The sequence below is a fragment of the Homarus americanus genome, unplaced genomic scaffold (genome assembly GCF_018991925.1).
Source record: "Homarus americanus isolate GMGI-L3 unplaced genomic scaffold, GMGI_Hamer_2.0 scaffold40565, whole genome shotgun sequence".
NCBI classification, from domain to species: Eukaryota; Metazoa; Arthropoda; class Malacostraca; order Decapoda; family Nephropidae; genus Homarus; species Homarus americanus.
This window is the reverse complement of record NW_024735503.1, coordinates 1760582-1904760: the sequence shown is the minus strand read 5'-3', so window position 1 is coordinate 1904760 and position 144179 is coordinate 1760582. Positions and strand designations below refer to the sequence as shown.

At 39.3% G+C, this 144179-nt stretch overlaps 7 protein-coding genes and 1 long non-coding RNA gene across 12 annotated transcripts in view; 4 read left to right on the top strand and 4 right to left on the bottom strand.

The window, feature by feature from the left end:
• The first annotated feature begins 25080 nt into the window (after nt 1–25080).
• LOC121871141 (relaxin receptor 2-like) lies at nt 25081–42596 on the top strand. The gene is made up of 20 exons (XM_042373284.1): nt 25081–25234; nt 26434–26514; nt 31263–31374; nt 31522–31590; nt 31983–32054; nt 32356–32505; nt 32662–32733; nt 33085–33156; nt 34239–34310; nt 35537–35608; nt 36264–36335; nt 37598–37690; nt 38218–38285; nt 39096–39257; nt 39466–39611; nt 40085–40232; nt 40509–40638; nt 40864–41054; nt 41662–41817; nt 42362–42596. The coding sequence occupies exons 1-20, from the start codon at nt 25081–25083 to the stop codon at nt 42535–42537; spliced, it is 2268 nt and encodes a 755-aa protein (XP_042229218.1). The 3' UTR covers nt 42538–42596.
• An 8344-nt stretch (nt 42597–50940) lies between these two features.
• LOC121871205 (methylenetetrahydrofolate reductase-like) lies at nt 50941–78146 on the bottom strand. Of its 2 annotated transcripts, none has more exons than XM_042373397.1 (14): nt 78044–78146; nt 69597–69735; nt 67557–67725; nt 65477–65580; nt 64210–64344; nt 62703–62884; nt 61178–61500; nt 60632–60787; nt 60084–60180; nt 59595–59723; nt 57944–58042; nt 56664–56837; nt 53960–54082; nt 50941–51716 (listed from the first exon to the last, which is right to left on the bottom strand). In XM_042373397.1, the coding sequence occupies exons 2-14, from the start codon at nt 69700–69702 to the stop codon at nt 51474–51476; spliced, it is 2040 nt and encodes a 679-aa protein (XP_042229331.1). In that variant the 5' UTR covers nt 69703–69735; nt 78044–78146; the 3' UTR covers nt 50941–51473. The 2 variants fall into 2 exon arrangements, with proteins under 2 accessions (XP_042229331.1, XP_042229332.1); XM_042373398.1 differs by lacking the exon at nt 78044–78146 and adding an exon at nt 71125–71233.
• LOC121871208 lies at nt 75885–86280 on the top strand. Of its 2 annotated transcripts, none has more exons than XR_006089843.1 (3): nt 75885–76051; nt 84177–84422; nt 86108–86280. It is a non-coding gene; the product is annotated as an uncharacterized LOC121871208 (long non-coding RNA). The 2 variants fall into 2 exon arrangements; XR_006089844.1 differs by lacking the exon at nt 75885–76051 and adding an exon at nt 76266–76308.
• On the bottom strand, nt 81307–92000 carry LOC121871206 (nucleoporin SEH1-like). The gene is made up of 7 exons (XM_042373399.1): nt 91804–92000; nt 91096–91252; nt 89354–89493; nt 88425–88537; nt 85689–85922; nt 84169–84329; nt 81307–82209 (listed from the first exon to the last, which is right to left on the bottom strand). The coding sequence occupies exons 1-7, from the start codon at nt 91912–91914 to the stop codon at nt 82025–82027; spliced, it is 1101 nt and encodes a 366-aa protein (XP_042229333.1). The 5' UTR covers nt 91915–92000; the 3' UTR covers nt 81307–82024.
• Nucleotides 92001–92594: 594 nt separating this feature from the next.
• On the top strand, nt 92595–107105 carry LOC121871204 (ragulator complex protein LAMTOR1-like). The gene is made up of 7 exons (XM_042373396.1): nt 92595–92730; nt 95655–95725; nt 96138–96230; nt 96982–97090; nt 98902–99003; nt 100107–105178; nt 105397–107105. The coding sequence occupies exons 1-6, from the start codon at nt 92689–92691 to the stop codon at nt 100197–100199; spliced, it is 510 nt and encodes a 169-aa protein (XP_042229330.1). The 5' UTR covers nt 92595–92688; the 3' UTR covers nt 100200–105178; nt 105397–107105.
• A 6327-nt stretch (nt 107106–113432) lies between these two features.
• LOC121871203 (CDC42 small effector protein 2-A-like) lies at nt 113433–124085 on the top strand. Its single transcript, XM_042373395.1, has 4 exons — nt 113433–113667; nt 116127–116313; nt 119612–119812; nt 120410–124085. Exons 2-3 carry the CDS (start codon nt 116233–116235, stop codon nt 119810–119812), a joined length of 282 nt encoding a protein of 93 aa, XP_042229329.1. The 5' UTR covers nt 113433–113667; nt 116127–116232; the 3' UTR covers nt 120410–124085.
• Nucleotides 124086–126040: 1955 nt separating this feature from the next.
• On the bottom strand, nt 126041–138351 carry LOC121871202 (location of vulva defective 1-like). 3 transcript variants are annotated; one of them, XM_042373393.1, is made up of 7 exons: nt 138108–138351; nt 136676–137348; nt 135051–135286; nt 133960–134067; nt 133269–133416; nt 130823–131002; nt 126041–129222 (listed from the first exon to the last, which is right to left on the bottom strand). In XM_042373393.1, the coding sequence occupies exons 2-7, from the start codon at nt 136806–136808 to the stop codon at nt 128816–128818; spliced, it is 1212 nt and encodes a 403-aa protein (XP_042229327.1). In that variant the 5' UTR covers nt 136809–137348; nt 138108–138351; the 3' UTR covers nt 126041–128815. The 3 variants fall into 3 exon arrangements, with proteins under 3 accessions (XP_042229327.1, XP_042229326.1, XP_042229328.1); XM_042373392.1 differs by having other exon boundaries at nt 126041–129339; nt 138108–138348; XM_042373394.1 differs by lacking the exon at nt 130823–131002 and having other exon boundaries at nt 126041–129339; nt 138108–138350.
• Nucleotides 138352–143259: 4908 nt separating this feature from the next.
• Nucleotides 143260–144179, bottom strand: part of LOC121871140 — a 9918-nt gene continuing 8998 nt past the window's right edge. Inside the window, exon 6 of the mRNA XM_042373283.1 lies at nt 143260–143720. Within this exon, the coding sequence (XP_042229217.1) occupies nt 143260–143720 (461 nt within the window). The remainder of the gene's footprint in view (nt 143721–144179) is intronic.

The window sequence follows — 144179 nt, the reverse complement described above, 5'->3', positions numbered from 1 at the left end:
AGAGAGAGAGAAAGAGAGAGAGAGAGAGAGTGTGCTAGGTGTAAGAAATAGGCAGAAACATGACATCATTATCATCATCATCATCATCATCACCATCATCATCATCATCATCATCATCATCATCACCATCATCATCATCACCATCATCATCATCATCATCATCATCATCATCATCATCATCACCATCATCATCATCATCATCATCATCCCCTCGCTAAGATTCAAGACAATAGTGGCAATAAAAAGTGAGGCAGGTGAGATATAACACACCTCTCCTCCCTCTCCTTCCTTCCACCCATCCTGTCCCCTCCTCCCTCTCTTCATCCATCTCATCTTTACTCCTTCTATTCATCCTCCCTCCCTACCTCCATCTTACCCCTCCTTCCCTTCCTCTCTATCCTGCCCCTCCTCCTCCTCTGACCCTCCTCCCATCAAGGTGAGTCCATCTATGTCACGTGAGGAAGAGAGGGGGATATTCACGGATGCTTCAAAACACCTTCTTATCACACCTGTAGATGAGTGGAGCCTACCTGAAGTCACTATGAAGGTTAGGTTAGGTTTGGTGCCAGCCACTGTACCAGGTATAAGTGTAAGCGACTGTACATTCAGATACGTTTATGTTAATTATGTGGTTTATCCTCACTCGTCGGGGCTGTAAGGTGAAGATGACGTGAGTTATATTGAGGTGTGAGGATGTTAATTATATTCATTCTAGCCTCACGTGTCATCTTCCCAAGTGGATGCTATTGTCATCACTCTATCCTCATGTGTCGTCTACCCAAGTGGATGTTATTGTCAGCACTCTATCCTCATGTATCGTCTATCCACCTGAAGTCATCTGTCTAGTGACCTTGGCCGCTGATGTCTTCTGGAAGATGTGAATCAAATTTCTCAACAACAAACAACAGATGAACCACAACAAAAAAATCCCCGTAACCAGAATAAACCAATCAGATACACCTCAAGTGCACTGATCAACAACACAGTGCACGAACTTCAGCAGAGAGAGGACAAAAAACCCCCACATCTGTACCTTTTTGCTCACATAAGCACTTAGAAACGAACGTGTGTCCTTGGATCGTCTTCAACTCGGCCCTGACCCTTCACCCAAGCCTCCATGATAATTTTTTTTCTCGTGTATTTACTCAATGTACCACGACCTACAGTACTTAATTTACTCAATGTACCACGACCTACAGTACTTAATATACTCAATGTACCACGACCTACAGTACTTAATTTACTCATTGTACCACGACCTGCAGTACTTAATTTACTCAATGTACCACGACCTACAGTACTTAATATACTCAATGTACCACGACCTACAGTACTTAATTTTACCCACTTTATTCACGAACGGGAGATCAAAATACCTTACATAATGTGTGTGTTCTTTCCATAGCATTCTGTCCCACCACTACACAACACAAACACATAAACAGACATGTACACACAGGCACTAGCACACACACACATTGACACACACATTGGTTGATTGAGCCGACACACACACACACACACACACACACACACACACACACACACACACACACACACGAAGATAAAGAGTGAAGGGAGAACCATTCTTAGCCAAACGAAGAGAGAGAGGGAAAGATAGGTAAATTTATGTCAATTATTTAGCCCAAAGGAAACTGCTGCTCCAGATGCGAGGTAATAATTTCCTTTTACAGCGGGGTGGAAACAGTGTGTGCTTGTGTCAGGTATTGCATTACGAATGCTTGAATGTTTGTTTTCCTGGTGTAGACTGGGTGTAGAGTGTAAACAATGCTAGATTCACTACACGGTGTTGACCTCAGCTGCAGGGTGGGTGTAGACTGAGTGTAGAGTGTAAACAATGCTAGATTCACTACACGGTGTTGACCTCAGCTGCAGGGTGGGTGTAGACTGAGTGTAGAGTGTAAACAATGCTAGATTCACTGCAGGAAACCAACGCTAGAATGACTATCACCTCTTCGCGCTGTCTCCCAAGGAAAACGTAATTATCAGTAAAACCTCTATATAACGAACTTATATCTCCATACAAGGGAGGTTCACATCTAACGGACCCTCGATATAATAGATTTTCTTCCCCCATATAGTCCGTTAAATAAAGGTTTTATTGTATGTAAACATGAGAAGAAAAAATGTTTAGAACGTCATTGGTATTATATGACACGAGTACAAAAAAAAATACTCTCGGTGGGAGAAGAATTACCACAGCTAAGTCAAAGATCAACGGTGTGGTAGGGGGAAGGCTCGGAGCGGCTTCCCATACGCAGTTAACATGGACAATAGAGAAGACTTCCGTAAGACTCACCACCACTAAAAACACCATAATGATTCATGACCAAAACTCACAATTAAGTGGGCACATTCTCACGACCTGTTGTAACGGATTCCCCCTTGTACAGTCCCTGGCCTACAGTACTTCACCCTCTCCCTCCTTTCACCTTCCCTTCCTCTTATCCCCTTCTTATCTCCTCCCCTCCTATCACCTTCTTTCTTCTCATTCTCCCTTCCCCCTCTTACCTTCCCTTCCTCTCATCTCACCTTCTTCTCCTCACATTCCTTCTCCCACCTTGCCCATTCCCATCCTCTCTCCTCTTACCCTCCTTCCTCTCTCCCCCCCCCCTCGCCTCTTCCTCCCTCCTCTCTCCTCCCTCCTACCCTCCCCCTCTCACCGTCCCCCCTTCCCTCCACCACCACACACCCTTCAACCACACAATCACTATACAGGAAGTAACACACTGCAATACCTCTTTTTTAACTAATTCCTTTTTTTTTCTTAATACAAAGTTCAAGCACAGAGACAGAAGCGTAGTTGTGAGTCAGGGGAACACACAAGTACCTGGATAAACGTACTCGACTGTGTAAATATTGTCAGTGGTTCCTTTATACTGTTAGCCTGAGTATTTTACCTAACATAATATAAATGGTTAAAACAAAGCCTTCACCACCGCCTATAATGTCTCTTAATAGCCATATACAATCTTTAACAATACTAAATAATTAAACAGACTCTGGGATTGTTAACACGAGTGGAAAATTTATACAGAATATATTAATTAGTTGACAATTTCCACTAATCTCTTCACTACGGGGACAGAGACAAACAGAGAGACAGACACGGCGAGACAGGGGGACGGGCAGACAGACAGACAGATATTGATATTTTGATATTGAAACAGAAAAACAGAGTGAAAGAGTGGTGACAGTTTCATACAAGAATACACTTATACAGTTAAAATACAGTACCAGTCATACAACACTATATACAGGGATGCTCATGTAGAACTACCCATTAAACAGTGCCAGCCAGTTAGTCTTCCCTGGCATAATACAGTTCAACAGTCAGCTAACAGTCATCTACACCCGTTTAATCCAGTCACTGTGAATATATATATCGCATAATTCCATCCATACGGTTATTCTCTCACTACCAGTCATACAGTCACTCACTATTAATCATGCAAAGTCAGTGTGAAGCTCCAATTCACGTATTGTCAGTCATAATATGGTGTTAGCTATAATACAGTGTCAGCTATATTACAGTGTCAGAGGTATACAGCGTCAGCCATATTACAGTGTCAGAGGTATGCACTGTCAGCCATAATACGGTGTCAGATGCATTCAGTGTCAGCCATATTACAGTGTCAGATGTATGCACTGTCAGGCATATTACAGTGTCAGAGGTACACACAGTTGTAAATATTTGGGTAAACTCATAACTATTTCACCAAAGTTCCTTCCTGAGAGACAAAAGGCTTCACTGTTACCTCTAAAGTTACCTAAGAGCACCTGAAGAATCTCCAGTCAAGATCCTTCAAGTGATTCGCTTCTTGAATTTATTAGTAACTAAATCCCTCCGATGTTCTCCTCAATAGATACGACAAAGTTTCCCTCGAAGAAGAGCTTAAGACGACGATGAAGAGGCAGGAACTTATCACATCACCTCCAGGTGTGGGAAAATGATGCCACGATTTCACACAACAGAAAGATGGACGCCCGGGGCAATAAGTCAACACCACACGGGAAATACTTCAAGTCATTTATTAACACTATGTATACACACTCCATCAACGACGAGGTGTATGAGTGTATTCTGGCAAAAACTAAACAAAAATATAAATCTCCTACGAACTGAAATTTCTCGTGTTTATAGCCAATGTTGACGACAGACAATTTTATAGTAACCAATATTAAAACGTCACAATATATGAACTCGGTGATATAATTAACTCTAAGATCTGAACAAAACACAAATACATTTTTATTCTTAATTTCGGCATAAAAATAATAGAAATATAATAATAAAAACTGTTCTTCTGATCACTTTAACATTTTTAATTTATTACTTCACCGATGCATTAAGTGTTGAACGAGCTGATGTAAGACTGGTGAAATAGAGCATGTTTTACAGTTCTTTATGGTAAGTGTATAGCTGTAGTCATGGTGTCAGATATATATTAGGAGTGACAGTCAGGTTTGTGGGAGTGAGTGAGTAAGGTGGGGAGGGAGGGGGTGTTCCGCTGTCATCTAGGTGGGTGTTACTGATGTGTATCGTTCCTGCTCCTGGGTGTTACTGATGTGTATCGTTCCTGCTCCTGGGTGTTACTGATGTGTATCGTTCCTGCTCCTGGGTGTCACGTACCTACACTTCCTTATATCCGGATGCTGCAGGATATATCTCACCTCCCGGACACGTGAGGAAGGATGCTCTCAGCTTGGTGTTTGTTCGTTTTATTTTCCTTGTAACATATCCTTTTTAGTGGTCACTGAATATCGTGTTACGTAGATTTAGTGTGTGTGTGTGTGTGTGTGTGTGTGTGTGTGTGTGTGTGTGTGTGTGTGTGTGTGTGTGTGTGTGTGTGTGTGTGTGTGTGTGTGTGTGTGTGTGTGTGTGTGCTTCAGTATAATTCTCGTGTGGTCGATTTTTCACAAATATTTCACAACTACATGTACACACACTATCAGAACCTTACACAATACACCAAATGTACTTATACAACACTACACATCATATATTCATTGTATCTATATAACACGTTACACTATATACCACTAAGGGCTCACAATCGGGGTGTGTGTGTGTATGTTGGGTCACAGAGGAGCGGGGAGGGTTAGAGCGACACAACCTCCCTCCTTCACAGCACCAGACGCACTGAGGCCTCGTCTTTCGCCCAACCACTATCACAATACCTCACACACCATTCATAATATACGCATCTTGTATCATAATATTGTAAAGGTATTATTTTAACGTCATACTTTAAGAGGTATAAATAATCTAATTTATATATAATTTACATATCAAACTCACTGATTTCAATCGTGGTCATAATCGATCTGTTATCGTATGTCTGTTTACCTGTTTGGTTGATTTATATATGCAAATGAGAAGCTTGTTCTTGTCTTAGCACTATTTAGCTGTAAAGTTTAGGAAGGACTCGTGATGTTTATAAATATTCTCAGGGAGGGTTTGAGAGTGACGCCTTACAACTGCTTCTAAGCTACATCAATGGAAGCTTAAAACACTAAACTTTGTGTGTTGATGATATGTATTCCCCACGATAAAGTTCACGCATCAATCTGTATTACGGAGTGTTGACCTTCGTGACCTCTGACGTGAGACTTTGATAATAGTTATAGAACAGAGAAAAAGTTTGAAATTTGGGTGAGGATTAAAAAATAAAATACTGACACTAATATTTTCTATAACTATAATATAAGGAAAAATATATACACACAGACTATAAGACACAAAGTATATCTATATTCGTTACACTATGTCCACGGGAGTAACATTAAATGACAACTGATGTATTTAAATGCGTTCATCTTTACCTTCAGTTTACCTGGACACGACGCTGAGTCCTTTACCTAGACACGGGGTTTTGTCTTATATTTTGTGTTAGTTGATGGACTTGTCGATGGATGAGGGTAGGTGGTGTGGTGGGTGAGGGTGGGTGGGTGGTGTGGTGGGTGAGGGTGGGTGGTGTGGTGGGTGAGGGTGGGTGGTGTGGTGGGTGAGGGTGGGTGGTGTGGTGGGTGGTGGTGGTGGGGTGAGGTGGGTGGTGGTGGGTGGGAGGTGGGTGTGGGTGGGTGAGGGGGTGGGTGGGGTGGGTGAGGGTGGGTGGTGTGGTGGTGTGGTGGGTGAGGGTGGTGGTGTGGTGGGTGAGGGTGTGGTGGTGGTGGGTGAGGGTGGGTGGTGTGGGTGGGTGGTGGGTGGGTGAGGGTGGGTGGTGGTGGTGAGGGTGGGTGGTGTGTGAGGGTGGGTGGTGGGGTGAGGGGTGGTGGTGGTGGGTGGTGTGGTGGGTGAGGGTGGGTGGTGTGGTAAATGAGGGTTGGGTAGATTTTCCTCTCTCTCTCTCTCTCTCTCTTCTTCACATACTTTCCATAATATTTTCCCCGTGAGGGTTACAAGACCCGGAATTAACGGTGACCGACCGCTCTGTAAACTGACGTATCAAGTGTTGACTGTACAACTGGCATGGTTAAGTGTGAATCTTCTTCTTCTTCTTCATCATCTTCGTCTTCTTCTTCTTCTTCTTCTTCTTCTTCTTCTTCTCCTTCTTCTTCTTCTTCTTCTTCTGATAGGTTTGTTTAATTAAGTCAGGTTAGTTACGTTATAAAGGCTTTGGTTAGGTAAGGATAATAAGTTAGCTAAAGGTAGCCTGAGCTAGGTTATGCTGTCAGGATATTTATGTTGGTTGGGTTAGGTTACGTTACGTTACGTTAGGCTACGTTACGTTACGTTACGTTACGCCTATTGAGCGATTATCTCTATTTAACGTGACAAATATATGAGACACTGCAGGGTGAAGGCGGTCTATCATTAGCCTCAGTATTAGTGCTGTGTTGGGCAGCTCCTGGTCACTGACGCCTCCATTGTTGACAAATGTGTTGTCACGGGGGAGCAGAGCATTATGGTGCACCCCGTCATTATGTTCTCTGTTACTTGTCACGCAGCACCATTGTTTGTGTTACTTGCCACGCAGCACCATGACCTATGTTACTTGTTTCAGAGCATCACGGCTTGTGTCACCTGCCACGGGACATCTCCATCTCGGCTACAGAAGCAATATCAGTCATTCTCACCATAAAATCGTAATGATATCAACATCACTTGCAACCATTCTCCCAAACTGGGGTGAGTCATAATCTATTGCCCTGAGTCACGCTACTGAGTCACAAGAGTCATTGATCTCTCAACAGGTGAAGTATTAAGTCATCAACACAGGTGAGTCCAGTGATGGATTTTGGGAAACGGGTTAATTGGTTATGGTGTACCTGAGAGCCCAGAACCCCGACCACTGAAGGTCGATGGTTGAATGTTAAGGTAAGGAATAAGGTACTGTCTTGTATCTCAAGTAGGCTATACAAGACATGTACATAGACATTTAGACGTGCGTGCGTGCGTGCGTGCGTGCGTGCTGAGTGAAAAAGTGGGAGACTAAAAATCACTGAGCGGAGGTTAGGTCACCCCCAGCGGCGGATGTGGATGGGTGGGTTGGTTGGGTTGGTATAGGGCAGGGTGGGTGGGTGGGTGTAAGCAGGACGGAGCCTTACAACACCTACATCTTACTAAACACAGTTACGTTTCCGCCAAGGTGTGAGACGAGGTCACGGTCACACACCTGCTCATGTTTGTACCTGAGTGTTTATTAAGGATCGCCACCCGCCTGTTTACCTATCTACTCGTACTAAGATTAATAAATGATATAATGGAATTTTCTTATTAGGTGATGTTAAATAAGTAAACTATAAATACGTGGTATACTTTGTCTTATTACTGTCTATAACAATAATAGTTCAGGTACAGTCGCCTGCACTAACACCTGGTACAGTGGCTGGCACGTTTTGTGAGATGTGGCAGCTCTGTTTTTGTTAACATCGTATTAAAACTCTCGGAATGGCTCTAAGGAGCCTCGCAATAGTAGCCAGACTAAGGATGCGAGATAAAAATTCCACAGAGTTGCCACATCACACAAAACGCGCCAGCCACTGTACCAGGTGTAAGTGCAGGCGACTGTACGGGATGAGGATGAAACAGTGGGATAGTTAGTCATCATAACAGTACAAAGAGGGAAGGAAGGCAGACGTTCCCTCCGTTACACTTGTTGAAGGCTGCTTGGGTGAATAATGCTGGTCAGTGTTAAATAAACCTAACTTTACCTTCCTGTTGCTGCTGAACAGTTATATGTATGATGGTTAATACTACAGTTGTTGAAATATACAGTATATACCTAACAGGGAACACTTACGAGGAACACAATTTATTTTACGGAGAGCACTATATATTTTACGGGAAATATTACTTTATCTACGTCGAACACCCCTCCCCTCATTCCACCTCATTTTCTCCTCATTTACCTCTCCCCCCACGTCCCCCTCCTATCACCTCACCCCCCCCCCTCCCTACTTCCTGGCTACAAGTGGACCCCAGGGTAGTAGTTCACGCCCTCTCAGCCTCTGAGAAAATCACCTCAAAAATTACTTAACTCCGACTTGTTCTCATAAATCTGTGTAATTTTCGGCGAATTCAGGAAATGAAAAAAAAATTCAGACGATCACTTCGATATTGTGTGTGTGTGTGTGTGTGTGTGTGTGTGTGTGTGTGTGTGTGTGTGTGTGTGTGCTATATAATATACTACATCTTATTCACTCCCCCAACTGTTCTTAGTAAGTTTGTCCTTCATCGTCCAGTGTTCGTACAAGAGGACACCAGAGAACCCACAAGTGTGTCGAGGTTCACACTAGATAACACACTCCTCACATCTACCCCGGGTCACTAACTCTCATCTATCTCTCGCTATAGTCATTAAATATCTCTATATCTCCACAACTATTGTCTTTTATCTATATCTTTATTCACATCTGTCTCAATATCAATATCCGTCTGTATTTCTACTTATGAATCTTTCTCTATGTCACTTAATTGCGATATGCTTCTCATCATTTTATATCTGTACAATCGTCTCTATAAACACAAATATATCTTCAAAGCATCTCTATATACATTACTCTATCTCCAACCACATATAAAAACACACATTAATCTTACCTATCACATATAATCACACATAGTTACCTGCCCATGGAAAGTGTAGGAATGATACTGTGAACTGTAGTGGAAAGTAACGTTGGTCTCGGTACTGTTGAGTCGTGAATTTATTGCGAGTGAGTGAGGAAGTGAAGTGGCGTGGGGTGGTGAGAGGCAGGTGTGGAGGTTCAGGTGTGGCGAGCTAGACAGGTGTTGGGTGATGAGGTGATAGAGATGAAAGGGCAAGGGGTGTGTGTGTTGAGGTGAGAGGGCAGGTGTGTGTGTGTTGAGGTGAGAGGGCAGGTGTGTGAGATCAGATTTAGATAAACAGGTGTGATGATAAGGTGAGAAGGATGAGAAGACAGGTGTGGGGATTCAGATATAGCTAGACAGGTGTGGTGGTGAGGTGACAGAGGTTAGAGGGCAGGTATGAGAGGTCGGGTTTGGTGAGTTAGTAGGTGAGGGAGGGAAAGGTGAGGGGGTAGAGGTGAGGGAGGGAAAGGTGGCAGAAGGAAAGTATTTCAAGAGTTATGAGATCGAAGGTGTGATTGGACAGTTGTGGGTAGTTAAGGCGGTAGTTAGTGATACATGTGGAAAGTGTGAGAGAGTTGTGGAGATCACGTGAAGATTAGGCACCTAGCTTATTTCACCTGATGACGAAACACCTGACGTAGCTTGGAATAGGTTGGGTTAGGTTAGGTTAAGTTAGGTTAGGTTAGGTTAGGTTAGGTTAGGTTAGGTTAGTCTCAAAGTTACATAAACTTGGGGTCCTATTATTCATGTGATCCTTAATTATAGATTGGGACATGTGGCGGGTCAGGTGTGACGGGACATGCGGGTGGCGGGTCAGGTGTGACGGGACATGTGGCGGGTCAGGTGTGACGGGACATGTGGCGGGTCAGGTGTGACGGGATAGGTAAGGTTGAGAGACAAGAGAAGATTTCGGGGTTGACACTAGAGGCGGACCATGAGTACCTCACACCTCATGTAGTAACCTGACAACATCACTCAAAGGTCAGTGATAATGAGAAGGTAAACAAAAAGGATTAAATTATTCCTTTGTATTTATTCAGTAAAAAAAAATGCTGGTGGTCGTGATTTAACCATTTAATTCCTTTATCTTATGTGTACGTGTGTTGTTCCCGGGTACAAGTGTGTGGGCGGGGAAGTCCTGGTGTTGTGATGGGACGCGGGGAGGGTGACCTTGTTCCTACGCCCACCCTCTGACCAGCCACCTTCACTCAACCGCCCGCAACAGATGGTCTAGTAAGTTAACCCTTGTGCTGACGTGTTTCTCCCAGTGACCAGCCTCCGCGGTACCATAAGCGCTCTTCGTGCTGGGGGTCATCCTATAGTTCTCCCACACATTCATTCAGACACTCGACACAGGCCCTCACGTTGTTATGTCCATTACTCCACAAGATTTACCCACAGTGAATGTAAGTGTATCAGCAGCAACACGACAGCACATCAATACAAACTCCAAATCTTCAACTGTGATACCTTCAAGATATGGCATGCAAGACCTGACGAAATCAATGTTATTAACAAAAGAAGCCTTGCCACACTATCCGGTCACCAGCATAAAAACACTTGACGGCTCTATCAACCTCTTGAGGGAGATGATATACAGTTGGTGTGGGATAACTCATGTTCCTCTATCATCTGTGTCTCCCGGAACACAGTGGGAGAAGGTGATGCACTTATTGTTCCTGGGTGGTTATATAAACTTGGGTGTAACTTCCCTGGAGTCAACACAAACATCACAACATCCACTTCCTTACTCCACTAACTCTACAGAACAGTTCAGATAGAAAAGACTTGTTGTATACTACAGAACGAAGATGGTGTTGCTGATGTGTAGAGGAGCTAGTGAACGGCGAGGTACACCACAGGTTACGCTCGTTCTCTTAGATATCGGCAACTGTGGGAGTCAGTCATGTGTTTGTTCAATTAATAAGACAAATTACTACCTCCTCGTATGGGAGTAACGACAGAGTAGAATAAAGATAACAATGATCTTATTCCCCCCATGTCCAGTATTTAAAAACAAGAAAAAACTCATTTAGTTCAGACGATATAAATCCAATATTGTTATCATGTTGACCACCATACCGGGAGAGGATTTTGACAGTAACGAGAAGAATAATACACGATAAAAAGATGAACAATTATTTAGTCAAGACGAACGAGTATATTCAAAACGACACCTCATCATTTCCTAACTGATATGGAGTGTAAACCAACATTTCCTGTCTAAATATGCATTACCACGAGAACCACAGCTTTATGAATGCACTGAGTTACTGTATACCTGAACTATTGTCTTACCCTCCGGAGTACTAGTGTGTGTATTGTTCAGCTACCCGCGGAGGCCAGCAGGTGTGTGCCGGGCGCTGCCAACCATAACCAAAGTACCACCATTGTTCTCCCGGCTGACCAAATAGTAAAGCTTAAACATACTGTATATGACGGCGAGTATGTCCTCTTACTACCGGGAGATAACCACTACACACCTTCCCTCACACACACGGTAGATTCATTCACTGAGGTATAATTAAACCTAATTTAAAATAGATAAATACATTAAGAAGCAGAATATTTTACATCACACAGGTAAACCAGACTGTGTGACTCATACCTGTGAACGGATGAACACCTCACACGACACTCTGGACACACCTCGTTGGCTCGTCATCTCTGCCACTACTTTACCTTCACTTCTCTGTATTCATGAGTCACTTTCCAAGTTATTCACCATCACGGATTCACTTTCTCTGGACTATGATACATCGCTGTAGTATAACAAGAGTCTGGTGTAGTGGAGAGAACCTATTTGTGTATGTTGCTGAGGGCGAGTGTAGGGAGAACAACAACACACTTGTTAAATTAGGAGCAAATTGACACCAAAGATTTCATTACGTTAAGGGGGTCCAGGTCAACTTAACCTAACCTAACCAATCTAACCTAATCTAACCTAATCTAACCTTATCTAACCTATACAGAATATCTAAGACACTTGGCTTCGTCTCCCCCTGTTTAATAATTACATCTTTATGTCTTCTCCGAGTCACCAAATTGTAAAACGCGTTAATATTTTATCACAGAGTTAACGAAAACTTGAGTGCAATTGTTCAGTCTCAGGCTAAATTACCTACATCACTTTTACCATCATGTTTCTTTCATTAGTTCTCACACTCGTCCGCCAGGTATCATCCTCGTGTCGTGTCTCTACAGCTTACAGGCGACACTTTCTTCTCCTCTCTCTTGATCATCAGAATATTTCCCTCCGTGATTTTATTTCTATTTTAAACTCTTGCTTATTGATGTACACACCCACAACAAAGTATCTTCACGGAGGGAGTCGATAAATTTCAAAATGAACACTGCGATTCCTGTTGTCTCGGTAAGCTTCTCAAAATCCTTCGTTCGTTGTGTCATATTGTTTAACATAAAAATCGTAAAGATACTTATTGGAGCCTTTCTCTCAGTCAGGCTTTACGTCAGTGAGTGTTTCTGTTTATTTTATTAGAATTATTATGTCTTATATATGACTAAACATATGAACCGGATCACCTTCAACCTCGGTCTAGTTATCATCAAACACGTGACCTGCTGTTCACAGTAATATGTTCTCATATAACAGCAGCTTGATTCAGGGGTTGTCTCGCCTCTCAAACACAACCCGGTCATAGTGCTCAGCCATGTAAGCTTAATTCACTCGCTTTAATGAGACAGTCTATATCTGACTCATATCCTTACTTAATGACTATCACACATTATTGTTATAGTAATTATATGTTTAGTTAATTGTTGTTGTGTTTGTTATCAGTGTGACTGTCAAATACATAAGAGTTATTGTACATGAAATATATAAGTTAAATGGAGTGGGTAATACGGCGGTCTCTTGTCAAAAATTAATTAAATAACAGCTATTGATATTTTTCCCACGAGAAAATATTGAGACGTGATGAAATTTTATCAAAGTTTAAGAAATTATGAAATTACGCATTTAATAGAGACAGAATAGTACAGGTCACGCGATACACCCCGGGCGGCCTCACACCCCCAGTAAAAATATTTGGATGGTGACTATTAGCCCCGCTCACCCCAACACTTAAGGAAGCGATGTTCTCTGTAACTTTCAAGAAAATTCTCCCATTTTTTCAAGACTTATCGTGTTCACAAGAGGGAAACGGCGGACGGTACAGATGCAACTAAAACTGCCGACTCATATTTAATTTTATCCTCTTCGCCACTGATCGGTCTGTAAGCTGCTTGGGCGGTCGGTCACGTCTCTGTTACACACTGTTGGCAAGTACTAGGCATGTACTGGCTCTGTTACACACTGATGGCAAGTACTAGGCATGTACTGGCTCTGTTACACACTGATGGCAAGTACTAGGCATGTACTGGCTCTGTAACACACTGATGGCAAGTACTAGGCATGTACTGGCTCTGTTACACACTGATGGCAAGTACTAGGCATGTACTGGCTCTGTAACACACTGATGGCAAGTACTAGGCATGTACTGGCTCTGTTACACACTGATGGCAAGTACTGGCTCCAGAATATACCTGTACATACACTAACCTAACCTAACTTTGTAATTAGAAGTTAAGATATCAAAAGGTCGTGTGGAGTTTGTGGTGGTTAGGAGAAGTGGTAGTGGTGAGGGAAAGTAGGGGGAATGTTGGGAAGTAGGGGAGATGAGAGGAAGTAGGGGTTTGTGAGGGGAAGTAGGGGAAGATAAAGGGAAGTAGGGGGAGATAAGAGGAAGTAGTGGTGCTGAGGGGAAGTAGGAGGAGATGAGGGGAAGTCGTGAGGGGCGGAGGAGATGCCAAGTACCACCAGCCAGCATCAGGTGACCAGGGTTTAGTCAGTCGGGCGGTGGAACAGAGTGTGGTAAGACGTGGCTGTGGGTCGGCGTTACTACACACACACCCCCACGACACCTTCATCCTCTCTCTCTCTCGTACAGAGTAAAGAACTACCCAGCTGACGCCTCTGTGATGCTGAGAGCGCTGACGTACAGTGTGTGGTGTAGTTGACGTTGTTCTAGTGTAACAGCTGATGAACGTGATTAAAGAACATCTTCCATCAACTGAAGTTTGAGAGACGAGACATTAATTCAGGCTCATTGGTAACGTGAATTTATTTTATATATATATGACTCTAGGACACATGTGACTGTCTAGTACACCTGTGACTGTCTTACACCTGTGACTCTTACACCTGTGGCTGTCTTACACCTGTGACTGTCTTACACCTGTGACTGTCTTACACCTGTGGCTGTCTAGTACACCTGTGACTGTCTAGTACACCTGTGACTGTCTAGTACACCTGTGACTGTCTAGTACACCTGTGACCGTCTAGTACACCTGTGACTGTCTAGTACACCTGTGACTGTCTAGTACACCTGTGACTGTCTAGTGCACCTGTGACTGTCTAGTACTGTGACTGTCTAGTACACCTGTGACTGTCCCTAGTGCACCTGTGACTGTCTAAGGTACACCTGTGAGCCGTCTAGTACACCTGTGAGCTGTCTTTGCACCTGTGACTCTTTCCACCTGTGACTCTTACACCTGTGACTGTCTTACACCTGTGACTGTCTAGTACACCTGTGACTGTCTAGTACACCTGTGACTGTCTAGTACACCTGTGACTGTCTAGTACACCTGTGACTGTCTAGTACACCTGTGACTGTCTAGTACACCTGTGACTGTCTAGTACACCTGTGACTGTCTAGTACACCTGTGACTGTCTAGTACACCTGTGACTGTCTAGTACACCTGTGACTGTCTAGTACCTGTGACTGTCTGGAAGTACACCTGTGACTGTCTAGTACACCTGTGACCGTCTAGTACACCTGTGACTGTCCTAGTACACCTGTGACTGTCCTAGTATGCACCTGTGACCGTCCCTGGTACACCTGTGACCGTCCTAGTACCTGTGACCGTCTAGTACACCTGTGACTATCTAGTACACCTGTGAGCTGTCTGAAGTACCTGTGACCGTCTAGTACCTGTGACCGTCTAGTACCTGTGACCAAATCCATTTTCCTTGACTGTCTAGTACCTGTGACTGTCTAGTACATGTGACTGTCTAGTACACCTGTGACTGTCTAGTACACATGTGACCGTCTAGTACACCTGTGACTGTCTAGTACACCTGTGACTGTCTAGTACACATGTGACCGTCTAGTACACCTGTGACTGTCTAGTACACCTGTGACTGTCTAGTACACCTGTGACTGTCTTACACCTGTAATTTTGTGTACTTTCATTGCTCCAGTTGATGTCATAAATGAAGTTACACATAAACACACACACTCACTAACACACCTTAACACACTCTCTACACATCATCATTTTCTCCCCATTACTCACCCTCCCCTTCCCCTATTACCCTATTTCTCCCCATTACTCACACTACACCCTTCCAGTCCCCCTATTTCTCCCCATTACTCACACTACACCCTTCCAGTCCCCCATTTTCTCCCCATTACTCACCCCTTCCTTCCTCTTACCCCATTACAACAATGTTTCCCTCTTAAATATAAACTCGATGTGTTCAGCCTTAAAACATTTTCCTTCTTAGAGGTAATTAGTAAGAACTATCATTGGCACGTGTTTACCTGCTAATTGGGCTGTTAATTGGGCCTCATTTCACAGGTGTACACTAAGGTTCAAACTAACGTGAAGTAAATAAGAGTTTTTTGTTATGACGGCTGGGATATTATTATTATTATTATTGTTGTTGTTGTTGTTGCATTAGTTTATCTTAGGTATAAAAGAGACCAGAATATTCGACGAACAATAATCAAAGGAAATCAAATGTTAATCAAATAGAGATGCATAAAATGAATGAGGTTTGTGACTCACCAATTAGTTTGTTTACGCTCGGATGGTCTAATTATATTGCTCAGATGGGTAATTTATCTTGCTCACTTGTCAAGAGGAGGAGAAGAGGAAGAAGAAGAAGAAGAAGAAGAAGAAGAAGAAGAAGAAGAAGAAGAAGAAGAAGAAGAAGAAGAAGAAGAAGAAGAAGAAGAAGAAGAAGAAGAAGAAGAAGAAGAAGAAGCTTATGTACCGATTATATTTTAGTAGATAAATTAATAATTACTTTCATCAATGTCTAAGTCTTAGGATGGGCAAGATCAAGTTGGAGGAGTAACTCGAGTCATAAGGCTTCAGTAATTAGTAAAGACAGGAGGAGGAGGTTCATCGAGTGGGAGTGTCAAGAGGGAAGCCTTACAAGACAATCATGAGATGTGATTAATCCCCACACGAGAGACAGGGGGAGAGGGAGGAGGAGGGAGCAGAAGGGGGAAGAGGAGAGTGAGGAGGAGGTGATGGGAAAGGGGAGAGAAATGAAAAGAAATAAGATCGGGTAGGAGAAGGATGTGGAAGAGGTGTGTGTGTGTGTGTGTGTGTGTGTGTGTGTGTGTGTGTGTGTGTGTGTGAAATAATTAATTAAGTTTGTTAATACTCCAGGAGCCTTCATAACACACCTGTAATTTAACTTTACCTTCAGGACTTAACAACGGATTTAATGTATTCAAGAAAGTTCATCGTCCACAAACAACAATTACCTGTAACACGACTGAGTACTACAGGTGGACAGTTACTCTTAGACAACACCTGTAACTGTTCTGTTCATCTCCCTGTCCGCTGTGGGCGTGATTATCTTCCCCGGTACAGTGAAGCTTTTATATATAACGGATATTGGAGGGGCGTGGGAGGGGGAGGAAGGAACGTGGGTTAAAGCTTAAAGGGGGAGGAAGGAATTGGTTAAAGCTTAGAGGGGAGGAAAGAGCGTGGGTTAAAGCTTAAAGGAGGAGGAAGGAACGTGGTTTAAAGCTTAGAGGGGGAGGAAGGAACGTGGATTAAAGCTTAGAGGGGGAGGAAGGAACGTGGATTAAAGCTTAGAGGGGGAGGAAGGAACGAGGGTTAAAGCTTAGAAGGGGGAAGAGGGCCGTGGATTAGAGGTTAATGCCGTAAGGAAGAAAACATGAATAATTACACCTCCAACCTCTTCCCTCAAAAAAAAAACCCAGCTAAAAGAAGAATGAAAACAATAAAAGGAAATTTGAATTTGTTAATTAATTTTCTCCTCAAAACACTTTTTTCTGACGGGTTGTTATGGCTCCCCAAATTAACTAGAACTGTACTCTCCCCTTCACCTGTGTGTGTGTCTCGGATATTGGCAGTTACCGCATAAGATCAACTTCTCTTGAAAACACCTTGTTGACGACGTCCCCTCCCCGCCTTTTGTCTCTCAAGAGTTATCACCGTCCACCCCCTGTGATCCCCTTGCTCAGGAATGATTAAATCGTGTATAAGTTATCTTGCACACTAGAGAGAGGAGCCTTGATGTGTACACAATATCTTCTAAGCTTCTTCGAGGCTAAATCAAACAATGGAAGAGAGAATAAAAAGTTGTATACATTTAAAACATCAGCGGGAGTCATGTAGGTCTCTTGTGCAGGATAAACTCTTCTGTCTTTATGGGTTTAACTGATGAAGAGTAAAGTTGATCTTTTTGGGAGAAGAAAAAGGCCAAAGTTGATGTTTGTTACCCAAGAATCCGAGATGATCTTGAAGCAGCTCTCCTGGGGTATAGTGTCAACACGGATCCAACTCCCTGCATCCACTGTATCCCAAAACACATTCCATAATTCAGTATTTTCTTTCCCCCTCTGAGTAAAAGACAAGTTACCAGCTGTGTGTAAGTTATGAGAGACGAGGCTACCTTCAGGGAGATATACTGAAGTAAAGGATGCCGGCGTGAGAAACACTACTGCCGTTGATGCCTTCCCTGTCTGTTGTGTCGATCACTCCATGCTGACAATATACACAGCAGAGAGAAGGGGAATAAAACACAGGGGAAATATACTGCCACGCCTAACGCAGCTCGTCGGCAACAGGTGATGGAGGAACGACTCACAGGTAATGTTATGATGAGGGAGCGGATAGAAGGGCAGCCTAATGCATCAGTAAATGTCTGCAAATTTGTCCTGGAAAATGTGTGACGGCGCGCCTCACCCTCTGTGTTGTAGCAAAAACTGGCACACCGCAAAGCTAAGAGAATACTAAGCTGATACACCCCAAAGCTATCATCATCATCATCATCATCATTATTATTATTATTATTATTATTATTATTATTATTATTATTATTATTATTATTGCTGTTGTTGTCATTAATTATTACTCTCCTCCACAACAGGAAGCGGTTACTATGACCACGAGGGCTGGGTGGCGGTGGCAGGGGTCGTTGGTGACCACTGTTCTAATCCTCACAGCATCATCACTCAGGTACTGCTTCACCGCTGCTGCCATCCTTCGAGAAGTGTCACGTGAAGGTAAATACCCCTCTCTGTTACTGTCTCTTGATCAGGGTTAGTTACTGTTGATCAGGGTGAGTTACTGTTGATCAGGTGCTAGTTACTGTTGATGAGGGCTAGTTACTGTTGATGAGGGCTAGTTACTGTTGATCAGGGCTAGATACTGTTGATCAGGGCTAGATACTGTTGATCAGGTCTAGTTAACCTAAGAAACTGAGTCGGACACTGCGTATGAACCCATTTCTCCCCACCCCTATCTCTCTCACCCTTACCTCTCTCTCTCATTCACTCACACCTTCCTCCCTCTCCCTTACCTCCCTTCCTCACCCTCACCTTCCTCTCTCTCCCTTACCTCCGTCCCTCCCTCTCCCTCACTTCAAGTATCATACCAAACTCTCGACTAAGAAAAACCAACACAGGGTACAGAGATAAGAAGCTTTAAATACAGCACTGGCACACATATCCCCACAGCATCAAACATGACCCAAATCTCACGAGTTGGGTAAAGTTTGAGAAGTTATATAGCCGTTGATGGCTTCCAGTGCTGCGCCATGCCAGAGGCTACGGTTGGTATGTGGGGCGAGGAGGGAGTTCTCACTTATCCAGACGAGGAGTAAAAATAAAATCGGAATTTATTACAAGATTAAAAAAAAAATCGTGTTACTGTTGGATTGGGTTGGGTTGGGTTGGGTTGGGTTGGGTTGGGTTGGGTTGGGTTGGGTTGGGTTGGGTTAGGTTGGATTGGGTTGGGTTGGGTAGGTTGGGTTGGGTTGGGTTGGGTTGGGTTGGTTGGGTTGGGTTGGGTTGGGTTGGGTAGGGTTGGGTTGGGTTGGGTTGGGTTGGGTTAGGTTGGGTTGGGTAGGGTTGGGTTGGGATAGGGTTGGGTTTGGGTTGGGTTGGGTTAGGTTGGGTTGGGTTGGGTTGGGTGAGGTTGGGTTGGGTTGGGTTGGGTTGGGTTGGGTTGGGTTGGAGTAGGGGTTGGGTTGGGTTGGGTTGGGTTGGGTTGGGTTGGGTTGGGTTGGGTTGGGTTGGGTGGGGTTGGGTTGGTGGGGTTAGGTTGGGTTGGGTTGGGTTGGGTTGGGTTGGGTTGGGTTAGGTAGGGTTGGGTTGGTTGGGTTGGGTTGGGTTGGGTTGGGTTGGGTTGGGTAGGGTTGGGTTGGGTAGGGTTGGGTTGGGTTGGGTTGGGTTGGGTTGGGTTGGGTTGGGTTGGGTTGGGTTGGGTTGGGTTGGGTTGGGTGAGGGTTGGGTTGGGTTGGGTAGGGTTGGGTTGGGTTGGGTTGGGTTGGTTGGGTTGGGTTGGGTTGGGTTGGGTTGGGTGGTGGGGTTGGGTTGGGTTGGGTTGGGTTGGGACAGGTTGGGTTGGGTTGGGTTGGGTTGGGTTGGGTTGGTTTGGGTTGGGTTGGGTTGGGTTGGGTTGGGTTGGGTTGGGTAGGGTTGGGTTGGGTTAGGTAGGGTTGGGTTGGGTTGGGTTGGGTAGGGTTAGGTTGGTTGGGTTGGGTTAGGTTGGGTTGGGTTGGGTTGGGTTGGGTTGGGTTGGGTTGGAGTTGGGTTGGAGTTGGGTAGGGTTGGGTTGGGTTGGAGTTGGGTAGGGTTGGGTTGGAGTTGGGTTGGGTTGGGTTGGGTTGGGTTTGGTTGGGTTTGGTTTGGTTGGGTTGGGTTGGGTTGGGTTTCTGTCTATCAAATAGTTAAGAGGGCGTCTCCTCCACCACCATCACCTTGGTCTCTCGTGATCAACTCTCCCTCCATTACTCTACCACTTAGCGCAGTACCTGAGACCATTCCTCCCTGATCCTATTCTCTACCCTCTTCAGATCTAATAGAACGAGTTTGTTTACTCAAGAGTCTAGGTGAAGTATTGGAAATCCACCATATGTGTCGCCAGGCCTCCAGTACTTTGTTGTGTTTCCTATCTCAAGGCTCGTGGGTGTGGGTGAAAAATCTCCAATCCAAATTAACCTAACCATTAGTTCTAAGACTCCATTACACTGACGACCCTTTGTGAATGGGTTTAGTAGAGAACTATTAAGGTTGGGGCCTATTAGAACTGAGCCTCAATTCCAAAGATTATGTTATGTTCGTCTATTTGATCTGGACCCATGTAGACAGTGACCACCATCTACTGCCTCAACACCTCCCCGTTCACCTCCTTCCTGTTGTTCTAGAGCGTGTTGAAGGATGTTGTTCTAGAGTGTGTTGAAGGATGTTGTTCTAGAGTGTGTTGAAGGATGTTGTTCTAGAGTGTGTTGAAGGATGTTGTTCTAGAGCGTGTTGAAGGATGTTGTTCTAGAGCGTGTTGAAGGCTGTACAGTTGTGGCCAAAATTCCCTCGATGCCGACATAATCTGGCATCTGCAGAAGTGAAACCTAATAGTCCCTGTGCACCTGTAATGATTAATTATATAGTTGTTCATTACCCTCTGTCTCTTTGTCTCCCTGTCCCTGTCCCCCACAACACCCCCCCAACACACACCCCAACACGCCCTGGAAATATCGCACGACCATCGTTTAAGTCACCCGCACCTCCCTACCAAAATTATTAATCAGTAAGGATATTGAATAGTCCTGGAATATAGCATAATAAGTTATATATGTGACGGAGACTATACAATATACAGCCAAGACCAATTCTGTTAGTTAAGGACGACTAGGAAACCATCATACGTGAACTAAGAGGCAGTTACGTTCATTTTCAAGAGATTAATCGTTACTGATGACGAGAATGACGAGCAGAACAGAAAGATGCATGTTAGGATGTGAAACTAAACCCAGTGAGAGTGTAAAAGGGTGGAGAGAGTTACAGAGTCGAAGATGATAAAGTAAAGTCAAGAGATAAGTCTGTGCTGCTCCCAGGTTGTCAACAAAGGAGTTCTCCCTGGACGGTTCTCCCGTTGGTCGCTTCTTACTCAAACAACTCAAAGGAAAACTTGAAATAGGAAGAACGTATTAAAAAAATATAAAACTATGAAAGAGAGAGAAGAGAAAAATGGATGAAAAAGAACCAGAGAAAGAAAATCTAATAAAAAATTAAAAATAAAACAACCTATAATTATGATATACGAGTAACAAAGTGAATATTTTAGTTTGGTTTATTTATATTTCATGTTAGGTGATGTTTATACTGAGCTTGTGTCCACCACTTAATATTTCGTCTTCGTACACAAGAGGTTAATAAATGTGGGGTAAGATCCAACAGGGAGGAATGTCTCGTGTGTGTGTGTGTGTGTGTGTGTGTGTGTGTGTGTGTGTGTGTGTGTGTGTGTGTGTGTGGGTGGGTGTGTGTGTGTGTGTGTGTGTGTGTGTGTGTGTCTGTGTGTGTGTGTGTGTGTGTCTGTGTGTGTGTGTGTGTGTGTGTGTGTGTGTGTGTGTGTGTGAAAGAGATTGTCTGGCATATATGTTCGGGGAAGTGAAAATACAGTATATATGATGTTATCGAAGCATATTATTACTTAATTTTAAATCCAAGCATCAGACGCGTAGTGCAACGAAAGCTGGCGAGAATTCTAACCATGTATGAAGCTATGTAAATAAACTCTGATAAATATGTCTGGTTATGATAAGGCCGGTTAGGAGCTGCAATACAAAGCTAAATACTGCACGTAAACAACAGATAAGAAGAAGAAGGAGGAGAAGTGAGGAAGTATTTTGGAAGTGAAGATAACAAGAACTGAGTTACGACAATAAGGAGGAAGAGTAGAGTGTGTAGACTCAGAGATAACCAAAACACAATAGCGTCTTAAAAGGAGATCAATTTGTAGATGAAGAATTTAAAGTACCGATAACTAAGGTGTTTCAGGAGGTGTTAAATACTTGCCACATGACTAAGATATTAATCAGATCAATGAGAATATGAGAAAAAATTAAATCGGAATTATTTATGGAATGTGGAGCCATCCTGAGGGAGTTAATTTGCTGAGGAAGAATGTTTACCTCACTGAGAGAAGGAAGGAATAACACTTCTCACTCCTCAGTAAACTATATACAGGTGTTACTGACTTCTTGTTTGTGTTTATAGATGGAGGGAATAATGTTAAATAGCTTCTTGTGCAAAAGGTGACTAGCGACGGTGTAGTGATACGGTGGTGGCAAGGAAGTGGGACAGGAAATAGGATAGGGCTCACACACACACACACACTAACTAATGTTGTAATATCCTTATGTTACTAAGTCAAATAAGTCATTGAATTAGTGTGTGTGTGTGCGCGTGCGTGTGTGTGTGTGTGTGTGTGTGTGTGTGTGTGTGTGTGTGTGTGTGTGTGTAGACAGGTCAACAGTCTAGAATTGTTGGTTTTATCTCAGCTTAAGTTTTACAGTGAGGTATAGAATTAAATAGTTCAGGTTTTAATATTGGAACAAAAACAACAACAAAAGAAACAAGTAATACAAGAAGAAGAGAAACAAGAACACAAGAACAATAAGAACAACAAAAGTAAAAAAAACGAACAACAAAAACGACAAAAAAAATTAAAACCAAAAATCAAGTATAAAAATCGGAACACATTTTTGGCCCTCCTTATTTCCTGAGTCATGATGGACACGTGTAAAACCCTTCCCAGGCCCACACGATGCTGCATGATCCTCGCACAACCAAATTGACGAAAGAATCACCTTGAAAACACCTTCATCATCGAGTCAAACCAGGATAAATTCTTACATATAGAGAGTGTATAAATATTTTAATATGAGATACAGTTAGTTGGAAGTATTAAATAAATTACATATCAATGATTTAGTTATATAGTGTTTCCTTTATAACCTATACGAGTTAATGAGGAATCTTGTAGCACACTTAGGCTCTCTCGTGACATCCTATATCAGGTACCAGGGCTTCTTACCTTCCCCCTCTACCTCGTATTCAGTGTCACCAAGACTGGCACTAACATGACGGAGGTGCCACTGAAAAAATAGGCATCAGTGTCACCTTTTTTTTTTCGGGGGGAGGGGGGGGAGGGGTTATGGTGTTTGTGACGATACTGGGGTTGGGTTAGGTTAGGTTAGGTGACAAAGAATCACAGTGACAATATATACCAAGTCAAGACAGACATCAGAGAAGAGAGCCGAGGAAAGTCATATAAGAATATAACAAAGACCATCAGAGGAACAACACTGGTCACAACACAGACGAAACACATTGTAAACACGAGGAAGATATTATGGAAAGTTGAGTTGTCTGCCGTCAGGGTGTTGCTGTTGTTATTGTTGTTGTTGTTGTTGTTATTTATTATTATTATTATTATTATTATTATTATTATTATTATTATTATTATTTACCACGACCTGTAATCAAATACCACGACCTGTAATCAAATACCACGACCTGTAATCAAATACCACGACCTGTAATCAAATACCACGACCTGTAATCAAATACCACGACCTGTGATCAAATAACACGACCTGTAATCAAATACCACGACCTGTAATCAAATACCACGACCTGTAATCAAATACCACGACCTGTAATCAAATACCACGACCTGTGATCAAATACCACGACCTGTAATCAAATACCACGACCTGTAATCAAATACCACGACCTGTAATCAAATACCACGACCTGTGATCAAATACCACGACCTGTAATCAAATACCACGACCTGTGATCAAATACCACGACCTGTAATCAAATAACACAACATCTAATCAAACACCACGACCTGTAATCAAATACCACGACCTGTAATCAAATAACACAACATCTAATCAAACACCACGACCTGTAATCATGTACCAGGTAAACAGAACATGTTACCTGGAGCCAGATATCTGATAAAGTTACCCCAGGTTACCTGAGGAGAGAAGGAGGTAGGAGGACCAGGTTAATTAAGGAACATGGACCACCTGACGAGAGGAGGAGGAAGAGGGGGAAGTCCAGGTTAATTAGATAACATGGGCCACCTGACGAGAGGAGGAGGAATACCAGGTTAATTAAGGAACATGGGCCTCCGAAATTTGATATATACAGTACACCTGGTAGTAGAGTAATAAAGGCCGAGAGACGAGGATTAATGATCGGGTTTAGCTAAGATACCCCTCACCTTGTTACTGTAGCGCGGGATAGATGGTTTCATGTTATTGTTGTCACCTGGAGTCTGGAATTATGTCGTGTGTGTGTGTGTGTGTGTGTGTGTGTGTGTGTGTGTGTGTGTTCTTTCCTGTAACTCCGAGTAAAAATTGAGATCGTTAACCACTGTACCAAAAAGAATTCTAAAAAAAAAACAAATAATAATAATAATAATAATAATAATAATAATAATAATAATAATAATAATAATAATAATAATAATAATAATTCCTTAATATTTTGTCAAGAAACACAAATATGACAACAATATTTCCCTTCAAGTAAACAAAAACAAACTCAAGTCACCACACAGCCACAGCATCCAATTTACTTTATGTCACTCAAGTTCTTTAGTTCACACGCCAGACACCAATTACTGTCCACCCTGACAAGCTTAAGTAAGTAAGTTAGTTAACCCAAGCAGAAACACAATCACTCCCAACACTCCTTCAACACACTGTCACGAAATACAACTAGCATTTCATAAAACACAACACGCACATCACAAAACACCACAAGCACATCACGAAAAACTACTAATACGTCTGTTTGACACATCACGAAACACAACTAGCACATCACGAAACACATCTTTTATCTAACCTTATCTAACCCCCCTAAGAAATGCCCAAGGCAGCTGAGAGAGAGTCCAACTTTTCAGGTCTGTGTGAGGTCGGATGGTTCACGTGTGGAGCCAACGGATCGCTGTGTGTGGAGCAAAGGTTCTTATGTGACCAAGAGGAAGACTGTCCGGCCGGGGAAGATGAACTCAACTGTTGTGAGTATCTGGTCTTTGTGTGTGTGTGTGTGTGTGTGTGTGTGTGTGTGTGTTAGGAGTGGAGGAGATGGAAGAATGTTGAGGAGGAGAGAGGGAAATTGCACCTGGCTTCCACAGAGACAACATTAGGTTCCCGGGAAGATGTCAGGGAGATTGGTCAGGGCTGGTAAGAAGGGGTGGCAAGGAGTGTCTACCTGGAGAAAGGAAATGAGTCCGAGACCTATTTATGTTTCCAGTTTGATTCCTCGATGAACAACCAAAGAAATTGAAAGTTTATTGTAGAAATTGAAAGAAGTTTTGAGGGTTTTTGTAGAAATTGAAAGAAGTTTTAACTGTGTAGCGAATATAAGTCTTTAATTGTGAGAGAAATGTCACGTTTGTAGCAGCTAACTTCCTTCTTATTAAAAGAGTGATAAAAGATAACATGTTTAAGTACCGTTATTGTCTTGTACCTGTCCAATACCTGTATTTAATATTGTACCTATACCTGTACCTCTACTTATTATTCTACCTGAACCTAATATTGAACCTATTATTGCATTTACACTTACAGATTTTACTTAATTATTATTGCTATTAACGCAGTCTCGCCATCAAGAAATAATGAAACTCTACAAAACACAACGATTTGTTCTTTACGCAGACAATTCCATCACAATTTGTACATTTTTCCTGTTATCTAAATTCCATTATGTTTAGATCAATTAACTGAACAAACACGCCTGGCAATAGTTACTACAGACAGAAATAAAAAAAAAATTTAGATATGAATCGCAGTTCTTTTATACATCACAACCAACACAGTCATCATTCTCTTCTCTTGTTCTCTTCATTTATTAGAAAGTTCTCTCTTCCCTCGTACACAGTTCTTTCTCTCTCTCTCTGTCTCATCTCTAGAGACTCATTATCTCCTAGTCTCTCCTTCACGTCATTGTCTATCTCGTGTCGTCAGTCTTACCTTTCTTCGTTTTCTCTACCTTCTTCTTACGGAAACATGGCGTTTGTGCATCTATCCTTTCTCTTATTCTTTTATCCCGTCTTCTACGTCCATCTTTTGTCCTCTACATGACCCTCTCATCATTACCTTTCTTTGTGATTATTTTCCTCTCAATTACCATCTTCGTTAATGTCTAGGTGTGGCACTAATCTCTCTCTCTCTCTCTCTCTCTCTCTCTCTCTCTCTCCCTGGCCGCCTGCAGTGGACGACAAGGGAGACAGTGGCCTCACCAAGGAGATACTGGACAAACCCGCCATCTCTTGGGAGCAGCGCCACAAGTGTAGTCAGTACCACCACCTAGTGCACCCTCAGTACCACCACCTAAGGCACCCTCAGTACCACCACCTAGTGCACCCTCAGTACCACCACCTAAGGCACCCTCAGTACAACCACTTAGTGTACCCTAATTACCACCACCTACTGCACCCTCAGCACCACCCCCTAGTGTACCCTCAGCGCCACCCCCTAGTGTACCCTCAGCGCCACCCCCTAGTGTACCCTCAGCACCACCACCTAGTGCACCCTCAGTACCACCACCTAGTGTACCCTCAGCACCACCACCTAGTGTACCCTCAGCACCAACATTCTATTGAGATGCCGTTAAAAGGAATTCTCAGCTGAATGGAATTTATGGACAGTATACATATAACATATACTGCATACGGACATCCAGAGAGGGAACACTTGCTATATACTGGGGCTCCCTCTCTCAACTAAATAAAAACTATAAATAAAAAAAGATGTCTTGAATAAAGACGAAAGTCTAAGGTGCTCCGTTGTTTCCCTTTTCCCGTGTGATTTTATCAAGATTAATCTTATCCACGTTTTCATTGTGGATCTACATGAAATATATATATATATATATATATATATATATATATATATATATATATATATATATATATATATATATATATATATATATATATATATATATATATATATATATATATATATATATATATATACAGTATATTTTTTTTTTTTTTTTTCAGGATTAGCCCAACGGAGCATGAGTTAATGACCCACATCAGGGCCTGGGAACGAAAATATAATAATAATAATAATAATAAATTATAATAAATATTAAATAAAAATATATTGTAATATAATAACAATAATAATAATAATAATAATACAAATATTATTATTATACGTAAATAAATACAAAATTTAAAAAAAAAGATCAATAGTGAGAAACGATATATGTATGTTGTGTTGTCAATAGTAAGAGAAACAATTGAGACCCTGCAATTGTGGGTAAAAAAGGCAGAAAGTCAGATCAGCAACCTGGGACTTGGTCACAATTTTGGTGATGCCATACGGCAGCAGGGTCTACCATTAGACAATACATTATGGAGTATATGTATCTATAACTAGTGCCAAATGTCGTATATGGAAATAGTTACAAGATGGACAAGACATATTGTAGAGAATAATATAGCCAGGAACCTCCACCATCAGGCTCAGCAAGGTTGGGTCAGGTTAGGTTAGGATAGGTTAGGTTACGTTGACACTCACTGAATAGGTTAAACTTAATAAATAGATTAAGTAAGTCAGTGGGAATGAACTCAGGAGTCTGGGAGGGTGAAGGTAATGGGACGAGATCTGGTTCGTTTGGGTGAACAAGATCAAACTCAGAGGCGCTCGACAAACATTATTGGAATTTCAGGTATCGGACGTCGTTCAAAGCTACTGGGAAGCCTTCTAAAACCTGGCGTCTAAAATTCTGAATTAGAGAGATGAAGCTTGTTGATTACTTCAAGGTACAGTTCACGCCACTTATAAGCGGCCTCGAACTTCCTAACCGGCAACTTGGCTGGATGCATCCATCCCCCACCTCCAGAAACATACAAACCAGGCACTTAATCGGTGGTCAGCCAAAGTGTTAAGTCAATGCTTCCCCCGAACACGTTAGCATGGATTAAGTTGATGTTCTTCCATTAGTATATGTTTTCTGTCCACTTATTACTGTGTTTTCATTACCTCAAATATATGCATTTATCACCAGCCGTGTCATTCACGTTCACTAGAAATCCAAACCGTGAAACACACACACACACACACACACACACACACACACACACACACACACACACACACACACACACACACACACACACACACACACACCGTCCTGAACCAGCCAATCTTTCAATAAAAACAGACAAAACCACATATGTTATCAACACAACAGGTAACTAGATAAGAATCTTGATATAGAAATAATGAAACATGTTAAGTAGTTTGCCCCCCAAAATTATAATAAGACAACCTTGGATATATGAAACACTGGTTTGATCTCTGGAGTCCCCGAACTACCAACACGTCCAGTACTGCCCAGTAAGACCCCGCCATAATCAACGCTCTCACACTAATACTGAAATTAATCAATCACGTCTGTGGCGAGATACCCAGTGGATACGAAATCTGTCACTGACGAACTGACGGACAGATGACAGACGGATGGATGGACGGACGGATGGATGGATGCATGGATGGTGGGATGGATGAATGCATGGGTGGTCGGACGGACGGACAGCATCATTGCTATACAGTATATCCCCAAGTTTTCGGTCCGGGAGGAATACAGAGAGAAGGAAATTTAACGCCGGTCAACACAGTATAACACGAATGACTGTCTTCATAAAACTTAGAACAATTGTTGTTTTTATGAGAGCTAAGGATAACGTGGCATCCCTAGAAATTACATCAAAAAATACTTTGATGTTCTTGAACTTTCCAAGAGAAACACGGAAGCCTCTAAAACAGGTGAGTGTGATCACTTGAATGGAAGAGATGATGCTGTGACGGGAAGATGGGAGGGGGAGGACTCCGATACCCTCACAGACGGCGTGAGGGGAGGGGAGGGGAGACTTTCACATAGAGAGCTACGGGACCACAGACGACCACAAAGACGGTGTAAGGATAAGGAGTGGGTCCGACGTCCGCGTGAGCCAGTGGGGGCATCACGTTGACTCACTGATAAGGGAGAGACACCGACGTCCTTAAGATGGAGAGGAAAAGTGTAACGTTCCTTTAAAACTGTTGTGGGATGCGAAGGACTCAAGACTTAGCTGATGAATAAAACGATAATCAATGAATATGATAACTTGGACGTACCTCAGATACGGTGTGTTAATGTCCCTCGAAGAATTGTATTAACTCACACTTACCTGGAAAAAGAAAAGAAAAAATCCAGATGAGATTACCTGCCCTCTATCTCTCACACACACCTATATGATTATTCACACTTAACTTACAGGTACAATTACGTCAGAAGAAATGACCTTAACATTAGTTCAATATGTCAAGAACACAACAGTAGTAGTAGTTACCTTGTACTTGTTGTAGCGGGAGCCCTGGTGCCGTACAGGGTCACCTCCTGGCACCGTGTTGACACCTTTATGACACCTCGTGACACTGAGCGACACCTTGCTGTACTCCATGACGCACTTTACACCTTGCGATAGTTCAAGCCACTTTGTACCACTTTACAACATTAATGACACTTTTCGACACAGTGAGACTTTAAAACATTAATGGCACTTTACTGACACTTTACATCAATGGCATTTTACGACAGTTTGAGACTTCACAGCACTTTATGACACCGTATGACACTATTGCATGTTGCTTGGACATTTAATGACTATTTGAGACTTTATGACACTTTATATCACTTTATGACACAATGAAGCTATACGCATTTTTAGGGAATTAGAACACTAACACTTTAGGACACTTTAGACCACTGACACTTCATGACACCTCTGACACTTCATTGCACTTTTCATTGTGAACCAAATCTTACATTATACGACACTTTTTAGGCTTAATGGCACTTTATCAGACCTTTGGCACTTAAAAGCACTTTATATAAAACCTTTGGATATTACATGAATGTTTGTGACAAACTGTAATACTTTATGCCACTTCACGACACTTTATACCACTTTACGACACTTTATACCACTTTACGACACTTTATACCACTTCACGACACTTTATACCACTTCACGACACTTTATACCACTTCACGACACTTTATACCACTTCACGACACTTTATACCACTTTACGACACTTTATACCACTTTACGACACTTTACATCATTCTCATGATACGTATGGGTGTTTTGGGCGCCCACAATTACTTTGTTACACTCCTAAAGTCTTCAGAGCACAAGCACTTCACATCATTTTCAATCTTCATAACACAAACACTTTACAACACTTATAAACAGTTTACGTTACTTATAATACATGTGATCACTTCACAATACGTATGGAAATTTTACGGCACTTGAAAGCACTTTTAAAACTTAAGACCACTTTGAGACACTTATAACTACTTTACGACACTTATAAACACTTTGTGATACTTACAAACACTTCATAATACTTTACTACACTGGCGAACACTTTACGATACTTTGAAGTCCTCGTCAATTTCAGTCTCTTCACCGGCTAGTTGTTAGTCTATAAGCTTCCGTTTACTGTACGTCCTTACCGGCACTAAGGCAGAGACACACTGACACTGTGTACGTCTTCTCTTGTTCGAGGCTTCTTTTCACATTTTCATGAACCCGAAACAGCGAAACGGGGCAGTTTCAAAACATGAGCGAACCAGCCATACCTTGTCCCAGTGATAATTCTATAACGTTCGTAACTAAAACAAATGCATGGATAGGTTTTAGAAACAGTATTAAATATTATTTTTATTTATATATCCATGCTAATGTGTAGAGGGTAAGTGTTGACCTTGCACCTTGACTGACCACTGACTAATTGCCCGTGTTTCTGGAGGTGGGGGATGGGTGGATTCACCCAGCGAAGTTGCCGGTTAGGAATTTCGAGGCCGCCAGTCTGTGTGGCTTGTAAGTGGCCTGGACTGACAAGATGGTGGTGGTGGTTATGTCGCAGAATAAACTTAAAACATATTGACGGATTTACATGTTCAGAATGGATGTTGTTTAATCCTGATATTGTCTGTCTCTCTATCAGCATAACAGCCGTTTCTCTGTTCCAGATCTCAAGCACTACCCTGAGTTCTGTCTGTGCCGAATGGAGACGAGAATTCATTGCAAAAACATCAACCTAACATCAGTCCCTCAAGACATCGATGTGCAAGTTACCAGCCTGTATGTTTGGCACATCGTGTGTGTGTGTGTGTGTGTGTGTGTGTGTGTACACTTAGGCAGTATGCACGAACATAATGTACAGAACTATACGTTACCACAAGGACGTATTTACTCATGGTCGATAACCTGTGTCCATTAACTCTACAGACTATTGGGAAACAACAGCATCAGTCTCACAGCAGAGTCCTTCACCCGTTACCCCAGCCTGACTCTCCTGTAAGTATCCTGGCTTTCTAATGTAGCACAATTCTCCCGTAATAAGAATAGCTATGCTGAAAATAGCCTGACTCTACTGTAAATAGCAATGTTTCTGTGTACCATTGCTCAGGTATACCATTGTTCCCGTGAACCAGTATTCATGTGTACTACTATATGATGTGTACTATTATTGACACGATCATTTCCCAATGCTTAAGAACTTTGTACCAATGTACTTATTTAGTACATCTCTATTCACTATGTTCATACCATTGTTCACCAAGTTTGTACCATCTCTAAAGCAGTGTTTGCCATTGTTCATAAATCTGTACCCTGTACCAATGTTCTCGAGGTTTATACCATTGCTCATGATTTCTATACCATTGTTCACGAAGTTTGTACCATTACAGGCACCTGCAGAACAACGGCTTGACGTCCCTACCAGCTGATGTGTTCAAGCCACTACCTAACCTAACCAAACTGTAAGCTCTCTCTCTCTCTCTCTCTCTCTCTGCCATTTGTTTTATTTTTTCTAACTTTCAGAAGATCCTTAACATGTATAAATAGGAACAACATGTAGCAACACAATAATATAGAATTGTTCATAATCTAAAACTTAAAAGTAAAGTATACACATTAGCCACCACAATCATTATATTGATTTAAGCGTTGAAAGAACACCACTTTTGCTGCAGTTGATAGTGAATAACTTGTACAGTACATAACGACATTCGTGTACACCCCCACAGGAGGCTGGTGTACAGGTGTGTATTCCCCCGACAGGTTCCTGGCAGATAACAGGTTGTCGACGCAGGAGAAGGGGTCGCTGGAGGGCTTGAGGTCAACAAGGACACTGAGGCTACTACACCTCTCCCACAACACCTTCTCTGAGCTCGACCAACTGATGACTCTGGTGCCTGGCCTGAAGACCCTGTGAGTACATCATCCTTCCCTGCCACCTCCATAAATATTCCCTCTGGCCGCCATTTAATAACAAGTGCAGAGTTTAGGTTATGGTATAGTTTATGTTGTTGTGCTGCCTACAGTGTCTTTTCTCGGTAACGTCCCAACACGCACCTGTCCCCGCAGATGGCTCAATTCTAACCTGGTTACCTTGCGTGGTCGAAATGTCAGCCCACATGCCCACAGCCTGAGGGAACTGTGAGTAATACCAACCTGTTTAATAATAATAATAACCTAACTGCAGTTGTATAATAATATGAATAATACAGATATGAAGGTACAGTAACGGAACATTTAGCAAAATACAGATAATTGAACAGGTAATAATGTACCTCTAATGACATATGTTTCCTGTAATCAATATCCTCCCTCTCCAGCACATATCAGTAAACACACACACACACACACACACACACACACAAAGTCCCAGTCACCAAGCATTGTCTGGCGACGTGTCTACATTATTCCTTCATTACGACACTCGGATCTTGTATAGAAATATTGTGTTTTCATATCAGTTGAGACCAGGGCTTACCTCTCTCACGGCAGGTTCCTGGAGGACAACCTGGTGGAGGAGTTGACGGAACACTCCCTCAAGGGCCTCTCAGGTCTGGAAACATTGTGAGTATATTACAAGCTCTCTCTCTCTCTCTCTCTCTCTCTCTCTCTCTCTCTCTCTCTCTCTTGTACTACTCCATACAACCTGTGAAGTTTGCCTTTAGTTTCCCTCACTGAGCTCCAGGTCACCTCCATAGTTTACCTTCTAATACAAGCAGGCGACAATTTCCACCAGGGCCAAGTATTTCCATCGGGGTCAAGTATTTCCATCGGGCCACATACCATCAGGCCAAGCATTTCCATCGGGGCAAGTATTACCATCAGGCCAAGTATTTCATCAGTCAAGATTACCATCAGGGCCAAGCATTTCCAATAGGGTCGTATATTTCCACCAGGCCAAGCATTTCCATCAGGCCAAGCATTTCCACCAGGCCAAGTATTTCCATCAGGCCAAGTATTCATCAGGCCAAGTATTTCCATCAGGCCATATTTCCATCAACAAGTATTTTCCATCAGGCCAAGTATTTCATCGGGGCCAAATATTTCCATCAGGCCAAGTATTTCCATCGTGTCATATTACCATCAGCCAAGTATTTCCATCAAAGTACATTACCATCAGGCCAAGTATTTCCAACAGGGCCAATATTTCCATCAGGCCACATTTCCATCAGGTCATATCACCATCAGGCCAAGTATTCCATCAGGCCAATTTCAACAGGTCAATATCACCATCAGCCAAGCATTTCCATCGGGGTAAGTACCATCAGGCCATATTTCATCGTCAAGTAGACCATCAGGCCATATTTAACGTCAAGTATTACCATCAGGCCAAGCCATTTTCCATCAGGGCCATACATTTCCATCAGGGCCAAATATTTCCATCAGGGCCAAATATTTCCATCAGGGCCAAATATTTCCATCAGGGCCAAATATTTCCACCAGGGCCAAGTATTTCCATCAGGGCCAAATATTTCCGTCGGGGTCAAGTATTTCCATCGGGGTCAACTGGAAAGATTTCAATATGACGTTTTTGGTTATCGGAGTAATCATCATCAGAACACTTTATAAAGAAGACAGGAATAGTCAGTTGTACATCTTTCTACCACCACCACCACCACCACAATAAGCAGACTCTTGCCCTATAGGTATCTGCGTCACAACAAGATCAAAGTCATCTACAGCGGCGCCTTCCAAGAACAGCGTAGACTACTTGAGCTGTAAGTATAATAATCTTCATACTGACCTAAGCTAAGCTAACCTAACCTATCCTAACACTAAACTAACCTAACCTAACCCAATGCTAACTCAACGTTAACGAAAACTGACCTGACCTGACTTAATTCAAACTTCACTAATCTGTAGATATAGTTCGGATGTTTGGGCCCATAGATGGCGCACTGTGAGATGTCTCGGATTCACAGGTTCATGAGTCTCAGGGTTCATGAGTCTCAGGGTTCATGAGTCTCAGGGTTCATGAGTCTCCGGGTTCATGAGTCTCAGGGTTCAGGGTTCATGGCTGGGACGGCGGACTGGCAGAACTCTAATAGGAATTTTACCTTAAAGTGAGAGGAGTTTAAAATCTCCCCTCACCTAATTAATATTTCCCTCATACCAAGGCGACAGCAGACAGGTCTAATACGTCTTAAGGGTATTTCTTAATATTTTTTTTTCAGGTGTTATAGGGAAAATTTTCTTTGATCTTCCACTGTCGAAAATTAATTAAAATTGGGCGGAAGTTTTAGCATTGTGGCCATGTATAACGACGTTTACTGGCCGGAGTAATGGGATTTTTGGGCCACACTCATCTGGCTTCCACGCCCACGCTCTTCTGTCTTCCACGCCCACTCTCTCCTCTCTTCCAAGCCCACACTCATCTGGTTTCCACGCCCACACTTTCCTGTCTTCCACGCCTATGCTCTTCTCCCATTTTACACACACACACACACACACACACCTCAGAGTTGCGGCAAATTCCAATCACAATCCTAAGATGATTCGAAATCCCTCCCTGATTTGCCTCACCCCACTCTACCTCATCCTGCTCCACCTCACTCTGCTCCACCTCACTCTGCTCCACCTCACCCTGCTCCAACTCACCCTGCTTCACAATAATCTTCAAAATGACAAAATTACCTCTGTACACTAGTATGGCATATCACCGCGTACACTACTCAGGATCAATGTACAGTTGCGGACAAGATTCCCTGGACACTTGGCAGTATCTGACATGTAACTGAGGATCATTAGGTGAAGGGGATTGGAATTTTTAAGTATATTATTAGTGTTTTCTTTCATTTTGAGGTTGTAGTGTATGTGACGAAAACAGTTATTGTATATATAACAATCATATACGTGACTCACAAGTGCATGATGCCAGATATTGTCAAGTGCTCAGGGCATTGTGTCTGCAAGTGTACACTGTGAGTCATCTTGTGTGTTGCAGGGAGCTGAACTACAACAAGATCCAGTACCTGCACCCGGACACCTTTCAAGGCCTGGATTCTCTTGTCAGCTTGTAAGTACAACAATAAGGGGCCATCCGAGTTAAGTCTGAATATTCCGTCAAATATTTTCTGAGCTTTGATGTTCAGACTCTGCACTTAGTCCCTTTACTACAGGGACGCCACTTTTGATATTCCATTTGGCTAACACCAGATGATTTTATTCAGCTCAGAGGTGATCCCGTGGGCCCGTACACAAGATTAGTAGATTATCTCCACTAATCACCTAGTCCCTGTCCTCTTTGCACAACAGCTCTTGAAAAATAAAGATAAAAACGGCTACCCTCACTCTTCTCAGCCTCTCTATATAGATGTCCCCCACACCACCCAACAACCTCCACCTCTGTCCAATTACTTCCTTTTACACTTCCTCTAACACCATGACAGCAATGATCACGTTTGACTAATGTTTCTAATTGTTTAATACCTCTCTCGACATAATGTACTGTATAATTATATCCTCAGTCATTTTATAAAAATATTAATCCACTTACTTGATATCCCTGCGTTAACTTTTCATTTTTCAATTTTACATCAGTTTCCCCTCGTCCTTCTTTTTCTTCTTTCTTCCCTCTGTACAGTATTTCTTTTATGTCTGAATTAATGTCTTCTCAAGCAGGTTCAATAACTTTCTAAGGTATTACTTGTACACTCCCATGTACTTGGCAGGAACTTGGGGGGCAACCCGCTGACGATGGTAGAGATCGGTACACTAAGGCGCCTCTCTCGTCTCGACTCACTGTGAGTATGTCAAGATGGCTGCACACTATCCTTTGCTGCCCAAGGAATAAATACCATAATTTATAGCAGTACAAATAGTGATAGTAATGATTTAATTATAGTGGCATTAATAGTCTAGTAATACTGATAGTAACTACTGTATATATGGTAAATTTAAGGGAGGCAGCACTTGTCACTGTGATGGTAATAGGGGTAACAGTAATAGTAGTAGCAGGGGTAAAATTTAATGTGCTGTTTATTAATAGTTGTGATGACAGCAGTAATCTTCAGTCTTGATCAGTACAAGCAAGAAGCAACGAGAGATAATAATTAACACATTTTAAGATATTTGTGAGAAAAAAAGTCAAATGAATTGTAGTATGTGTATGCGTGTGTGTGTATGTGTGTGTGTGTGTGTGTGTGTGTGTGTGTATCTGTTGTACTACTGGATAACTGAGGAACTAGTCTGGTGTGTACGAATGACTGACGAACCAATTACAGTAGTCGGGAACAGCCAGATAATTGATCAGCCAATTAGTCGGGTATGGTTTGATAAAAGATAAATCAATTGGCCCGGTGTTTCCGAATAACTGACACAGGTCAATAATTTTCTCGCTGTTGCCTGGATCAAATTTTATACTGCATATAACTAAGAACATAATGACAAACGATTTATAAATTATGTTGCCCTTCTGTATGAACCACAGCGCATTGTTGCTGTTTACAGTGACAGAATAATTTCAGTGAATAGGATGAAGATATGAGGAGTGACTTACAGTAAATACTGAAGGAAGATGACTTGATGTAAGGTACAGTCGGCTGCACTTCCACCTGCTACAGTGCTGGTGCATTTTGTGAGATGTGGCAATCCTGTGTTTGTTTACATCATATCAAAACTCCCAGAATGGCTCTAAGGAAACTCGTAAAAGTAGCCAGATTAAGGATGCTAGATAAACACTCCACAGAATTGCCACTTCTCACAAAAAACTTAAGTCACTGTACCAGGTATAAGTGTGAGGAACTGTACACACACCTGTGTCTTATGGTAGCCTGTAGGAGAGTTTGGTAAGAAATTAATAGAAGTAAATATTATACTATTGTTGAACACTCCGAGAATTTATTAACTTCCCCGTACGACTTCCCTTTTATTCATTTATTTTGTCTTCCATGATTCCTAGAACTCCCTCCCTCCCTCCCTCACTGTCGCATGAGAAATATGTTTCATTATCCCTGCAGTATCTCATCTCATCTTACAACTCTCTCTTGTACATCTCTCATGCCAGGAGGCTGGAGGGAGCAGAACTGACCACGGACCTGCTGGTGAACTTGTCTACTGGCCTGACCTCCTATCATCTCACCCCCAACGTCTCTCACGCGTATGTACCACTACCTCCATAGCCTTCCTTTACCCCTCTCTTACATTTATCAATATATTCTGCCTTTGTCAAATATCTTTCATTCTTGAAAGTTCTATATGTTATAAATCTGGGATGTAAGGACCTGCCATTAAACAATTGTCTCATATTAGCTCACTGTTGTTCATTTGTGATATGTTCATGTTTACCATACACCAAGACAATGGGTGTGTTAACAAGCAGTGTGGATGGATGATGTGAACTTTTGTTTTATCGCACAATACGTCTACATTATTAGCCGTGGTAGCAGTTTTGTCTATGGTCCCGTCAATGGAGGAGAAAGTCACTCACTCACTCACTCACTCACTCACTCACTGTTGGGGAAGAATTTCTACAGTACTCTGGTCCTTTACCCCAATGTTTAATATATTACTAACAATACCACTTTTCTAAACTCTGGGTTCTTTGTATAGTAAACAGTAAAAGCTTCTGTCCATTTTGTGTTGTAATTCACACTGTCAACTAGTACTTGTTTTACCTTACTGCAGATACTTCAAGAGGTTCCGCTACTGTGGCTACCTACCACACATACCTGACTGCTGGCCCAAGTCTGACGGTGAGTTCTTCCCAACTGGTGGACCTCGCAAGCTGTTACCAAAATTACAATTGATAAGTAAACTTTTTTCTAGCCGGAACAGTTACTTATGTCAGTATAGATGAGGGAATGTCCACGTACCCAGAACTGGTGCTGGAACAAGAACCAATACGTTAATGTTTATATCTGGACAGAATAGAGAAAACTTCCCTTCTGAGATGCTCTTAAAACAGAAATGTACTTAAAGTATACTTTGTTAATTTCTGCATGGTAACAGTATGAAAGTGGGTCCCATACACATGACTGTGTGTGTGTGTGTGTGTGTGTGTCTGTGTGCATGCGCGCACGCGCCTCGGCCAGACACAAGACGGCGCTAAAAATGGGGAAGATTGTTCTTCCACATATTTCATAAATTTGTCATTGTTATTGTAAAAAGATTCGCAATTTTAATTTTGTCAGTGTTAATGTAAACAGACTTTGTGGATTATATTTATTTTATTTCAAGTTGTTTTGATGAACATGATCCTTACCTCTTGAGAATATAATTGCTAAAGAACCTGGACCCGTAAAGTTATACAAAAGGGTGACAACTCGTGTGTTTATCATGCTCCAGGAGGACGTGTATTCTTGCTCACTTTCCATTTTTCTGCCTCTCAACAAAACATCACCCACTGCCCACTCACTATTCACCCCAACCACTCACTGCTCACGTCTCCACTCATCACCTGTTGCCTTCCGTTCATCGCTAACTGCCCATAAACTCTTTCTCTTTCCCTCCCCACTCACTAACTTCTTACCTGCCCCATCCATCCACTTCGCCCTCCCCTACAGGTGTGTCGTCCTTCGAACACCTACTAGTGAGGGTGGAGCTGCGGGTGACGGTGTGGGTGGTGGCTCTGGCGACTCTGGTTGGTAATCTGACCGTTTTGGGCGGTAGAGTCCTGTCTGCCGACGACAACAAGATCCTCTCCCTCTTCATTCGTAACCTAGCAGGTCTGTTAACCCCTTGGGACATATTATTAAGTGAAGGTTTAGAGAAAGAAAAATGCGCAGAGAAACTGATAAAAAGAGGAGCATAAAAATGAGAGAAAGAAAAGGGGAGCAGGATTGGAAGAGGCAGCTAACAGAGAAACTTTTCTCCCAGCATTAAAGTTATTAGCCAAATGATTTCTTTAACCGTACGAGTGTGTTATGTCAACAGTTGCCGACCTGCTGACGGGGCTGTACCTGGTGGCGGTGGCTGTGAAGGACGTGGAGTTCCGGGCAGAGTACCACGAACACGCTTACTACTGGATGATGTCCTGGCAGTGTACCCTAACTGGCATCCTCGCTATGACCTCCTCCGAGGCAAGACTGTTCATCCATCTTATATTAATAAATTATTGATATTCTAATCAGTTTCTTACATTAGTTTTAGGATTCGGATTATTTTGATGATTTTTTAAAGACGAAGACAGAATTTTCAACTCCCACCAAATTGATATACAGGTATACAGTATATTTACGGTATACAGTATATTTACGGTATACAGTATATTTACGAGGTATACAATTATATTTACAGTATACAGTATATTTACAGTATACAATTATATTATGATATACAATGTACGGTATACAGTATATTTACGGTATACAGTATATTTACGGTATACAGTATATACATTGTGTTGAATTTATCATATTTAATTTCAAAGTTGTTTATCTGGACCATCATGTCTGTGTAACTGACCCATGCATTTGACGCAATGTGTTCTGTAATTGTTTGCATGTGTCTGCCTGTGTTAACCCAGGCCTTTGTGTGTCTGTAACTGTTGTAGGTGTCTGTGTTGATCCTGACCTTCATGTCCGTGGAGCGGTGGGTGTGTATCACCTGGCCGTTGGGCGCCCCCAAGTTGTCGTTGACCGGGGCTAAGGCAGCCCTGGGCTGTATCTGGACCCTCGGCATCTTGCTCTCAGTTGCCCCTGGTGAGACATTATCATAGGAGATGGGTAATGTTGATAATGATAAATCAGTAATCACTAGAACAACAACAATAATCAAAATCAAAATAATAATATCATCCAGTCAAGGTAGTGTTTTCGGCATGATAACAGGAACAAACATTCTAGCATAAATGTACAGTACAAGCACCTTTGTGTCTGTATAACAAATGCGACTCTACCACTGTATTTATATCTTTATTTAGTTATTTTTGTCCTTATTATTTTAATAAAGATAATAACCATGTGACAACCCCTTAGCGTACTACTACCGTGGAAAACAGAGGTTTTACGGCACAAACGGTCTGTGCTTCCCGCTGCACCTCGACGACCCCTGGGTGCCGGGCTGGTTCTACTCTGCCATGGTGTTTGTCGGCCTCAACCAGATGGGGTGAGTTGCATATATTATGTCCCAATGTATCACAACTAGAGAGAAGAAATCATCACATTTTCAATTTATACAACACTTTCCCACTTGAAATGCACTGAAGATAATGAGTAAAAAAACAGTATTGTGATTCACTTCCATATTATGTTAAGTTATTTAAAGATGACAATAACTATAGTCTTTTATAATGCAAGGACTTAACTGTTGGTTGTATGTACATTTTAACAGCGTGATGGTGATCCTCATGTCGTACGCGGGCATGTTCTGCAGCATCCGTCACACGCGCGCCAACACACCGCTCTCCCTGGGCGACCGAGAGTTTGCCATGCGCTTCTTCTTCATCGTGTTCACAGACTGTCTCTGCTGGACGCCCATCATCATCCTCCGCGTCCTGGCGCTCGCCGAGATGGACATCACCCGTGAGTAGGAGTTACTCGTACTGGACCTACGCCAAGATACGTACTGTACACGAGGTCATGAGATTAGGCATAACTTACGTTGTTTGACCTCAAAATTACATAATTTACCTTGAAATATTATCAACATGGTAAATTTTGTTATGAGGTCCGTTTTGTGAAATAAATACCCCGGCCTATGAATAAGTTGTAAAAGTAATTATAGTGCTATCAAAGTGTTGAACAGACCACAATGGTTAGTGGCTTTTCAGTCAAGTAGCACACATTATTCACCTGGCGTATCCCCTTCACCTTTGATATTATTTTACCAAGATCATTGTTTTCGTGGCCAACACCTGATCGATCTGCCACGTTCCATCAAAATTAGAGTTGTGTTTTTGCAAATACATTTGTGTATGGAAGGATGGATGTCGGCCTATGTCTGTCTTTCTACCAATCTGTGTATATATGCATGTATGTGTGTGTGTCTGTGTGTGTGTCAGTAAGTATGTGTGTATGTATCTCTGCAATTTAACAAATGGAAAGATAAGTAATACATTCTAGGTCATCATAATGTCTTCGTACAGTATACCTAACCCAATACTATAGTGCCCTGTGCTTCTCCCCCCAGCTGAGCTCTATGCGTACGTGGTGGTGGTGCTGCTACCCATCAACTCCGCCCTCAACCCCTTCCTCTACACCTTCACCACCACCAAGTTTCGTTCTCAGGTGCGTCGCTTCCTGTTAGGTCGAGGGATGTGTCTGTGGCCTCCCCGTCGAGACTCAGGTAGGTGTCGACCACTACATATTATCCTCAGTATAGTATGGTTAGCAAGTATCCACGATCTTAAGTAGTGTCCCCTGCCCAGTGTAAAATCCCTGCCCAATTCTATTAGTAATAAACATTCACTATCAACCTGATTTTAAGACAAATGCTTTATCTTTTATGTTGTCCCCATATGTCCCTTGCTTACTCAGGATTACTGTGAGTTGTTACCCGGACAAACTTCACGTACTCGGTCATTAACCTCACAGTTGTGTATCTCACTAGTGGTAATTTGTCTTTATGTTCCTCCAGTCTTATTTTTCCTTTGTCTCCTGAATCTTCTTTTATTCCTCATTCCCTATTCTTTCCCCCAACCATATGCTTCTTCTTTCTTTTTTCTACAACAGTGCATCATATATAACTTTTTCATCTCGTCTTACAATCACTCTTCCTCTTTCATCACCCGAGTCTTCCTTCTTTGGCTATCCACTTACTGTATGGCTCCCTCTTCCATCTAACACTCACTCACTCTCTTATTTACCTTACCGTCTTCAATCTTCAACAGAGTCAGAGATTACCAGGAACTCCTTCTTCAGAGGTGCAAGTTCAAAGGCAACAAATGGGCGGGACGTAGCCAACCCTCCCAATGGTGCTTCCCACACCGTCGCTGAGATCATGTTAGTTGAGGTCTCGAAGCACTCTGTTAAAGACGAGACCACAAGGGCCGACACTAAAGTGTGAGATCTTCTTGAAGGTCCAGGGGTGACTTAGCCCATCGTGGCCCAGGGGTGAAGGGGTGACTTAGCTCTTTGAAGTCAAGGGGTGACTTAACTCACTAAGGCCAAAGGGTGAAGGGGTGACTTAGCCCTTTGAAGCCAAGGGGTGACTTAGCCCTTTGAGGCCAAATGGGGACTTTGCTCTTTGAAGCCAAGGGGTGACTTAACCCATTGAGGCCAAGGGGTAAAGGGATGACTTAGCCCTTTGAAGCCAAGTGGTGACTTAACGCCTTGAGGTCAACGATAAGTTAGCTCACAAGACCAAAGTACACCATAAGGAGGTGAGACAACCCATCGAGGCCAAGGGTTGTCTCACCTCTCAAGTCCAAGGAATAACTCTCTCCTCGAGGCCAAGGGATAACTCACCCCTTGAGGCCAAGGGATAACTCACTCCTCGAGGCCAAGGGATAACTCACTCCTCGAGGCCAAGGGATAACTCACCCCTTGAGGCCAAGGGATAACTCACTCCTCGAGGCCAAGGGATAACTCACTCCTCGAGGCCAAGGGATAACTCACCCCTTGAGGCCAAGGGATAACTCACCCCTCGAGGCCAAGGGATAACTCACCCCTCAAGGCCAAGGGATAACTCACTCCTTGAGGCCAAGGGATAACTCTCTCTCTCTCCTCGAGATCAGGGATAACTCACTTGGTGAGGGATAACTCACTCCCTCGAGGGCCAAGGGATAACTCACTCCTCGGGCCAAGGGATGGCACTCTCACCCCTTGAGGCCAGAAATTTCTCCTCCCGAGGCCAAGGACCAAAACTCTGCCTTGAGGCCAAGGGATAACTCACTCCTCGGGCCAAGGGATACTAACTCTCACTCCCTCAAGGGCCAAGGGATAACTCACCCCTTGAGGCCAAGGGATAACTCACTCCTCGAGGCCAAGGGATAACTCACTCCTCGAGGCCAAGGGATAACTCACCCCTTGAGGCCAAGGGATAACTCACCCCTCGAGGCCAAGGGATAACTCACCCCTCAAGGCCAAGGGATAACTCACTCCTTGAGGCCAAGGGATAACTCACCCTTCAAGGCCTAGGGATAACTCACCCCTCGAGGCCAGGGAATAATTTGCTTTGGTCTTACAAGTTGCATCATTTCTGAAAATTATGGAAAAAAATTAAATAGACCTCAAAGTGACAGTACCCTTGAAGTTAAACTGAAATTGACAGGGAAAGTGAGAGTGACAGGGGACATGAAAATGACAGGTGATGTAAGATATATGTGAAAGTGACATATGTATAGTGTTCTGGTGATTATGGGAAAGTGATGTGAATAGGAAACTTTAAGTGAAGATGACCGTAGTTCAGGAGTTAAAGTTAAAGAGACAATAGGGTTGAAATGACAGTCTCTAGAGGGTAAATCTCTACAAGACACACAGACACCTGAGACAAAGGTTGAAAGTAACGATAGCCCTCTGGATTAAGTTGAAAATTATATTAACCCAGTAGTGAGATAGGTGTTCAGAATAAATATAAGAATTACAGTAATTTCGAGTTTGATGTTGAAATGGAAAATATTACCAAAGTGAAAGTTAACTAAATGTTGCAAAATGATTATGACAGTTTCTTGATGACAGTTATAGTGATGAAGTGAAAATGACAGCGATGTTGGGAATTGAAGCTGGTAGTAGTGACAGAAATTCACGATCACAGGGATTTAGGTACTATCGTGCACAAAAGTCGTGTCCACTACCCAGCCAGTGAGGTTTCGAATAGCCTTGAGTCTGAAGTTTCGAAACAGCTGGGGGAAATGCCATGGTCGGCCAACAGATGTCGCCCACTGTAGTGTGTGTGTGTGTGGGGGGAAAGAGGTGGGGTTTGTCAAGTAACAGGCTGTGTGTAGGTGGAACTAGGTGAAATATAACATCGAATTCTGCAACACTGATAACAATAAGAATGTCGTGAAGATAGTTATTATTAAGCATGGTGAGACATGTAACCGGTAAATACACTACCTAATTTACTCATATCTCTGCTCGCTCATGGCTGCTGACGGTGAGAGACTGACGGGCACAATTAGTAGCTGATTCCTCCGTGACTACGCAGAGAATACATAAGCACTGCCTTGGAGCACCACACCAGGGGAAGGAGGCACACCCACCCACCCAGTCGAAATCATTCTTTACCATCGCTGCCAACAACAGTAAGTCACATTAATTTTCACAGCTCCATGTCGTCCTATATTATTGCAGTCCTCATGAGTGACAGCAGATATTTGTAGAGTGTGAAACAATATGTGAGGCATAGCTGAGTTGTCTTCTATTAACATACATTCTTTTTGGGTTTACTGAAGTGAGTTGGGTTGTAGTAAAATTATACAGGCAAAAAATTTTGCCATGTTATATTTTATTTTTCTTACCAATTGCAGCCATACTGTGCTGTTAACCTTATTGGTGGATTACATAAGGCCTATTAATAGCATGAAACCCATTTGAAGATACTGTAATGTTCCATAATTCCACATTAAACAACATCATACGCTCACTAGTTCCAACTCCGCTACTTAGCCTTGATGATGATGGACAGATTCTCAAGAATGTTCACTCTACAGTCGCAGGGGTGGTGCGGTGGAGGTTTGGGGGGGTGGGGGGAGGATCTTACTTGCAGTTCACTATGAATACATGAAATAGAAGGTTTCTGGGCAGTTGATCCTAAAGATTTACCAAAACGTTATGTCAGAGTAATAATACTAAATCTAGGTGTTACTAATACCATTAATTTTACTCTAGTATATAAAAAGCTCGCATCAGTTACCACAATATAATATTAGCTCTGCCATTTCAGATATGCCTGCAGGACTACAGCAATTGTAAGGCAGTGATTGCTGGATGGCCAAATCATCGGGACGTGAGCCGGGCAATTGCGCCAACACTGCTCTCGGCGGGGAGGAGCACCAAGGCTAGGAGGATCACAGTGGGAGGAAGAGGGCCTAGTGGAGACGTAAAACCTCAAGCGGAGACCACGAGTAACATCAGCAAGGATGGACGCCCAGATCGTAAGAAGTAACGGCATATCCAATGCGCAATATCAGTGGAGCATACAGAAGAAATTTAGGCCCCAACTGACATCACATGATGACGGTGAGCAAACCGATCGACCGCCATATTCCAGCTCACAAAGGTGGCTAACACTCACCACATGAGTGTCGCACTGCTTTACATTGAACACTTCCACAAAGAGAAGAATACTGAGAACCATTATTATATTTACCACCTAACGGTGTCTAGGCCAGTGAGAACCGAAGCAAGGCAGTATGGCTGCCCCCAGAGAAACAAGGATTCAACATCAAAGGTGAGAAAGAAAAGGTAGGGGTGTCAAAGGCCATTCTGGGGTGATGTAAGTACATGGCCAGGTGAACTGGTCAAGACTCAATGGTCGTTTCACTGCAGCAGGATGTAGACATCCTGAGTAAGTAAAGCACCTCACAGTCCGGCTATGGTAGAACGAGCCCCCACACTATCAGGCTGTTGGTTCATGACAACAGTCCTATCCATACCAACAGTGGAAGGGATTACCTCCAGGATCACCTTGAAATTGAGGTCAATGTATCGGCCAACACTAGGATGTGATATTAACCGATTGAACACATTTGGGCCATGATGAAACGTGATTAGGATATTGGGGAGCAGAGAACCTGTGCAGCAATAGAGGCTGTGCTTACGGGCGCAGGGAGACATATTTATGACCAGGGCAAAATTTGAAGTCACGACTCCATCCCTATTCGCCTTGATGAAGTCCTAAATGCAATGGGTGGCTGGACCAAATACTAAGATGTGTGTATTGGTGTATTGTTTGGATTTTAGTATGGTTTGTAAATACAATTAATATATATTAATTCACCAACAGTGTTATCTTAAATCCATGTCCTTAATGATGTCTTAAACTATATCGCATGAAAACTCACAACAAAGTAACTTAACAGCCACAAATTATGTATTGTGTGGTATACATTGATCTGTATGACACGTCGAGGAATGTGTTGTCTTATAACACAATATAATTATATAGTTACAATTGCTACCATCATTGACATGCTCATGATGTTCAGCACACAATATTAACGGTAACTGAGCACACTCCAAAATATATGAAGCTTGCATATTGTGGTGGGGTGTTTAAACACTGGAACTTGGAAGAATTGGAACTAGATTAAGTCTGAATACTATTTTACAATACTGATAACTTTTTCACTCCACTCTTTTTAACATAAGTATATAATTATATAATATTGCATATTATCACAAATATTTATTAAGCAAAGGATGGGTGGAATATAAATAAATATTACCAAAATCTCTTTGTCGGAATAACAACAAAATTGTGACGTGGTCGCTGAGTAAAACTAGCTGATCCTTGCATATTTCACTTTTATCCTTAATATATTCCATTCTTTAACGTATCATTGTGACCTGAGCGGCAATAAGCACCCAGGGCACTGCACCTGTTCCATGAATTCGTAACCGTAAAGAAACAACTGCAAGACAAAACGTAGTTAAAAAGGCAGCTTGAAATTATGGTGGTATAAATAATAAATAAACCTGCCTCTCATCCAGCCCCCCCCCCCACCCCCCACACACACTACAGTACAGTGGGCAACATCTGTTGGCCGACCATAGCATTTCCCCCAGCTGTTTCGAAACTTCAGACTCAAGGCTATTCGAAACCTCACTGGCTGGGTAGTGGACACGACTTTTGTGCACGATAGTACAGTACTGTACTTCTAAACATATTAATTCAATTAAGGATCTGGGATTAAAAATTTGATACATTTGGATAATTAATTGTCCAAATGACTCTAGGAATATCTTAATTAGTTTTCTAACACTCCACCTATGATACTTCTGATGGTACTCTGGTATTTTTGTATTATTATGGATGTGCTAAAATAATTATAGAATTAAATTATAATTCCAATAGAAAGGCTTCAGTGGCCCTAAGGATTACTTAGGAATAAGCCTTACTGTTTCAGCCATAATCTTCAAATTACATAATGAATTGGAGATAAGAAAATTACACAATGTGTCTATAACTACGCTACATTATTACAAAACATTTCCCAGTAATTTACAACAAAGAGCTGCATATCAATTTCATGTTACCAATACTTATGGATGTAGTTCTTTTCATTGTAATATAAATTCATTCTGTGTATATTATCTGTATTATCAACATTATTGTTTAGAGAACTGAGGTTATTTAAATATGAACTGCTGTATTAGCTCTTGCATTAGCAGTGTCACATTTTAGCATTTATTCTGGCAAAATGCCAGAATATTTTATTCAACATAGACAACATTTAACTCCTCAAATGGTTAAAAACTACCTTGATTAACCCTTTCATTAGTAGTGACACAAATTAATATTGCAATCTGGCTAATGCCAGACGATTTTATTCAGCTTAGGTAACCTCTCTTTACTCAAAGGGTTAAATAACACCAAACGGCAGACCACTTACCTCATATGCCATTCCTGACAAAATGCCAATGTCAGTATATTAAAAGGAACAAAACAAGATATCCTCAAAAAGCTAAAGATTTCTCTTGTCTTGAAACACAACATTATTATGATAGCAACCAATGCAACCCCACTTAAACAAAAGCAGATTGAATTATTTCAATTTGAAAACATATAATAATTCTAACCAGTATATTGTTCAAAATACTCTGACAATTTGGTTTGCTGCTCTTTCCAGCTTCACAGAATTTAACTTGTTCTGTCATAGCCTCTTATACTTTACAGTAGTAGGTAGTAGGCAGCTATCAAACAGGGAGGTAAGTCCTACCACCTGGGAAGATATTGGAAGCATAATGAGTTGCCTATGGTAGACCCTGCTGCTATATGGCATCACAAAAATTGTGACCAAGTCTCAGGTTGCTGATCTGACTTTCTGCCCCATTTACACACAATTGCAGGGTCTCAATTGTTTCACTTACTATTGACAACACAACATACATACAGTATATTGTTTCTCACTTTTGATCTTTTTTTCATTTTGTATTTCTTTATGGTTCATTATTATTATATTATTATTATTATTATTATTATTATTATTATTATTATTATTATTATTATTACATTTTCACCCCCAGGCCCTGATGTGGGTCAGCGATCTGTGGCCGGGTGGGCTAATCCCCGTAAAAAAAAAATATGTAATGTGCATCTTTGCATTGAAACACACCAGTAGCATAAGTATTCACTTTCTTTCATTGGTAGGAAAAGATAGTACTGTACAGTTCTGTACTTTACCATTAAGATTTACATTTCCTTCTTTTGATTATGTACCTTATCATATGCAACAGCATATGCCTGCAAATTTATCTTTTAGTTACCTGTCTTAAAAAATGCTTACAAACCTAGTGCTGTAATATACCGTTAGCTTTTTGATTGATAAAAAAACAGTACAGGCAGTTCCCGTCATATGACAGGGATATGTTCCTGGACCTTGATCATAAATCAATTTGTTCGTAAGTCAGAACAGTTTTAATAGCATAGTTTAGGTTAGGTTAAAGTACACCCCTGTCCCTACAAAACAATATTAAGATCCCAAACATAACAAATATTGTAAAAACTTTTAATAAAGTTATGCTATACAATACTGTATAGAATACTGTAATGAAAATAATGTACAGTCAACCCTCACTTTACGCGGTTAATTCAACCCACAGGGTACCACGGAAAGTGAGAAACGCGTAAAGTGAACAACATAACATATGGGATTAATTGAAATAGAGACCGGGCCGACCCCCAAACTCCACTTTTTCAGACACAATACCTACGTTGTAGTAAAAATAACTTCTTAATTTTATGATGGTATGCACACACAATTAATAATTAAGAGAAATATCAATAATATTAGGTTTTTTAACACTTACATTACTAGAAAAGATGGCTGGGCACACGGGGATGGGGGGTTGGTTCCGAGGCAGAGGGCAGATTATTGGCCCTCACCTGTATCACTTGTATCAATTGTATCACTATCCACCACAGAGGCTTGCAGGGCCTCTTTGTCAAACCCCTCAAAGTCCATATAAGTCCATATCCTCACTATAATTATCACTATCACTGACTTGGGCGGCTGTGGTGGGTGGCGGGTGAAGAACTCGGTAATGTTTTGATGACTGGGCGACCTTGTGCGCACCCTGCTCGCGCCGCTTACACAACATGGCGGATGGCGGGAGGTTTGGATCCAAAAATGGCGCGACTCGCCAGCCGCTGTCCGCGTAAAGGGGTACACGCACCGCGGAATGTGAGCATTCTGGTTTCGGCAGGGTACCGCGTAAACGTGGAAACGCGGAATGTGGGACCGCGTAAAGCGAGGGTTGACTGTACAACATGAGATTTTAATTATAAAATTTTTGCGATGAATGCATTGGGAACCCGTTCGTAATTGTAGATGATCGTCAGACGGTCATAACTCGGGGACTGCCTGTACTCCTCAACATGCTGATTAAGGATCTGTGGTACAACATTTGATATCTGGGAAATTACTTGTCCTAATGATTCTTGGAATATTTTTTTGTTAACTTTACAATGCTAATTACTTGCCACCTACAGTTTTTTAGAGGCACATTTTGGTGTTTTCGTGTTGTTCTGGATGTATACTTAAATAGATTAACAAATTTAATTCCAATTCTGAGAAAAAGGGTTTGCCAGTACAAATTAACATCGATTTTGTTAAAAATCTTATACGTATTGATTAGGCTCTACCTGAACATCTGGATTAATGATGTGTGTTTAAAATCTTCATATTTGGGCAATTTCTTGTCCCAATGTCACTTTAAAAATTTTAATTACTTTTACAGTATAGTACTAATTGCCTAAGAACATAAGAATGGAGGAAACTGCAGCGGGCCTATTGGCCCATACTGGGCAGTCCCGTTTACACCCAACCCCTATCGCTCATATATCCATCCAACCTATGGTTGAAGCTATCCAGCATTTTCGAGTTAATGATGATGTTTGGTAACTTGTTCCACTCATCCACGACTATGATTTTTCTTTGGCTCTCTTTGTTGTTTATGTGTTATTCTTGATATACAGTACTGTACCACAATACAGTAAACATTAATTTTCGATTCTGAGAGAAAAGGATTTCTCGGCCCAAATATTATTAAGGCATTAGCTTTACCATTTTGACCATAACTTTAACAACATTGATTTTGTTCAAAATCTCTATATAGGCCCTCCTGAATATATATATTAAGGATATGTGATTAAAATCTTCATATTTGGCCAATTGTTTGTCCTATTGACTTTTGGAAATTTGCAATTAATTTTGCAATGGTACCCAGTAATTACTGGACACCTATGATTTTCCCATGGCCCTCAATAATCATATTTACACTTGTAGGTTATGCACATATCAAATTAGTTCACCTTTTATTAAAATAAAGGCTCTGATTGAGTTAACAGCTTCAGCTTTTAATAAATAACATTTAAATATAAAACCTATAATAACAATTTTGTCAAAGTGGTAGAGACCCTCAAGTCCTCAAAACTAAAACTATTGTTAACACAATGTGATACAGTCCAAAATACTTTACATTCATCACGCTATTTTCTATTCTACTTTTTCAAAAAAATCTAATTAAAGCATTTTCTAAATCTCACCTAAAAACATATACAGTAACATTATAATATTCTAAATAGGATCCTATGTTTTACGACAGTACACTACAGTACACTACAATACACTGCAGTACCCTACACTACAGTACAGTACAGTACAGTACTGTATTTCCCAAATCATAGACTGGCTTAGTCTTTAGTAACTACACTCGGCTAGCTTTCAGGACACTCATAACAATCTATAAATTATTATTATTATATTATTTTTTTTTAGGTAATCAAAGTCAATGTAAAACAGTAAGTTTAAAAAAAAATATTTACTTTAAGGTGGTTCACTGAGAAACAACACATGAATCATCCGTTTCTTTCTGCTCTTGTGATCTCTCCTCCTGGAGTTTCCTCCAGGTGAACATGGCCTCCAACACATCCCAGAGGCAGGATTCCTTTGGGTAGTCATTGTCCACTAAATTCACGAGGTAGTAGTTATTGGTAATGTGCTTAATAATTTCTTGTGATCTACTATTTTCAGGGTAGAGTTTACCCCACTGTTCTTCCCAAAGGCCAAATGCTTCATCCTATAAAATAAATATATATACAGACATATATATATAACAGTATAAGATAATCTTTCTTTAATATAATATAAATAATATTAAACTGTACAGTACAGTACCTACATGTACACAAGATCAAAAAAATATCTGCACATTTCTCACAAAACAATCTGACACCACAGACGATGGCTATTCAAAATGCCATATATCTCTTTCTAGTGACTCTCATATTTTATCCATAGTAAGTATTGTTATAATTTGCAAATTCAGAAGAAAATAGATTAATGTTGCGAACAATGTTTAACGTGGTTCATGTTGGTGGTTACATTGCAGCATGGGTGTATTGATCATTTAGGAAATCATTGGACCCAATGTGCACAGATACTCTTTTCTGGAGTTAGAGGAGGAATGTCCATGGTCCTTATGACCTTGGAAAAAGCACCAAAAGAATAAATAGAATAGTGATGCAAGAAGTACTGAAAATGTCGTGAATTTTTATAAGGAAAGAGAAGCATGTATGAAGAATTTATTGGGTAGAGAAACTGCTCCCAGTGAAATTAGGAATCTATGGAGCCTTTATTACGTCACTGCGGTTATTTATCATTTTCACGGATGGAGGAGTAAGAGAGGTAAATGTAAGAAAGATGATATGACATGCAGGTTTGGTGATTATTGCTATAGGATGTAAATTGGAGGAGCATTCAGATGTGACCGTTCTAGTGGGAGATTAATATGAAAAGTCACAAATGAGGGACTGACCTTGTAATAACATTTTTCATAGTAAAGTCTGAACTGAATGACTCAAGTACTGCACAGTAAACCATTACTATTCACGGATTTGCTATTCGCGATTTTGACTATTCGGGGTAAACAGATGGTGGCTAGCTAACAAGCCGCTCTCGCAGCACCACAAGTCACCCCTATGCGCCTGCAGCGTCTTCTCTCCCTGTCTTCCTTTGTTTGCACTCAACCATTGTCTACGATGCAACATCTCTTGTGTTGTACTCAAAACTTTAGTGTTTCTGTGTGAAAGGGCCCCTAAAAGACTGCCTAGTGTCAGTGCTAGTGATGGTAGTGGAGTGAAATGTTTAGAAATCTCAAAGCCAAGAGGAAACAGCTACCAATCACGATGTTTTTCAAGAAAGAACCAGCCGCTTACCCAGCTGATTGTCTCCCTCACCTACTGAGCCAGCTGCTGCTGCCGCTCCACCATCCACCTCCCCACTATGCTTCATTAACCAGATTTCATCCTACTGTACAGTACACTTCATCACGAAGGAGAATAGTATTGACGACTTAATTTCTCATACACAGTATAGGTATACAGTAGTGCATTAAGGTAGTATAAGTTGCTATTCGCAGTTTTGCTAATTTGAACCATTCCTTGGAACCTAACCCCCGCAAATAGCAAGGGTCTATTGTATAGGTGAAATTACCTTGAGTATGAGTTTCTACATCACAACCAACTCAGCTCAGCTCAATGATGACTTGTTCATAGGAAACATAATTCTTTTTCCGTCAGGACACAGCCACATGTATTATGAGTGACAGCAGCCCCTCAGACACCAAGTGACATACACAACACTAAGCAAAGGTCTACTTCACTAACTTGGGAAAAACATGAAACTAAAATGTAAAACAAAAAATCTTAATAGACAAAAACATCTGTTCAATGATCTCATATATGAATTACTCTTGAACAAGAAGAATAAATAAAGGGGCTTTCATATATGGGAACATTGTGTGTGGGTGTCAAAGATGATTGAAGATGAAGTGCAAAAGCATTTACAGTATGTAGGTGCAAACAAAATGAATATGAAGTATGTTGTTAACTATATACCCAGTAGATAACGTCTGGCTTCAAGAGTGCACGAGAAACAGTAGCTTTTCAGTCTTCCAACACGTCTTGTACAAGGTAGGAGACATGGTGAACTGTCCACCAGAGGGTTATGTGAGGTAAGTTCTGGAGTCATAATGGTGAAGCACACAATGTAATATAATTCTCCTTAATAAAAATTTTTACTTTTTCACAACAGATGATAAAATAATACTGTATAGAGAATTTTAGCAGAAATCATGGTATCAAAAGGGAGTTCTTCATGGCCCAATTTACTGTACAGTACAATGGAAGTGTCATATTGATAGAGATAATAATAGCAAATCTTTTCAAGAAATATGGCCACAGGTTAACCTAACCAGATGAAGAACATGATACACACATCAAGACTGGTTTGTTAAGAAGGAAACATGCAGTAAGTGATTACCTTCCATGCTTTAAAGCTGAGCGGGTCCACTATGGTTGGCTGTATAATCTCAGTACCCGGGAATGCGCCCCAAGTCACAGCAATTGGCCGGTGCTTGTGGCAGTTACTGTAATCGGCAGATCCCTATTGGAAGAATATAGACCTTAATTAATATAATTATATAATATAAACTATGAAGATGAAATAGTTGCACATAAAAATACAGTAAACCCTCGATATAATGCAAGAGTGGGACCAAGAGTTGTAGTACAATACTGTTGTATCATTCAATGTACAGTACAGTATTTCAACAGGACAATAATATACACCAAAAAATTCCTTTGAGACAACACTTTTCCCACTTCCACACTAATTTCATCCTTTCAAAACACTTTTTTTTTTCGCCACTTATCAGCTTATTAGCCATTTGGGTGGTTGGTCTTTCCAGCGTTAGTACAAGAGGAAATTGAGCACGGGAAAGCCGTGACGTATGGAAGGGGTCCATTGGATAACACCTTTCTCACGTATGTCTGGGCCAAGGCTTGAACCTCGAAATATTGGTGAATGTTACATGCGTTACCAACACCCCCAAAACTCTTTCCATGCTGGGAATAGAACCCAGGCCTCGCGGGTGAGAGCCACATATCCTGGCTACTAGACTAATAAATTATAACTCACCTTGAGTCTGAACAACTGCTTCCTGGGTTGCAGTTGGTCAGACTCAAGGTCTGCGATGGAGCAAGAGAACTTGGAGTGTCGTGAGTCATGTGTGATTGCATAAATGTTATTGGCCTGTGCTAGCAAACAACACACTAGTGCTGCCATCTAGTGAGCTTTCATCACATTAAAGAACATATTAAAAATACCTGTATGTAATGCTTCTATAATAAATGTATAATTAAAAATAAATTTTATGGTCTTCTTACACTAAAGATGCCACACATGTGGAAAATTGACAAAGTGAACTTGTTTGTTGTGAACTGTTGTAATAACCCGCCATATAATGTTGTAACAGTATGAGTTTTTGAATGTTGCACTGAAATAACCTGCCAGAGAAAGTTGTGACAGTAAGAGTTACAAAGAGTTATAATAACCTGTCAGCATTATAACAGCACCAAGCATCAGCTCATTTAAGACCAGACTTGACCAACACTGGCACATGTTCTGGTACATTCAAGAGCCCATACAAGCCCAGCACTTGCCGAGTGTGCAAGAGAGAAATGACCAACCGCCCAAGCAGGTAGCCAGCCGATCAAGGGCAGAGTGTTAGCTTAGATGTGAAAATGGAAGTACATATTATAATTACAGGTATTTGTAAAGGAGGAATAAGTTGTGGATAACACCAAAGCCTTGGTCTCAACTTCACTATCACCTCAGACATATACAGCTAGACCCCGACTTACGACGGGGTTAGGGACCCAAATCCAGGTCGTAAGTCCGAATGGTCGTAAGTCCAAATGGTCGTAAGTCCGACATAAAAAAATAAAATTAATTTTTTTTTTAATAAAAAATCTACAATAAAATACAGTACAGTAAAAGTAATAAATAATGAGGAATGGATACAGAACAGTGAAAGTAATAAATAATGAGGAATGGATAGTGTGACTGAGCACTTACCTTTAATGTAGTCAGCTGAATGCACATGGGGCCCCCATAATTTTCTAATTATACATGGAGACTACATTAACTGGAAACGTTTCGGTATAGAAAATGCGTGTGTTATTTGAAAAAAAAAAAAATGGTCACAACTGCGGCGGTCGTAAGTCCCGACGGTCGTAAGTCGAAGCAGTCGTAAGTCGGGGTCTAGCTGTACTGTACTACTGTCAATATTGTCACCATGCTGCAGGGTGTGTCCACACTTATACCACCTTCAATAACTGAGTCAAGCAGGAGAGTCCAGGCATAAAACAATGTTGGCATTCCTTTATGAGGTTGTTTTCTAGATGTTCCATCAAATCATCGTGTTTATTGCTCTCTAGTACTTTACACACTATGCTGGTCACTCACTGCCTTTAAATTGTTTGCATAGTGACAATCACCCCACTTTAATATAGGACTCACATATGCCATTTTCCAGTTATTGTGGTCACCAACACTCAGCTATAAGGAGCTCCGGACCTTAACCTGCTAAGAGCCATGTAGCACTGATTGCATAGTATTCCCCCAACCTTTCCTCTGTCCCCTGGGTAAGTCAGTGAGCCAACTGGTAACATATACATGTGGATGAGTCTTCTGAAAAGACTATTGTATGTCACACATTCCTACCTGAGCATTTTCCTCCATTTTCTATATTGGCACTTATCAGATTATGGTTCAGAGCTCCTCATATGAGGATGGTACTTTGATTGATCTATTGATGCATAACTTTAATTTTACAAGAGTATAACATGTTTTTAAGCCAGTTTTTCAAGAGCCACACTCATTAGAGTTAACAGAACATCTGGGTCATATTATGGGCGTGTTATGGTGATCCTGACTCCAAAGAGTCACCTGGTTTAAACACATATTCTAGATAACACACAATATCCAGTAAAAATATAAATTAATTTTACATATAATTTAACAGTATACACTTCCAATAAAAACAAAACTGCACACACATTTTATATCTACTATGTGTATAAAAACATAATTTGCACTTTAAAGATTGGAAAATAAAATAACTTGAAAGATGAATACGGGACTCTCTTCCTTCTTAATGTGTGTGGAAGATCCAAAGACTTACATCAGAGTTTATAATATGATAGTTGATTCTTGGGAAGAGTGGCAGAACATTCATGAGGGCGCTAACATTCTCACGACAAGTAAAGAACTCCAAGTAGGCCTTCTGGTACACATAGCCGCCTGGCATACCCCACCCTACCACTGGATCTTCACTGCTGGCTCCATTAACATTAGGCTGTGAAAAAAAAATTTCTGTGAATAAAGATAATCTATGTTTCTCATTATGTAAACAGAATTTTAGACTAGGTTGTGAAACGTGTTCACTTTTGCAAATCACTGACCAATCATTCTAAACCATGTAACAGGAACCACATTGATAATTCAAGTACCTTTTTTTTCATTCTTTTCGACATATGCTGTAGAGGTAGACCTCGCTATAGGCCACACATGTTTTCTTGAAAAGTTCAATGATGACCCAAACAGTACATAGTGAACACTAGTTAACCACAGACATCATGATATAAATAAGGGTTATGTTGTTCTTTTAGTACAGCTCCTTGCAGCAGTTAATGTTTGTACAGCTTCTTGCAGCAGTTAATGTTTGTACAGCTTCTTAGTAGCTAATGGCATTAAGAAAGTTTAAACATTGCATTGTATTGATGATGGTATAAAGAAAGTTTTAACATAATAGAAGGAGATACTTAAACTTGATTTTTTCTCAAGTACAGAGACTTTTAAAGTTAAATATGGGTAATTTTTTTTTAGAGGGGGAGAACCCTAAATGATTACTATATTTTAGGAGGTGTAATAACAAGAACCTAAACATAAAGTCTGATTGTTACGAAGAACATTTACGTTCTTCGTAATGACCAGGCTGATTTTTAGGTTCCTGCTTATTACACGTCCTAAAATATAGTAATCATTTAGGGTTCTCGAATGAATCAAAATGATCGTGTAATCTAGAGTTGTATCAGTGTCACCATCACAACATCTACAACATCAACAACAAAAATAACTGCAAGGAATATCACTAATAAAATAAAATAGTTTACAAGTTGTGAGGATTAGTAACACTGACAGGTTAAAGGTGAAGGTTAGTAACACTGACAGGTTAAAGGTGAAGGTTAATAACACTGACAGGTTAAAGGTGAAGGTTAATAACACTGACAGGTTAAAGGTGAAGGTTAATAACACTGACAGGTTAAAGGTGAAGGTTAATAACACTGACAGGTTAAAGGTGAAGGTTAATAACACTGACAGGTTAAAGGTGAAGGTTAATAACACTGACAGGTTAAAGGTATACAACTTCCACACAATTGGTGTTTACAATAAAAAACAAACCTGTGAGTTAATGGAAAGGACTCCACGTTTGTTGAAATCTGCCAGTTTGTCTCTGACCAGCGCAGTCTCGGCACTGAGTTCATCATCATTCCACGGCACCTAATGTGATGTTGTGAGTTAGTTGCAAAATAGATTAAATTTGGTTTCGTTAAATGGGATTCAATAGATAAGAGAAATAATGTATTTCTTTATACTGATGGAAAAAGGCCTCTGCTGCCAGGAACAGACAACCAATAGATTTATACTACATGAATGTACAGTAAATATAAAAGAATAAACCACAAAAGCCAGAATCTTGAGGAGTAAATTTGATCTGCAATTTCCTCAACATTCTCCAACTCTGTCAAAAGAATGGACAGACAAGAAAATACTATAACACACTTATAAATATATAAACACAGAACTATAATAAATTCCATATACTGTATATTTTTATTCTTCTTTTCATACTTTATTGATCATAACAATTAATAAGCTGCTAAATACATGAAACCTCCATATAACCGACTTCTCTCTCCATATAATCTGGTAGATGGGGGCCTCACTTACGTGATATCCTAACAAACTAATGAGAGTTTTTTGTTCTGAGGCCAAAAAACCTCTTCCCTCCCTACCCCTCCCCTGACCAAAAACAGTGGTAGCTGAAGGATCTTTGATGAAACTGCAAACTTTCAAGAGAATTTGTCAAATGAAGAAGCATATGTTCTCCAGATATAACATGTGATAGATGATAGAAAACACCAGAATAGAAGAAGTCTTTAAGCTGGTGTCTGGTCTGGTTATGACCATTACTCGATAAAACTACTTTTTTGACAAACCTCCCAACCTTCTGGAAGACTATCAGATAGTTGTAAATACTTTAAGAGAGCTTGGATCACTTCATTTGTTTCATTACGATCATTTGAATCACCGCAAGATCATTTGGACCACAATAAGGTCATCTGGATCACTACTAGGACCATTTACATTACTGTTCCGTATTCAAGGAACACCTGTATCCCTATAAGAACATCAATAGGAACATGGAAGTATCCCTATAGGAATATATATATCCCTATATGTTCTCCAGATATAATCATGTGATAGATGATCTCCTGACAAACACCATCAGTTTTGAATAAGGCACTGGTGTCTGGTCTGGTTATGACCATTACTCAATAAAACTACTTTTTTGACAAACCTCCCAACCTTCTGGAAGACTATCAGATAGTTGTAATTACTTTAAGAGAGCTTGGATCACTTCATTTGTTTCATTACGATCATTTGAATCACCGCAAGATCATTTGGACCACAATAAGGTCATCTGGATCACTACTAGGACCATTTACATTACTGTTCCGTATTCAAGGAACACCTGTATCCCTATAAGAACATCTGTATCCCTATAGGAACATCTTTATCCCTATAGGAACATTTGTATCCCTATAGGAATATATATATCCCTATAGGATCACCTGTATCCCTATGGGAACATCTGGGTCATCGATAAATGATGTGATCATAATTAGTGTCACATCTCCTGACAATAGGAGTTATCAGTTTTGAATAAGGGAAACACTGCACATCATATGATGCTGTATCTGATAAATATTCAGTCACCATCAATGAATACTCAGAGCAATGCTTTGTAATAACAACAAGGAGAACCAACCTTGGTAACTTTCTGACCAGTCTTGTTGAAGGAGCCAGTAAGATAGGCATGGAACACATCCCATACATCTTGTTCACTCTCAAGAGATTCTCCCCACATTGCTAATAATTGTTCCTTGGAGCTTTTGCTCTGCAAAAGAAAAAAAAATTTCATACAATGTCAACAGTTTAAAATATAATGACTACAATTTGCACATTGCATCTCACCACTTAATGCAAGTTAGCTATCCAAGAGAGTTCTGTTTATGTAACCAACACTGTACTGTAGTTAATTTCATCATTTGAAGGTAAATGTCTAGAAAAGAACTAGATGTAAGTAAGACAACCATCATGCAGAAAGAGAGGAAGGCAGAGATGGGCAAGTGGAAGATATTGTCAAAGAAATTGGAATGGTCATTAGGGCCAATACAGTCTTGGCTAAAAGAGCCTAGTAATATATACATTTATTTTTTACTTTCCATAAGGAAACAAGTAAATGAACATACTCTACCTTGAGGTAAAAGAGGTAGTAATCTTTCAATTCTCCAAATGCAGGTGACTCAGAGCTACCCCATCTTCCATTAGGGAACTCATCCCAGTGTTGAGTTCTGTTAAGGAAATATTGAGAGAAACTCAATCTAACACATTTATCAACATCTGTATAAGAAGTAGCTTTCAACTCATCTCAGTTAAAAAACAATGAGTTGAGTTTACACAATTTTTATCACAATAAACAGTTACTGTATTCTGGAAACAAATGAATATTAATCCACATTCAGTGACATAAGGAAAAAATATACTGTACTATACCGTACTGTATAAACTGACTGTAAAAGACACTTCCACTAACAAAGAATAAACTTTAGCATTACTGTACAGGAGGAACTCATTTACCAAAAATTCTAATAACAGGAAACAACCAACCAAAAAATCATGGACTCCCAATCTTTATCTACTATCTGACACTTCATCCATGATTCAAATGCACCACTGTATGATGAACATACCTTAAGTGAACCTTTTAATTAAAGCACTGAAGAAAACAACATTAAATCCAACCTGTACACATATGCCTTGGGTCGAGAAGCCCAGAAAATGGGTCGCACATCCTCTCCACTCCTCTTGTGATTAGCAGCCATTTTCCATGGTAGTGGTCGTCTGGGTGCAGCAGCCCATAGCCCCAGCTGCTTCAAAACGGCTGTAGTTGATACCTCTCTGAAGAAAATAACACACCATGGTTTTACTGGCAAACAAGATAATGAAAAACATTTACATCCATTCCCATACTTTGCATAAATTCAACAACCACAAATATACCTCCTAGTATTCAGCGGTATACCAGCCAGCGTTACAGGCGTCACTGATTGGTTGGTATGTCCTATGTCATCATCACCTACACATAGCATTCACATAAGAACTGCCATCAACCAGGCCTGCAACACCCCTACTGTACAGTACATCTATGGTGATTTATTAGCAAAGACCAAACACTGAGTTACACATAATGGTGAAGTCTAATGAAGTACTGTATTTGAGAAGGGGCTCTTGAAACTGAATTAAGCAATTATTGTTATTTTCTTATTTGCAACACATATTTGTTCTCACCTGTTTAAAGTGTAAAAGTGTACCCCAGGAGCCATATCTGCCTCAAACAGCTTTCTGATCAGTGTACATATCTGATGAATTCCATAATTTCTGATGGCTTCATCATTGTCCTTTAAAGGAGCCACAATGTCCATAACGTCTTGTGGTACGTCTAGTTTGGAGAGTTTGACGATGTGCCGCAAAGAGTCATAGCTCTGAATGGGCATGATGCCAGGAATTATGGGGCAAAATATGCCTAATGCTCGACAGTCATTAACAAATGTTATGAAAGTCTCAGCCTTGAAAAACAGCTGTGTGATGATGAAGTCAGCACCAGCATCTACCTGCAAACATTAAGAAAACTGATAACAATAAATGAAACTGGCACCAGCACCCACCTGCAAATACAGTACTGTACTGTACTGCACTGTATCCCTGTACTGTACTGTATAAAGAAAAGCTGATACTGTGGCAATACACATAAATAGCTCAAGCATCTACCTCTTGGTGATAAGAAAGTCTATCGGGTAACAGCAATAAACACATTAAAATTATTGTCATTACTGTGGACAAAGAATAACTACAGATGCACATACTGATAAAAGTAAAATATTTAATTAATCTATTTTTTCAACAACAGCCTGTCTCGTGTGTTGACAGCAATATCCACACCTCCAAACTTTTGTTGATTTCCAAATTCAACATTTTATCTTATAACTCTACAATTAATTTGATATACAGTAATAGCAAATGAAATTTGAGAATATAAAATAATTTTACTTTAATTAATTTGCCACACATTACATGAGAGTAAATGAACATAAACTGGACAATGAGGCAACTGGTTGAATGAATGTACTGGTAGAGACTTGTCCCAGTGAGTTTGAGGAGTAAGTTATATGGTGATTGTAAGAGAATAATACCACGCTGAGCTTATTTGTAGACTTAATAACATGGCGAGTGTTAGAGACTAATGAAGTTAGTGAAATAAGCATATTGATAATAAAAATCAGCATTACTTTAGCCTTTTTTCATTATGTACTTTGAAAAAATTACAAATATGGCCAAAAAATTATTGCTTTGGAGTTTTCATATATAAACTGAATCATGAGACAGAATCTATTTTTGTGTAACTTTAGATTTTTATACACCAACCCTTTTTAAATAAGGACTGTATGTACTGATGAGTGGTGGTGGAAAATGGTCATGTGCTGTTGTAAGGCAGCAAATTATAAATGTGCAAAGAATGTGGATGGTGGGTACACAAGAGGTGCAGTGGAGTAAATAGCAGATTACAGGATTTTAATGACTTTAAGTGTCTTATATACTGTACCATACACAGGTGATATCCTTAGTAAGGCTGGAGAAAATCAACATTAGGGATATACAGGGCTGGTGAGGGTGCTGAAGTAAGCTCATTTCAATAGGCAGAAGTGGCTGGAAGAAGATCAGTGAATTACTGCTCTGAGCTAGAGGGAGTATATAAAGAAAGGGAAACAATGAGACAACTTACAATAATTAAGAGAAAAAAATATAACCAACTGACCTTTTCCTTGAGGTACTTTAGATCATCCTCATATGATGTGGCCTCAGGATGACCCATGGGGTAGCCGGCAACACAGATGACAAAATAGTTCCCAAACTCCTTTCTGATGTATTTCACCAAGTCTGTAGCATAGTTGAACCCATCCTTAGGTGGAACCCAATCTTCTGAACCACTTGGAGCATCTGTGGAATATGATATTCTGTTGTTTTTTTGTTTTATTTTTATTCTTGCAAGCCTCTTCCTACAATGTCAAAAGGTGGAATGAATAAAGAGAAAATATAGTTTCTTCTTTGACTCACCTGTGTTCACCTGAGGTCCAGCACTTCAATCATTCATTTAATGAACTTTGCTGTCCTTCCGGGTGTCCACCCCCCCCCTCCTGACTTTTAAGATAGTTTTCAATCCATCCTTTCATCCTTGTAAAACATCGATATATTGCCACCTCAATAAACCCTCATCAGGTCTTTATTCAGCACATCCATATCCATCAAATTAATTTTCTTGTTTCGTTTTTAGTCTTCATTTTCTATTCACCCTATATATTACAGTACAGTACAGTACTTTTAATAAATTTGTATCATCTTTAGTTCGTGCTTCATTCCTGTACACAGAAGCAATGTTAACTCAATTTTTCCACTACACATCTCCAAGTGTCTGGCCTCGGACAGTTTTCCATCCACCTCGGACAATACAGTACTGCAGAAGTCTCCCCAAGGGTTGTGAGATGCATCATAAGGGGTCGCATAGAGCTAATAGGATCACTAGGTTCCCATAAACCTCATAAGGTCGCTGGAATCAGTGGTCGCGTATGATTTTTTTTTTCACTTTTTTTAGTCCGGGTGTCAAGGACTGAAGGACATGGCTGACAGGTGCAGCCTCATTAAGTCGGGACCATAAGTTATGGTCCAGGGATTAACGCAGTTACTCTCCTTGTGTTAGGTCAGGTCAGGCTTGCCCTGATGACACATTTTGCAATAGAAGTTACACATTCCTACCTTTGAACTGTTCTCAGCTCAGTTCACTCTCTACTTCCCACAGATGCAGACAGAAAATGGCAGCAAATTTCAATGACAGATTCCCTGAGTTGCTTACTGTCACAACGAGAAGTGTTGGCTTACCGAATGTCCCACCCCATTTAAGCCTCTGTTCTATCGACAATATGTTGGGGACACATTTTTAATTTTCAGATCACTTGATCACGTCCCATGATCCTAAATTGCATAAATTTTAAGCATGACAACATCAAATTACTTGTGAATTAGAAATGGACAATATGTATTCTTCCGTTTCCTTCTCGATATTAATATCCACAGTCTTCGTAAAAGTTTCGAGGCAGCCTTATACAGAATACTAACATTCTCAGCTTGGGCAAGAGTTACTGTAGCTACATCCGGTACATAATTTATGCATTCTAGCTCATTTCAGGGTTTAGAACTCACAAGCGAAGCAAAAAAAACAAAAAAAATAAAAAATTTATGTGTACAGTAAAGTAAGACTACAGACTGACCTCCTCTCAGTGCCAGAATGTTACGGATACCAATATCCTTGGCTCTCTGTAGATGTATGGAGATCTCTGTCTTGGTCATGTTGCAGCAGGTCATATGCAGCATTGTCTCCAGCCCAGAGTAGTTCAGAGCAGCACCTGGTAATGACAGTTCCTTCATAATTTTCACCTGACCAAAATGTTGTAATATATTGCTGTTAAAATGTGTCTCAATCATAATCCTGTACTTGCAAATTATTATGACAAAATTTAAATACCAATATTGTAAAAAAAAAAAAACCCTTACAGTATGACAAGTAAGTTAGAGCATCTTGTACGGGTCAGTCCCTCATAACATGTCCTATTCATCTTATTTATCTACTTCTTATTCTTGTAACATTTACATTGAGCACCACCTGATCACCAACCATTAACCTCAGTCATATGTAGGTATTCCTCATTATCTGAAAGAGTTAGTTTCCCTGGAAACTAATCAGACAGCAAACATTTGGATAAAAAAGAGATACCTGTACAGTAGTTCTTCTATTGGGTGTCCAACACACTCACTTATCTTAAAAGTATTCACACTCTCTTTATTTCACAACATTCACCAATTTGCTCACATCTTACGAGTTTGGTATTTACATCAATAACCTTATGTCTGAGATGAGTTTTAAAGTACAGGGGGCCCCCCAAATTTGCAGGGGTTAGGTTCTCAAAATGGCCGCAAATCGCCAAATCCGCGAATAACATTTCCGGACGGGGGATACATTTTACTTGTGTACAAAGAAATTTACTGTATATTCCTTTATGTGTTTGCCCTCAGAACAATTATTTCTTTTACCTGTAGTATTGTATGTGTGTGTGTGTGTGTGTGTGTGTGTGTGTGTACACACACACACACACACACACACACATTTACAATACAGGTAAAGGAAATTAATGTCCCTAGAATAAATGGCTCCCTGTCCCAGTCGCAAAAATGCCAGCAACTTTAAAACTACCCACAGACATTCGTGGGTACATCCAGGATGTCATCCGCGAATAACCGAGAACTGCGAATTAAAAATCCGCAAACTTGGGAGGTATACTGTACTGTACATTCCTTTATATATATATACAGTATATATATATATATATATATGTATATTTATTTTTTTTTGGGGGGGGGGACTACTTCAGTCGCTGTGTTACCACATTTTCATCATTATCATTCACAAAACAAATATTTCCAAAAGAGTAATTTTAGAAGAAAATATCATTGATGACCTTTCCAGAATGAGTGACTTACCTGCTATTGTTAAGGATGAGGTTTCTGTTTCTCCACCTGGGTTACCAGCCGGGTGCCACGTGACATCACAGAAAAGTGGGTCACCCTCACGCATGCGGTCAAATCTGACAGGAGAAAAGAGGTTTAAGTTTAAGATTAATTTTTAAAACCTATTTAGTATGAGAAAAACAGTGACAACCCATGGGGAAGTAGTGTATAGAAGAATAATACCCAAAACATAAATATCTATGTACAATCAAGTGACTCAAGCAAGAAGATGCTACTGCCAATAATTACAAATTAACCGGAGTCTTCACAAGCCATCACATTCCCCCAGAGTGACCACTATAATGACCACAAGGCAAGTAGGAAATCAAAATAACATACATTATATTTTTAAAAGTACAGTAAACTCCCTCTAAAACCAAACTTGCTTAAATCCGGATCCCTTGCAAACCGGACTGAGGTCTAGCACCAGACACATGTATCCCCAACCAGGAAAAATGCAATGAAAATCCGATTACTGTAGTATGGGGGAAAGTTCGTGTAAGTGGAGACTGTCACTGTGATGGCACAAGAGATTAACTAAATAGCTGCCTCTGGGGAGGCAATAGAAGTGTCTAATAAATATGCATAGCATACAGTACATATAATCAATGAAATTAGCAGTGAAAACATAACCTCCGCTCCACCTTTGGTGACGTATATTGTGAGTCGTACAATCCCCTCTTGTCTCATCACGTCAAGACTCAACCACCTCGTAATTATTTAATAATAACTACAGTACTTTATTATTAACATGTACTATGTGCTTTTATTTTTCATCAACAGACATATTATAATGCAGAAATAATGTATACCATGTAGACCCTGACATGGTGCATCCCTGAGTGCTAAGAGAGTTGTGTAACGCGCTTGCTGAGCCCCTGAAGATCATATTCTGTAAATGCCTGGATGAGCAAAAGGTCCCCAGTGATTGGAAAATGGCCTATATGAGTTCTATCTTCAAGAAGGGCAATAGTCACTCCACGAATAACTATAGACCGGTGAGCCTGACCAGCATAGTACAGTATGTAAAGTATTTGAGAGCATTATAAGAGATGCCATGATGGAACATCTACTACGAAACAACCTTGTAAAGGATTGCCAACATGGTTTTATGCCGGGGCACTCCTGCTTAACACAATTACTCAAGGTACTGGATGTTTCGACTCAAATTCTGGAACAGGGTGGTAATATCGACACTCTGTATATACCTAGAAATGTTTATACAGGATTCTACAAAATCAATTCTGATTAAATTGCAAACACCATTTTTTACCAAAATAATATCAAATAGTTTATCTTAATAAATATAAAGTATACTGTAAATAAAATAAAAAAATCTATATGATATGGGCCATCAAATGGAGGTATTTTGGGGGTATGAAGCTTGAATGGAGCCGAGTGTGACAGCCGAGACAACACTCACAGCTGCTAGACACATGAGTACCCAGTATCACAACCTGCTGGGTGACTCGCTGAGTACAGCTGCACTGACAGCCAGCACCAAGCTGCCAAGAACGTATGAGAGACCGAGGAAAAATTAACTATGATGTATAAGATCCCCGAGGGTGTTAAGTCAAAGTAAATATTACAGTATGTTTGGTGTTCTTTGGCAGCTTGAGTAAAAAATACCCCGTCCTCTGGAATTTTTCACCTTGAAATATAGAATATACAAACCCCCTGCCCAACCCAGAATTTTAGCTAAACTAGACAGGCCTTCCTCCCATTAGTCTGGATTAGAGGAAGCTTTCTGTAATCACTATTGTAATCACGATTACTTGCCATGTAATCATGAATGCAATCAAGTGCTTAATTTTTACAGTAAAGTAATTGTAATCCAAAGTGTGGCATGTAATTGTAAACGAATTTATTACCCACATAATCGCCCCATGTCTAGCCTACACAACTACCCATATCAGCATCTCAAAGATATATACAGTAAACAGAAATGTTGTCTATGATTCAAGAAATATCTATACTCTTATACTGTACTGTAATTTCTGTGATTACAGAAAATTTGAGATAAACTGCATCATGTTTGTAACCCACTCCTCACCTGGCCAAGAGGTTGACTGCACCACCCTTTGTCCTTGGAGGAAAGAATTCTAGTGAAAAAAATTTGTCATTAGACTCAATACGGCTGTGGATCTTCTCACTGAGACTGTGATAGCCAGTGAAGTACTCTGGCATGTGAAGGTGGACATCTTCTTCACTGGGAGGGGGATCTATAAAAAGAAATAATATAGTACAGTAAGTAACAAACATATACAGTGATCTTGGATGAGGAGTCTATAGGTACTGCATCTCATTTTCCAAAATATTTTTTCTTGCTATTGTTACTAATCTACGGTAAGTAGTACTGTAGCTATATATTGTATAGGCAAGAGTATCATACCTGGCCCTTTTATCTCCACAGTTAGTGTACTTAGTTGTAATTTGGATGAACAGTGCTGTCAAGAATAGTTTGGGTTCTGGGTTAACATCGTGCATGAAGCTGGTTACTGTACCAGAGACAGGTAAAGATATACTCGTCCTAAAAAGTTCTCGAAAAGCTGGGCATGACAGATTTCACATCTATGACTCATGTTATCTCAGAATGGTTGGTATGTCTGGTTACTAAGTGACTCAATATTTTGTAATAATATACTGTATGTAACTCGTCTTTATAGTACTGTACAGTATTTACAGGTGAAAAGAATTCAATTAATTTGAAATAAACTTCCTCAGAAAATAATGCTCAGATTTCTCATTCGTTTTGTCATATTGTTTGACCCTTAATGTGTTCAAGAACTTTTCATGGCAAGTGTACACTTAGTACCAGTAACAGGATGTTTGATTCAATGATTGGGTAAACTATCTGGCATCACAGCCTGTGACCATTTGATACCAAACATTAAACTCATAATTTAAAAATGATATAAATAAATAAAATTCTATTAAGTTTAAATATAAAAATATAAATAAAATAAGATCTTATGTATATTTAAAATCACACAGTTAAGTACCTCTATTGCAATAAAAAATTAACAAGTCCACCATCAGGTACTGAACTTCTCTCACTGAACACCTCTGAGATGAAGGAGCCATCCTCCTGCTGGCACTCAGCCAGAAAATGACTCCTCAAGTCCCTATGACTGAGTCACTCGACCAGCAAGGGTCTCACAGTCAGTGGCCCCAGGCAGTCATCACAATGGGGCTGTGGTCCTCTGACCATAAGGAAACTGTAGGCGAGGTGAGTGTGTCTAACATGTAGATTCGTAAGGACAGTCTCATAGCGGCGGGGCATCCAAGGATATTCCCATGGATAGATCTTTGTAATTTCTCGCAACTTGCAACTTGTTGAGAACAGATAAATTGTCCCACTGTAACTGTCTGGAGGTCCAAATGGCCGACCTGACTGCGGGGAAGAAATCTCTGAGGGAGGGAGCACATAGGAGCATGACGAAAGGCAACAGACTTGGCCACCTCGTCAGCCCTCTCATTACCTTGTGCAGACATATGGGCAATAACACAACAGAAATCCACATTATGGCCCTGCCGACAGAGGACAAATAGCCAGTTAAAAACATTTAAAATGAGAGGGTGGATGGGATTGAAAGATTCTAGAGAAGGCAGTGCTACTCTGGAATCACTAAAAATAGTCTGGTACAGGCACATTTACTACCAGTAAATAGTACAGGTACACTTGGTACCAATAAATGGTAACGAGTAACTACACTTGGTACAAGTAACAATTTCAGGATATTGGTTGATGATTTAAAAAAACCTGAGTAAAATACTGTACAGTATTATAGCAGATCTCTACCAAATTACTGCTCTTTATCTTCAAAACAGTGGAAATACATGAGGAACACACAAACACACAATGTATTTTATATATACTGTATAGTACTGTTTATTAATTTGCTATTAATTTTATTAATTGTTGTAATGATGATGATGACAATAATAATAATAATATTATTATTATTATTATTATTATATTTTCGCTCCCAGGCCCTGATGTGGGTCAGTGACCTGTGCCCAGGTGGGCTAATCCCCATAAAAAAAAATTTATATATATATATATATTTTACTAAGCATCGTAACTGCTTACCATTTCCTGTTTGTGCATGAGTCCTTTGGTTAAGAAACTCTTTTAAGATTGGCAAAGCCTCAGGAGTTCCAGGTGATGCCAGAGTCACCGTCCCTTCCTTCACCATCTTGCTTAACTATACACCTCTTGGTCACTCTTGCTGTAAAGAAAAAGACTTGTTAGATTGCATAATTCAATTCAACAGGAGTAGGTGTGGCTTAAACTACTGTACAGTATTGGTCAAAATAAAGTCACATAAAAATTTTAAAAAAAGTTAAAATTTTGGCCAGGAAAAAAATAAAATTTTATTACTGTACACTGTACAGCAATACCATTAGTAAGTTAGGTTAACGGGTTGGGTTGGGTTATGTTTTAAACATTTTCTTTGATCAGGTCATATTTTGTCTATAAAAAGAACTTATCATTGGTTTTTTTTTCATAGAAATACTGTACAGTACTGTCGGTAGTTTTACACTATGATTTTTTTCCTGTAACTTTTTTATATACTATACTGAATTCTAATTATTAATGAGAATCTAATTGAATAATCCCAGGCTGTTGGGTTAGACAGATTAGTTTTATCTGCTTCATGTCATCTGGTTCTTCACAACTGGATTTGTATCTCATGAATTAAAGAAAACTCACACATAAAGAATCTACAAAAACTTTTAGAAAATAGCGACCATCGCCTTAACCAACTGTGGATGTAAAATACAGCAGAGCATAATTTTGGCTGTGAATATTTGTCTGGTTGTCGATTAGGTTTTTTTTTTTAGACTAACACCAGAGGAAGTTGATAGAATTAGTCAAAACTTTGTGGACACGTTATTTACAATTCATTAAACAGGTAAATGGAAACTAGAATGCACAGAACCTATTACTTTACTTTTACTTTTATCCTCTTTCCCACTGATCAGCTCGTTATCCTTAGGCAATCGGTCACGTCTCTGTTACACACTGTTGGCAAGTACTGGGCATGCACCGGCTCCTGAAGTACTAGGCTTGTACTGGCTCCTGAAGTACTGGGCATGCACTGGCTCCTGAATGTACCTGTACCTGCTCCAGTGATTGTCAAGTGTGATCTTGAAAGAGCTCACACTCGATGCCATCACAACTCTCTGACCTAACCAACCTATAAAAGTAAACTACCTAACACCTACCCAACTTACCAGAAAAAACCTTTAAAACATACCTGAATGGACTCTTGTTTCTATTTTTCTATTTAATCTATTGTAATTAACGTTTCCACAAAGTTTCGTCTCATTCTATCAACTCTCTGTGTAAGTCTGAAAAAAGACCTACCTAACCGACAACCGGACAAATATCCAGAGCGTATAATTTAATATCGTGAGTCAACTAAGGAAAATAGAGGAGATATTTATTCCTAGCTGAACATAATTAGTCCAAATAATGTATTTTTTTGGAGACACCTGTAGCTAGCCACGACTACAGTATTCATACAGTAAGCTTTATATAATTTATAATATCATCAGCTAGCGACCACTACCATTTAATGTTTTAAAAATGGAAAATACTTATAAATACTTACTATACAGTGATATAAACTGTAAGTACAATACACTGTACCCAAAAGTTGCCATTTAAAATACTGCAGACGACGGTCAGTGTGTTCAGTTGTAATGATACCATTTAACAACACCAACAACTATGAATATAATGTCCTCATGTCGTCAAAATTTACTTCATGGACTTCTAGTAAATCTAAATTAATACAATTTTATGAATTAATTTTTATATCCTTCATACTTACGCATTAGTGAGCAAAAGGCATCACCTCACCCTGGCCACCCACCCGAACACTTCAAATGTTTCTCACAACGTTCATCAGTGTTACCTTCTACCTCAGGCCTCAGCCGCTGGTATGTAGATTATGTATGTCTACCTAATAAAATGTGCAGGTGTATAACAATGGTTTTTCTTTGCCTAAAAATTTATAAAATGGAATAGAAATGAAACCGGAGCTAATATGGACGAATCTTGTTACTATGATTGACCACTAATATGGAAACCTAACAACCTAACCAAATCTTAACTTGTCATAAACTGATTAAACCTAACCTAATTCATTGTAATTAAACCTAAATTACCCTAATCTACCCTAATCAAACTTAAGCATGCCTACCTAACCTAATGACATATCCAGTATTGCTGGATATGACTCATTTACGAACCTATCTCAAGAATCCTGCAGGAGGGGGTGTGGTTATCTAGGCTAGGCAAGACCTTAGAGCCAGCCAGGCGAGGGTACAGGAAGAGGATGTTTTTGAAGAGTCCAAGTGGTGTAAAATTAAAATAAAGGGAGGGGACTTACTTATCGTCGGGTGTATCTACAGATCCCCAAACTGTGGCCCACTAAATCAAAGGAACTTAAGAACCTTAATAGACAACGCGGCGATGCTCAACCCTAGCCACCTCCTTATCATGGGGGACTTTAACTATGGCGACATCGACTGGAGAAACGAGTCCACCCCGGATGACTTGAATAACCCTGCTACTCTTTTCGTAGAAACTCTGAGAGATAATTTCCTGTTCCAACATGTTAGAGGCCCGACACATTACAGAGGGGAGCAAACACCCAAGCACTTGACCTCATCATAACAAACGAGGAGGGTATGGTGGCCAAACTGGAACACCTTGCCCCAGTTGGCACCAGTCACCATACAGTGTTGTCATTCAGATTTAACTGTTACCTAGTTCAAGATAAGGCCAGGCCAAGGTGCAAATATTACAAGGGAAATTACAATGGGATGAGGAAAGAGATGAGGGGTATCAACTGGCCTGACTTTTGTGACTTATTAAGGTACAAGAACGCAGACACTACGCTGAATATCATAACTAGTAAAATGACCCATTTGATCGATAAATATATACCCAAGACCAAACCCAGTGCTTCTAGGAATACGAGGGGATCACTGCACATGAACCATGCGGCGGTCGACAAAATTAAGAAGAAAACCCAGAAATTCAAGACGTGGGTTGGGTCAAACGATGAGCAAGACAGGAGGATGTATGCAAGAGCCAGAAACCAAGCAAAGATAGAGTGTAGGAGGGCTGAAAAGGAGTTCCAGAGGCTGGTTGCAAGCGAGGTCAAGTCAAACCCAAAGGCGTTTTACCGCTATGCAAAGTCGAAATTGAAAACGCGAGTAGGAGTATCAGACCTGAGGCTGGTGGATGGTAGTTACGCAGATTCTGACCAGGATAAAGCTGAGGCATTGAACAGCTTCTTTTCCTCAGTGTTCACAAGAGAGGATGCAACTAACCTTCCTGCGTTTGAGGACAGACGGTTCGACACAGCACTGACCCACATTGTGTTCACAGAAGAGGGTATTAGAAATAAACTGTCCAGGCTAAAGGTCCATAAGAGTCCCGGCCCTGACATGGTGCATCCTAGAGTGCTAAGAGAGTTGTGCAACGAGCTTGCAGAGCCCCTGAAGATCCTGTTTTGTAAATGCCTGGATGAACAAATGGTCCCCAGTGAATGGAAAGTGGCTTATGTGAGTCCTATCTTCAAGAAGGGCGATCGTCACTCCACGAACATCTATAGACCGGTGAGCCTGACCAGCATAATATGTAAAGTACTTGAGAGTATTATCAGAGATGCCGCAATGGAACATCTAATACGAAACAACCTTGTAAAAGATTGCCAACACGGTTTTATGCCGGGGCGCTCTTGCTTAACACAATTGCTCAAGGTATTGGATATTTGGACACATATTCTGGAACGGGGTGGTAATATCGACAATATTTACCTAGATTTTGCCAAGGCTTTCGACAGTGTACCCCACGAAAGGCTGAAAATCAAACTGGAAGGGTACGGAATTCGGGGAAATGTCCTAGCGTGGATAGAAGACTTTCTACATGACCGCAAGCAGTGTGTGGTGATAAATGGCACGAAATCGTCATCTGTACCTGTAACATGTGGGGTACCACAGGGCAGTGTATTAGGCCCACTGTTGTTTGTTTGTTTCATAAATGACATGCCTGACGTTGTACACTCCTCCATACAAATGTTTGCCGATGACGTCAAGTTATTTCGGAAAATTAAGAACCAAGCGGACTGTGAAGAGCTGCAGAAGGACCTCTGTGGGCTCCAGGAATGGTCGAAGGAATGGCTGCTGAGATTCAATGTCACGAAATGTAAGAGGATGCACCTGGGGCGTACCAACGGTAAGGAGGCGTATCATATGTCCCAACGGGATGAAGAAACTGCACTAGTTGAGACTGTGTGTGAGAAGGACCTAGGTGTGTATGTTGACAATGAGCTGAAGTTCTCGGGCCATTGTGAGAAGAAGGTAAATCAGGCAAATAAATTATTGGGTCTTATAAGAAGGTCGTTCAGATATCTAGATGGTCCGTCCCTCGTAACGATCTTCAGGAGTGAAGTGCTTCCCCATCTGGAGTACTGTCACCCCATCTGGTCCCCGAGATATGCTAGGGACTGTCAGTTGGTTGAAAATGTTCAAAGGAGGGCCACCAGGCTGGTGCCTGCACTTCGGCACCTCAGCTACCCTGAGAGATTGGAGCGCCTGAACTTGCCTAGCTTATACTACAGACGGGCAAGGGGGGACCTAGTTAAGGTGTGTAAGCATCTCAGGGGGCACTACTCAGTTGAGTGTCCTTACTTGGAGCTGGCGGACGCTCGCCCCACAAGGGGTCACAGCTCAAGATTGAAGAAGCCGCAAGTCCAGAAAACCGTGAGGGCAAACTTTTTCGGAGTGAGGGTTGTAAACTTTTGGAACAATCTACCAGAGAGTGTTGTGACGGCACCGAGTGTGAGCTCTTTCAAGAGAAGACTTGACCAACACTGGAGCGGGTTCAGGTACATTCTGGAGCCGGTGCATGCCCAGTATTTGCCAACAGTGCGTGACAGAGACGTGACCGATCGCCCGGGCGGCTAGCGAGCCGATCAGTGGTGAAGAGGATAAAAATAAACTAACTTAACCAAACCAAGATACTGTGGGGTTATGAGATATTGGTTAGCACTCAGGATGGGATGGAGAAAGGAAACTCACAATGTGCTCTCTGTATACATTTTATATTGGATGTACAATGCAGCTTGGTGGCTGGTGCTGGGAGGAGGCAGCGTGGTTACAAGCGTGAGTAGGGAGAGCTGGTTGGTGAGGGTGCTCAGAGGAGGTGTTGCTTGCTGCGGCTGTAGCTAGAAGAAGGACAGGTCACGGCCAGGTGAGGTCTTATATAGCGGGGGTAGGCGTGGCTTGACTGTTGACCTCCGCTTTGTTCGGGGGCGCTGGTTAATTGACCTTGCCCACGAGGTGCAGGCTGGTGAATTCGCGGGGGTCGGCTAGTCAGCGACACAAGGCGTTTGTAGGGGATGAATCCACTACAATACGAGGGTTCCTTATAATCCTGAAATCTATTCGTTCTTAATTTTTTTTTGACAAAATATTGACAAAAGACAAAGGCTAATGATGGCTAATTGTTCCCAACAAACATATCTAAATATAAGCAGCAAAATCAACAGTAACATTCAGAAATTAATATTATCAAGTAAACCGACAAAGGAACTATCAGTAGTTTAGTATTCAGTCTAACCCATACGATTCAACAAAGTTACTAATCATGCGATATAAAAATATACAGTATATACAAGTATACTGTATATTCCCAAAATATAACAATATCGCACAATCGATGCCTACGTGAATTAATTACTATTGATATCCCAAATGCAAATGTATTCTCAATATAAACCTTCCATGTTGGTACTTGTACTATACTGTGTCTGCAAAAAATACTTAAATAGTCCATTCTTGCCACGTTTACATGCCAGTGTTGTGTGTTGACCAAGGAGCACGTAATATACTAAAATAACTTCCTCGGTGTTTACGGTACTCTCTGACGTACTATACACTTCTCAAGTATTTATGCGGGAAAGTTGTCCCCATTTATAAATAACTTAACAAAAACTTTATTACCATTTTATTGATCAATACATTTACATTCGCAAATTCAAGTCATATACAGTACAGTAGCTGATCATGTTATGTTCTCACCTTGACGATATATCGTACCATCTGGCAACACTGAGCACAGGTGCCAGACGCATATCACAGAGTGATCACGTGAACAAGGTATAGTATGGCACATCGCTATTTGTTTCATTTATTATAATTATTTTTTAAGGTTATAAGGCACGTGATTACAGCCTGTTTTATTTATGAAATATTGACATCTGTACAATTCAATTTCACTGTCAATTTCGGTAATGTTACAATTGTACAGATGTCCGTGCTCTCATATGTTGAACACTATGTGGAAGATACTCTTTTTTGAGGAGATAATGTAGGTAATCTACGTTGTATACCTACACCTGCAGGTATGCCACAGAGCCACACATACCAATCTTCCCGGGACATCACTAGTTGCATGTAGCATTTTCGGGAGGCATCGGACCCACCCTGTCAGACACGGCTCGTTAGCCGCTTGGACGATCGGTAACGTCTCTGTTCCACACTATTGGCAAGTACTGGGCATGCACTGGCTCCTGAATGTATCTGTACCTGCTCCAGTGTTGGTCAAGTCTGGTCTTGAAAGAGCTCACACTCGGTGCCGTCACAACACTTTCTGGTAGATTGTTCCAAGAGATCACAACTCTCACTCCGATAAAGTTTGCCCTCACAGTTTTCTGGACCTGTGGCTTCTTCAATCTTGAGCTGTGACCCCTTGTGGGGCGAGCGTCCGCCAGCTCCAAGTAAGTTGGGTGCTGTAGGCGCTTCTGCACTTCACCTTGCACAGGATGTAGGGGGGTGCCCAATAAATAATAAAAAAAGGACACTCGACTGAGTAGTGCCCCTTGAGACGCTTATACACCTCAATTAGCTCCCCCCTTGCCCGTCTGTAGTATAAGCCAGGCAAGTTCAGGCGCTCCAATCTCTCAGGGTAGTTGAGGTGCAGGCACCAGTCTGGTGGCCCTCCTTTGAACATTTTCAACCAACTGACAGTCCCTAGCATATCTCGGGGACCAGAAGGGGTGACAGATATCTGAATGACCTTCTTATAAGACCCAATAATTTATTTGCCGGATTTACCTTCTTCTCGCAATGGCCCGAGAACTTCAGCTCATTGTCAACATCCACACCTAGCTGTAAACAAGGCGTCACTCATATCCGCCACGGGGTTGACCGCTGCGTGTCCCGCTCGCGTTGGGCATCCGTGATGAGTAAGGATGCGTTGGTCTGGTGGGGGTTCAGCTGCAGTTGTAGTGGTGTCATCTCTGAATTTGTGTGGTCAGAGAAACCTCGCCCAGGCCCGTGAAGAGCAAGGGCAGTGCTGACTCTGTAACACTTACGGTGCAGTAACTTTTATGGTGCAGTAACAGTTAGAACATAAATTATGGTGCAGTAACACTTATGGTGCAGTAACACTTACAGTGCAGTAACACTATTATGGTGCAGTAACACTTAGGGTGTAGTAACTATTATGGTGCAGTCCTCTAAGGTGACCCGTCGTAATACAGTACTGTACTTCCTTAGGTCGTTTTCAATCGACAGTCTAGCTTATCGCGGGGTAACTACTTCAAACAGGGAAGCACCATCTGTGTAGGTGAACGCCCTTCTTATAAGACCTACTATACTCGCTTAGTTACTTTTTTCTGTCAATGATCCGAGAATTTCAGATAGTCAACAGACACACCCAGGTTCTTTACACATTTTTGTCTCCGTTTACGCTACGGGTACTTCTTCGTCCCGTTGGGTCATGTGATACGCCTCCTACTCTTGGTTACGACCAAGGTGAACCTTACATTTCCACCGTGTTATTGAATCTTAAAGTCATTCCTTGACCACTCCTGAAGCCGACAGATATCTTTCTGTAGCTCTTTGCAGTCGGTTTTGCTCTTTAGTTGTCAGTGTTGTGAGTAGTGTAAGGATGGTGGAGGGTGGCGCCAATACATTTTCTATTTTGGACGCACCCGTCAACGTTTCTCTCCAGCACTCGTGTAAACAAAACTCAAGTCAATTTTCAGTTACAATATCAATATAATATTTTCGAATGTCTTTTTAGTGTACCGTAATAAATATTTGGGGTTTAAATGCAAACAGCATTTCCGTTTGTCATATTGCGTCAAGCGTTAACATAAAAGAAATAAAAGTAAAGAAACACTGGTAGATACACGCTCTTGTAAATAGTTTCTGCGGGTTACCATCACACGTCCCACAAAACGTCGCAAGACAACACATAACTTTTAATTATTCTATATTTTCCTCTCAACATGATGTTTTCAATCAATCACTGTAGTATTATATATATATACATATATATATATATATATATATATATATATATATATATATATATATATATATATATATATATATATATATATATATATATATATATATATATATATATATTACGCTTATGGTTTACTTTAAATATATTTAATTAGTTTCGTAAAAATATTGCAAAACAACTATGCACACACGTACCATTGACACACAGTAGAGGGAACACTAAGGCGGATGATAGAGGTGTACCACGCGAGCAGTCTTCTCGGCCGAGAGGTGAGCGACCAAGTGAGGAGGAAACAGACGCGTCATTCCGTTTTACTTCCTGGCCGCTGGGATAGTTGCAGTTAGTCTCTTGATACTTCAAATTATAACGTATTTTCTGTGTACTATTCGCGTCATTTAAATTTTGTTTATTTCATATAATATTCGTTTTGGAACGTTTGTTTTGGTTGGAAGTATATCTGATGTCAATATACTCGATTAATTTTCAATTAGGATTACAATATCTGTGAATGACCGAATGCTAAACGTTACATCGTATTAAATTTTATCCCCCTTGTTTAACGTTGCCCTTCTTTCACACACTTCTGATTTGGCGTTATTAAACTTGAAATACACTGTAGAGGATGATTTAAACATTAAGCGTCAACTAAACGTATAATAACAATTTTCTCAGAATAAACAGTGGGGGGGGGACGTTCTAGCGAGCGTCTTGGCTGAGATGGATCAATAGAGTAGTTTTCCATTCACGGGGGCTTTACTGTAATCAGCAGTACTCAAACATGACTCTCCTGGCCTCGATACAGTAGTTTTCCATATCAGCGAGCCTGTTTCTGTATCAAGCATCTGGGCCCCTCCCCTCCTCTCCAGTAGTTGCATCATAGACTATATACTGTAGTTTTGATACTTCAATAATTCTACATCTGAAGGATAACACGTTATAGGTACCACAATAAGTTTAATATTGCAATTGGGGCATTTGGTATGTGGAAGACGTGTTAACTTATAAAATTGGCAATACAGTCCATATTAAAACAACCGTCAACTTTTGCAAGTACATAATATTTACTTTTTACTTTTATCCTCTTCACCACTGATCAGCTCGTTATCCGCTTGGACGATCGGTCACGTCTGTTACACTGTTGGCAAGTACTGGGCATGTACCAGGTCCTGAATGTACCTGTACCTGCTCCAATGCTTGTTAAGTCTGATTTTGAAAGAGCTCACACTCAGTGGTGTCACAATACTCTTGCAGGTTGTTCCAAGAATTCACAATTCTCACTCCGAAAAAGTTTGCTCTCACTGTTTTCTGGACTTGTGTCTTCTTCAACCTTGAGCTGTGACCCCTTTTGGGGCGAGCGTCCGCCAGCTCCAGGTATGGACACTCGACTGAGATGTTTGTACACCTCAATTAGGCCTTGGTCTACATATGGAACATTTGGACTTGTTACCTCACTCCTGTGCTTCTGATCACTGTTAACAAATCTAAAATAGAATAAAACATGTTCATCTTGAATGCATATTCCCCTTCTGATTCTGTGACCACAAAATCCAGCAGGGTATGTCAGTGACATCCATCTATAACGTCTTCATAAATTCGTTTTCGTTTTTTCACTCTCTTCTCTGGAAACTTTGGTGTATTCCCATGCTGTTTGCAACATAAGCTTCAAAATGCTGGGCAATTTGTCTCATAATGAGCACACTGCCCAAGACTTGCACACTGCACCCGTTGTGCATGGAACTTGTCACCATATGTCCGAGTTTTTACTGCAATGTTAAACTTTTTTTGCAATACTTTTTACTTCTGTAATTGTAAATTCAATTTTGGTAATTAATATAATCAAAATTAATCTTACAGAATTTTGTAACTTAACTATAAAGGATGATAGGAAACATTTTATGGCATCATTGATGATATTCCCATTTATTGCCTCCCTCATATCCTATTGTAATAACCATTGTAATATTTGAACCATGGTCTGCTCTAGTGACACTTAAATCTGAAAACATCCAAATGATGGCTAGAGCTGATCATGGTCCCAGTAGTTTTGGTGTTAGTTCCCTTTTATAGTAGTGTCGGATAAAACATGTTGGAATAGGAAATTGTCTCTCAGAGTTTCTACAAAGAGAGTTGCTGCGATATTACAGGTATTATTAGTACTGTATTACAAAACTCGGATCTCCTGAAGAATATTAACTACCATATTGCTAACCTAATTTAACCCCACCAAGTAAAATAAGTTTATGCCTAATCTTCAGTTGATCTCAAAATTCTACAGCCAATCAGGTCATTGTCTGCCTAACTTCACATAACTTGCATAAAACATCTTTCTCACAATAGAAATGTATGGAATCAGTAAGATCAGTATGGCAGATAAATTTTCAAGAATTTACAGATACAACCTTATTGTAATTCAAGAGATACCTGAATTATTTCCCATAAACATTCCCCTGTGCAGGGGCAGCTCCAGGAATATCAGGGGGGGGGGTCCAAGAAGTTGTGGGTGGAGGACCATGGTGAGCAAAGCGAGCCCACCCAGCTGGGGGATTTTGGGGGTGACGCTGTGAGCCCCCCCCCCGCGAATTTATATATTTTAATCTGACCAATATCATTGGCATTTTGAAGTCATGTACACTTGATGTTAGGAGATATTCTGAGGTTAATAGTAATTACTTTTTACTATACAAAAATGCCTGAGTACAATAAAGTACTGCATTAAAAAAAAAGTATTGGAATTTTCTGATGAAAAGGAGGGGTCTGGACCCCCAGGACCCCCTGCTGGATCCGCCCTTGCAGTGTGTTCGGTTGCTTTGCTAATCCTAACTACAGTAATGCTTCTTTTTTTTTAACATGGACAAGCCCACCCAGGTACAGGTCATCGACCCACAACGGGGCCTGGGGGACAAAAAAATAAGAGTAAAAAAATTTTTAAATTAAAATTAGAGGAAAAAAGATTATATTAATCTACACCACGAAGATGCTGGAAAACCAGCTTTTTAAAGTGAAACAGATTGTATGAGTATGGAAACACAGAAGAAAGCAGAGCATTCCACAGTTTGGTTATGTGAGGAAAGAAGGATGTACTAGTGTGACCGACATCCACAGAGAAACGGTGGGCACCGTGGGCAAGACGAGTGTTACGAGCCCACTGCCTTGCTGGCGGTACACAGGATGCCAAATCTAATGAACATTGCCTGTTAAAGTACCTGTAAAAGAGAGAGTGAAGCAACATTGTGGCGAAGAGTAAGGGAAGAGATTATTGACTAAAGGAGAAGTTAAGAAGACGGAATGCCTTTGATTCCACCCTATCTAACAGTTGGACAGAAGAAGAACCACCCCAGACCGCTTTATCCCTCAACATGGTCATGTATCAGTGAATATGCAGTCTATCCAGTTTTTGTTTACATCACCTTTGCCTTTTAACAACTCAGCCAGGTTTTCCATTCCACAGGGAAACCACTTTTGACATATTTTTTTGGTTAACACCAGACAGTTTTATTCAGCACAGAGGGAAGCCTATACACAAGAGGTTAAAGACATCATGATGATACAGTTTACAGTATAATAGTTCAAAAAGTTTTCATGCAAAACATAACGAATACTTGATGTTTAGAGTGACCTTAATTGGTTAATATAATGAAGTTGATAATGTGTGCTACCCCAAGCATAAAGCATTTGTGTTGAGTACAATTTAATATCATGAGTGGCCACTACAGCTCAGTCTTAAATCAGCCCCAAACTTTGAATTAAGAACAAGTATTGTTACCTTTTGCAGTACAGTAAAGTACAGTACTCTCTGGATCTTCACCATAAAATTTCCTTACCCACAGTATTATTTATTCAAAAGGAAATGTACACTTCAAATAAACAATTTGGTTCTTTTATTAACAAACATGGTCAAAATATTTTGCTGATCACCTCACTGTGCATTTGTCACTCAGATTCATTGCAAATTGTAAAGAAAGCATTAAGTAAAATGTTAATGCTTTCTTAATACTGTAAACATATAAGCACTACTTGGTTTTTCTTGTTCTGTATAATTTTAGCCAATATGTTCAAACTTAATAAGAACATTTGAGCAACATACATGATAACCAAGCAGCAGGGAACATTCATTATCAAAATAACTATATTTTTATCCACAAAATAAACAAGAACATACAGTATCATTATTAAAATTAATGCCAAGGTACATGGGCTGGATGTGCTGTTGGGGCCAACTTGAAGTATCTTGCAGTGTTATGTCCAGAACCTGTGGCCCCTGACTGTTGCAAGGAGCCCCCAGTGGTTCCGGCATCTGTTACATTTTCAACGGCTTCACCGCGGAGAGTTGAAATACACTTCCAAATATCCAGATAATTGGCTGTGAATGAGAAGCAACATACACTGTCACATTTACAATTCACAAAACAAAGTTTTCCCAACACTTTCTATTTATCTGAATCCAAAATTTATTACGAAATTTATATCTGTACTTATTTTATTTCTAAGTTTTGTCAAATTTCCCAATATTGTACCTAAGTTTGGCAACTGAAACTTCTATGTAAATTCTTTTATGGCCAAAGTAAATGCTTTTACCATCTATACTACTCAGCATATGGCCAGTGTTGTTACTCAGGTGGTCTCGTACTTGAAGTTTTTACTATATATACAGGGCCCCCGAAATTACCGGGGGTTAGGTTCTCAAAATGGCCGCGAATCGCCAAATCAACAAATAACATTTGTGGACCTGGGAGGGGGGGGGGTACATTTTTTTACTTGTGTACAAAGAAATGTACCGGTATATATTCCCTTTATGTGTTAGTCCTCAGGACAATTATTTCTTTCACCTATACTGTATATATGTGTGTGTGTGTAGATACACACACACACAAAACACATAGCACAAATAAATAATAATTGGAAAATCCTCTCACAAATAATCAGAAACAAATTTATTTAAAGTGTGAGTCTACCCTCAAGTCCGTGCTTTATTATAAAGTAATAAATCACGGACTTGAGGGTAGACTCACATTTTAAATAAATTTGTTTCTGATTATTTGTGAGAGGATTTTCCAATTATTATTTATTTGTATGTGTTTTGTGTATGTGTGTATCTACACACACACACACACACACACATATTTACAATACAGGTTGACAATCCCTTATCCGAAATCCTTGGAGCCAGAGGCATTTCGGAATTTTTCGGTTTTCAGAATGGTTAGTGTTTTTTTTTTTTGTATTAGCCCACCCAGACATAGATCACTGACCCACATCAGGGTCTGGGGGGCGAAAATATAATAAAAAGTATAATACTGTAATAATAATAATAATAATAATAATAATAATAATAATAATAATAATAATAATAATAATAATAATAATAATAATAATAATTATCATAATAATTCATAGGTCTAGGTCGTGTTTCTCACTGTTGATCATTTTTTCATTCTTGTATTTCTTTATTATTATTATTATTATTTTATTATTACAGTATTGTTATTATTATTAATATTATTATTATATTTTATTTTTATTATTATTATTATTATTATTATTATTATTATTATTATTATTATTATTATTTTATTTTCGTGTATTTTTATTAAAAATTTTATTTACTATGAATAATTATTATAATTATTATTACTATTACATTTTCGCCCCCAAGGCCCTGATGTGGGTCAGTGATCTATGCCCGGATGGGCTAATCCCTGTTAAAAAAAAAAAAATTGCCCCACAAAAAATACTTTTGGTTTTTAGAGCTTTTCGGTTTTCGGAATTTCGGATAAAGGGTTGTCAACCTTTACAGGTAAAGGAAATTACGGACTCTAGAATGAATGGCTCCCTGTCCCTGCCGCAAAAATGCCAGCAACTTTAAAGCTACCCACAGACATTCTTGGGTACATTCAGGGTGTCATCCGCGAATAATAGAGGAACGTAAAATAAAAATCTGCAAACTTGGGGGGCCTGTATAGTTGTAAGAAAATAAGTAATTTAACTGTTTTATTCATGCTTTTCATCAATTCACATGTATTTAAAGAAAAACACACTGAAATACCATATACAGTAAGGGTGTGTTTATGGGCAACTCAAGTATCTCAGACATACAATACTACAGCTGCTAATAATATACGCAGATTTTGACAATTCCCAGGGGGCAATGGAACCTAACCCCTGTGAATAATAAGGGTCAACTGTATATATAATCACTCTAGTTTTCCTAAACCAATCAATTAATTATAGGTGAATGTGAGGTCAAACCTGACAATAATTATACAGTAATTAGTATATTAGCTGCCAACACAACTGGGAAAATGATCGCAGAATGCAGTACCTTTCCAGAGTCGGACACACCCATCATCTCCAGATGAGGCCAAGATAGTGCCTGTTAAGTTCCAGCAGACGCGCCACACTGTGGAGCCGTGGTCGTCAAATTGTCCTGCTTGACGCACCTCAAATATTGACAAACTGCTCTGGTTCTGTGTTGAGTCTTCTCTGAAAAGAACAGAGAAAGATAGAGTATACTGTATCAATATAACACTTCAATTGAACTACAATACACAACTGGGAAAGGAGTTACCAATAATGGTAAGGTTCCTACACTGGGGTGATAAGTGAACAAATTTAGAGCTCCCTTTGCAATATCTTAATCACCTTTATTTTCCAATAATCTTTCAAGCCTCACAATGGCAGGCCACTAAACTCTCCTTTGACTAATAAATTTTAATTAGCAGTTAAATTTTCTTGATACAGTTTACTATATATATATGAAAGAACATGTGACTAGGTTACCTGCCAGGGGCTTGATGCTTCCCTGTTGACATGAGGCTAGTGCAGTAATCCCAACTTTATGTATTTTATTACAAGTAACAAACAATAATAAGATGTGCAAGCCTGAGGACGTACAGCAACAACAGTGATGAGGAGGAATATATGATGAGTGAGAGGAACTTTGATGCCCTTCCTTGTTTTGTTGAAGACACAGCTGAATGATGATGTGAAGGGGTTAATAAAAACTTTAGTGTTAGAGATAGTAGTGATGATGATGATGATGATGATGATGATGATGATGATGATGATGACTATGATGATGATGATGATGATGATGATGATGATGATGACTATGATGATGATAAGGAAGTTGGGGAAAGAGATGGTAAAGGAAATGGAGAGACCAATGAGAATGTGTACATACTAAGAAAGGGTTGACAGTAGGGAAAACAAGATTAAAACAAAACAAATGTCAAAAGTATGGTCTTTTGACTCTAACTTGGCAAATGAGGCCTCAAGTCAGTTTCTAGCACGGCAATTGATTGGCTGGTGAATGTACATGCCAAGAGTCAATTTACAGTGCCAAATATTACAAAACAGTTTATTCGGCATCACATTTCCCCGACGTTATGTCAAGGAGAGCAGCCAAGTATAAATAAAATAAGTTAACATTAACCCTCTTTACTTATAAAATATCAATGTAACTATTGTTGCAGTGACCATCAAATAAGCAAGATTTTGTAGCCCAGAATTGATATTTGAGATTTGGCAACACTTCTGAGCATGTGCTGTGGGCTTTTAAAAACAGATGGTGCCATATTGCAGTAAAAATTTTCCTTGACATCTGAAAATCATCTCAAATTGCAAATATTTTATGGTATTTTTGGTATTTTCTATGGGATTATAACTGTAATGTACTTCCCTAAGGCTCATTCCTGCCTCTAACTCTTCAAACGTTTCTCATTCTACTCTGGTGACCTCTCTTTAAGCACCATCTGAACCATCCACACCTCCAGTTCCCCCATTCATAACACCAAATGCCAATTCTCTCAGCACGGTATAATAAAAACAACCACAACTCACTTGGTGGGTTTTAGGGTAATGATCCTGACATCCTTGGTAGCAATACCCAAGAGATGATACGAACGACCAAGATTGGGAGCGAAGGACAGGTCGTGGACAGGCTCTGTCACAGTCAACAATGTCTCCACTTTGGTCCATTTGTGAGTGTTTGCAGAGAACTCATAAATAAACACTTTCCCACCTGAGCCTGAATTTGGGTCATCACTGCCTACTGCAATCATGGGTGCATGAAGCCTGAAAATAATGGCATCATGGTTAACATTACAGAGATTATAATTGGAGAGTTTTCAGTTAGCTAGGTGTATATGTATAAAGCCTATGTATGTTGTATCAGTTATATAGGTCCATATGTACAGCATATATGCATATTCTATGTATGTACAGTTACCATTATTTTTTATTGTTATATTGTCCAACAGCTGGCAAACTACCATACCACCCAAACTAACGGCAGGGTAGTAAACCATATCAGCATGGGTAGGTCTGGCGGCTCACCAGGCAGTCTTACCTGTCTGTCCATACAGAGATGTCTGTCCCGAGCTCTTGCCTCTGTACAGTACTGATACTCTTTCAGTAAACTCCAATGAACTAATTGTCTTATTACTCGCCAACTCCTATCAATGATTACTTAAAACAAGCTGGGATTAAGACTTAACTCCAGGTTATAATGTTCTTACATGCAGGTACAGGGGGGCCCCCAAGTTCGCGGATTTTTATTTCGCGGTTCTCTATTATTCACAGATGACACCCTGGATGTACCCAAGAATGTCTGTGGGTAGTTTTAAAGTTGCCGGCATTTTTGCGGCTGGGACAGGGAGCCATTTATTCTAGAGACAGTAATTTCCTTTACCTGTACAGTATTGTAAATATGTGTGTGTGTGAAGGCACACACACACAAAACACATACAAATAAATAATAATTGGAAAATCCTCTCACAAATAGTCAGGAACAAATTTATTATAAATGTGACAGTCTACCCTCAAGTCCGTGCTTTATTACTTTATAATAAAGCACGGACTTGAGGGTAGACTCACATTGTTAATAAATTTGTTTCTGATTATTTGTGAGAGGATTTTCCAATTATTATTTATTTGTATGTGTTTTGTGTGTGTGTCTCCACACACACACATGCACATACAGTATATACAATACAGGTAAAAGAAATAATTGTCCTAAGGGCAAACACATAAAGGGAATATACATTTATTTGTACACAAGTAAAAATGTACACCCCCCACCCACCCTCCAGGTCCGCAAATGTTATCCGCTGATTTGACGATTCGCGGCCATTTAGGGAACCTAACCCACGCGAATTTGGGGGGCCCATGTATAAGCTACTGGCATACACCATATAAGTGAGGTATTATGCCAGTGTTAACATGTAGCATTAGCTTGTACTGTACAGTATAGAACAGACCATCAGGATCACAGGCATATAACAATATCACTCAACTATAAGTGTTTTGGTTGTTCCGTTACATCTTTCCACTTAACATACTCATACCACCCAAACATTTCAATACCTTATTGACTAATGTCTTGGTAACACCACACTGTATCTACTCTTTAATACATTTCTTGAGTCTAATAAATACCTTTGACATTAACTCTACTGTTTATACACAAATAACCAAACTCTTGTCAGAGATCCATGCTACATGACCAAACAATAATATGAGAGAACATTTCATCCTGCCAACAAACCTCACCCATCCACCACTCCCAGTCACTCTATCTGTCCACAGGAATGATATTGTACCTCACTCCCTATTCAAATTCTCCTCAGTCTGAAATAATCTAATGACTCAAACTTCCTGGCTATGAGGTTTGAAGCTAAACTAAGTATAGGCATGAATAACCAATTACAGTACTCTACTGTACTGTATTTCCTTCCAAAATCATGCACTACATATTAAAGATAAAGCAGGTATAGCTTTTCCTCCATATACAGAGGGATTCAGTTCCCAAAAAATTGCATGTAACAAATCCAATTTTCTCAATATCTTATGTTACAGTACAGTATTCACCATATATAGTGAAATTAAATCAGAACTGAGAAAACAGTGTAATGATGGTGGTGGCCCAGTGTTGCTGCAACAGGTCTTTGGCACACATTTCATCTCTGCTACATAATTTAGTGAAGGACACGAGGGAGACATCTACACCCAGCACACACTATTACACATACAGTACAGTACTCTGTGCTAGCAAATGACACACATTAGTACAGTTTGGATGCCTGCCATATGGAAGCTAATCATCTCAAGTTATCATCATCAGTAGTCATAAATCTAGGTTTTATATTTACAATAATTCTTGTTTTAATTAATTAAAAGTAATAATACTGTGCTTTAGTAAGCAATAATAGCTTTAATTCTGGAGTTGGGCTTGATAAAATTTAGCCTACTGGAGACAGCAACTTGGGGATTCATTAGCCCATGGGAGACAGCATATAGGAAGAAGGCTGCATTTTTTTTAAAGCTATTTATCAAACAAAAAAATGCGTCTTATATGCCGTAAAATACAGAACAGGGCACTAACACTACGTTATAATGTGGTCCAATAATCGTGGACTAGGTGTATACTTACGTAAGTTGTATCAGTACAACTTACACATTATTTTTCCATTTTTTAATCAAAGCTTCAGTGGTTCAGAATTTTCAATAGTCTGGCACCGGTCTGGTTCCAAGCTTGTCGAATTAGTGAGGTTCAACTTGTATAACATTCCCACCTACCGAGATGGTGAAGGGTTCCAGGAGATGCAGGAACATTGTAGTTTACAATTGATCTCATAATGTGGTGACCACTGATTAAGATTCATAACATCGGGAGCTTCGTAGATACGTACCTGCATGAGAAAAAGATAATGAAAGGGTGTGTATGTGCTACTCATTATTGTACATGATTCTGCATTTTGTTCTTAAACACAAAAAATTGCCAAAATGAACCTTAACAATACTGTACTGTATTCTAGTACAAAAAATAGCTCTTTCCACCCCTCAAGCCATCCTCTGGGTGATGTCAAGAGGTAACCACATAGCTATACCAGCCACCTAGCTTGATGTACTCTAATATGATTTTGAAATAAAAAACATATATGATATTAAACTATGAAATAAGAAAAATAAAGATTATGAATACACATTCATACTCTTTATTATTCTTATTTCATAGTTTAATATAAAATATATTTTTTATTTCAAAGTCACATTAGAGTACATCATTGAAATGATTGTTCCACAACTTTTATATTTTCATTACACAACAATGGGAACATGCGCAGCCATTTCACACTTGACTGGCGATGTGTTACGGGGATTTATTACACACACACACACACCTCCTGTCTCTCTTCCATTGGTTTAATTTCTGCATTACTGTATTGTGAGTGTTTATGTTCAGGACTGTATGGAATCCAACCCTTCCATATAGGTATTGAGGGATGACTATGTGGAAAATTAAATAAAAGAGTTATTCTATAATCTTAAATTTCATATTTATAATGCTCAAATCTTTCGTCAAATAAATTTTCGGCTGACATTCTTTACTGAAGGTCAAAACACAAAGGCTCTTTCCATGAGTCATGTTCAAAATTTTGTACTTGCTACCAAACACTAAAGCATAACTACAAAAAATAAACCACTATACAGTACTTGAGACTCACCACCCCACCAGCTGAACAAGTAGCTAATTGCAATCCTTGAATCTTGGGGGCAAACTTGACATCCATTACGGAGGTTCGTGAGTCCACCAAGCCAGCCCGCTTTATCCAAGTGCTGTGAATACCATTTCCTGAGCCGCTCACTGTCGAAAAACTTATATTACTAAGAGATTATATGACCAATAATATAAAGACGTGTTAAAGGCGACTTTTAACTAACTGTGTGGACCTTTGCATCCAAGTCAATAGTCTACTGCTGAGACAACGGAATAATATGTACTTCTACTACAGTACAGTACTTGAAGCCATCCATTATAATATACAAAACAGCATTATTTTCACCCTGGTTACAGTTCCACATACTGTATAATATTTCTGTCTCTTACTACATTAGCCTGACACATTTGGCTGCAAATCACTATCAGAGAACTTTATGAATAAAAAAATGCACATCTATGACAAAACACTGTGGGAGCATCACAACTTTCATGTACATAACACAGATTGTGTGGAAAAACAGCCAAATTTGGCTATATTCCTTTTTCTTGCTGTAAACACTATTTAATTACAAACTGACATAGTGCTTATGTTAAGCCATGTTCATTAACAGTGCAAGAGCAGCAACCCCCAAAAATCTTAAAAAAACCAACATTAGTGATACAGAAAATTGACCTTAATGTAATGTAGAATAATGTAAAACATTAATATTTTCATAAATTTAAAAGTAGTACAGTACAGTACCATACAGTACAGTATATGGAAAGTGAATGTGGCTCTATTTACTGAAAAGGACAATCAATTCTCTTTACTACAGTATAATAATAATAATGGCTGCCCCTCATGTAACGAGGTTGGCCGGCCCAAAGGCCACCTAGGCGTGAATTTGTTCAAGGTGTAGAAGCTGTCGCCAACACAACAACCACACACTAAGTTAACTCGTTACATGACCCAGTGTCAAGGAATAGTCCGAGAAGACCGGACAACTCGCCAACTGCACTGGCTAACCAATACCCCGGAATACGATCCACAAATTGATTAACATCCAGGTCCCCAATTACTGCTAGGTAAACAGGGGCAAATGGCGTAAAGAAACTTGCCCATAGTTTCACCCTGCCGGGGGATTGAACCCGGGTACGCTCGCTTGCGAGGCAAGAATGCTGACCATTACATATACATATACACACACACAGTAAACCCTTGTTATTCACGGGGGTTAGGTTCCAAGGAATGGCATGAATAGGCAAAACTGTGAACAGCAACTTAAGCTACCTTAGTGTACTACTGTATATCTATACCAAGCAACCAACCAGCACCAGCAGCACTCATCCCCTCTTTTAACTTATCTAATAATTCAACTTTCTTTGTCAGGGTCATCACCGACTTCTGCCTTTTACATTTCACTCCACTAGCACTGACACTAGGCAGCCTTTTAGGGGCCACTTCACACAGAAACACTAAAGTGTTGTGCCGTGGGAAAAGGCTCGCAAGCTAGCCACCATCTGCTTACTGCAAATCGTTAAAATCACAAATCACAAACCACCAAATGGCAAGGACCTAATATATATATATATATATATATATATATATATATATATATATATATATATATATATATATATATATATATATATATATATATATATATATATATATATATATATATATATATATATATATTTCATGTAGATCCACAATGAAAACGTGGATAAGATAAATCTTGATATATATATACAGTATATACTCACCACTTTCTTCCCATATAGCTGCTGTCCGATCAAATGAACAAGTTGCAATGATCTGACCAAATTCTGGATGGGCCCAGGTCACCTTCCACACAGAACCACAGTGGGTCTTCCAAGAGGCAGTGCACACCCACTCCCCATCTTCATTCAGGTCCCAGATCTGTTCATGAAACAAAAATACTATAAAGTACTTTATTATAAACTGCTACTTTCATTTTAGACCAATAAGAAATCACCACTAAACATTGACATTTAGGATAGTACTGTACAGTATATTGTACTGTATGTTTAACTACAGCAAATAAAGTCACATGGTTGTAGTGAATATTTTGTTTTCTAAATTTCTTAGCAAGATCACAGAATCTACAGCACTTATGATAGCTGAGGCAAAAGTAAAAAAATATACTATATACAGGGCATTATATATAAGGAATGGTCTACCAGCCCAAGTAGTGGTGGTGGTAGACCTATGGGATGGTCTACCAGCCCAAGTAGTGGTGGTGGTAGACCTATGGGATGGTCTACCAGCCCAAGTAGTGGTGGTGGTAGACCTATGGAACGATCTACCAGCCCAAGTAGTGGTGGTGGTAGACCTATAGAACGATCTACCAGTTTTACAATATGGTATAGAGAATAGTACTGAGTTCCCAATTACCCCTTGAGAAAACTACCAAGACCAATCAAGATTCCCAACCCGTCCTCACAACTCACCTTAACACTCTGATCACTGGAACATGTCGCCATACGTTTACCATAGAAATCAAAAGACACATCATGAATAAGATCTTTGTGTTCAGCGTTCACGCTTTTAGCCACAAACATCTCGTGTTCAAAGGTCAGTTATGAACTACCGTAACTTGTGAACTCTGAACAACAACAACAACACAGTCCGGACATCGTACATTAAGGCTACTGTTGATTAACTTCCTCACTGTCGTACTGTGGTTAACCCGTGAGAGACAGACAGACAGATACACCAATAGACAGACAGACAGACAGATACACCAATAGACAGACAGATAGATAGATACACCAATAGACAGAAAGATAGATAGATACACCAATAGACAGACAGATAGATAGATACACCAATAGACAGACGGGAAGGTATTTAGGTCGATAGATTTATAATAGGCTGATACAGATATATAAATAGGTAGATAGATATATAAACACATATAGAGATAAATTGATAGATTAAATATATATAATTCCACATTGAGTAAAATCGTAATATAACTACACATTAAATAAGCACGTGGACCTAAAAAAAGGAACTTAAGTTTTAATCAACTATTAAATAACACATAAATAATAGTTAATAAAGTTTATTTAATATCAGTTTATAAAATTCCACTTTTGTTTCTCTTTATATTTGTGATCCCTCAGTGTTGTAGGTTGGACGTGTCGTGATTGGCTGAGAGAGAGTTGTGCTTCACTGTGATTGGTGGAGTCTATCTCAGCTGGATGTTTCAGTGTCGTGATTGGCTGAGAGAGATCTGTGCTTCACTGTGATTGGTGGAGTCTATCTCAGCTGGATGGTGTCCGTCATATGACTCAAATCCGATAAAAAGTGACTCTCAACTCCTCGCCTCAATGGGATGTTGCTGCAGTACTGAGCCAGAGACTCTTTCTCAGGTAATGAGGTATTATTGTAACGGGGTTAACATTAATACTGGACCAGGGTGATGGACCAGGGTGAGGGTGGACCAGGGTGATGGACCAGGGTGAGGGTGGACCAGGGTGATGGACCAGGTTGAGGGTGGACCAGGGTGAGGGTGGACCAGGGTGAGGGTGGACCAGGGTGAGGGTGGACCTACAACCTTATCCATTTAACGAGTTCTAATGTACTGTGGGGGTTCTCATGTCAAGAGGTCATTACATTATGTTTATCTGCTGTCATTCTTGAATTATTGTTTTTTTTAGGTAAAGTTTCCAATTATCTTTATTGAAACAGGAAGGAACCAACTAGTATTATTTTACTATGTTGTATTTGTATTTTTCTTAACTTTTTATTGTGTTGTTACCTATATGTATAATACTGCTGCGATAAATGTAGGTAAGAGTTCCTTACTGACCATAGTGGTAAATTAATAACAAAGATAGTTGTTCATGTGTTTGAGTGAGATTTGAAAGAATATGACATTTATTTTCATAGCTGATATTTATTTATGAAGTTATGACTCACTACCACTGCCAATGACAATGTTTTCTTACAAAGTGGGCAGTGGGTCGAACTAGTGCTCGACCACAAATTTGTGTTTTCCTCGTGGTATTTTGTGTGATAAATTCGAATTTGACCCCCCTTCCCCCGACAACTTGACCTGACCAACCAAAGAAACCTACCTAACCTGATGTAACTTCTTAGCCATTCCCTCTATATTAAACAAAGTACTTATATTGATATCTGGTAACAATGAAAACAGCTTTGTTGAAGCATCATGGTGTAATTTTAAATTTTTTGTGGACTGTAAGCCTCAAACTGAACGGGTCAGCCGTAAACAACAGACGACACTCAATGACTGCAGATACACCCTGTACGTTGATTTCTTATGATGAATTTACTTTCTCGGACAATATCAATTTACGACGGAAGTGGTATTAGAAAAAGGTTTCCCTACTGACAAGATATAATTCATGGTAAACACAAAATTGCTATAACCGAGTTGTGGCTGAAACTGTAATAATACGAACCTATAAAATAAAGCTAATGTAAGACTAGTGACCGTCAGCTGTTTGGTAATTATGGAGGGTGTTTTGAGACACAGTTTTGTATGCTGATTACTTTCACTTCTATTCATTTTCTTGTGTAAATGCTTAGTTTTCTAGATATAGGCGAGTTAAGATATAGGTTAAGTTAGATAAGGTCAGGTGTGGTTAGGTTAGCAAATAATTTCAGCCATTTTTTTTCCCAACACAGTACAGTATCCCCTACTAAAATCCATGAAATTTGGTATTTTTAAACCCATTTTCAATGAAAATGCAGACAGTCATTATTCGAAAAAACAAATATAAACACTCATCAAACTTTTGAGAACCTGACCTATCTTAAATTATTACCTATTTTTTTTTTACAATAATACCTTATTTAATTGATGGAGGAGCATGAAATAATTCTGTGAACATGGTTTTGTACACCACCTGATATGTTTACTTCTTTTGTACATGATACACTGTAGACAGGATGAGGATATAGCATTATTGACATATTTTAAGTTAATTAAAAACACTTTGCAGGACAGTACTGTACAGTATATTCAAGTCTCTTACATGAGTTTCACGTGATCAGCTTTAACCAATCAGAGGACAGTACTTTTCCCTTCAGAGAATTACCCGGTATATATTATGTGCAAAAATTTAATCTAGAAGTACTGTTAGATTAGGGTATGCCTAAAGACAAATGTGAAATACTGTATCAAATTTTGGGGGGTAGAGAATGAATTTCTAAACATCATATCCATCCTTATCCATCATCAAAATTCATCATATATGTATGATTATTATTGTTTCAACTATACTAAATGCATTGCAACATACAGTAAGCCCTTGATAACTCGGCACATGCGGGGCTCTGGCCTTGCCGAGTTATACCAAATTCCAACTTATCGAGGCACTTTCCTCCCTCCTACAAAATACAACAATAAAAAATTATTGACCCATATATGTGTACATGTAATTACTAAATGTAAAAAAGTAACACCAGCACTGCAGGCAAAGAATGAAGCATAGTAGGTGACACAGAGGCATGGTAAGTGACACAGAAATATGGTAGGTGACACAGAGGTATGTTAGGTGACGCAGGTGGCCATACATGCCAAGATTTTCCCAGATAATTTTATGTATCTTGGCATTTCCCGAGTTATACTATAATACATTCTGAGACCATATCCATGCCGAGTTATATGAAATTCTGAGTTATCACACGAGTTATTGAGGGTTTGCAATTATGTTAATAGTCAACATTGATTTGTCCTTAGGGATTGCTTAGGGCGCCCACTTCCTTCTCTCGAAAATTCCAGTAATATCCGTGGGCATTGCTTATGCCTTAAGGATTCCCCACGCTTCTTGAATGCAAAATGTGGGCAGTCCCCATAGGGAGATCTCAAGCTAAACAATCTTGAATACGGCCTCAGGTTCAGTAGCTGTATAATGCCCCCAAATGTCTGTTTCAGCACGTCAGTATCTGCTCATGCTCCTTCTTTAGGGGGGAGGGCGGTGAAAGTCTTTCAAATAGCAAAGCACCGAATCCTTTTTTTTTTTTTTTTTCTTTTTTTTTTACTGAAATCATAAAAAGGGACAACGTAAATCATTGTGTCATTTTGCCGTTAGGTGCTACCTGTTCCTTGGCTAACAGAGGCAGTGTGTCTTTCATGTCCTCTTGGCCACAATTTGTAATTCAATGCCTTGGTTCTCCATTTTTCAATTGTGAAAAAATATCATAATTTATGTTGTGCTACACTGCAGGTTTGTTATTTTGTAATATTGGTACAGTAGAGGTACAGCATCTTTCTATTCCCTATTACAGACGTTTTTGAGAGAACTAAGAATAATTTTGTCTCTAGGATGGTGAAGCCAATGAGAGGACTCGTCTGCTAAATGATCCAGTGAGCAGCACCTACCAGGTCACTGCCAGGTAAAGTAGCTTCCAAGTACTGTGCAGGTATTATCAGACTTGTGCACATTTTTTAAATTCTATAAAGTATTTCTACAAAACTTTTTCTGTGCAGTATATTAGTGAATTGTAGTGCTAGAACAAAAATTTACAAAGGAAAGAATTTATTGAGTTCACTTTCGTAATGATGTTACTGTAAAGCAAAATACAACCCTGTACTGTACAGTAGCAATAAACACACTTCCAGTACTCTACAGTTGCTCATGTTTGTCTCTTGTATAAATAGTGAAATAAATTGGTTTGTCTTTATATTTCTTAATTCTTATTTTTTAAATTTATATTACAGTATGTATATGCAAAATTATTTAAAATTTTAATTTTATTTTTTAAATTATTTGAAATAGACACTAAATTAACTGACATTGTGCTACAGCCCCAGTGACTATGGAAACCACTATTCAAGTTCAGCCACAAAAAAATCTGATGAACAGACAGCACTTAATAGAATTCTGCAGCAGACAGCCAGGTTAGTGAATATACTGTATATTTATTTATGCCCCAAACATCATTTTATACCCATACATCATTTCATCACTTATCAGCTTAGTAGCCATTAAGGTGGTTGGTTTGTCCAATGTTAGCAGAGGTGGAAGGTGTTGTACCCTTAGGAAACCTCTGGTGTTTGGTAGTGAGGGTCACACTCAATAACACCCTTCTCCAGGCCACACAGGACTCCAACCATGACATAATGATGAGAGATACAGGTATTCCCTCTATACCACCAACACTTATTATAGTTTATTGTAAATATGGTATACATGTTTAACTGCAATGTACATATGTTAGTGGACAGTGTTCCCGCTACTGGATCTTACTGGTCCAGTCTGCCGGACAAAAGGACGTCTGTTATTGAAAATGTCCATTTAATGACTACCTGTAATGAGAAGTCTGTTCTTGAGAGGGTTTAATATACTACAGTACAATAAAGTGTACTGTACCTTCTTTCCACTTAGCTATCACATTATAGTAATTTTATTTATATTGAAATATCTATATTGTTTTTGTATAACATTTGACCTAAGTCATAAGTTATATACAGTATATTTTTTGTTTTAAATGACATGATGATGCACACATTTCATGTCTTGGAACTGTTCAGTGATTGTGAGAGCTTTCCCTGTTTATTCACAGATGTCTTTGAATTATCCAAATTGTTTACTTATAATATCTACCTCCCCATATTTCTTACTGGTCTTAATATTAAACTCATCTTGCAGCAACATTATTGACGTGGGAGCACTGGAGTATCACACCCTAGAGCAACATGAGTACATAGAGAGGGTGCGAACTTATAACCAGCGCCTCAACACTGTACCACCACAAAAGGTACACTACTCTTCTCACTTATGTTTGTTTCTCTTTATCTCATCAAAATGAGAGCTTATATAATTTTCACACGATCAATCTCTTACGGTGGTTCCTTAGCTCAGTTGGTAGACCTTTCCTAGAATTAGAAAATGACCAGAGCATCAATTAATGATTCTATTGAAGGATTGGGTTTTCTTCTTATTTGTGCTTAGAAGTAAATGAGTGCAGGTACACCACTGGGTGGGTTTATTGATATTAGAACAAGTTTTTGGTGGACTGGCCTCCTGGTGGAGTGACCACTAACTGCTGGATGTTAACAATCAAAAGATTACACCTGTCCAGCTACCCTCCATGATGGAAAGAAAAGGTTTGTATTTAGTCTTTGAGTTAAATCTCCATTAGCTGGAATCCCTCTTAACCGGAACTCTCTGATATCCGGAATTGAAATTTTCTCGGAAAATCGTTCCCAAGGCCGGGTTTTTCTGGAAAATTCTGGCTTTGGGATTGATTTTCCAAGGGCACATTTTCTGGAAAATTCTGAGAACATTTTCACAATAACTGGAAAATTCCGGAAAGGGGTTTTATACTACTGTATAGTATAATAGATAGTACAGCATGCCCTTAAAATTCGCGGGGGTTTTGGTCTCAAAATGCCCACGAATAGCCAAATCAGCGAATATCATTTGCTGATTTTTTTATTGTTTTATTTTTATCCTCTTCACCACTGATCGGCTCATTCCCTTTATGTGTTTGCCCTTAAGACAATTGTTTCTTTTACCTGTATTGTATATTTATGTGTGTGTACACCTATCATATTTCATGTTAGTGATCAAATAACCAAATACAGTGATCCCTCGCTTAACGAACGCCTCGGTTAACGAAATTTCGGTTAACAAATTACCTTCCATAAGAATCTTCAATTCGGTTCACGAACAAAAATTCAGTTAACGAAATTCTTACGAAATCATGACAACATGTTTTCGCTTGCTCACCAGCTGGAATATTAGTCCGCCAGTACAGTAATCGGTTCTAGGGCTTAAATTCGTTCCCATTTGGGTAAATATAAAAAGGTTGTACTATTCAATAATTTTCAAAGTTTTATATTAAAATTTTTAGTCATTTTAACACTTATTTAACATAATTGCAGCACGGAAAACTAGTTTTTGGTGCGCCAATCAGCCACTTCACTCACCCACCAAGGCCTCAGTTTGTATCTCTGTTCAGTGGAGGAAACATCTTGCTTGCGGCTCTCTTGAACATAAACTATTTTTACGTTTTTACAGTACAATTATTGGTCATTCTGAAATTTACTTTACATATTGACAATATATAGTGCAGTGCAGTGTTGATTTAAAGAAAATAATCTTGAATTACACCCAGTGAACTTAAAATTTTATGGTTGAAATGACGGCATGAAACATGGGGTGATTCTCTTCCACCCCCACTTTCTTCTCTTCTCCCTTCTCCTCCACCCCCACTTCTAATTCCCATCCTCATCAACCAGAAGCCTTCAACATGCACACCTCAAAGTAAGTGTACTTTAGCATTTATTTTTACTTTGTATGTAATTCTCGGTGAGCTGGAACCAATTACCCAAAATCCCATTGAAACAATGGTTTCGGTTAACGAACGACCTTCTGGAACGAATTGTGTTCATTAACCAAGGGACCACTGTACTGTATTACAGGTTATACTTATTACTTGTCTTGTATGCCTTTTCGAAAAAATACCTAAACTGTGTTTGACTTGCAGGAAAAAATATATATTAAAACTTTCAATAAACAAAGAATTATAAAGGTTTCTAATAACCTGCATATTTATCTTGCTAGATTCCCAACAGAGCTCACCATGAAGCCCAGTTGCTCTGTGATGTTTCAGCTGCAGAAAGGATCTTGTCTGCTCAACCAATATCATTCGCAGATTTCAATTTGGTAAGTACTGTAGCTACAATGTTTTGTTGCAGGAAACCGTAACTTCTTTATACCTTAAAGTACAAATCTGAAATAGGGTGCAATGACCAAGTGACTACAGTACTCATTTCCTCTCGTAAGAGTAACCCAAGTGTAAAGGGGTGCCTGTCTTTACAATTGGAGGGGTGCTGGGGGGTTTAATGCATGGCTCACTACAATGCCTTATGATGAAAAAGGCTTTAATGGACCATCAGGCCTACTGAGCCCACTTACACAAATCAGAATATTTTACATGTGTTACTCACACCACACTCCTATTCTGTCATCCTTTCTGGGGTTTCTCTTCACTTTGTCCTTCACAAAAGTGGGAACCAAGGAAAGATGATGCAATAGTTCCTGGTTCAATCCCTAAAAAGATATAATTAAAAAAAATTAGTTGGAGATACAAAAAAGAAGTTCTATACGTACTGTATTACATAAACAGCTCTTTTCCTTCTTATAAACATTCTCCGGGGTGACACTATTATGCCAATAAATAAATAAACATGGTACTGTACATAAATAAAGAAAATAGACAAAGGCAGACATGGGCGTCCCCTATCATCGGTTATGTGCATCAGTGGTCAATGGGATGTCAGTTATTGGGGTTTACCTGTATATTTTTATTTTATTTTTTTATTTTACTATGTACTTCCCTTATATTTGTATTATCATATTGTGAAATGAAGGAGATAAACTACATGCTTAAATAAATGTTTCTTGTTAATTTTCCCCCAGTATTTAGAAGATGAATAATTGCCATTTAAACCCCGAAGGTACAGTATTGTATTATTTAGCACCTACCGGGTAATAATAACGCACGGGCACTCTGAGCCTACCCACCCTCATGTTCGGCATGTGTCGACACTAGATGCAATCGCTCAGAAATTCATTTTAATACTTGGAATGGAGAGACTTTTCTTGGAATGCTAAAATTTTATTTTTCGGGTAAAGAAGGTTCCAGCAAACTGCGGTATTTTTTATGTGCAGATGTGGACAAAAGGAATTTTGGAGAAGGGGAGGGACGTGGTGTATGAAACGTGTGTACATTTTATGTTTCTCTAATGATGTAATATGATCCCCAGATGATGAGCTCAGCCCAGAAGGTGGTGGCAGCACTGTCACATATTAAAGTGGACCATAAAGAAGATTTAGTGGTTCCATTTGGGATCCCCTGACAGCCTTACTACCAGCCTTCCTATGTAGATCATGTCACCTCTGCTGTCATTCTTCTCCGAAGACTCTACTATGTGTTTGCACCAGCAAATTAAACGTCACCCCTTACTGTATGCTTCACCTGGGCTGTGAGGAACCTTTGTGTTTATAGCTTATGTTTATGTTGCTCTCAGGGTTTGAGAGGCACTACACCTTTTAAACTTACTTAGATTTTTATTTTTATTCTGTAAGAAGACTAATTGTATACAAGGTAAAAGAATTATAAGGAAAGACAGCTACAGCTTTAGTTTTGGATTAAGTAAATGATGCAAAAGAAACTTTCCTTATACAGTAATGTGCTATTTTTATTTCTAAAGTTACTCATGAGGCAAAAAAAAATGTTGTTGCAGGGTTTCATTTTGTCATTAACAAACATAACTTCTTGAATCCTTGATGGAATATATGCATTCACTCCTTTCAAAAATGATGAATAACTTTAGCAGATTTCAGTGGCTGCATATGAGCATTCAACTTGTGGCTACTAACATATATTTCACTCCTCTGAGAGGGAATGCAAAAATTACATAACCTGTATTAACATGTTACAACCACTTAATGCCTTTAATAGGTACAGTTTAAGATGAAGTACCCAAGGCGAGAGAGGTGTACTGTATGTTGTAACTATTCAAGTTAAGCACATGGTGTCAGTCCTAGGATTTTGAGGCCAACTTGTAACTCTTCAGACTCGTATTGTTCCATGCCTAAGATGTAAGTCTAAATATGCTTGCTTTTGAGTCTACACCTGAATTTAAGCTGTGATTGGTCTTACAGGTTAATTAGAAGATGCAAGCTACACTTTGTGACTGGTAAACGCAAGGACACATCATTGCCAGTGGCTTGTTAAATGACAGTGTGTGGTTGGTAAGTGAGATTCTTCCGGAGAAGTATTGTTAACAATCAGTAAGCTGATAATGTGTGTTTGGTAGGTCATCATAGTCCATAATACTGTACATATTGCTCATGATAGGGGGGAGATGCTGTGTACTGCAGTAAGTAGGTCTGAAAGACCCCAGGAATGTTACTAGGAATCAGAGATAACACTGACATGCTGGAACATATAATAAACTACATTTCTCATGCCAGTGTTAAGTTCTCCTCCCTTTTAACCCCCTTTGGTGATCATTGTACTGTACTGTTTTCCTCAATAGGAATTAGATCTTCACTGAAAGCTTTAGATGCTACCACTAGTATCTGATATCTTTATACATGTATACAGTACAGTAGATATATATTTTCTTATTTCTAGGATAATACAGATTCTTCCCTCACCACTACAACCAACAACTGACTCTGTTGTTGTAGAATATATATTGTTGATTATAACAGTTGTGATGATTGAGGGCTTTATCATTCATCATACTGGTGCAGCTCTCAGTTTATATAATAATCGTTGCATCATAAATTTTCCAAGAGAACATTAGACTTTAATATTTAATAAGACTCGAACTGGAAACTGTTGAAGAAAGTTTATTCAAGTTTTTATGCACAATGCGGTATTGGTGGAGAGAACGGGGTAACAGTGAAACCTCCTAGTCCTGATTAAATGGAGTCCAGATTGACTGAAAGTCTGGACTATCCAAAATTTATTGAAAAAAATGTATTACACTTGTAAATGAAGTAAAATAAATTTAAAACATTCAGAATATTTATTTGTATTAACACCACAATCGGCCAATGGTAGCAACAAAATTGGGAACACCAAATAGTTTAGCAAGCTTTTGAGTGACAGACTGAAGTTCTACACAATGAACATCCAACATCACTTGAACAATGCTGTTGCTTAACAGCTTCTTCCTGTGATGTATCTTTCACTTGTTTGAAAGTCAATCTTGTTGGTACAGGCACAGTACCTGTACTACCAACATTGACATCAAACTGTAAAGCAAAATTCTTTTTGTCTTTGTTTTTACATGACATGAGGCATTGGTTGTCAAGATATAGTGAATTCCACTGCCCTTGTTCCAGCTGCACCGATTTTTACTTTTCTATTTTTAACTTTTCTTCAGCAGTTACTGTATAGACATGTCTTTCATTTTTTTTCTCTCTTTGGACCCATTTTAAATGCTTTAGAGGGTACTAAAAGTTAGAAGAAAAAAGTTGAGCCACATCTGTGTACCACTCCAAAGATAAACAACCCATACCAGGTGGGTTTCCCAGGCTAGACCTATTCCAGATTAACCCAAGTTCAGACCAGCGGGGTCCAGATTAGTGAGGTTTCACTTACTTTATAGTTGATGTAACTAAAGTAAAAAGTCTTATGAGCCTGTAATTACATCCCCAAATGAGTTAAAAGAATATAATGTTATTAAATCTACAGCAAGGTTTTACTATTACCTGCCCTTTGTATGAACCTGGTAACTCTTGAATCAATTGAGCAACTTTCTTGAAATGACCAGAATACTGGGGCGAAGTTTTGGATAAGTTCAGTAATAGATATAATCCAATTATGTGACTGGTAGCAGAGCAGTTTGTACAAGAGCCTTTCATTCTGCTGACCCATGTTTGACCCTCAGCCCTGCTGGTTGGTTCCTGTAAGTGTCCCAGTCAGACTCGGGGTAAAAATGTCAATTAGACGTCCTTGTGTGTGATGTGGGCTACTGTTAGCAGTTATCATGTACACTCTAGTATGTTAAATAACCATCTACATGCAGTATAAAGATTTAAATTAAAAAAAAATATTAAGATATAGAAATATATATAAGCGAGGGTTTAAAGGTAATCAGCGATGATCTGAATATTGTAAAATTTTATATTTTGGTAATGAAGATAACTATGGTAATAATCCTAAAAAACATGATGACTGGTTACATTTTGCTGTGTGCTTTTAATATAAACTTCCTTGGTATAAAACTGACTTAGAAATATCCATGTATAGGTATCCCTTGCTTTAGGAATGTTCGAGATAAAAAAATTTGCCCAGAGCTTTCGTTCCTCCATTCCTCACCCCTTGTGTTCCCTGACTGCCTTCCCTTAAGGTAATTTTTCTTGCCATTCAGTTGATTTGTTTGAATACACAGTTGAGAGTGGTGCTGTGTTTATTTTTAAGTGTTACACTCAGTATTGCTGTGGGCATTGTTGTCAAGTTAGAAGTGTCACTGTAGCTATCCCCTAACTCTCTCCCTACCAGGCCGAGCTATAAGCTATGTTACAGTTATTTTTCAACTTGTAATTTCGGGTAGATAAACTTAACTTTCTTTTCTTTTTTCTCTTTTTTTTTTTACTCAGTTACATGTACACACAATCCTTCATACATAATGTGCAAAGAAGTATAACAAATAACTATCATAAGGTCAAAACAAAGGGAATAAAAAAAATTTTGTGTGTGAGAGTTAGCACACGGAGTGGGGAAGAGGAGTTGGGAGCCCCGTTGCTAAGGGTTGGCAGAGGCTGCATTGCTATGGCAAACTTTGAGACCACGCAGCCAGCATCTTATGCAAATGCCGGTTGTGGTAAACTTTCATTTAGCTTTTCCTTAATGGTTTTCGCTGCATATTTTAATCTAGTTTACATCTGTTGTTTGAAGTTGCACAATTGTTATATAGTGTACAGGTACACATACAGTATATCGGTAACCTGTTACAAATACAGTACATAAGAAATACTGAAGAGCTTTCTAAATAATGATAATTTCCTATATCCAGATATGGAAGCTTCAACCTGTACTGTATCTTATTTGTTTGTTTTTATTATGTTAGGTAGTAAATTACAGTAGTTGTGTACTGTACTATCTTTCTTAGGTAGGTTTTTGTTCATGAACCAATTTTATGTATTTAGGCTATAATATTGGGGTTTTCTTGAACTAAACCTTATTTTTCTCTTTTGTTCTGATATTCATGATACAAAATTCACTTACCCTGGTAATGAATGTTTTGTTTTTTTCAGGAACCTAGCCCATTCATTAAGCAAGGGATACCTGTACAAGTTACAGTACTGTATTTAATATGTTACCGTTAGACACAGCTGTGGATTGAGTTACAGTAGATCCTGCCTAATCTGCAGATTTTCATTCCAGTACAGGTATATAAAAATTTTAAACCACTGACCTGCAGTACAGAATGTGCCAACCCTTGCCTTTTTTTTAGTTTTAAATTGTGAAATATAGAACAAATTGACTCGACCAAATGTAAAATACAGTAGTTTAAAGTACAATACAGTACTTTTTATTGGTAAATTATAATGTCAACAGACAGAGAGTTATTTAAGTTTGCTGTATATTACTTGACTAATACTTTTTCATGGTGAACAAAGTGGAAAAGCTTTTCTACAATCACCTAAAGTAAAACTTGTACATACATCATTCTCACTAATGATTCTCAAACACAGTTAATGTGATCATGTCTATAACTTATTTCACTATACAGGACTCAGTTGGTAAAATTAATATGATGTGTAAATAATGAAAAATGGCTCATTGGTCACTCATGTTATTTCTTCTTTACTTAATACCCATTATTTGATGAATATAAGCAATAAAACATAAACAATAAAGAAAGATAAATTGATTTATATACATAGAGAAATTTTACACAAGGCACAGGAATTAAGCAGCATAGGACAGTGAGCATTTTACCAGGAAGCTGTAAGGTCAGGCTTTTGTTGTTCCTGATGGTTAACATTACCTGTCTAACAAGGGCTCCTCATCATGATATACAGGGTTAACATGTAACAGGAAATACTGTCCAAATATTTGAGATTCAAAATAAAACTACCATACAGTTGCAGGGCTTCACAAAACCCCTCACTGGCCCCGGACCCCGAAGACTACGACATCCCCACAATGACAGGCCACCTCAAAGCTGTTTGGTTATACAAACACACTGGGTCACCCCACAAACATTCATACATAGAAACATGTGCCAGGTCACCCACAAATATTTATACAGTACATGCAAACACATGCCAGGTCACCCCACAAACATTCATACATATGAACACAGACCAGGTCACCCCATAAACATTTATGCATACAAATACTTGCCAAAACAACATTCATACACTATACACCAGGTCACCCATAACATTTATGCATACAAATTCCAGGTCACCTACAAACATTCATACATAGAAACATGTGCCAGGTCACCCACAAATATTTATACAGTACATGCAAACACATGCCAGGTCACCCCACAAACATTCATACATATGAACACAGACCAGGTCACCCCATAAACATTTATGCATACAAATACTTGCCAGGTCACCCCACAAGTATTTATACATATAAACACACTCCAGGCCACCCAACAAACACAATGACACTGCAATCTACAAGCATTGTTCATACACACACACACTAATCTACAAGTTCTGTTTACATATATTACACACATTGACTAATCTACAAGTTTTCTTTGTACACAATTACACACACACACTGTAATCTACAAGTATTGTTCATACACACACTCCAGCCTACAAGTATTGTTCATACACACACTCACAGAACCGCCAGCATATGTAGTCAGCAATATTATAGATTCATTTGTCACTCCACAACCACTTCAGTATTCATGGACAACACTATAGTTGCTTCCATTTTGGTCCACTTCATGAAATTTTTAACTTGAGGGAGAACATTTTCAATGGATACAAAGGTTATTTTACTCATAAAATTCTTGCCTTGGATATATACCAATCTTAAACAGAAGGAAAAAGTAGGTAATGCATTCTGAGTAGGAAGAAACATTTTGGTGGCTACTGAAACTGTGTGTACTGTATGACCATTACTAATTGGTGTCAATAGGAAATTATCCTTGCTGATTATGTTGGGACTACCAGATATGTAATGATATGGCTGATAGAAATTGTGATGACAGCTGCTTCAATTATGTAAGTTTTCATATGTTTTTATTGTGTGAATAATTTAAGTCATTTTTGAGCCACACTTCTTGAGGGAGAATCATATGTATTGGTTGTCTGTAAATGAGGCATCACCTAAAGCAAGAGCGAAAGTACCAATCTGGCATTTTGTGGTATCAACAATTAAAAATCAAGCGTATGTGACCTTTGGCATAAAAGGGGCGTAAATGCTTTGCCTTGTGGAGATGAGAATTCTGCAGATTGTAGTTACCTGGTACATGGTTTCCAAAAATCATTGAACATCATTTTGATGTCTGCCTCTCTGATCTTCTCAAAACATCGCCACTTGCAGGCACAAGAGGGCCCTACACATGCAGCTGCGACATGCTATGGTGTAAGCTTTGTGTAAATACGTATACCAATCGACATAGAATTGAAAATAGAAAATGGGAAAACCCTTATCTCAAATTCGCACATTTGGCACTTTTGCCCGTTTTAGGCAACGCCTCAAATCATGGTTGCTGACAGATCATATGGATTTGTTTTAACTAAGTAATGTTTGTATTTCATCACATGAATAAAATGATGCACTTGTTACAAGTACTGAATGAGAAATCTTAAGTAATATGAGATTTGGGTGTGATATAAACTGTATTTGAGGAGCTGACAATTTTGCTTGCCATCAATAAGAGGAGCCATTTCCTTTGATATGAAATGATAGTGATCATTCTCTTGAAAATAGTTGACTTTTATTTTTTTTCAAATAGAACATATCTTATTCTCACATTACTGTAGTTACAATACAGGGGTTTCTGTACTACTACTGAAACAAAATTTTTTGGTAAACAACTTCTATGTGTGATTTCCTTTTTCTTCTTATACTGTAATTTAATTTAAAGTCGTCCACCTCTTAAGATGGCAGTGAAGGTGGTTTGTGATATTGATATTTAGATTTTAAGAAAGCATAAATATTGTATGATATTAGCATAAGTTTATGCTTCTTCTGTAATACATGCATGTTCTAAAGTAACTTGTAATACAGTAATAAATAAAATTGATTTTTACTCTGTTCACCATTATTGAGACCTACTAAGGCTTGTATTGTATCTTGCGAGGAATGGCCCCTCTCCTCTCACGATGATTATACAGTGGTCCCTCGGTTAACGAGCACAATCCGTTCTAGAAGGTTGCTCGTTAACCGAAACCATTGTTTCAATGGGCTTTTGGGTAGGTAATTGGTTCCAGCTCACCGTAAATTGCCTAAATTCAACAAAAAAGGTAGAAAAGTACACTTACTTTGAGGTGTGTATGTAGAAGGCTCCTGGATGATGATGATGGGAATTAGAATGGGGGTGGAGAAGGGAGAAGAGAAGGCATTGGGGTGGAAGAGAAGTCACCCCATGGCGCCATTTCACACATGAAATTTTAGTCCTCTTGGTGCAATTCAAGATTATTTTCTTTAAATCAACACTGCACTGCATTATATATTGTCAATATGTAAAATAAATTTCAAAATGACCAATAATTTGCTTGCAAAAACAGAAAAAAGGCATTTAGTTGAAGAGGGTCTCAAGCAAGATGTTACCTCCACTGAAAAGATACAAAGACTGGCGCCTGTATGGTGTGTTGAGAGGCTGGATGGCACGCATAAAACTAGTTTCATTACCTTCAATTATGTTCAATAATTGTTAAAATGAGTAAAAAATTTAATATTAAACTTTTAAAATTATTGAATAGTATAAACTTCTTGATATTTGCTAAAATGGTAAGGAATTTAAGCCCTAGAACCGATTACTGTATTGGCGGACTAATACTACAGCTGGTGGACCGCCAAATGCAAGCGAAATCATGTTCAGGTTGGCTCGTAAGAAACTCGTTAATCGAGGGATTGCTCGTTAACCGAAGTTAAGAATCTTATGGAAGGCAACTCGTTAACCGAGGCGCTCATTAAGCGAGGGACCACTGTATAACCTTTCAACTCCTTTGCATTTGCCATGGGCGATGTCAAGATATGAAACTAAATGTGAGAAGATCTGGTTGTTTATGTTGATAACCATTTGAAGTTCTCAGACCATTGTGAGAAGGCGAACCTTGCTAAATAAAATACTGGAAATTAAACAAGTATCCTACACATACTTTGGTGGTCCCTCTCTCAAAAGTGTAGTGCTCCTTCACTTGGAGTACTGTAATTCTGTTTGGTCTCTGTAATACACCAAGGCTGCCAAATAATTGAGAATGTCTGAAGGAGGGCCACTCAGAAACCTCACTTATCAGTTAATATGAGAGTGTCTTCACCTGCCTAATATATACTGTATAGAAGGGGAAAGTGTAATTTGATTCTTTTGATGTGAATTCCAAACACATAGCTGAATCCCCTTTGTGAAGAATACTGAAAAAATATTTGGCCTTCCAAAATTATGTCATATGATGTAAAATGATATTTTATGCAATACATATATAACCCTGACCACAGTTTTTGTGTAAATACACACAAATGCACACACATTTTCGTCAATACACACATACACGAAATGTGGGTTCCATAGACATGACTGCCTATTAGGGAATGTGTGGATACAGCACACTGTGTAGTAAATTTTCGGTACACAAGGAAGCAGCATGGTCGGTACTGCACTTGACAGTATTCACTTTCCCAAAATGTTAACTGAAGCACAGTCACTCCAAAAGGTACCTTTACGATTTTGTGTGTGACAATAAGACACGATTTTGACAACCCTACCGAGACAACAGGAGTCACAGTGTTCATTTTGAAACTCATCGGACCCCTCCATAAAGATACCATTTGGAGTGACTGTACAGTACCCATTTACAGCTGGGTGAACTAGGAGCGCCCAGGAAGTGAATCATTGACCCCCCGGAACAGGAGGTGAGCACTGTATCCACTCGTCTGTCACACATGTGCACACACACACACTGGCCTATATGCACATTTGAATTAACATATACACACCACCATATACACATACACATGGCATATACCCCCTGTACACACATACACATATACACTTCGCACACATACACACACACTACTTACTACAGTATTACTGTACTTTGCTATCATTTGTAATCAAATACAGTACTGTATGCTGTAACGATCATCCAGCTATGATACAATGATATGAGTTATTATAGATATCACCTTCGTTGGTGAGCCCTGAGGTGACTTGAGAGGCCAATACGGGACCGGCAGGGCCATCCATGGAAGTTACACATGTGGAGGGCTACATCTAGTGTGAGGGTCGGCGGCAACGTGTTTCCAATGATGGCACTTGTGCAGTCGGGCTATTTCAAAAGTATTGACACCTTCTCGTGTGGTGCTCCTCCAAGTGTTACGGTGTGGAGTGATCATCTCCCAGGTGAGGGGGTCGATTTGTCACTTTTCTGGTTTGTGTTAAGAATAACCTTATACCTTTTCCTTTGCCCACCAGCATTTAGTTTACCATTTGTTAGGTGACTGTAAAGTACAGTAGCTGTTTTGGCAGTCTACTGTCGTTCATGAGAGTAACATGGCCATTCCAGTGTAGTTGTTCATGGATAATGGTAGCCTCGATGCTCCTACAAGTGGTGTCAGCGAGAATACTGGCATTTGTTCTCTTGTCTTCCCAGAGAACTCGGAAGATGGAACATAGACTACGCTGGTGAAAGTTTTCTCACGCCTTGAGGTGCCTCCTGTATGTAACCCATGTCTCGCTGCCATAAAGCAGTGTGGGTTGGACCACTGCTTGATATACGTGCAGCTCTGTAGATAATTTCAGCTCCATACAGCTGAAGACACAGGTACAGCGTCTGCCAAAGGCTTGAGATGCACAGCTGATCCCATGTTGAATCTCTTCATTGATGTTCACGGTGGTGGGCAGGTGGGTGCCGAAATACTGGGAGTGGGAAACATTAGAGAGGGTAATACTGTTAAGCTGGATGGATGGTGGTGTGGGTGAACCAGGGGCAGGCTGAAAATGAATCTGAGTTTTACGCACAATCACCTCAGAGCCGAGCCGACGTGTGCATACGCATCTGTGTAGATGTTCAGGATCTCTTGTGTGAGCGACAAGGGAGAGGTCATCTGCATACTGAAGTTCATTGATGGAAGCTGCGTGATACTGGATGTTCACCCTGCTAGCTAAATTGGCACTGGCACGAGTAAAAAAGGCAGCCAAGAAAATAGAAAAGAGTATTGGTGCCAGTGCACATTCTTGTTTTTCTTTTGTTTGGGTGGATGCCATTGTGCAGGACACTGCCGTTCATGCCATCGTGAAGCTGCCTCACAATGCTGACGAATTTTGGTGGGCAACCAAAACGAATGAGAGTCTGCCATAGGGCTTCCCTGTTGACCAAGTCGTAAGCTTTAGTAAGGTCAATGAAGGCCATGTACAAATCATGACACTATTCTCTGCACTTTTCCTGTATCTGGTGGGCAGCAAAGATCATGCTAGTAGTGCCATGTGATGGTCTAATGCCACATTGAGATTCTGGGAGGAAGTTTTCTACCTCAGGAAGTAGTCTGTTTAGAAGGACTCGAACAATAATCTTGGCAGCTACAGACAACAGTGAGATCCCACTGTAGTTGCCACAGTTGCTCTTATAAATATTGATGATGGAGGCATCTTTAAGATCTTGGGGGATTTCCTCCTTTTCGCATATATTCTCCAAGAGAGAGTAGAGACAGCTGGTAAGCAGAGGTTCTCCTGCTTTATACACCTCGTCTAGGACTCCATCAGGCCCTGTGGCTTTGTTATTTTCATCAGCTTGATTTACATACATAAACATATTCACACGTTGTGACGGCATCGAGTGTGAGCTGTTTCAAGACCAGACTTGATCAGCAGTGGAGCAGGTTCAGATACTGTACATTCAGGAGCCAGTGTATGCCGCAGCCCTATACTTGCCAACAGTGCGTAACAGAGACGTGACCGATCGCCCAAGTGGTTAAAGAACCGATCAGTGGTGAAGAGGATAAGTAAAAGAAAAAGTAAAAAGTAAACCTCTATAATATTTATACTGTACTGTATATACTTGTGACACTTGCCAGATGCTTCTGGTGTTATTGTACAGGGGTACCTAGTGACAGCACTAGGATCCCACTTCCTCTATCAAGGAATAAACTACAGTATTGAAATTGAAATTGAAAAAGTAAACACGTAAGTAAATGTTAACAAAAATGATGCAATACATTCTAGAAAATTCTTACATAGGTAATATACATCAATATATACAAGAAAATCTCCCTAAACATGCCAAAATAACTGCTGCTTGGAATAGAAAATAATCAAAACACCCAGTCCACAAAAAAAATTAATACCAAAATATGCTTCGGCATAAAAATATAATGTTAAATTCAAAGAAAAGGGAGATAGACGAAAAAAGGAAGGTCGTAAACAGACCGACAGACTTACTGAAAAAAACAGAGACCGACAAACAGTCAGAGCCAGAGAGAGATTAATGTAAGCCTTGGGCAGAGCGGAAATCCGCTGAGACTGGAGGTACTGTAGGCTGACTGGGCTACAGTACCTAGCCACCGACCTACTTCTAATTAGGCTATTCCTTCTCTCCCTACTGATTGCCGAGTATTCCTTCATAGTAAATAAGAAAAGTGATATACTGTATAGATTTTCAGCGACTCGACCACAGCTGAGTGTTGTTATAGAACAATGACTCCGTGTTTACTGGAATGCATTATATTTCATGTTACAGGAAGATAAGGGACTTTCTTGCTTTGTCAAATATTACATATTTATTGTTTATAATTTTTATTCGTCTATCTTAATATTGTGTAATAGTAAATAATGTGATATTGTACAGTTCTTTTCTTGTTACATTTTATAACGTCACGTCGTCACTATTATTTTTCTTAATAATCAATAAATTTCAATGAATATACTATATATCATATTTTCAGCATGAGCATACAAATACACACACTTTCTCTCCTTCCTTTATACCTACATGGTGAGCACAGAGAGCCTGTAGTGGATCCTCCCCTACAAACGCTTGTCGCTGAGTAGCCGACCCCGCGAATTCCCCAGTGTAAGCCTCGTGGTCTAGGTCAACCAGCACCGCCTTACATGACGGAGGTCAACTATTAAGCCACGCCTACCTCCGCTATATAAGACCTGACCTCGTGGTGACACTCTCTTTCTACCTACAGCCAGTCTTCAAGTAACACCTCCTCCTCTACTCCTGCCTGGCGGTCCTCGCTCCCGCCGGCGAGCATGGCGACCCACAAGCTGGTCCTCCTCTGAGCATCCTCACCAACCAGCTCTCCCTACATCACGCTTGTAACCACGCTGCCTTCCCAGCACCAAGCTGCACTGTACATCCAATACAACATGTGCACAGAGAGCACATTGTGAGTTTCCTTTCTCCATCCCATCCTGATTGTGAACCAATAACCTGTACCCCACAAGCCTACCCAGCTAGGGGTTTCGGGGGTGAGCCCCCAGAATTGTTTAAATCTGACCAATATCATGGGCATCTTAAGGCCATTTTGAAGCCATGTGCTCTTGATAATAGGTGATATTCCGAGGTCAACTTGTAGTGGATTAAATCCACTACAAACTCAATAATAATTAATTTTTACTATACAAAGAACGCCTGGATTCAATACCGCATTAAAGAAAAAAAATGTGAAAAGGGGGTGTAGTGGACCCAAAGGGCCCCCCTGCATCCACCCTTGATTACCGTACACGCTTCTATCATCATGTACACGCATACGCACCTACACAAGTATGTAATACGCGCACATACATTTTCTTAAATAAATACACATTAATCACTCACTCACACACATATATGAAAAGTAAAAAACACAATAATCATTTCCCGGTGCCTGGCGTGTTTCAATAGGTAATAACACAATGACCTCCTTGATCGTTCCTCTTGATTCCATTGAAACTGCCTATAGCTTTGTTTTAATAGTAATTTTCTATATATTCAATAGTTTTTCTAGTTGTAATGTGTGTCAGAATAAGTTGAAGAAGAGTTTATCGATTAGTGAAAAGAAGAACAAACGCCGCTTAGAGTTAACATGCAAGAACAGTTCTATAACCTATAAACCAATCTAAGAAATGTATATTGGTTAATATATTAAATATTTTAACCAAATATATATATTGACGAAAAAAGAATATAAAGTTTATTATTTAACTCTAAAAAGTTACGAATTAAATTACTTTTCCTTCGTGAATGTTAGTGTCACAGTGTTCCAATCCATGCAACTGACTTCCATTACTACCCAAGATTATATTATGGAACTTTAGGAAAAATACACAATTATATATACACTTATAAAATATAATAACTTATTTTTGAGGGTAATAATTGGTTAGTTCTTGAATGATATTACAGGGGTATTTTCATGTACCAGGACCTCCAGACAGCAAGCGTTCGGACACACTCCTGAGTAATGGAGACACTGAGGTGTTGGTCTTCATAGAACTTCATGTTTATCATAAGTGGTGTATCCTTTAGCTCACTAGATACACATTTAACTTGTGGAGAATCATTAACAAATACCCTGGTTAGGTTTTAATGACTAGTTAGAGTGAGGAGGGAGAGATCGGTCCATCTGTCTTGACGCCTGGCTCGGGCTGTGACATATTTCACCAAACTACCGTAAGTTTATAAGATATTAATCCTCTTATCTTACAGTGAATTTATACCGTGTAATTTGTGTATATGTAGATGCTGTGAGTTAATCCTTTAGCGTATGGGAATTGAGGTATAGAGGGGGATACTATTTGGGTGAGTAGTCTCCATCCAAACCCTATTATCTAATGCATATTATTGGTTCTTTAAGTAATATATAAGTTATCTATCAGAACATAAGTGTAAGTCAGACTGCCTGGAGTTTAGAGGACACTGCTTGATAATATTACTGTTGAAGACTGAGGGTCACCACCATATTTCCTGATACATATTGGTGGTCTTTATTTGTCTTTTATCTACCTAACTTTTGTAAATTAATCTACCAAACCTAACCTAAAATAGTATACTTCCACCCCAGGATAGGTAGGTTTGGTTGGTTCATCTTGTCTACGTTAAATTATATACGGTATTAAGGTAACAAATTATCTTAATACCGTATGCTGTCGCCAGGAGCTACTGTGTTGATTTATATTCATATTCAGGACAATGTAAGGCTAGTTAAGGAGGAGGGAACAAAAAAGCATTAACTTGTAGAGATAAAGCTTAAAATATTCCTATCAAGTCTCACCATCTTGTTAACAATGTCCATTGTGTATGAGTCTTAACCACTGTTAATGTTTTGATGTGTTGACTGCCACAATTGACCCCAGAGAAATTTTTATTAACACCAAAGTAACACGTTAGAACTTTTTATACGATTTTCACTGAAATTATTAATTTTCTCCCTTTTCTCTCATTGGATTTTCGTTCTTCAATTTAAAACTAAGATTGTGGTACAGTAATAACTAAGGAGCTCCAATTCTTTCCCAGGAAGTTTATTTGGTGAATATTTGGACTTTGTTGCTAGTTTGGCATACAATTTTGGACCCATTTTCCTCAATAATTGATGTTTAATGCAGTGGAGATAGTCTTTTATTGTGGAAACGCTAATTTTTTTTCAACTTCCGACGAGAATCAAAATGCTAAAAAAAACTTTTACGTTATTGTGACCTTTTTCCATTGAAAAGCAACAAATATTGAGGAAACTGAAACCGAAATTGTTGCCAGTTCTTACCTGGGTGCATAACTGGGAGGATCAGCCCCAGATCCTCCAATTTCTAACCTACCTACCTACCTACCTACCTACCTACCTAACAAACCAACCCTACTTTACCTTATCTTACTTATGATAACTTAACCTTACTTTCATTGTCATTAGCTGGCTAAATCACATCATGTATCATGTACTGAATGGTCATTGGCTGGCCGAGTCACGTGTTGTCATGCAGTGAAGTCACAGAGTGGCTGGTGCGGGGAATGATCGACAGTTCAGAGGGACTGGGACAATACCATCTTCAGTCAATAACTTTCCCCGTTGACAAAAACTGACTTCCATAACAAAAAATCACTTTCAGGTATTAATTATTTCCATGACACATAACTGTATTTCCTAAATTAATCAGATTAGCATGACTAAAAATATTAGTGAGTTCCTGTGGGACTGATGGTACAATATAATGTGGATAAGACGCAAGACTAAGCCAAACACCTCCTCAGCAGGGGGCATTTTTACTTGTGTACAAAGAAATGTATATTCCCTTTGTGTTTGCCCTTTAGACAATTATTTCTTTTACCTGTACACTGTATTGTATATGTGTGTGTCTACACACACACACACACACACACACACACACACATACATATTTACAATACAGGTTAAGGAAATTACTGTCTCTAGAATGAATGGCTCCCTGTTCCAGCCTCGAAAATACCGGCAACTTTAAAACTACCCACAGACATTCTTGGGTACATCCAGGGTGTCATCCGCAACTAATAGGGGACCACGAAATAAAAATTTGCTAACTTGGGGGGGGGGCCCCTGTATAGTAAAAGGGCTGTGATAAATAAACCCAATATTATTTTGCATCATTTTCTGCAAAATATCATTGGTGTCTGCTAACATATCTAGTGTATCAACAAAATTTCCTTTATTTGCAGACGTTTCACTTTCATCATGACCACGGAATGGCAAACCTTGTCTGCCAAGCAAGCTCGTAACAAACATCTCACATGTTCTCTATTCTCCTTAATTTCATTTGTCTTGTTGGCACAAAGTTTATTCTTGATCGAAGCGTCTTTTTTGCTAGTTACAGCTTTCAAGCCTTTCACTTCGAGCATGTTTTTCAAATAATTCTGAACAGTCCTTCCATTTTGAAAATCCCACATGAAGCTCACCTCCTTGGAGAGCAAGACAGCCCTTGGGAGGGGCAAGCCAGGTCTGTGGGGGAGAGTGCCCCCCAGCCCCCCCAAATGACGCCTCTGCACACTCAACATTACAAATATGAACTGCTGTATGTACAGTCTATTAACCAATCTCCTTTTACCAAGTCCTTACTTTTATTAACCAGAAAGATTCCCAAATATAGATTTTTTGGTTTTTTTCACAGAACATGGAGGAAAACTAGCCCTTTGGTGAGGGATTCGGAGGTTCGCCCTTTCACCTCGGCAAATCTCCGTGCCTACATTTGCCTACGTGCACCTCCCAAAGATCCAATGCCCATCTATTCATCAACAATGGCTGGTGATGTGTGGGGCCAATGGTTTACTTGCTGCATCACTCAACAGCCACCACAGGTGAGCTTCAGATATTCTTATTGATCTTTCTCTAGTAATTTAAGGATTACAGAAATATGTCAGGAAAGTTCTGTAAAGACAGTATAAAGAGTGACAGGAAAGTACTGAAACAGCAAGTAGGTATTCTACACACATACACACACACACACACACTAACTATTACTACTACAGGTACTACTACTACTTTGCTGTCACCCAGAATCGAGTATGACGATCATCCAGCTATGATACAATGATATGAGTTATTAAAGTTGTCACCTTTGTTGATGAGTTCTGAGGTGACCAAAGAGGCCGATACAGGACCGGCAGAGTCGATCACAGAAGTTGCACATGTGGGGGGCTGCATATAGTGCAGGATGGGTGGCGGCAGCATCTTTCCGGCGTTGGCGCTTGTCTGCCTCGTTATGCAGTCGGATTAACTCGAAAGTATTGACATCTTCTGGTGTGGTGCTCCTCCAAGTGTTACGGTGTGGAGTAATCCTCTCCCAGGTGAGGGTCGATTTGGCACTTTTTCAGGTTCGTCGTAAGACTATTCTTATACCTTTTCAGTTGCCCACCGGGGTTACTTTTACTATTCGTTAGGTGACTGTAAAGTAGCTGCTTTGGCAGTCTACTGCTGTCCATGTGGATAAGCCAGTCCAACGTAGTTGTTCATGGATAATGGTAGCCTCGATGCTTCTACAGTTGGTGTCAGCGAGAATACTGGCATTTGTTCTCTTGTCTTCCCAGAGAACTCGGAGGATGGAACGTAGACTACGTTGGTGAAAGTTTTTAAGTGCCTTGAGGTGCCTCCTGCATGTGACCCATATCTTGCTGCCATATAGCAGGGTGGGGAGGACCACTCTCATTATACGTGCAGTTTTGTAGATAATTTCAGCTTCCTACAACTGAAGACACAGGTACGGAGTCTGCCAAAGGCTCGAGATGCACATCTGATCCGATGTTGAATTTTTTCATCAATGTCCGCGGTGGTGGACCGGTGGGAGCCGAGATACTGAAAGTGGGCAACATGAATGAGGGTAGTACCGTTAATGGTGGAGGTATGACAGAACCAGGCCAAAGTGTGCATAAGCATCTGCGTAGGTGATCAGGATCATTTTCCTCCTCAAACCAGTCCTAGTGTATTTCGATCTGGCCGAGGGTCTTTTCTGCAGTTTTTTGTCTTAATAGTTTCAAAAATACTCTATTCGGCACTGGGGTTTGGGTTATTTGTAGTTGGGTTGTTTATCAGCCCATGTTCAAGCTGCTCTCTGAAGGCATGTGCTACCGCTGGATCCTCTGGATGCTAGTGTTAAAACATGACCATATTGCACTGCTGCCTAGATCCCAGTGCATAAACAATCATCTTATCTATGCCGCCCATGTGCAGAGTTGTGACTAGAGACTCCGGCAGTCATCTCTGCCTGTCCCCGTCGCTACTAGTCCGTCACCATAGGAATTTTGGGGATACTGTATAGATTTTTGATGATGATGATAAGTATGATGAGATGGATGATGGCTGCACAGGTGTTGATTTATGTGGTGAGGTAGGAGCGCAGGCTGCAACCACACATCTTGGCTCTCCCTTTTCCTGATCCAGTGGTGCAAGTGTTCAAATGACTGGGAAGAGGGAGAGTTGCAATGGACTGCCGATAGCCCAGCTTGATGGGTTTCGCCTCGGTAGCCTGTCCATCATGCATTGCTTTCATCCGCTGGTGTAGTGGTTAGGTTCTCATGGGTCACCTCTTCTGCCTATACTGCCATTGGGGCCTTGTTGGAGCTCTGTAAGCATGTCTGCCTGATGCGGGGCTCCACCGCAGATTTTTCGAAGGGGTTTACTCCCGTAGCCTTATACCTACCAAGGCTAATCCGCAAGGCAGCGTGGCAGTGGTTGATAGGTACCAGGACGTTTCCACATGCCAGTGGGCCTATGTGCCGTCCCTCTGGGGCCCACTGTTAGTCTAGTCTGGGTACACGAGGCACCCAGTTACTGTGTGTTGCCATTAGGAGACACAGCAGGAGTCCTGATGATGAAGAGGCTGTTTACTGGCAGGGGAAGACTTGTGCAAGTTGCTTCCCTGTTCGTCGTGAGGGCTAGCCAGCGGTGGTAGCTGAAAGCGAGAGAGAGCAAGCAGTGCTTGCACTTTAACACTAACATATTGCTGCCACACTAGACTCAATACACCAACCTGTGCACACATGCACACACACTTGGCAGGGGCGGATCCAGCAGGGGGTCCTGGGGGTCCGGACCCCTCCTTTTCATCAGAAAATTCCAATACTTTTTCTTTAATGCAGTACATTATTGTACTCAGGCATTTTTTATAATAAAAAATAATTACTATTAACCTCAGAATATCTCCTAACATCAAGTGTACATGACTTCAAAATGCCAATGATATTGGTCAAATTTAAATAAATAAATTTGGGGGGGGGGAGGCCTTACAACACCCCCTAAAATCCCCCAACTAGGTGGGCTTGCTGCACTTGCCATGTTCCCCAACAACAGCTTCTTGGACCCTCCCCCCTCCTCCCTTTGATATTCCTGGATCTGCCCCTGCTTGCACACACACACACACACACACACACACACACTCCTTTAATCCGTATACAGTATGCTTAACTTGCATAAAAATATATTTTGTAAAAAATATCCATAATATACTCAATGTTTTCTTTTTTTCCCTTTATCTTTTAGAGAGTAAGTTACAGTAATCCCTTATCAAAAATATCATGGTACAATACATCATCTGATATTGACTGCAAAAACACTGCATTCTTTGTGAAAAGAATGTTTACTTATTAAAAAAGTACAGTAATACATCTCCAGTTTGCATAAGGTCTCAAAAAGCTGTAAGAATATTATGAAAAAGAATTTTTAATTTGCTTAGGTGCTTATATGGCACCAACCTGTGGAGAGAGTGGTTACTTGGTCTAGACAAGTGAAGTGGAAAGCTCTTAAGTATGAGAGTACAGTACTGAAGTATGGGGTACTTCAGTACTGTACTCCCATACTGTCCTTTTGATGTAATATTTGTTCATTAAATTAGTTGGCATGGACATGTGTTAAGAGAAGTTGTGGCACAGTAGCAATGCCTGTATGTGGGGAGAATGAATTAAAGCTGCATGTTGAAACAAGTGTACAGTGCTATACAGTTATAGAGCAATAAGGAGGAGAGGTAGATGGAGACTCAGGATATTGATGGATTGTGTGGATGACTGGTGCTAGTACAGTATGTGGATGTTATTAGTTTGGAGAAGTATTTTAGTCTGTAATCAGACAAAAAAAAATAATAATAATTTGTTTTTCTTGTTGCAGCGTCGACGTCGACGCATAGACCGCACAATGATTGGAGAGCCAACCAACTTTGTCCACACAGGACATATTGGCTCAAGTGATGTTCAGATGGGCAATAACCAGTTGGTTCAACTACAGTCCCAAATGAAGAGCAAAGGAGGTTATGAAGAGGCTCTACCACACAACCACATGATGACGGTCGTACCGGTGCAAAGAACATAAGTATGTTCGCTTTTTTGTTTTTTATGTGATATACAGTATAAAATATTATAAAATATCAAAGTAATTTTTTGGAGTTTTGGTCGTGTAATAAATTTGTCAAAGTTAGAAGACTGATTTCTATTATTTTTTACTCAAAATTATAAGTGTGTAGGAACACTAGCAGAAACTTGTGTACAGTACAGTACAGTACAGGTTCTTTTGTTTTCTGAAGCTCAATTTAGACTTTTAAAGACAACAAATATCAAGGAAGATGTCCTATGTAATGAGAAATAGCTAGGATAAAATCTGGGAATGATTAATAGTGGCATAAAGACGTATAATGGCAGATATACAGAGACAGATAAGACAGAGATATACTGTAGAGGCAGTACAGAAGGACAGAGAGGGACAAAGACAGGATAGTGATAGAAACAGACATGGCAGAGGTAAAGACAGATGGGCAGAGAAAGACAAGGACAGGACAGAAACAAGTGTAGTGAGGAAAGTTGGATGGAATATTAGATTGCTTTATACATCCTTTATTATAGAATGACTTATAAACAAGTGATAAGCCAGTACTGTGGATTGTACTTGATTCTTCTTTAATTTTTTTTTCAGAGAAAGTATGACATAGCAGAAAGCTGAAAATGAAAAGTTTTTCCGCGCAAACTGGGCTCGGGATCAACTTCTTTGTGTTACAAAATTGGAAGATTTAGGTCTTGCCATATAGGAGGTGTTTTAGCCTGTGCTGTCTCATGTCCATGGTGCTCCTTATATTCAGGTCAGACATCTTGTTGGCTCGTCTTGTGACTCAAAGCTCGTGTACTTCAGTAAGGTTAGTAGGACCCAGTTCTTCCTTGTTAACTACTACTTCCACCAGCATTTATTTCTAAGTCCAGAGTGTGTGAAAGTTGAGAAGGTTGCATCTTATACCCCATAGATCTGAAATATATTTCTCTATACAAATATTTGAGAGAAATATTGTCATAAAATGAGCTTGTATCTCATACTTCATAGATCTGAGTATATATCCTGTTTTATACACTATAAAATTGATGTAATCTAGTAATATGTGCTCAAGCTGTTAAAGTACTAAGACAAATTGTACTATCACAAAGTTGACTAAAACTACAAGAGAGTAAGCACAATAAATCTATACCTGTACAGTACTAGTCCTCAGTAAATGGACAGATGTCAACTTACTGCACAAATGGAAAAAAAATTATGATTTAACTAAATTTTAATCTTCATGAGTTCTTTGGGTATTTCTGAAGAACTGATTTTAGTGCTAGTTGGATTCTCATAAATCTCACAAATGGTTTGTAGCTCCCATGGTAAACTCAACGTGCTTGTCGCATTCTCGGGTAATTTACCCTGCAGTGTTGTTCAGAGGAGGGTATGGTATATTTTACTCAGCGTAGATCTCGGCATACCTTACCTTAAACCATATTTCTTCCATGGGCAATTAAGTTTGGGTTTGGTCGTGCTTTGGGTGCTTTCTCGCCTGGAGTTAGTGTCATTTTAATGGTTAAGGCCGGGTTAATGTCTCCTTACACTTTGTACAAATACTGAATATATGTAAGATTGTAAGTAACCCCGTTAATCAACCTCTTTGTGTTGGAGTAAGAGTTCTTGTGTAATATATTTAATTATTTGATGTAATGTTAATTAGAAGAGGAGGTGAAGTTGTTGAACTTACGATTACAGATGGAAGGCTGATCTGTTAGGTTATAGTTCTCAGATCTTTCTACATTATATATATTGGTCCTGCTGTGTAACAAATCTGTCCTGATAGTGAACCAAATTTGCCTTGCACAGTTACCATTCCATATTATTTGGAAGTACTTTAGATTTTTTGGTGAACTTGATGCATTTCATTAGTTGTTAGTCATTGGAATAAGTGTTAAACTTTGTCTTTACTTTCATCACGAGAGAAAGTACATTTAAAATTTTGAAGGAATAAAAATATTGAGTGCTCATTGCCATGTTGTTGAAAAGTAGGTGAATTGGACAGACAAGAAGTTTGTAATAGGTACTCTATTATTACAGAATCACATTATTACAAATTATATTTTTTGTAAAAGAAATCATGTATGAAGTAAGCTACACATTTAAATTAGGTACATGCAGTATTTAAAATAAGTGAACATACGAAATAGGTAGACAAACTTGGTACACATGGCCTTGATACACACATGGAATAGGTACAGTATACATGTGAGCTTGGCACACATGTGAAATAGGTACACATGAGATATGTACACATAAAATAGGTACTAGGTGCAAATCACTCAGGTAGACAGTGAAAATAGTTTCTTCATCATGGAGGTGCCATTATCTGACTTAACTATCCTCTCATTCCATTGTGGACGAAATGCACACAGAAAATGAAATCTTTATTTGTATATGCCAAGCATTCCAAACTGCCATCAAGATTGAAAGATCTATTTTGCCATTTGATTACTTTTGTTATCATCCTAATTTAATTTAATGAGAACTATTTTATAAAACCCAATACCTTGTCTTGCCAATACAAACCTTATCCAAGAGAGACTTAGAAATGACTCTTTGTTGTCATGTGACCTTGTACAGTGCCCCAGCTAGTGAGGAGTTGTTAAGGTTGCGCCTGCTTTTGTACAGTACAGTACCCTTATCTATAGTTGGTTCTCCTTGGTACTCGATAGGTTGCAGGCTTGAGTCAGATGTTTTTAAGGTTTCCAGTCACAAACTAGCCACAAAAGCAACTGTTTATATATACAGTATATATTTTATGCATTGTTACACTCAAGCAGAGTAGCACAGAAGAATATATGAAAGGAGATATGATATATATCTTTTACTGTATTTGGTATATTAAAAAAAATCTCACGTAGAATTATGTAGTGTTTGCTCCTAATGGTTGTCTACTTCACCCCCAAAAATTGCTTTTGTGAACTGCTAGCTGGGGAATTGTTTAGCCTTATCCCGTGCCTTCTGTAACCCAGTCAGTACTTTATACCTTACGAGGGACCAGGGATCCTCATTGACAATGTCATGTGTCCATCCATTTTATACCCTTCATGTACTTGCCTCTATGCATCAAAGACCAACATTTTGAATGATGAGATCTTGGAGGTTTGATTGATGAATGATTTCCAGGGCTAAGACAATAGTTATGCAGTATCATGACACATTTACTCCCTTTCATAGGTAATGATATTTAGCTGAGTAATAATTTAAGATCAATTTCTACATTTAAAGGTGGGCCTTCTGAAAGTGAAGTGTTATTTATAATAGTGAATTAGAAATTTTATCATCTGACAAAGTTGTACTCAAGAGTTACTGTATGCATTTTATTGATGACCAGTGTCTTAGGTAATAGACTTAACTGTCTGATGTTGAATTAGAGAAATATATATTTAAACAAATACTGTATTCATGTTGTATGTTATATGTTTAAGCAAAGTTGATGTTATTCATGTGCTCATAAATCCTGTCAGTAGTGAAATTTATTCCCAGCTCTGAGACTTAGATGTGTTGTAGTCAGTTATATACTGTACAAGACTCATGTCTTAGAGGAAAACAGTTCTTCCTTGGACTTTTATTGAATTGTAAACATTATAAGTATTTTAACTGGCATACAGAGAGATTTTTTTCATTGATACCTTAAACTCCATTTTAATGATGCCCTTTTCAATGTCACTGGTTACTGGTGACCACATTTCTTTAAAGCATTTCAATTCATGTCTTTGACATTGAAAGAAATTTAATTTCTGTGATTTTATGAAATATTTATAGTTTTTGCAGAATATTTTATCCAGAGTGAATCTAATTTCATTCTGTGTTAAATGTTGTTCAGTATTTTTAGGATATCACCGTACAAACATCCAGTACTAAGATCATTATCATAACCCCGACTAAGTTGCCATCATCTAGTTTGGTTCCCTTTTGCACATTTATAATTTTTCACCTGATGAAATTCTAACATATATTTACAATAATATGTACAAATTTGTGAGTGAATGTAGCTTATTATCTTAGAGAAACTACAAGTAGTGAAAGAAACTTAAGGGAAGGGTCACCAGACACAAACATGACTATAATTTGTGTATGTAGTCAAGGGCTAATAATAACTTGTTTAATAGTGGATGGTACTCAACAGACTCACTACTTCGGCACAATTGTACTTCAGTTCTGTTCTCAGTTTTCAGTTCTTCCATTTCGTAAATTCCATTACTGTTATACATAGTGATTTTACCTTTCATGTTATTTGTGAAGTAAAGGCAATAGTACCTAATAAAATGCTGAACTTAGATTTGTGGTATTTTATATTCTTGTAAGGAAGGTTACTTGGGAATTTTCTTTATTTTTTATTCCAATTTTGTAAGGTTTTGTGCTATTGCACTGGGTGGGCAGAATAAGGATTAATGCACACAACCCTCATTTGGTGTCATTCATTCTCTAACTGCTGTAAAAGAATTGAAATGAAAGTTTTGGATATTCATTCTCTCTTGAGTGACTCGTTTCATTTTCAATACAGTCCATACTTCACTTTAATGGCTAATTAGTACCATGAAAACGGTCATTAAAGTGGAAATCGTTAATGTGGCGAATATAGTTTATGGGTCAATTGGTAACAGCCCTCAGACCCTTTCACCCCCTATAAACCCCACACAAAATTACAACCACTTATTCACACACATTAATACTGCATGTAGAGTTAATAACTAACTTTTAGACACTCATTGAACTGCTTAATGAGAGTGTTTGCTGTTATTTGAGGCAGGGGAGTGGTGTTAGTGCCCCACACTCTCACACTGCACTGCTTCCCCAGCACCACCACCAACTGATCCTTCAGTAAATCTTGAACATTATCATCAACAGGTAAAGAGGTTACACAACACGGTCACAGGTATGTGAGTAGGGTACTCCACACCTCTTGTTCACACACTCGGATCAAAGCAAACCACCCAGAGTGACTATCAACTTGCGCTACTGTTCGTTATTGTGTTGAAATGTATCGTTAATTTGCAGAGGTGTTGCATTTCATCACTGTCGTTATTGTGATAAATCATAATGTGAATGTCATTAAAGTGAACTATGTACTGTAGGTTCTCATCTCTTCAGCATGCAAAAGGTGATGGCAATATGTATGTGGAAAATAGGTATTAGATGAAAGTATGGAAGAGCCAAGGGGGGGGGGGTAATGTTGGAAAGATTAAGGTTGGCTGCTTATAGAGTACTGGCCATGATATTTCAGTTAACTCTGCTTTACAGATGCTACTTAAGGTGTAGGAATGACTGGGAAATTTCTTTACCTCACGATTCACTCGAGACAACAACTGAACAGAAGGAAAATTTTGATTAAGTAGATTATTTTCTGCAGTTGCATAGTTTATATGCAGGCACTCTCTGGGTTATGGAACTTCAACTTTACTGATACTCGCCCATAAGTTCTATTTTCTACTTGTCCCACCTGTGAGCTCTTATGTTATGTTATGGTTATTTTTTAACTTGTAATTTTGCATAGATAAATTGCATGTAATTTTCTTAATTTTGTTTATTTAACTACATACACACTCAATCTTGCATACAGCACATGCAAAAAATAATAATTAAAGAAATACCAGTGATTATCATAAGGTATAAAGTATTTTTAACTCATAATTTTGGAATAATAATAAAAATAAAAATTTACTTGCGGTAGTGGCAACGGCCAGCCCCACATAAAGTATCATCTCTTATCTATTAGCGCTCATTATACTTGTATCAAATCTGGTTAGAGAGCACTATCCCCATTAAAGACAGCAGAAGAGAAAGAGAGAGATATGAACAATATATACACCACGTCTTACTTTTTTCTTTTCCCTTGGTAATGAGATGAATATTTTTCTTGTGGCTCTGTCCATGTTTTTACACCAAAGATGCATTTTCCTTTCATTTAACATTATTTTTGATCAAAGGTGATTGTCAAAGTGTGCAATTCCACTGACTACACATTCTGAAATGATTTTGCGAAGTAGTGATGATACTTCACACCTTGAGGAGCCTAGAGCGGTGCGGGAATGTTCATTTGCGGTTCGATCCTTTTCCCATACTGCACCCAGATTGTACAATCTGTTGCCTGCATCCATGAAGCAGCTGACTTTTGTCAACTTAAGATCTTAACTTTTTTTGAAAGCTTAAGATCCCAAACAGGGCATGGTAGTGGAGAATTACAGGGTTTAGGAAGTATTAAAACTTAAGGGTATATGAATGATACAAGTCGAGTTGTCACTTTTTGTGATATTTTATTGTAGTACAGTACAGTGTACAGTATTTCTTTTTATTCTCAGGTCTTTGACTTTGTAGTGTTTTGAGCACTAGTGAATTCTTTAGAAAAACTGGTGCTTTTGGGAAACAAAAGACCAGCTATTATTGTTATTATTATTTTTGTTATCATTATCGGGCCTTCATCCATTCAACAAAAAGTGGGAGATGAAAAAAATAAGCTGGTAATGGATAGATAAATGGAAATAATTGGGGGAATTTGGTCAGGTGATGAAAGATATTTAAATCTGTATTGCTAAATACATTACACTCTTTAATGTTGTAAGTTCATACTGTATAACCTGTATACATTTCTGAGTTATGTTCTAAGTGTCTGCCACTGAAAATCTTCCCACATCATATGAAAGATTAAAATAGTTTTACAAAACATTTATCTGACTACAAACTACAAACAACTGATACTTATACCAAGTGCTCAGCATGAGGATGATCTAAAATAATAAGAATATTGCAAATGTTTCTTACTTTAAGCTGTATACAGTATTTATTACGATAATCTTTTAAGTCTAACACAGAACACTTAAAGTAATTTAGCCTTAATGTTACAGAGATTGTTCTAACCCTAAGAAGTAGATAAGGCAAGTATGACTTGAACCCGTAACCTCGACCTGGATGACTACAAATTTGATGTCATCTTCGGTATGGGATCATTATATTTTTAAACCATTCCCTACTTCTCCTGACATCTCATCCAACACTTAATGTAATATAGCCTTGTGAATAAGATGGAACAAGGCCCTATATTCAAGATGTAGGTAATAGGTGTTACAGGGATCAAGTTGACAGATTTAAGAACTTATGGGATAAACTGAACTTGAGGGATTCAATCATCATAAAAACACTTTCATTCATTACTCAATATAGCAAGCAGAAATATACTGTACAAGAATTTAAACAGGTGACAAAATGGTGCTGAGAAAAAGAAACCACTTCAGACTAATGTTTGTCACATTTTAGTTTAATATTGCAATCTGTTTTCCAATAAGTATTTTATGGTACAAGATTTCTGACAACCAAACCAAACATTTCGATTATAATTTGATGTACTGTACAGTATAAAGTGTTTTCTAAGTCAGGTTACATTATGGCAACTTTAGTAAATATTTGGTCTAAATGTCAAAATGTTATATTGCCCAATAAAGATACTGTACTGTACTGCATATAGCATTTTACAGTACAGAATCAACAGCTGCTGTTAATTTGTTTCTGTGGAGTAACAAAACAAGATTTTCACTTTCTAATTACTTATCTTACATAATTTATTGTACAGTATTTTGAATGATACAAGGTAGAAAGAATGAGTTACAAAGATTTAGGGAAAGTTTGTGTTGTACACAATTGTATCAATCCTGCAACTGAAAATAAAATAAATGATACTGTACAAGCACTGGATGAATGTGTTAAGATGAGGATCTTGGAGACATACACTAAGAGGTATCTTCCATACTGTCCTGCCCTCTTGTAATACCACCTCACAACACAGCAGCACTTATTGTTTTAATGTCTTCAAAATTTGATTTGTAGTGAGCCCAAATGGCATTGTTTGACTCAGGCTTCCAGGAGCAAATTTAACATGTACTGTACATACAACCTCAGCACAGCAACTTAGCCCCACTAACCTTGCCTTAGCTAAATGTACCCAGCTAACCTAATGTCACCCAAAGAAACTAACCCAGCTACCCTTCACTCAAGCAAATTGAGCATAATAATCCTCATTGAGTTAACTATGAAGCAACAATTTTGTTTTGGTAAAATTTAGTAGTTGAGTGTAAAGAAACAACCAACCTTATCCCAACACAACCCCAACCCGGTCTACTTTGTATTAGTGGTCTTAAACCAATAAATCAATCCTTTCAAGCCAAAATAAACTTCACTAGAGATAAGCTTGTCATCCATTACATTTGTCTTGTGTCATTCTCTTGTCCTATGACCCTTTGTATCTCTTGATCCATTACACACACAGTTGAGAGAGATGTACACATACAGTAAACAATAAATAGTACAGTAGACAGATTAAAAATTTTTATCAAGTGGATAAGTTTGGTATAAATTTTTACAGCTATTTTTTCTCTGCTGAATACTGTATGATTTAATTTTAGATTTGGTGAATCTTTCAAGTTAACAACAAAATTCACCAAAAGAATTTTGAAGACTAAATATATTAATTGGTTTGAGACATATCAATAAGCTTAACAGTGTTGTCATGCACTGTAAATAATTTTAAATATTCATAACCAATTTACTGAAAAATAGGAATTGGCAACAGCACAACAGAACACAGTTGAATAGAGCTATTTAGTGGTCAGTGATTGATGCAGTGATTGCATTAGGTAAATGCGGTGAATTCTCATGCATTTTATACCTGCATAGAAATTCAGACCATGTGAACTTTAACATACAGAGAATATTACTGTACACATTTCTTCACAATACATATTACAAGTACAATACAACTTACATCAAGAGAGGTGTCACTGTAGATGAGTGCCTTTTGTGTTTTCTGGATGATAAAATTATCAACATTACATATGTCTACAAACACCTAAGAATTTTTTTTCTTGTATTGTTATTTTTATTGAGAATATAATTTTGTAAGACTCAAGAGAATGACTTATACTTGACCTGCATCGTGTAATATACTCTGCTAGGGAGTTTTTGTTAGCCTGTCACTTCTTTACCACAGTGGTAAAAGTGATTTGAATAGATAAATAGATATCAGTTTTGGAGCCTTGTTTGGTATTCAGACATGGTAGGATAGACGGTGTCATTGGGGAAGCTATATGTTGGAGTGTTAGGGGACGTGCTGGGGGAGACGCTATTTACGGGAGTATTGATATTTTCAGCTGTGTTGCCATTGGTGGTGTTTGGTGAGTTGGGAGTGCTTACTTGATTTCTGGGCTTGAAGGTGGTGGTATGGTTGGTGTATGCGGGTGGACCCTGGTAGCTGTTGGGAGAACTTGGTGAGGTCATTGTGGTTAACATGTCCTTTTGTGCTGGGTGAAGCTTACTGTAGGTTGCTTTAGGCGTTTCACTGTCTAAACTGGGCTGGAACTCGACAGCAGTCCGTTGATCCTTCCCATTCGTCTCTTGCTTTTGCTTCTGCTTACAGCGATAACACAGAACTACAACAATGATAATGACTACGATAATGACAATCACCAGAATAATGAGCACGATGGGCATACCTCCTATATCCCCCAGTGACTGTAACCATGGATTACCACCCACAATCACTGTATCTGTAAAAGAGTAGAAACCATTAATACAGTGCAACATTAATTTATTTGGTATTCAATGGTTATCTGTATACAGTTTTTCATCAATGAATGCAATTTTTTTGTTCATCTCGGAATTACTTACTGTATGGGCCATTCCTATCACGGAGCAATTTTGGTAGATTTAGTTGAATAGTAAAAGTAAGAGGCTTTTAGCCAGTGAATTAAGAGGTACCAATTTTTGATGCAGTGATTATTAACAGAATTCTTCCTCAGCAAGTACTACTGCCACATAAAAGAGCAAATACAATATGGAGTAACTGGTGCCAGTAAGTGGCCACCCCCAGCATATTAGAAGAATTGCATGGGAAAATTCATTGCTCCATCTGTAGTCATAAGAAATACAAATAATTTTACATTTGTACTGTATAATCATATAGAAATGGAACATATACTGTACAAATACATGTAAAGAAACATACATACAGAAACACAAATACTTGTACATGCACACATAGAAACATCACATACTGTGTATGATCTAACACATTTACACCACAAAAACTACCACACACTTATACCCTGCAGATTACCACAAGTCTTCCCCACAGAGACTACCACACACACACACACACAAACACACTACTTAGCTGTCACTCATAATCGAGTATGAGGATCATCCATCTATGATACAAAGATATGATTTATTAAGGATGTCACCTGCAGTAGGTTGGTGAGTTCTGAGGTGACTAAAGAGGCCGATATGGGACCAGTAGGGTCTATCATAGATGTTGCACATGTGGGGGGCTACATCTAGTGCGGGAGGGGCGGCGGCAGCGTATTTCCGGCATTGGCACTTCTCTGCCTCGTTATGCAGTCGGGCTAACTCAAATGTATTGACACCTTCTTGTATGGTGCTTCTCCAAGCGTTTCAGGTTTGTCTTAAAATTGTCCTTATACCTTTTCAGTTGCCTGCCAGTGTTACGTTTACTATTCGTTAGGTGACTTTAAAGTACAGTAGCTGCTTTGGCAGTCTACTGTCATCCGTGTGGGTAACTTGGCCAGTCCAACGTAGTAGTTCATGGATAATGGTAGCCTCGATGCTTCTACAGTTGGTGTCAGCGAGAATACTGGCATTTGTTCTCTTGTCTTCCCAGCGAACTCGGAGGATGGAACGTAGACTACGCTGGTGAAAGTTTTTAAGTGCCTTGAGGTGCCTTATGTATGTAACCTATGTCTCGCTGCCATATAGCAGGGTGGAGAGGACCACTGCTCGATATACGTGCAACATTGTAGATAATTTCAGCTCCACACACACACGCACACGCACACACATACACACACACACACACACACACACACACACACACACACACACACACACACCACACCACATATAATCCTCACCCTACACCACATATATAAACCTTAGAGGCAAGCACATCTCTATACCCCATAAATTATTAAACTCTACACTCAAGAGATTGATACAGGACTCCCCCATTACCTTCCTTGGTGGTGGTAGGGACCTGGTAAGTAGCCATCTGAGGAGGGCCTGTAATGACTGGCTTGGGTCCAGAAATTACTGGTTCTGAGCCAGTGTCACTCTTTATGGTGTCAATGGTGACCTGCATTGTGCCAGTGGTGACATGAGTGGTGCCTTGTTCAAGGCCACTTATGTTGCTTCCTAAAGATATTCCTTGGATTAACAAGGATCCCTCACCAGCTTGTATTGACATATTCCATGCAAAATTCATCATACTGTATATGTCAATACAGGTGTATTTATTTTTTAAAGCTCGGGGTGACAGGCATCTTGAGCTACAGTAATGTGCAGTAGTCAATTCTGATATTTATTTCTAGTTACAGTGTATTTCTGGGGGGATTAACGTTAGTGAAAGTTGAAGGTTAAAGATGATTCATGCAGTTGTAAACTATTACTTCAGTCTTTTGTAAATGGGTCTTATTAGTCATTAGTCTGGATCAGTCACACAAACTAAATTCTATACTATATTTTGAAAAGCAAAAGTCAGAAAAATTTTGATGTACTCCATCTTTGTTTTTTAAGCCAATTGCATGTACAGTTCATACATATTGCTTAATTGTTTGTCTGCTGGTCATCATCATCATCATCATTACTTTCAGGACCTTTTTCCACACTTGTGTGGGTTAGCTGTGATTACCTGATGGCGTGGTGTTTCAGTTGCCACCAGGCAGGATCCTAAGCCTGATGCTCTTCTTATTACAAACTCACTTGAACAGAGCAGGAGCTGGGCATTGTATGAATGAATTTTTAGTGCCCTCTTAGCTGGCAAGGCAGCATCACTATTCCCTGAGGTAATCAAAGATTAACCACCTATCTGGTTCCTAATTCCTTTGAGCAATAATATTTTAATTACTGTACCAAATTCATGAAGGCTATCTCTGGAAATCTAGTGCCCATGGTTCTGATCAGTCAAAATTCAAGGTCACAAAGACGACTAGTGATACTGACATTTAGATATTGCTTATAAAATCACATTATATTTTTAAGGGTATCTCTAAAAGCCTTTAATTTTGGTATAGATTTACCATGTATCAAGATTATAAGAAATAGAACTACCGGTAACATTCTTTGTCACACCCGGGAGTTAAACACTGCTGACATTCTTAGTCTGCACCTAACTATTCCTTAGGTTGTTCACCTTTTTTATGACCTAATACCATTTTTTGAGAACATCATGTATGTCTTCAAACTTTACGGGTTAGGAACCCAAGGAACTCTAAACTAAGGTGTCTGGGGCTAATCTGATGATCAGGCAACCCTTTCATGGCAACTTTAGCCCTGAAAAAGGGGTATTAAAACCAGTTGCCACTGCAGTCTGAGGGGTAAAAAGTGAAGCCACACAGCAGTGCACAACCTGCTCTTCCCTTGACAGACTCAGCTAAAGAGCAAAATTGCAGAATTACTCCCACTTCTCTCTAGCCAGCCACTTATCCAGGTTCAGGTGTAGACGTGCCAAATCCACTTTCATTTAGAGATGCTCATTGTTTGGTCTTTGTTGTTATGGAGCACTGAGATGGGCTTTAATGTGATTTATTCAGTTATTCACTCTGTGTTGCTGTAATGTGAGTTTTTAACATCTTGTACATTGATTTGCAAATGTTTTGCTTTGCTAACAACATGAGTAGAGTACAGTTGGTGTTCAAGAAGTCACATCACCTATGCCATGTCTATCCAATTTGGCCTGAGGTTCTTAAAAGGAACTTGCTGTATTGGTGTTTGTCAGAGTAGTACAGTATATAACATGGTATTTTGGAAGAGGATTATGGAGGGCTCTCACTGTACACTGTCTCAAGATAGATCTGGCTAGTAAAATAACAGTAACATAATGTCTTTTTAAAATTTATTGTGAAATTTTTTGTGTTTTATCGTATAACATGGAAGAACCCACCAGAAGGTCTGTTAACTGGAGGCATGGAGTTACATTTTTAATTAGAGTTCCAGTATTGGGTACAATATCCTAGTCTTCCCTAAATCTGGGTTACCGGTACATTCTCCAAGAAGTGTGTCCCTACCCTCTGGTCTCATATGTAAGAGCAACTCCAAGTCTCTCTCTCTCAGGAAAATGCCCAGTGGAAATAACAAGATTTAAATACCTTCATTTTACATTTACCTCACTGAATGGTATATACTGTATAGTATCTGTTATCGTGCATTGTGAAAAGAATAAGCATACTTATTGGGAATTACTGTACTTTATGTCCCTTTTACCTCATATGATTCACTAAACTGCAGATGAATGAAGTCAATACTGATCTGAATCAGTGCTTTGAATTGCTCCAATTCTTAGCTCGCTCCTGGTTATGGGATTCCCAGTTGCAGAATATGATTGGAAGGCTATAAACCAAGCTATGATTCAATCAGAGTTAAACGAGTTGAGGAACTGGATGTGAAGCAACACATAATATACCTGAGGTCGGTTGCTGCTCAGTTGTGGTGGCAGAAGTGGAGGTAGTCATCATTGTAGTGGTTGTAGATGTGGTAGTAGTAGTAGTAGTGGTGATGGTAGTGACTGTTGGGTCTTCTGTGGGTGAACAATCGCTTACTTCCACCCGTCCCTGCAAATAAAGTACTGAACTGTATTATACAGTAAATAGAGTCCTATATACTGTACATGCTCAGTTTATGCAAGTTCTGTTACTGAAGAGTTTACTTAACTTGCAGCCCTATACTTTACAGAGAAGAAAACTGAAATGCTGTATGCAGCTATCACTCAACAGAACATGAGCTGTGGCACTATGAATTATAAAAATATTGCATATAAAATATGAAATTTAACCAAAATTAAAAATTACTAAAGTAAGATGAAGCAGTGTCTAACTTTAGCTATGTTTATATCAACTAACCACCTGTAGTACCCAGACAGTATATTATGGTATTGTATCCTTAAGTGATCGAGTGTATACAGCCCTCCTGTACTAAACGTACAGTATTGTATTTACCTCAACTACTGAGACAACGGCTTCACATAAGGACAAGAAACTTCTAAGCAACTTCAACCTGACAACCAGTAGAACTATACCAAAAGAATATGGCATCTATGCATGATTTGATCCTGCTACTGTACTACCATACTTAAATGGAACCCTGTAGAACCTCACCTTGAGGAATAGTCTGACCTGGTCGAAGTTGTAGGAAGAGGTAAACATCTTGTTGTTGGTCTTCTTAAAGATGATGGAGCGGTTGTCCACCTCCACATCGAGGGAGTGCTGAAGGGTGGCAAGGGCAAGAAAATGTTATACAGGGTGTCTAAAAAAACTGTATACTGTAGTGCACCTGTGCACACTACCTTACACATTTCTGTAGAGATAGCATGAATGTTTGTACAGTACAATATATTACAACAACAACATTGTTGTGCGAGGGAGTGCTGAAGGTGTAGCAAGTACAAGAAAGTGTTAAACTGTACAGTACAGTTCTGTATATGGTATCTAGAAAAATGTATATACAGTACACTGCCCTGCAAATTTTGGTGGAGATCATGTTAGTGCTTGTACTGTACTGTACTGTATTACAACAGAAACATTGTCCTCACTTGGTCATTTGTGAGGTCTCCCACAAGTGAGGACAAACTGGACAATGTTGCTGCTATAATACAAGCATTCACAAGGTTTCCATGAAAATATGTATAATTTTTTCTGAGCACCCTGTACTTACACTAACTTCATTAAATAGGAATAATTACCGGTATGTTATTAAGTCTGAAAGCATAACTGATTTATATTTTTGCCAAACAGAGATAACTCTTCATTTTTATTAGTACATAATTGCACAGTACAGTATGTACAGGCATCCTCGGGTTACAGAATTTTGGGTTATGAAAAATATTCACCCTTAAGGAATTTTGAAATTTTTACAAAAATTAAAAAATAATTGTGATTTTAATAAAAATTTTTACAATAATAATAAAAAATATTATGTGAATGCATCTGTGGGGCCACAAGGTGGTTGAAAGGCCATTCACCTCCCCAGTTGCCAACATTCATCACAACAATGGAGTTTCTCAGTTTGAATTCTTGTGGCGGCAGCACCAATAAACCCTTTTTACATGTATTTTTATGTCACACAAATAACGTTTTCGCTAATAACGGTGTTTTTCAGACACCTTTTAGATGTTATTGACTGTAGTCTACAGATTGATAGACATTGGTATGGAAACAAATTAGAAACTCGGATAAAACTCAAGACTTACTCTGTAGTTGACAATGGAGTGCTGGAACCTAAGGGTATGCCAGGTGTCGGGTGCTAACTGGTCAGGGGGTATGGTGCTATTGCCGGCTGTAGTAATAATGTTTTTGAATGTTGATTTGATTTCCAACCGAATTGCTGCCTCTGTGCTCTGGTCTCCCAGTGGCCTCAGGCAGATCTTTCCTAGTGTCTCCCTAAAGGATTTTACTGGCCCCAACCTTGAATTGTTGATCATCTCACCTATAAGATGCAAGTCCTATTGATGTGAGCATATGACACAACAGTGCATTGTGGAAGACATGTCGAGACAATAGCATGCATATCTAAACCATTTCCTTGCCATTGAATTGAAAATACAAGATAAAGTAAATGAGATAAAATTTCAGTCCCAGACTTGTGAGCTTAACAGGTCAATGAGTTATAGATCAACAGTGAAAATGCACAAATATTTTCAAATTGACTAGTATTAGTAGATTGAGTTTACATGACAAAATAATGGGTATTATATAGTGTTAGTGACGTGAACTACAACACTGCAAAGAGTGACGTGTCATATGAGGAACTCGACTTATGTATATAGACTTTCTGAGGTGTAAGCTTATGATACGACAAAGAAAGTCCAACGAATGTTGCTTATTTACCATTATTCCGTTATCTTGATGTTTTCACACAGAATGAGGTCAAATACAAAAAAATTCCTTTGGAATCTGACAAACTGCTGCCAGAACCTCACAGAACAAAGACTGGTCAATTTGGAGATACATACTGAACATTCAAAGTTAAGCTGAGAGAAAGATATATACTGTATATACATATACTGTATTATGTACAGACACAAGATATATGTACTGTTTATATACTTACTGTATTAAGTACAGACAGACGCATAGATAAAATATTCTTACAGTATATAAACAACACAGATGGATGGAGATACAGGCAGATGGATAAAAAGTTAAGTTATCACACTGAAAAATAGCCTAAAGTCATAGCTTGATTGACAAGGAGTGCATATTCAAGTGATATCTCCGTTAGCCGGAACAATTGGTGCAGAGCACTTCTGGGTAACGAGAAGACTCTCAAAGCGGGGAAAAAATCCCTCATCCCCGGAATTTTCTGGGCAATGGGAAATTTTTTTCAGAAGTTCCAGAAATTTTGCTTTACATCGTCTCTTGAACCTGGAAAGAGATACCCCCATCCCCGGAATTTTTTCAGGTACAATACTGGAATTTTCTCTAAAATTTCCAGAAAAAATCCCCATCCCCAGAATTTTCCGGAATTTCCTGGGTACCGGATAAATTTTCTCAGAATTTCTGGAAAATGCCACTGATCGTCATCTCTCAAACCAGGAATAAAAATCCCCCATCCACGGAATTATCCGGGTACCGGGAAATTGTTCTCGTAATTTTCCAGAAAATGTACCCCTCGGAAAAATCCTCCCCAAAGCTGGAATTATCCGGAAAATTCTGGCTTTGGGAACAATTTTCTGAGAAAATGTCAATCCGGCTATCGGAGACATCCAGTGAAGAGGGATTCTGGCTAATGGAGATTTTATACATACATACATACATACATTAGCCAAAAGACTGATGTAAACTTCAACCTGGGGTGTGAATATCCATCACTTACCTGTAGCTTGGGTCAAGGCAGGTAGCAGTAATATTAGTACAGGTAGTAGCATGTAGAGGTAGAGCTTAAGAGGTGATCTACATCTTTGACATCTCATGTTCCCATTTCTTCCTCGAGCGACCACAGCCTCCATTACTCCAGCTATCCCGCTACTGCAGAGTCTACTTAAACCTCTAAATTCCAATGGCTGCTAATTTAGCAACTTCCACAAGAGCGACTCCTGTTGTCACGTCATATCCAGTGGACTTTGAAATGGAGTTCTTCAGCAGTTTCTTCAAGACCAACACCTTCACCAACAACTTTCTTGAGAGCTTGTGTCAAGGTTCCCCGGCACCTCGTTCACCAATTCTTATATTATATACAGTACCGTCTTCTTTCGTAGATAAAGCTTTCTCTTTTGGATTTCATGGCACTCATTTTTGGATAGATTCTACAACTGCAGTAATAACGGCAACTTCAAAATAGTTCATCTTAATTAGTTTCTCCTTCAGCAACCTCGGCTTTCCTAGCAGCTACAGTGCTTTCTTAAACAGCTTTTACAAGCTATATTAGTCCAAAAGTGTCTCCAACAGTACTACCACCAGCCTCTTCTGCATCTACCCAAGTTTCTACAACAGCAGTTACAATAGCTTCTTCAACATTATTTGAGCAAAAACAGCGACTTTGGCAGCTCCTGGAGAATGGAAAAATATTTTAATTAAGTCCTCATTTACTGTATAATGCAATGCAACCTTGTTCACGTGTATATGTACTGTACCTGTGTCGAGATAAAGGATCAACCATCGCCATATTTTCATTAAAAAAATACGTTTAGTGTTTAATAAGCTTCTTTTGCTCCCAAAGATACATGTATATATTAGTACAAAAATCACAAAGAGCATAAGTGATTCAAATAATGTAGGACTGAATGTTGCAAATAGGAAACTCATATAGGAAATTATCCTCAACTTATCACTCCTACTATACAGGCATAATATTCTGATGAGGTGAATAATCACTAAATCTCTTGGGTCTTTTCGTTTCGTTTCCCTGTGGTTGTGATCACAATTTATGCGCTAATATTAGTTCCTTTGGGTATTAGTTATTATATACCCTCCGTAATGTGAAATGTATTATATAGTATTAACAGTGTCATGTATAGTTTTGGACACCCTGTTCGTTTTATAGCACATCTTGACTCCTTAGGACGATGATTTAAGCATCTCTTAACTAAAATAACATTGTACTCAACCTCAATGGGTTGTCTCTGTAACAAAGGTTGAATTAATTTTACGTTTAACAAAGTTTTCCTTAATATAATAGACCAGGAAAATGGAATTTCAGCCAAATATGATCTGTTGAGTATTTCATCAATAACATAAATATGATTGTTGTTAAAATTCAAATCATTTCGTCATTAAACTTAGAGAAAGGTGACAGGTCCGTGGCTTACGATGGTTTGGTAGTGATGGCGCGCTGACTGCTTAGTGCCGACCTCCCAGTCAGGTCTTGCCACTCGTTTTCTGGGACAAGACGTCAAGATATAAAACGCCGATCCTTAAACCAGACGTGTAGGAGAGCTAGGTGGAGATCTCACATAAAGGACGTAGCCAACAGGCAACTGGTACGAGTAATAAGAGTTTACGATGCTTGACTCTTATCAATTGCTCTCACTTGATAAGGGTAAGTATGGTCGTATAAATAAGCTTATCTCTTCCCACCGTATAGGGTCTGGTGGCATTGAGTACGTTATTAATTCATCAACTCTCGCGTTTCACAAGAGAGCTACTTAGGGATACTGGAGGTTTAATAATGAAGATAAGAAGGCGGCTATTGAGAACAGAAAAAGGAGGACGTCAAGTATTACCTGTACAGTATATGAAGGGACGGTTACTTCCCGCGAAGTTTCCTAGCTGATAAAAGTTTGGTTATCATAGCCGGAACCTCAGATGGCTGCTGATATATGTGAGCTTGGTTATTGACGGAAGTAGGGGACGGATAAGAACAGAATTCCGTATCACTAGATCGTACATGAGACCAAGAGAATGTCATTCTTATTACATCTTCGATCATCGTCTTATGTCCCCCCCAATAAATAATTTCACCTTGAATGAATGTTTTGTTATAACAGAGTATGTAACTCGTATTTCAGAACCTATACCGTTATCAGTGATTCTTAGCCCGGGCAGAGGGAGTCATTGGGGCCAAAGTCAATATTATCTATCCACTCAAACCTTCATTTTGGGACGATCAATAAGTTGAAGAGGAAATTAATTCATATTTTTTAATGGTATAGTATTTTAATTACTGATGATGAGGGAATGATTATTACAGCAGCGATGGTGATATATATATATATATATATATATATATATATATATATATATATATATATATATATATATATATATATATATATATATATATATATATATATATATATATATATATATATATATATATATTGTGGGAGAGATTATTCATATAAATTTCATCCGTAGACTTTGGTTACACATAAAAGGAAAAAATAATTTACATGATGTATGTAGTACTGTAAGGAAAGAATTGACCTTGTTCTTTTGATAGTAATAACTCAGTTTTCAAGCTACAATTGTAAATTTTAGTTTATTGGTAATGAAACTTCTTAAAATAAACATTTATTTCATTGGTTTTAGCGTTCAAGCATAAACGTATATATATATATATATATATATATATATATATATATATATATATATATATATATATATATATATATATATATATATATATATATATATATATCATATGAAAGAAGAAACAAGTTCCCAAGGCTTTCGTAATTCACCTTCAGGGTGAGTACAGACTAGAGAGTAATACAAATCAAGGTGTATATACAGAGGAGGGTGAGTATTTGAGTAACGGCATTTAAAGATTAGTAAGGCTATTACCTAATACCTGACCATTGTGGACCTGGTCTCACCTCTCTGTATATATATACCTTGGATTTGTATTACTCTCTAGTTCAGACTCACCCCTGAAGATGTGAATTACACGAAAGCGCTTGGGAACTTCTGTTTTTCTTTTTCTTTCCTTAGGGTATATATATATATATATATATATATATATATATATATATATATATATATATATATATATATATATATATATATATATATATTGATAAAATCACATATAAAAGGGAAACAATGGAGCACCTTAGCTGTCGTCTTTATTCAAGACATCTTCAGAGGCAACTGAATTACAAGGACCGAGAGAGGCTTAAGTACACAGGGTGACCTTACTAAACATGAGGTCAGGTCATAAATACGACATCCACTAATCCGCACACCAACACTACCACACACACAAAGGAGCTTAAAAGAAAGGGCGACGTAACTAGTCATGTTAAGTTTCCCCTTTTCCTGTGTGATTTTATCAAGATTTATCTTACCCATGTTTTTATTGTGGATCTACATGAAATATATATATATATATATATATATATATATATATATATATATATATATATATATATATATATATATATATATATATATGTGCGTGTGTACATTTATCAACGGTCCACATACACGTGAACTTCCATATACAGTAGACCTATATTGTAATCATTACAAGATTCATATCGCTCCCCTTCGCAAGCCTAGAAGACACTAAATTGTAATTACAACACCGACAAATTTCACATTCAATAATACTGATTTGTTAATCATAGATAGTAGGAACGCTCTGCAAGGATACTCCTTACATGTGACGTAATTATGAAGATGGTTGTAAGTTATTAGAATTCTTTACTGACAATGTGTTATTCCTACAGGCAGTCGACATCATTGGTAATACTGTTTTCACTGCACTATTTTTTTTACGGGGATTAGCCCACCTGGGCACAGGTCACTGACCCACATCGGGGCCTAGGGGGCAATAATAATAATAATAATAATAATAATAATAATAATAATAATAATAATAATAATAATAAAGAAATACAAAAATGAAAAAACAATCAAGAGAGAAACAATATGCAGCAGCAATTACTTTTAAAATCACTATTCTAGGACTAATACATAATTAACTAGACTAGAATGACTAGATTACACTTTCATGTTGCATCATTATCACTGTTACATGCAGCAGCTATTGAAAGTTGTAATCATTGTTGTGGTTTATGCTAAGACTAGGCTGCACTGTTACTGTTACAATTGGCCACACTGTCTGCTGATATAGCCATAACAACGCTTCATCTACAAGGAACAAACACAGTTAACATTATCATACGACGTCTGCATGTTCCAGCGTATCTAATCAGGAATGTAGGCATGGTGATAAACAGTAAGTATGCCGACGTCTTTGCCACGGACGTTTTAACCCGACTAGGTATAATATGAAAAACCAAACTCATATATTTCGCCATGTTTAGTTATCGTATTAAATGATATTAAGCTACCGTTACCTGTCAAGTCGTCGTACTCCAAGTGACAAATTGTGTGTCAAATTATCTAAGCATCAACCTTAACCAGAGACTAAATCATTGTACACAAAGAAAAATTTTTTTGTCATAATTGGGACGACATCATATTTAAAGGGTTTCATCATCATTCGTAAAATATTTATTCTTAGGCGATCAGTTGTATCTTGGGAATAATATTGGCATTAATGAAGGCGATATTAGAATTTTAAATAATCTTTACTGGCAATAGGAGGCTGCAGTGTTAGTAAAGAATAAACTTACTAATTGGTTCACAGCTTGACAGGAAGACAAGTCTGTGTTCTATCTCCAACTTTTTATAATATATAATCAGAATTCTTAATGAAAGAAGTTACAAGTAATAAAGAAGGACTAAAAGTTAAAGGTAAAGTAATATCTGCTATGCAGATGATACTGTTCTCATCACAGGTAGTGAAGAGGCATTCCATAAACTCGTTACCAGATTGGTGGAAAGGGTGAAAAATATGGTTTAAGAGTTAATGATATAAAGACTAAAGTAATGGTTATTTCCAAATTTGAAATAAACCCTAAAATAACAATTATGGTAGGCAAACAGGGAACTAAAACAAGTAGAAAATTTTGTGTATTTGGGAAGTAGCATTCGCTGTAATGGTAGATGTATGGAAGTAATCAAAACAAGAATAGGTCAAACATAAACAGGATTTAATAATAACCGAAAAGACACAATGAAAAGGGACATTAAAGTTCAATTTGAGAAAAAAAGGGTGGTGAAAGGCTATATAAGGCAAGGACTGATGTATGAGACGACAGCAGACACCAGAAACAGGTTCGAGGCCTTTGAAATGTGGTGTTACAGGCGAATGTAAGAGTAAGCTACACTGATAGGAAAACAACTGAAGAAGTACTAAAATTAGTAAAATCTTCAAGAGAAATACTTGAAAATTTATAGAAAAAGAAAACGAGATATTGTACGTTGGTCATATAATTAGGGATGAAGGGATAATAGCATAATAATAGGCAAAGTTGAGGGTAGGAGGGCAAGGAGAAGGCAGAGACTGGAATAGATGAATGAGATTAAAAACTGGGTCCCCAGAGATACAAAACCTTGGAGGACTAATAAAACCAGCCCGAGAACGTTTAGAGTGGAGGACTGTGGTCGTCAACCCTCAGATATGAGGACGGTACTCTGAATGATTGATTGGTTGATTGATTGCCTATGTGAAAATCGCCAAGTTTTCCGAATTGATTATTGGAAAAAATCCTTTGACAAATGAGATTGTATACTAGCGTATAATCACCGTATGTAAGTGAGTCCCATAAACTTGACGGCCGGTTAAGTAAAGTGTGAATACAGCACACAAGGAGGAAACATGACCGGCACTGCGCTCGACCGCCTTCACTTCGCCAACTACAAAGATGAGGTATCCATTTATAACTGGACACACCGGAGATCACAGTGCCCCGAGAACGAACCGGTGATTTTTAGGACAGGAGACGAGCACTGCATCAACTTGACCAGCACATCCTTAAACCATTGTACACGGAGGTAATAAAAATCGTTCTATGATATGTAAACAGTGGAACAGAGATAAAATAGAGTTTCAAATAAAATAACATTCAATTCAGAGAGAAACTTTGGAGCCTAACCTCTGGTTTTGCTCAGCGTCATATCATAATGTTACTCTGTAGAACAAATTTACTTCTATGTGAAAATAATTTTTCATTTGTATTTTTTTATAAAAACAATCAAACTTCATCATTCTTTTTGTTTATTAATAAAATTTTAATGAAAATTAATATGAAGGTTAACTATTGATTACATATTTTATTAAAAGAACACTGAGACAAACGATCACTTAAAGGTAGAATATTGAGTGAAATACTAGTATTCGTAAAGTAAGTTGTTCTACTGCCCCCAAAAGCATATAATTTCATGAATATACTACCCTTTGGGTGTAATTAATCAACTAAAAAAACCGTAAAGGACCCCCACCAAGGGGCCTCCACCAGACGAGTATCCGCACCAGATCTTTCTGCCAAACCTTACCACCACCACCACATCCGTCAGATCGTAAGCAAGCGATCTCCCAAAAACGGATTATCAGTCTTCTGTTTCCTCCAAGTTATAAGATTCATTGCTACTTAAACATGAACGGTTTCACCAATTTTTAAGTGTTGCTATTATTATCGTGCTGTTTTGGCTGCGGGTGGTTGAGGTATTATTGGCGCGGTCGATTGAGCTGTGGGTGCTGTTGCTGAAGTTGTGGTCATTGGTACTGATGAAACTGCCATGTTTACGCTCAGCTGTGTTATAGCTGGTGTGGGTGCGGCTGGCCATGCTGTTGAAACCGCTCGAATTTTTCCCGTCTACCCAAGCGCTGTTGGCCGTCCACCCATCCACTCTCTTGTCCCTGATAGTGTCTGCGTGCAGGGTACCACCTCGAAGGCTAATACTCACACTCCTGCGGACTAGCTTCCTGCGGCAACATTTATAGAGGGACATCATGACGATCCCCAACACGACGCCTACCACCAGCGCCAGCAGCACCACCAGCACTAGCACAGGGACGGAACCCACCTGCCCCAGCAGCCATATGAACTCCTCTCCATCCTCAGGTTCTGCCGAAGAAGTAAAACAATATGTAAACATTTTCATTAAGCTCAGTTTAAGAATCTCTGCTTTGTTATGTTATACTCAAGCGCCCCTCCCCATCGTGATAACTCCTTGGTCCCACTGACTGTTCGACGCCTGGTGGAGTGACCCAAGTCTCAGAAATCGTCGTAACACCTCTCCCAGTGCCGGGAAGGGGGCGGCAGGGAACGTCCCTGTCTTCGTGGAGGAAGCCGGCCTTCTACACAAGCTTTGAGATTTATCTATAACGTTTAAATGATTTTTACGAAAGCTCTGTCATTTGTTAGTTATGTTTTTTACCTTGCATTATATGATTTCAGTCTTTTAAGCCGATACTTTAATTCGGTGACATACTGTATGACCTAAGCTTTTGCGTCGCCAGGGATGTAATTACTACAATCAATCAATTGCTTTCCTTATTGGCGTTATCTCTAGCTTAATAACAC

Coding starts and splice junctions, on each gene's coding strand:
- LOC121871141 (XM_042373284.1), top strand. CDS start 25,081: ATGCCCAAGGCAGCTGAGAGAGAGTCCAACTTTTCAGGTCTGTGTGAG. Junction 26,515..31,262: donor GGAGCAGCGCCACAAGTGTA/GTCAGTACCACC, acceptor TCTCTGTTCCAG/ATCTCAAGCACTACCCTGAG. Junction 31,375..31,521: donor GATGTGCAAGTTACCAGCCT/GTATGTTTGGCA, acceptor TTAACTCTACAG/ACTATTGGGAAACAACAGCA.
- LOC121871205 (XM_042373397.1), bottom strand. CDS start 69,702: ATGGTGAAGGAAGGGACGGTGACTCTGGCATCACCTGGAACTCCTGAG. Junction 67,726..69,596: donor TCATGCACAAACAGGAAATG/GTAAGCAGTTAC, acceptor TTCTTTTTATAG/ATCCCCCTCCCAGTGAAGAA. Junction 61,501..62,702: donor TAAAGTACCTCAAGGAAAAG/GTCAGTTGGTTA, acceptor TAATGTTTGCAG/GTAGATGCTGGTGCTGACTT.
- LOC121871206 (XM_042373399.1), bottom strand. CDS start 91,914: ATGTTTGTGGCTAAAAGCGTGAACGCTGAACACAAAGATCTTATTCAT. Junction 91,253..91,803: donor CCAGTGATCAGAGTGTTAAG/GTGAGTTGTGAG, acceptor TTTCATGAACAG/ATCTGGGACCTGAATGAAGA. Junction 88,538..89,353: donor CTTGTTCAGCTGGTGGGGTG/GTGAGTCTCAAG, acceptor TTTCTCATGCAG/GTACGTATCTACGAAGCTCC.
- LOC121871204 (XM_042373396.1), top strand. CDS start 92,689: ATGGGATGTTGCTGCAGTACTGAGCCAGAGACTCTTTCTCAG. Junction 96,231..96,981: donor ATTCTGCAGCAGACAGCCAG/GTTAGTGAATAT, acceptor CTCATCTTGCAG/CAACATTATTGACGTGGGAG. Junction 99,004..100,106: donor CATTCGCAGATTTCAATTTG/GTAAGTACTGTA, acceptor TATGATCCCCAG/ATGATGAGCTCAGCCCAGAA.
- LOC121871203 (XM_042373395.1), top strand. CDS start 116,233: ATGCCCATCTATTCATCAACAATGGCTGGTGATGTGTGGGGCCAATGG. Junction 116,314..119,611: donor TCACTCAACAGCCACCACAG/GTGAGCTTCAGA, acceptor TTCTTGTTGCAG/CGTCGACGTCGACGCATAGA.
- LOC121871202 (XM_042373392.1), bottom strand. CDS start 136,808: ATGGAGGCTGTGGTCGCTCGAGGAAGAAATGGGAACATGAGATGTCAA. Junction 135,287..136,675: donor TGCCTTGACCCAAGCTACAG/GTAAGTGATGGA, acceptor TGCATCTTATAG/GTGAGATGATCAACAATTCA. Junction 131,003..133,268: donor TGAGCAGCAACCGACCTCAG/GTATATTATGTG, acceptor GAATATCTTTAG/GAAGCAACATAAGTGGCCTT.